This window comes from Leptinotarsa decemlineata, unplaced genomic scaffold (assembly GCF_025532065.1).
Source record: "Leptinotarsa decemlineata unplaced genomic scaffold, Ldec_3_MD MMD2_tig00026294_RagTag_RagTag, whole genome shotgun sequence".
Lineage (NCBI taxonomy): Eukaryota > Metazoa > Arthropoda > Insecta > Coleoptera > Chrysomelidae > Leptinotarsa > Leptinotarsa decemlineata.
The window spans coordinates 2,531,365-2,675,543 of NW_027412674.1; the positions used below are offsets into that span (position 1 = coordinate 2,531,365).

At 35.5% G+C, this 144,179-nt stretch overlaps 2 protein-coding genes across 11 annotated transcripts in view; both read right to left on the bottom strand.

The window, feature by feature from the left end:
- Nucleotides 1-22,875: 22,875 nt before the first annotated feature.
- Nucleotides 22,876-120,752, bottom strand: IA-2 (tyrosine phosphatase IA-2). Of its 2 annotated transcripts, XM_074180153.1 has the most exons (14): nucleotides 120,417-120,752; nucleotides 111,706-111,799; nucleotides 102,013-102,063; nucleotides 101,788-101,848; nucleotides 87,509-87,640; nucleotides 76,985-77,220; nucleotides 75,992-76,741; nucleotides 49,055-49,210; nucleotides 42,563-42,800; nucleotides 39,513-39,651; nucleotides 34,261-34,624; nucleotides 31,619-31,976; nucleotides 30,019-30,258; nucleotides 22,876-23,982 (listed from the first exon to the last, which is right to left on the bottom strand). In XM_074180153.1, the coding sequence occupies exons 2-14, from the start codon at nucleotides 111,794-111,796 to the stop codon at nucleotides 23,679-23,681; spliced, it is 3,120 nt and encodes a 1,039-aa protein (XP_074036254.1). In that variant the 5' UTR covers nucleotides 111,797-111,799; nucleotides 120,417-120,752; the 3' UTR covers nucleotides 22,876-23,678. The 2 variants fall into 2 exon arrangements, with proteins under 2 accessions (XP_074036254.1, XP_074036255.1); XM_074180154.1 differs by lacking the exons at nucleotides 111,706-111,799; nucleotides 120,417-120,752 and adding an exon at nucleotides 106,530-106,622.
- Nucleotides 120,753-141,916: 21,164 nt separating this feature from the next.
- The window catches only part of RhoGAP19D (Rho GTPase activating protein at 19D), a 521,267-nt gene continuing 519,004 nt past the window's right edge, over nucleotides 141,917-144,179 (bottom strand). For 8 of the 9 annotated variants that reach the window (XM_074180175.1, XM_074180173.1, XM_074180178.1 and 5 more), the window contains one exon: nucleotides 141,917-143,917. In XM_074180175.1, the coding sequence (XP_074036276.1) occupies nucleotides 143,028-143,917 (890 nt within the window). In that variant the 3' untranslated portion in view covers nucleotides 141,917-143,027. The remainder of the gene's footprint in view (nucleotides 143,918-144,179) is intronic. The other variant, XM_074180179.1, reaches the window with a different exon arrangement.

A 144,179-nucleotide genomic window follows, 5' to 3' on the forward strand; every position in this document is an offset into this window, starting at 1 on the left:
TCTTGACGCCACTCTTACTTACTATAAATTATATAAATGGCATGTTCTTTTACATATACCCTTATGATATGGTGTCATATGCGGATGAAATTATTGATACCACTATCGACCCAATCGAAGATAAAACTGACACTTACAATAAGCTTGAACTAGATAGAGAGAAAACTCAAACCATTATCGTATCCAGTCATAATAATGTACGAACTGGAAGTTCTGTAAATCTTTTGGGAATCCAACTAGACGGTTCGTTAAATTGGTACAGTAATGACCAGAATATATGTAAAAAGATATCATCGTCCCATATATTTCTTTTAAGGCAGAGGAAGCGGATTTGTAACGAAGACGTTCTACTTAACATTTACTATTCTTTAATATTAAAATAATCATGCAGGTAGGATATAATAATGGTTTCAACTCAGACACAATTCAGAAGTTAGTCAAAAAACAAAGCTTGTACGTGAACAGAATAATGTACCCCCAGATCAAACAACCAGAAATAAAGAAATTTGTAACATATTTTGTTTAGTTACAGATACAAAAGGTATTGTAACAAATCTCAAGCCGCCCCTGACCGATATCTCGGACAGTGAATAAATACATAGCATCACCGCAACAGGAATGCAGTCGACAACCGCCGGTTAACTTCTAGTTGAGTACCGAAAAAACTAGAGAAATCTAGAACGGTCCATACCGATATATAAGTGAATCGAGCGATCAAACAAGGAATTCAAATAGTGGAAATAAATTAGTTGCTAAGTGTTGAATATAAATTACTTTGTGATAGTGAAATATTGTTAGAAATAAATTTGTTAAAGACATTTAATTCGTAAATTTTTTACAATTGGTGATCAGAAGTGGATTTGTAAAATGAATCTGTGAGCGCGTGGTGGGCAATTTTTTTATTGCGGTGAAATTGACTCTAAGACTTATTTGTTCGCGTAGAGACTGATGACTCGTTGTGTTTCGCAAAGTGGACAGTATCGGACTACGGAAACATAAATTGATCAGGAGAATCTCTACAGGAATTTGAAGCCAACGTTGCTCGATTGGTTCGTCTGGCATATCCTGCTACACCAGAAAATGTAATGGAGCGATTATCAGTTCAGGCAATCTCATCCCAAACATCTCGTGGATGCACTGGCAAGCGCTCTGGAGTTTGAGGCTGCAAAACAATCCTGCAAGAGCCAGAGCACAGTTCGAGCTATCGAGGAAGATGAACAAGTGCCTAGTGATATTGTGACCAACATCAGAAAAGTAATGAAAGAATTGTTGCCTGAGAGAAAACAAATAAGAAACTGGAACTGTGGGAAAATTGGCATGTATGTAGCAAATGTCCAGCATTCAAAGAATCTATACCAAATCAGGAAAACTAGAGGTGGTCGATGAGAAGGGGCAATTGTCGGCCTGTACCCAGCAAGCCCCATATGTTGCCATTCTCCAACAACAAGGCAAAGGTGTTTTCGTAGACGGCCTCATCAACAACGAGCCTTGACCATGCTGCTAGATACAGGTGCGACAAGAACCTATCTTGTACCAACCTTTGGTAAAATACCGGCAAGAATTGAACCGTAAAGCTGGACGCTAAGCACCGCAACAGTTAAGCCAGCCACTGTACTTGAAGAACTACCAGCACTGAATTGAACCATCTTGCATTGGTGGCGGACATCGAGGACGATGCGATTATTGGAATGGACATAATGAATTCCAGGGGATTCTGACTGAATTTTCAAGACGTCGTCCTACCTTTTAGCGAAGAGCTAGTGCTTCATAGGAGAAGCCAAGAGATGATCAGGGTCCTGTTGGCTAAAGACGTGTGCGTACCTGAGAGGGCTGAAACAATCCTAGAGGCTCGCTTAGACGGAAGTGCGAGTAGTAGCAAAGTGGTAATGTTCGAGCCCAAGATACACGATAAGAAAATTGGATGAGGAATCGCACTGGGAAAGACCCTGTTGCGTGCTGATGGAGTTGTACTCCATGAATGTCAACTACTTTCCCGTGACCTTGAAGACCCATTTCCTCTGTGATACGGAGTGTATACAGTTAGGTTAGCCAAGCCAACAACTTGCCTAAAGAGTTGTAGAAGTTGACTGACATTTCCTCCAAGGACACACCATCAACTCACCGATTAAAATCGAGGAAGTTAGTCAAGAAGTACCAGGAAATCTTCGATATTGAAGAAGGCAAAGGCGGCAGAACAAATGTGGTTCAGCACAGAATCGACACTGGAAATGCCCGACCAATTCGGCAATCAGCTCTCTCTTGCCCAGAAAGAAGAGGCAGACAATATAGTCAGCGATATGGGACGAAGAAAGACAGCTACCCACTTCCAAGAATCGACGACACCCTAGACACGCTAGCCGGCCCAATGATTTTCTCGACTTTGGATTTGAAGAGTGGATATTGAGAAGTTGAATTGGCCCCAGAAGATTGAGAAAAGACAGCTTTCACTATCGGCTAAGGATTGTGGCAGTTCACGGTTATTGGAGGAGAAAGTTATTGGCTACTTCAGCAAAATGCTCAGTAAACCAGAGCGCAATTATTGTATCACCAGGCGAGAGCTGTTGGTCGTTGTCAAAGGTGTATGGAAGAAGATTTCTGCTGAGAACGGACCATGCAGCTCTCAAATGGCTTCTGCAGTTCAAAAATCCCACGGACCAAGTAGCGCGCTGAATCGAGACACTTCGAAAATTTGACTTCGAAATAGAACATCAAGTTGGGACTAACCATAAAAACGCAGATGCCTCATCACGGAGACCATGCTCCGATGACTGCTCATATTCTCGATGAGCAGAAGAGAAGGAAGCAGCTATTTGTAGAACTACATCCGTAGACGACAACTGGAAAGACAATAAGATCAAGGAAGACCAAGAGAAAGACCCGGATCTTGGTTTAGTCATGGGATAAAAGAAAAGTAATCAAAGACTATCGTAGCAGGAGGTACCAGGTTATTCGCCAGCGGTTAAGTCCTACTGGGCCCAATTGAACTCCCTTACCTTGGAAAACGGGGTTCTGAAGCAGGTGTTGGAGTCTGAAGATGGTGGAGAAGAAAGGCGCCAGACAGTGGTACCCAGGAACAGACAACGGAAAGTGCTCAAAGAAATCCATAATGGAATCACTGGAAGAAATCTGGGAGTAACGAAGACCCTCCAGAAAGTATGACAACGGTTTCACTAGGTGAATTGTCAAGTCGACGTCAAGATCTAGCGCAGAAGGTGTGCTGTATGTGCTGCCAGTAACGGACCTCGAATACGACCGAAAGCTCCAATGCGCCAGTATAAAGTTGGTAGTCCCTTTGAGAAAATCGCCATCGACTGCCTGTCCCCAGAGTCCGACCATGGGGACAAATACATCGTGGTAGCCATGGACTACTTCAGTAAGTGGACAGAAGCATATGCATTGCCCAACCAGGAAGCCTTCACCGTCGCTGACATCCTGATAAAGGAGTTCAACCAGTTCCAAGAAATATGTAAACTGTCGGACATTCCAAAGACCAGAACCACAGCCTTACATCCACATTCCGATGGAATGGAGGAACGAATGAATAAGACCATAAACCGCCACATGTCCAAGGTAGTCTCTGACCATCAAAAAGACTGGGACCAGTACCTCTACCTGTTCCTGTTGGGCTATCGTTCGGCAGTGCACAAGTCAACCGGCCAAACCCCTGCCAGTATTATAATGGGCCGAGAGCTGCTGCTTCCTTGCGATCTGAAATTTGGGACGCCGCCAGAACAAGACATTGCGGGGGAAAAGAAAGAAGGCCGATGACATCAAGGCGAATGCTGGAGGATTCGAAACCGGTGACCTAGTTTGGCTGTACAACCCTAAGCGACGCCGTGGTTCATCACCGAAGTTGAACTCGTGGGAAGATCCGTACAAAATCATGAAGAAGATGAATCCTCGTCTACCGAATCCATAAACCACTTCGAAGAAAGCCTAGGATCGTCCATTTCAATAGACTGGTTCCGTATCCTGGAAATCACGACCAAGTTCGCGTCCTCAGACTACCAGAGGATGAAATGAAGTTCATGTCGTTATACTCGAACGGACAGCAGGTCGTACATGGGGTAACTCACGAAGAACCACGAGACCTTTTCAAGGTTCCAGTTGATTACGCACTACCTCACTGCGTGGCAGAGGATCTCCAAATGTCCAGGGGTATCGCTGTGTTATTCAACAAAAAAATTCGGTCAGCTCCAAACATTACGAGAACAGACTTCAAAAGTCGAAGGACTGCTACAGTTGAAGAAGGGTCAGAGAAACGTTTTCTACTTAGTGACCAAAAAGCATTCTCGAGACAAAATGAAGATGTCTGGAGAAGTCTTACTAGACTGAGGGACACGATGCTCGACCAGAATCTTGTGAACTTGGCAATCCCGAAATTAGCCTCTGGGCTCGACAGGCTGGACTGGATAATTGGGAGAAGCATGTTGGAAACGACATTCAGATCCAGCGGCATCAAGATTTTGGTGTGCGGTAGCCATCTTAAACGACCGAGAAAACTGTGGAGTGTAACTTCCATCGAACTTCACAGTGCAGATATGAGGAGTCCTACAGGTATTGACACACGTCAAGGATGACATTTCGTGGCGAAACGTCTTTAAGAAGAGGGCAATGTAACGAATCTGAAGCCGCCTCTGATCGATATCTCGGCCAGCGAATAAACACATGACATCACCTCAAAAGGAATGCAGTCGACAACCGCCGGTTAAATTCTAGTTGAGTACCAAAACAACTAGAGAAATCTTAAACGGTCGTTACCGAATTATAAGGCCCACTTCTCGTCCAGAGATGACGGTTGAATTTTAGAAGGTGAATCGAGCAGTTAAACAAAGAAATACATAAGTTGCTAGGTGTTAAATATAAATTAGTTTGTGATAGTGAAATATTGTTACAAATAAATTTGTTCGAAACATTTAATTCGTTAATTTGTTACAGTATAAAATTATAGGAGGTCTAATTTTTTGATTTTCATGATGATTTCCTACCACGTAGTAACGGCTACATCCATCAATTTATATTTTGAGTCTCTTAAATTCAATATGATGATACCCTACTCCCCCCAGATTCTGAGCGTTTTCAAAGGTTGCGTGTTCAATTTCCACCATCAACCGTTCATCAATTTATCTATTCGTTCAAGTCTTGAACTATTTCAAATTGGATAAAATTGCAAAAAAATTAAATAGGTATTTGGAATGCTTTTTCAGATTGTTTTTTGAATATTACTAGATTTTTTTTCCAACACCAAATCGTTATTTTTACACCTCGACACGTGTTTCGATCACCAAGTGATCATCTTCAAGAGGAAGATAAAACTAATAACTACTCAAAACTAAAGCTACTTATACTAATCAGGTACATCATACAGGTAGGTAATCAGTAATACCACCCATACAAGTGTACCACCCTAAATTAATTTTACAATTGGCCTTTCTATCATTTACAATATGTCCTTATGTATATTTAGATAGGCAATATTGTGAAACTAATTTTATATAGCTGAAAATTGTTCTATATATAGCTGTAACATTTGAACATACATAAGGTCATATTGTAAATAATAGAAAGGCCAATTGTAAAATTAATTTAGGGTGGTACACTTGTATGGGTGGTATTACTGATTACCTACCTGTATGATGTACCTGATTAGTATAAGTAGCTTCAGTTTTGAGTAGTTATTAGTTTTATCTTCCTCTTGAAGATGATCACTTGGTGATCGAAACACGTGTCGAGGTGTAAAAATAACGATTTGGTGTTGGGAAAAAACTCCAGTAATATTCATTACTACACCAAAGGTTCCAAACAGTATATCACAAGATTGCTTTTTGTTACGAAATTTATAGACATTACTTTCATTTGAGATATCGTTCACAAAAGAATCTTATTCTAAAATATTTCTGAAATGTCATAGGAAAAGTATGGTATTCTAGTCTCGAAAAATGACCATCATTTGCTTGAATGATTTACGACACTAGACTTTGGATCGTGTCGATAAACTTCATCCTGGCGGGTAATGGCCATATTTTTCGCTGGTTGAATAGTTTACTAGCGAATTATCATTCAAAACAAAACAAATTCACCTTGTGTTTTTCTTCAGTACTTGACTCGGCACTCGTTTATTCGAGCTTCACCAACCCAACATCATTATTTATATTTATTACAGCAATGGTGTTTCCCACACCTGTATTCCACATCCATGCACGCTATATTTCATCTAAATATAGTCATTATGTAAATAAAAACTTCAGAACATCCTGTCCTAAAACCAAGTTTTCCCAAAGACGTCTTCATTTCCAGATCAGTATCTTACATTTGGCAACAGCGCCTGCCGTTACGCATTCTCAGTACATCAGGAGTAAGCAGGATAAATCTTCGGAGATCATAGTTCCTCTACGGTTGCTATGGTGCCCGTGAGAAGTGTGTTCCGGCAGTTGCTGGATGTTATCACGTTCACTGCCGATTGTTCTTTGAGAAAGATGATATGATAAAGAAGACGATAGGTATGGGGGTGGGGTTTGTAAGCAAAAGGACATATCGCAGTCCATTCACGAAAACTTCAATTGTAGCACCGTAAAACCCTATCATTAATACAACATTTGTGTTTGTTTCCTTTATTTTCCCATGTTTGTTGAGCGTCAGTTGATTTTTACTAACATTAGTGAATTGAAGAGACATTTTTATAAATAAAAAAAATATCAATAATTACAGAAGTCTAGAATTCGAAAATTTCGTAAAAACAATTTCGATATATTCCCACCTGAATTTGAAGTATAAAAATATCATTTGGGTGTAAAGAGTGAAGATGTATGATAAAAAACTCATCAGTGAACAAGGTTGTGTTACACAACTTTGTTCACTGTTTGTTAGTAAAAAGGATGCAACTACAATTTTTAGTGATTTTCAGGTTTAACGGTCGGTAAGTTGGTGTGGCTGTTTTCAACCTATATACGAAGTTCAAAAGCGGTAAAAGTAGTCAGTATAGATAAAGAAGGCGAATCAAATTGGCCGTAAGTTCGGAGCGTCATCAGTTCAGGAAGTTAAAAGGCGGCAAGTAGTAAATATTTAGTGAGAAAGCGGTAACTACAGAAAATGTTGTCAATTACCGCCTTTTTATTACAAACTCATCGATTGATATATGTTAGTAGTGACTCTGTTTTCTTGTCGGTGTCACAAATCGTGTTTATATTTTCTAAGGTAGCGTAACATGGTAGTGGTCAGTTCAGTAAATGAGTGAGTGCTGAGTGGAATTGCTAATAAATAAAAATAGTGCAAAGAATCCACTTCTATAAATAGTGCATTTTGCTGAAATAATATTTCACTATAATGTCGACAAGTAGAGTGGCCTTAGCTAGAAATGAAAGCCTAATGTCTAACATTGTAAAGTGTAAATCAGTGAAAACAAATGAAAATGATGATTCTACTTCTTCTCCCCCGGACAAATCTTGTTACCGAAGTATTTCTAGTAGTGGTTTTCACTCTTCAAATCATTTTTGCACGCGAAAGGAGCTGCAGGAATTACAAAATATCAATTGCGACAGTCCCAACACTATTGATAATATCAATATAGAAATATGTGAATTTCACTAGTTCGGACTTCCATTGTCTACTATATAAAATGATTTGAAATCCCTGAAACAAGTAAAAGAGATTAATTAAAAAAGAATAGTTGAAAATAACAATTATATTAAGCAACAATAAACCTGAAATGAAATGATAGTGAAGTAACCTACAAGTAAAAATATAATAATTGAATAAATAAAAATTAAAGGAATGCAAAAAGAAAATAATAAAAAATAATAAAAAATAAAAAAGTGTAGAGATTCCAAGTCACGTTAGTTCACGACGTTTCGATTGTTGGTATCTACAATCGTCTTCGGGTGATGACTGGACTGATTCCTCCGAGAGATGACTATTTTATAGGTCGTTGAAATACTTTTGTGAAGAATTCAAGACATTTTGTCGAACTACTAGGGTCAATTGAAGTCACACAGGAAGATCAACTAATTAGTTTCGACGTGGAAAGCCTTTACACCAACGTTCCGGTCGAAGAAGCACTCCAAATCATACAGAGAAAGCTATCCGAAGACGGGAACCTGAAAGAGAGAACGAATCTACCTATAGAAGTAATTATGGAATTACTAGGATGCTGTGTACGAAACTGTTATTTCCAACTGAAGGACGAATTCTTTACACAAGATGAGGGACTACCAATGGGATCGCCACTTTCACCAGTCATAGCCAACATATATATGGAGTGGTTTGAAACTCTGGCCATTGAAGAAGCCCACAAGAAACCTCGAGTCTGGTTGAGATATGTTGACGACACCTTCATAATATGGAACCATGGGAATACTGAACTAGACGCCTTTCTGAAACACATCAACAGCGTGAGACCTTCAATCACTTTCACAATGGAGAAGGAAATCCACAATGAATTGCCATTCTTAGACGTTTTGGTGAAGAGGACCGACACTAAGTGGGAAACATCTGTATACCGAAAACCCACTCATACGGGACAGTATCTGAACCACGAATCCAACCACCATCAATCGACAAAAAGAGGAATCATCAAGACTCTATTAGACCGTGCTTTTGGGCTCTGTAATACAAAGGAAGGTCTCGAGAAGGAACTAGACATCATCAAAAACGATCTTCAGCGGAATGGATACTCCAAAGCGATGGTAGAAAAGACTTTGGCTAAAAGACAGCAGGAGCCTCGCAAGGAAGAGAAGCCGTCACAACCAGTGCTTGCACTTCCCTACATCAGAGGATTATCGGAGAGGATAAGAAGAATTGGTTCCAAGTACAACATTAGAACCTGTTTCAGATCCGGTAACACTATCCGTAGCAGCCTCACGAAAACCAGGCCCCCAAACGCGGACTGCGATTCCAAGAATTGCATTTACCGGATACCCTGTGAGTGCGGAAAATCCTATATTGGTGAAACTAAGAGGCCATTGAATGTTCGCATTGCCGAGCACAAGAAGCACACACAGCGAGGAGAAACCAGCAAATCAGGAATAGCAGACCATGTTTGGACCCATCAACACAACATCGAGTGGTCCCAAGCTGAGATCTTGCACAGAGAGGAACATTGGTTCAGGAGAAAATTTAAGGAAGCCGCATACATGTTGTCCAACAACGTATTCAGCCAGGCCAGCGTAGATATACGAAACATATGGAAACCCATCATCAAACGAGAAATGACCAACTTCCGCCAAATCGGTCATCTCTCACGGAATCAGTGAAGCGGAAAATGGAAAGTAGAGAAAGTGAAAGTATTTCAACGACCTATAAAATAGTCATCTCTCGGAGGAATCAGTCCAGTCATCACCCGAAGACGATTGTAGATACCAACAATCGAAACGTCGTGAACTAACGTGACTTGGAATCTCTACACTTTTTTATTTTTTATTATTTTTTATTATTTTCTTTTTGCATTCCTTCAATTTTTATTTATTCAATTATTATATTTTTACTTGTAGGTTACTTCACTATCATTTCATTTCAGGTTTATTGTTGCTTAATATAATTGTTATTTTCAACTATTCTTTTTTAATTAATCTTTTTTACTTGTTTCAGGGATTTCAAATCATTTTATATAGTAGACAATGGAAGTCCGAACTAGTGAAATTCATCACGAAACATTGTCAATCACCTTCAAACAAACATAGAAATATGTGATGCAGATTTTCAACAAAATGATGACCTAAGTAAAAATCTTTTTTTATATTACGAACTGATTATCTAATTGACACTCATTATTTCAAGATGTTGAATCTGATAAGGTAACCGATTGTACTGAAATTAGAGAAGTTATATTTGCAAGAACAACTTCAACGTCCGATCAGCTAGATGTTCCCAATGATATTCAAACAACTCCAATTGATGTTAATGGTAAGTTTATAACATACTACTTGTGGTTTGGGGGTGGTTATTATTTACAATATTTGCAGACAATAGTTGGAATATTGATATCAACAGTATAAATGAATTCATTTATGTCCGAGAGAGTAAGGATGATAGCAATTCAGGCGTCTTCAAATATGGTGAAAATGAGATACCATCAGGCTCAGCTGTGATATTGAAGGATACTAATTCTTTCACACATGAGCATGCACCATTTTTACCAGTCTCTAATGCGAATAGCAAGATTAACGTTACACAGCAGATTATAATAATACCGACACCAATCGTGAAAGTAGATTCTGAAGACCAATTCAATCAAGAACATATTATGGATCCCTCGAATAGTCTTTTATTGGTTACTTAAAAAGGTAAATCCAGAAAAAGGCGTACTCTTTCGACGCCACTTGATGCGAGAAAAAAAGGCAAAAAAGATGAAAAACGAAAAGAATATTACGTTAAACCTTCATGTTCAGTCAATTGTAGAAGAAAATGTATCTCGCATATAGATGAGAATAGGAGGATCCGGATAAATGATGAGTTCTGGCAAATGAGCTGGGATGAACAACGTCAGTTTATTTTGAATAATACTCAAAGGTTGAACGTTAAAAGGCAAACCAACAGAGTTGATGTTTCTGCTAGGAAAAATAGCTACAGCTATCACATGAAGAATGAAAATGGTACCATTTTTCAAGTATGCAAACCATTCTTTCTGACTACCCTTGGTTTTAAGCCAAGCAACGACAATCAATATGTCTGTCAATCACCTTACGTTTACACGCGATATGCGAGTTTTGTATATCATTTCGGTGTTTAATACAATTTTCCGCCTACCTCTATCCGAAGTCTACATTTCCTGGCCTCAAAGTAGGAGGCAAAGTCGTACTTTGTTATTTGAGGGAGGCGGAAAAATCATATGTATAACAGGGGGGTAAAGTGCCTTTTCCTCCCTTGAATGATCAATGCCCTCCGCTACGCGACGAAAACTTCATACTCGGGAAGAAAAGTAAAACTTTTCTCCCTTGTCATACAAATAGCTATTATTCAATCAGTATTACTTTTCAGGAAAGAAGCCTTCTACCAAAAAACTGGACATAACTAAGATACGGCTCCATATTGAATCATTTCACCCCTCAATCTCTCATTATCGTAGAGAACATGCTCCCAATAGACGGTATATACCCAGTCATTCAACTTTGACATATATGTGTAAGAATCGTCTTATTCAATGAAAGTTTTGTTCCTCTAGGTGTACATCAACGTCAATTAAATCCCATTGCCATTCTATGGCACGAAGGAATTTCTGGAAAGAAGAAAGAAAACATAATCAGCAGCTTTTATGCATTTTTACTCAAAAACAGGGATGCTACCACGATAACCCTCTGGTTAGACAACTGTTTGGCACAGAATAAAAATTGGTGTTTCTTCACGTTTCTGGTCTATATTGTTCATAATTGTACTGAGATTTATGCAACCCAAATTTACATAAAGTATTTCGAACCAGGACATACATTTATGAGCACAGATAGTTTCCATCACCAGGTGGAACAAGCGATGAAGCGTTATGGAAATATTTATGACTTTAGTGATTTTGAAAAAGCAGTACATGACGCAAATTCCAAAAAGGTGTCGATTATTTCCAAGCAGCCAAAATATTTTGCAAATTGGCTGGATTGCACTTCACAGGCAAAACTTAAAAAAATTAACCCTCGGCCATATCTGAATAGCATAGTTCAGGTTTGTGCAACTAGGGGTAAGAATACCCTCAGATACTGGACGGATTTTGATGGTGAAGCAGTTGAATTGAATTTTTTAACAGCAAAATCAATTGAAACAGGTATAACAAAACCACAATTTCGAAGTGCCTTTCGTGGTATACCTCAAAATAAAAAAGATACCATCATCAAGAATTTATGTCCACTAATGCCGGAGAACACGAAACAGTTCTGGCATAAAATGCCCGTTGAGGACGTTGCCGATTTGAACGTTGTTCACGAATAAAAATTTTATATTAATTTTGTGTCTAATAAATTTATTTTCTTATATTTTGCGTTCATTTTATTCAAGTGATCTGAGAAATTCGAACAATGATTCGTATTTTTGGTACTTGCCGCTTTTATATAACGTTTTACCCTACTTTTTGTCTATTATCAAAGTAGTTGAAACGGAAGCATGTGATACAATGTAAATGTTGCCGCTTTTATGTTTCGTATCGCTCTAGGCTCCAAATTGTATCTACGTAGTTAAAACGATGCATGTTTTATAACTTCAATGTCTAAGGACACAAAGCAAAAATATATATTCCAGAATACAAACACTTACATATTTTTTACTAACGAAACGAAATATTTTGAAGTTCTTTCATTTCTGTCGTGGCGTAGCACAAAAACGTTTTTCGCCATTTTCTCAAAACTGTACTTATGTTAATTGCCGCCTTTTTGCTACAGGCGGCAGTGTACTTGTTTCGTTTCATAATTCATATTCTGGTATCGTGTGAATTCCTTCCAAGCTCTCCAAGCACTTAATAAATGTGCACAAATTTCATTTTTGTGTCTTCATTCCTATTATCCGGTCAAATTAGTAAAAAAAAAATCGCACCCAGCTCAAAATTGATAGGATTGTTCAAAACACAATTGGAATAAAAAAACTAATCAATACAGTTTATTGTATGAATTTCACTGTAAGGGTTTTACCATTGTATATAGACTATACAAAGGTTTTACCCTTATAGTGCTTATAGTTTATGCTTGAAGAAGCTATTGTATAGCGGTTTGTGTAAAACCCTTATAGTGAAAATCATACAATAAACTGTATTGATTACTTTTTTAGTATGGATTTTCATCAAGTATCGGCCGGTTCTATTCAATTATAAATGGAATTTAAGAAATCCTCATCGACCCAATACCTTGAAAAAAATTACCCTGGATCAATGGTCGCAGAAACGGGGTTTCCGCGATTTCAGCAAAACGGTCAATTTCATCATAAAATTAGTACTCTCACAAATTGTAGATCAGATAATTATGTTAATAATAATAATAAATCGTCTTTATTCATCTCAGAACACACATTTAAAGAGATAACAATAATAGGTATTCAACAAAGATAAAGTGGCGAAGTGTCACTCGAGGGTGTTTTTCAACTTAACCATGGAAATACAATATTAGTTTACAATTTTCCTAATTACCTTAGCTATAATATCTACAATGAGTATAATTCTATTACATTGTAGAATAATTTTGCTGTATGAGATCTATCAAATTAATTAGTACCTTAAATTCATAAAGTGATTGACTAGTCATTATCCGTTCTGTAGATGCAGAGTTCGACATTTGTTAATCATATTGAGCTGATAATAGGGATTTGAACTTTTTTTTTAGTTCATCGGATTATATGTACTGAACTCACAGGCATTGTTCGTGAAAGATCGCTGAAAAATGGAGGTTTTATGTTTGTACATTGCCAGTAACCCCGAGTTACGAGTGTTATAATCACTCAAATTCCCTATTTTGATTGGTTTGTCATATAGATATGTTGGTGTCCTATATTTCAGTACTTTATGGGTCATATTTAATAGCTGTAATTTTTTAATATTTAGCAATTTTCGAATTTCCCGATATTTATGACTTATGTGCTCATATTTGCGTATTCCGAAGGAAAGTCTAATACAAGAGTTCTGTATTTTTCGAAGTCGACTACTGTCAACACTCAGAAGTGCGGGTCCATAAATGTAGTCACAGTAGCCAGTTTCGATAATATGAGGGATTCACAAACACAAATTTTCAGAGCGGAACTCACGAATTGTCTACTTGGATAAAGTTGTTTGAGTGTATTATATGAACCTTGGTTGACATGTTTTGTGAACCTCAATTCATTGTCTAACCAGAGTCCGAGGTTTTTTGTTTCATTTTTTATGGGAATTTTTCCCCACCCAAAACAATGTCGATTGAGGTACTGGCTAGATTACGTTTAAGTTTCGGTCCGAAAAACAATGCACTGAACTCGCGTTCAACTTCAGATTATGTGCTGGTGATACATTTATCAAGGAATCCAGATCCGAATTTAAAGCAGCGGTAACATCAGGTTTCACTTCATTGAAAGATAAGCACAGCTGGGTATCGTCCGCTGGGTATCGTAAATTGAAAATGATAAAAGCGGTATAAATTAAAAAAATGGGAAATTCCTTCGTCTGATTCATAATTCTCTAATACTTCTGCTTCCTCATCTTATTGTTATTCTTCTTCTCCTAGTTCTTCTTCTTCTTCATCCTGGATGCAAGTTAATTGCCTCAATAGTCATACAGGGCAGGTCTCCTCGTTGGTATCAAACGAACCCCCAACTGTCGGTGATTCAATATTGGAGCACGACCGGTCTTGACCAGTTGTACATGCTAGAGAACAAAACACTCCAACTTTTTTGCAACCACATTTAGCACTACATCAATTTTACAATTACAAAAAATTTTGTTTAGCAGTTTTTCCGGCGCAGGTGGGAGTAAAGTCTGAACTGATTCTAATTTATTGTCGACCAGCTTCCAACCCCAGTCTTCTGGATCTAGCTGATAACCAAGCCACACTCGAACTGGGTAATATACCCGTAAGAAATGTGCAGCCGCTGAGGTTGTAGGAAGACAGGCCAATTGCATTTATTTTTTATTTCGAGTATTTCAAACGAAACATACTTATCGAAACTTACCTAAGCATGTAATTTTTTTGGAGCTGTTGTTCTGTTTCACCCCTCCTGAAAAATGCGGATGACGTATCACAGCCAGTTATTGCGTGTAAAAAAAAGTAGATGATTTTGACAGATTGCAAAAGTAGATACACTTTTTGATGAATATATTTCCGATTGATGTTGAGATTTTCCAGATTAAATTTTTTTTTTGATTGGAGTACGAGTAGTGAGTAATACGATTAAGACTATATCTTCACCAACAACAATAGTTGTATTTGTCAAATTGAGTTGCTCTATTACAATTATCATTACATCAGCATCATTATTAGCTTGTTTCACCAGTATATTTTGGGCAGTGAAATTATCTTTCAACATTAAAACAAACCGAGATTTGTTGTAAGTATTTGCAAGAAGTTTCTGTTGACTATTAGAAACTGTCATGACATATCAGAATATGAAGATATTGCTAAAGTTCTACGAAGTTGTTCTGCGGCTTTGATATTTCTCGTAAAATCATCATAACCATCAGATACGATAGTAACTCTGGGACCGAAATGTCGACGTACATACTGAACGTATTTGTATTATAACGTTAATGATAAGTGGAATAAATTTCTAGATCTTAATTTTCAGATATTGGGAGTATCACCTAGATGAGTTTGTTGATGGTATTTCCCTTCTCAAGATATTCGATGAATATTACACCACGAACATCCCAAAATATCGAGGCCAAAACCATTCCAGCCGATTATTGTGGTTCACGAGGTGGTTCACCATGTTCCATCCATTGTCACATATCGACGCAAAAATTCTGGTTTGTTATGTTTAAATATGGCCAAACAGTGTTCAGAATCATCAAGACGTTCTTGTTTTCGGTCAACAGTGAGATTGCGCGGAACCCACTTTGAACAGAGCTTTCTGATAGTCAAATGCTCATGCAATATGAAGCCAACACGTTCTTTTGATATCTTCACAATTTCAGCTAACGCAACTTCACTTTTCGATCATTCAGAACGACTTTGTGGATTTTTTTTGGTTTTCTGGTGTTACTACCTCATTTGAACGTCCACTGCTTTCTGCATTATCGGTGTCTCTAGGAGCATATTAGAAGTCAGCAAAGAAATGTTGTTTCTAATGGATCGGAGTCCTTTTAACACTTTTCAAACCATTGCTTCTCTTGAACGGTATTTTTTCCAATCAAGAAGCAGTGTAAATTTGAAACACGAAATTGTTATGATCCATTGTTTTGAAATTAATAAAAGTAGTGTCACTCTTCGCACAATAACTCACAAACTTATGAGTCAAATATCATGAAATTTCAACAGTTTTCTGTTGAAATTTCATGATATTTGACTCATAAGTCATAAGACTAGCGCTAGCTCTGTGTAAGGCCCGAGACTTTTCAGCCCATGTAGTATATCAAATGAAGCATTTTAAAACTTCTCAATGCAGTCATACTGAAAATACCTTATTTTTTAAAGTTTCTTGGTGTAAGTATCGATTCGCCTGGTCATATGTTTAGAGCGTTTTCTTCATTAGCATAAAAGCATTCGCTTCATTAGCAAAAAATTCAGACCTGCCCCATTTGAAAAAAATCAATGGAACATATTTGAGGAAGATGGAAAGCCCATTTAGTTATTTACAAAAATGGGTATAGATAAATATGCCTTGGCCTAACTCATGATTCAAGCAACTTAATCACGTTGTTGAAAAAATTTCTCAGGAAGAAAATATACATGTACCTCACTTCGGAGTTCTGATAATGTACACAATGTGTGAAAGTGTGTGTGTGAAAGATGTGTGAAAGAAAATACAACACAGTTGAATTTTAATATCAAAGACCAATTTCTTGGAGATTTTTATATCCTCTCAGAAAGGCAATTCTACAAATTTCTATTCGAAATATTCATATCAACTCAGTATTATTTATCATTTTTGTTTTCCTTGATTATATACACAACTACTCGTATTTGATAGTAGTTCTGATTTCTTGAGCTTTTTTGTCAATTTGCAGTTTTATTTGAAATCGTTTCAATATTTTTGATACACCATTCTTCACCAATATACGCTGTCTCTTCAAAAAATAAGGTAAATTTTCATTTTTCTCAGAACCTAGGTATAGGTAGTTGTGAAGGATAAATATTTCGAGATTCACTTTCGAAATATTTTTAATTTCCTTGTACGAATGTGTCTCTCCTTGATACAGTCTTCAGACACGGTTTGATATCTGTTAGAGTATTGGTACATGGGATGTTTATTTCCCGCTTAGGGCTTTGTTCACGAGATGGTGCTGTTACCAGTTAACAATCTTTCACTTAGACGAAGGTTTCATACATGCAGTTGAGTCACGTTGAAATATATATGATTTGACATTTCTAAAGAAACCAATACAAATGAAAAATTAAAAACAATAGCTCAAAATAACAATTATATTAAGCAACAACCGACAACAAGTGGGAAACATCTGTATACCGAAAACCCACTTACACGGGACAGTATCTGAACCACGAATACAACCATCATCAATCGACTAAAAGAGGAATCATCAAGACTCTATTAGACCGTGCTTTCGGACTCTGTAATACGATGGAAGGTCTCGAGAAGGAACTGGACAACATCAAAAATGGTCTTCGACGGGATGGCTACACCAAAGCTACAGACTTTGACTAAAAGACAGCAAAAGCCTCGCAAGGAAGAGAAGCTGACACAACCAGTGCTTGTACTTTCCTACATCGTAGGATTATCAGAAAGGATGAGAAGAATTGGGTCCAAGTACACATCAGAACCTGCTTCAGATCCGGAAACACTATCCGTAGCATCGTCACGATAACCAGGCCACCAAACGCGGACTGCGATTCTGAGAATTGCATTTATTGGATACCCTGCGAGTGTGGAGAATCCTACATCGCTGAAACTAAGAGGCCATTGAAAATTCGCATTGTCGAGCACAAGAAACACCAGCAAATCAGGAATAGCAAAGCATCAACATAACATCAAGTGGTCCCAAGCTGAGATCATATACAGGGAGAAACATTGGTTCAGGCGAAAACTAAAAAAAGCCGCATACATGTTGTCCAACAATGTATGCCAGTTAGCCAAGCTAGCGTAGAGATATGCAAACATATGGAAACCCATAATCAAGCGAAAAATTGCCAACTCACACCAAATGGCTATCTCCCGCTAAACCGGTGAAGCAGAAAGAGAAAAGAGGAGACAAGTTAAAGTACTCGAATGATTCATAAATAGTTATATCTCGGAGGAATTAGTCCAGTCGTGAAGTAACTTGGCTTGGAATCTTCTAATTTTTATTTTCTGTTTAATTCTTATATTTTTTACTTTTATTTTTTGTTTGATTGTTCCATTGTTTTATTTTATTTTTTCATTTGTATTGATTCTTTTAGGGATTTCTAATAATTTTATATAATATTAGACAATGGAAGTTCGAACTAATGAAATTCACCATGAAACGTTGTCAATCACCTTCAAACAAACGTAGAAAAAACTATACATGACGCGATAAAAAAAGATCCTTCAAGTAGTACCAGGAAGATTACACTGCAGCTGAAAGTCGGCCCAAAAACAGCATGGCAGTTCTAAAAAGAAACCTTCTATACCGATACCACATACAGCGGGTCCAAGCTCTATTGTCTCGGGATTTTCACACAAAAATAATATTTTGCCGGTGGTTAATTCATACGATGGCACACAAAAATAATGTTTTACAAAAAATGTTATCTAAGAACGAAGCAAAACTTTCGCACGGGATGCTATTATGGAGTTTCACACTGACCATTTTTAGAGAAAGTAATTTTCAGCAACAATTTCTGCTGAACGTTTGGCTAGGAATGATTGGTGATTACCTAATTGCCCCATTTTTTCTACCAGCAAGATTAACAGGTGAATCCTACATGGACTTTTTGTGAGATTATTCACCCATTTTTTGAAAGAAATGTCGGTAATTGTAAGAGGCAACATGTGGCTTATGCATGACTGGGCTCCAACTCACTCCAATGTCGAGATACTCGTCAGCATCTTTACATACCCTAATCGCTGGATAGGACGCTCAGGACCTCACAATTGGCAACGCGCAGTCCTAACATGAATCCTCTAGATTTCTATTTATGGGATCTTGTTTATACAGGGTGTCCCTGGACTTCCTCTTTTCCTCTCGGGAATGTATAGATGGGGTTAAAATATCACCAGTACTTCATATAACTTTTTTTCCTAAAAGTCTTCGTAACCAAGTTACGGGCCCTCGAAGTTACAAAATGAAAAATGTTTTTCTTTGATAACTTTTCAAGTGAATATTCAAAATCATCCAAATTTTGGTAATTGACTAAACAAATGAATTCCGTCGATGAGCTTTCATGCAGGAGTCAGTTGTTTTGCTACAAAGTCAGGAACGGACTACCCCCGATGGTCCACACCCCAAAACTTTGAAATGACAGATATTTTTCAATATTTTTCAACAAAATAAGGTTACTTGGACAATTTTATGTATAAAAGTACTCGTGTGGAAAGTCGATCGGAGCAACGAGTCTTGATAAAAATGTAGTTCTACTCGACGACATCAAACCCGCTCGTCCACCATTATTTGAAATGAATATTTATCAAAGCAGAAATAATAATGATAACGTTAATTCAACAACATTTATAACAGGAATAATACAAAGTATGCTAAAATGAAGTCGTAAACAAAAAGTACAGTACCTATATGGAAGTTTAAGTCATAATTGTGACAGCAGATATTTTTTCAAAAGAAATATCAAGTTCTGCAGATTCGTGGTGTTTTTAAACTAACAAGCTACTCTACTATGAAATATCGAATTCATTCCATATTTTGTATGTACATAATACGTGTGGAATAATCACGTTTCGTGTTGATCAGTTATCTGAATCTCATGAAACTCAACATTCGAATGTTTCAAATTCTTCTTCACAGCTAAACTGTTGAGGAGTTTCACTGATAATTATAATTTTATGTTAAACGTTAGTTAAACGTGTTTGCATTATAAAAATTCGTTATGAACATTTTACCTATCATTTCCATTTTCCTTAAAAACTAATATTTTCGAATAATGGTAGACATCTCAGGATAAATGTTGTTGAATTAACGTTATCATTATTATTTCTGCTTTGATAATTATTCATTTCAAATAATGATGGACGAGCTGGTTTGATGTCGTCGAGTGAAACTACATTTTTATCAAGACTCGTTGCTCCGATCGACTTTCCACACGAGTACTTTTATTCATAAAATTGTCCAAGTAACCTCAATTTGTTGAAAAATATTGAAAAATATCAAAGTTTTGGGGTGTGGACCATCGGAGGTAGTCCGTTCCTGACTTTGTAGCAAAACAACTGACTCCTGCATGAAAGCTCATCGAAGGAATTCATTTGTTTAGTCAATTACCAAAATTTGGATGATTTTGAATATTCACTTGAAAAGTTACTTGGTAACGAAGGATTTTAGGAAAAAAAGTTATATGAAGTACTGGTGATATTTTGACCCCATCTATACATTCCCGAGAGGAAAAGAGGAAGTCCAGGGACACCCTGTATAGCTCCTGTACTAGTTATGAATGACTTGAGGAATCGAATAATTGACAATTGCAATGACATAAGGAATACTCCAGATATTTTTGAACGTGTCAGACAATCAATGACAGATCTATTACTGTCGTGTATTTTATTAGAAAGTGGACATTTTGCTCATTCACTTCAAGGTCGAAATTGTTAATTATTTACTTTTGGTTTCTATTTTATGTTGTCCATGGATACTTTTTAGAAGTGATTTTTTTTCGCGAAAATGAAGCTTGATATAGAGAAAACATAACACAAAAGTTGTATTTTCAGTTGCCTAATATAACAAAATCAAAAACTACAAAAAATTCAGTGGCCTTCTTTTTTTCTCAACATTGTTGATTTTGGTGCCCACTGAGATGCCACAGGACTTAATAATTTCAATCTGCTTCGGGCTTAATAAGCGCCACCTCACTTCAAACAACTGCAGCAAATTTCCACCAAATCGGTGAAAGGATATTCATGATATTTCATAAATACAGTTTTTTTCTAATTCAACGCCCTTTATCTTATAAAGGAAGCAACTTCGGACATATGTCCATGTGAACTTTTTCTCCTAAAATGACATAACGAATCACCCTCTGAAGTTTCGTAACATAGTTACTACGCAACCAGCAAAGTTGTTTCATAATTTCATGGTGCTGCAACAGTTTTATTTTGTTGGTATTTTATAATTACTTCCAAAATGCTAATTGATTATATTTGAGGAGACGTGAACACAATACCATTGAAGACAATAAAAGTGGTTTATAAATTTGTCATGGAAACGTTCATAAAATAAAATTAAAAATCCGTTATAAAATAGTCACGAAATTATCACAAAAAAGTTTTTACAATTAACTTATAAAATATATTTTCCTGTAAAAGAAAATTGATTTGTAGCAGTTTTATAGCACTTTTCTGTGAGGCTTTTATGCTCTTTATAAAACTACTTCAAGATTATTTTATAACTGCTTTCTGTAGCTTCAATGAAATTATTTTATTGGAATGCTCTCAAACACAATTTTGATTTCATTATCATATTGTTACTTTAATGATAATTTCCCAACTATTTCATAGTATGGTATATTGACTACAATTCCAAAACAATAATATAACTGTTCCGCTAATATTTATTTGCTGTCGCCAAGAATAAAATGCAACATTCAAGAAGAACCAGCTGACATTGATTTTAGAGGTCGTGTAATGAAGTATAATTTGAGGGTTTTATTTGACTAGCGTCCCAATAAATATATACATAATAACGTCGTGTCATATTGGTCATTGGAAAAAAATTAAGAAAAGTATCTCGTTTCAGACTAAGACTCACGTTACCCAATGCTTCAATGTTGTTCTTGCTAAAAACAGGAAAAGGTTGTTGATAATTAAAATCCGTCGATTTAAGTGGAGCACCCTGTTTATATACACTCAAATCAGTAGCTCAACACTTCTTCGAAATTCAGCCCTTATAATGGATGGAAGAAGCTTCTTAGCCAAAACATCCCGACAGATAATATTCATCCATACAATACGTGAGAAATCCTGTCTACATTTTTATAGAAATCTATAACTTTAAAAGAAGTCCGACTCTGCCGCAATACGATCACTCCTAGAACTAAGTGTTTCTTAACAGTTTTATAGTGGTAACATAGAAGATAAAACACATTAAAACTCTTGCTAATGATACCAAATTATTTTATAGAACGACGGCATTTTAAAATTATAGCAATTCGTAATACTGCCATTAGATGAGTTGAAAATATGAATTACTGCACATATAGTGAATGATATTTACAGATGAAAAGTATATAAATATTATATGATTATATTATTTAGAACAAACAGAGTTAATTTGCGACTAGAAAATTAAAACGTCGACAGAGTGAATTTTTGTATAAATAATATTTTTTCCAAAAATAGTGACGCGCTTAAATTTTATTAATAATAGACTATATATTTGTCCATAAAATTTCATTCGCAGTTGAAATATACATTTTTGAAGCATCAACAATGTCTCTGACAGTTTTATAAGTACAAAAGTGAAATTATTAAAATGGCCCCAACGTTTCGATTTGTTAGTTTTTAGTTGGTGACATATCTATAATATTTTCCTAGTGTCCAATACAAAATTACTTCTTGCGACTTTAAGAAAACATTTTGAACCCTTTTTTATTTTATCGTTATCGTTTCAGACTGCATTATATTTTATAAAGCTTACTTGGAATTACTAAAAAACTGTTATAACAATGTATTTAAATTATTTTATAGTAACTGCCGAAATGTTTATAAAACTGTGTTGTATTGTTTGTGAAATGCCTTATAAAATATTGACTATAATGTTTTATAAAATGGACCAATTTCCTATTTATAGCTGTTTTATAAACACATTGAAAATATTTCTGGAACAAATTCAATTTTATAATTTGTTTCTCCGAAACGTTTTCACAACCACAATGAAATATAAAATTGCTAGTTGGGTAAACACTCTGTATACAACAATTTTTAGAGAGAACCATCCTATTCATCTATAACGTGTATTTTAACAATGGATAAAAAGCTTTGAGAAAATTCAATCATATATTCGGAATAGTCGAATCGTTTTTAGGGATGAAAAATTGAATGCTTTTCAATAAAGTTTCTATTGAGTTGATGCAACAAGTGTACGAACTGTGTTGTTTTCTTTATCAATACCGTGGTCAAAGAGGATTTGGTGGGGAAGGAGTAAAAAACAAAGAATAACAACTAGTGTGCTGTATACATACACTTAGTTACATTACACTAAAATCTAATTCAGAAAGAATCAGTACATTGATTTATGGTTTCACAGTTATTAACATTATCATTATAATTTGACAAAATATACTTGATAAATATAGCATAGAACATTTCGTCATCCTTCTTCTTATTAAAATACTATAATCATTATGGAATAGTAAGTAGATGGGAGGAGTAAAATTAACAACTAGTTATTTATACTCCTCAGGTAGATTGTGTCGATAAAATCTCATTCAAATATTAATTTTGCAACAGTTCAGTCTGGAACATACAAGTTATATAAATATTCAATATATATTTCTCTTTTAAGCGTCACCAGTAACACTTGTGTAAAACATTTTCATCGATATTTTTGAGAGGCTGGATATCAAAAACGTCGACCAAATGAATTATAACGAGTATGTTATACAAAAAATATTTTCTTTAACGCAGGTTTTTCATAACGAGGATAAAACAAAAATAAATATAGTTCACAGATATGATTCAATGGAGTAAACTATATAGGTATGTACACAGAGGAAAATTGGCTGACTCACGTTAAAGAATCTCTTGAATACTTCATATATGTTATAACGAAAGTATATTCAACGAACATCAATAAATGTGGATAACATTTCTTTCGATAGAAGAAACCTCTTGGATAACTTATAGATATGTAGCAAGGTAAAATAAAGGTACACAAATTTGAGTCCGTGATGTAAGAACCCGAAAAACCTCCAATGGAACTAGATTATTGGACGTTACTCTTTGGTTTTTGCATTAAACTACTTCTCTTTCTCTTGAGCCTGGGCGGGATTTGGTTGTGGGGGTAGTGCCTTGAGAATAGCGTGGACTTCTTCAGCTACGGCAGTCAAGACAAACTCGAACTGCTGTTTCGTAGCTACCATTTTAGGACGTTGGTCTCGAAGATGTTCTAAAGTTGCAGCAATATCGATTTCCTTGGCACCTTTAGCCATTCGACTGAGAACCATATCGATCAGACAATAAGTACCAGCCCTACCTGCACCATCGCTGCAGTGAACTACTATGGGGCAAGATCTTCCACGGTACGATTTGTTCACCTTCCTCCTACAAAAAATAATTACCATTGTTTTCGGAAATATAAAATGCTGCAAGTATTGAAGTGAGTGTAATTGTTGATTAGAAGCACACTTGTGTGAAAAGCAATCTACTAAATTTCCTCTGATAAATACCTACTGTTGTATTTAGATTTGCTACAATTCTTAACTTGTTTTAATTTTTATATTCCGTTTGAATCTATCAGTTATTGCCAGAAGCCATGAAAAAAATGTTATGTAGTCACTTTAGACTGAGCAAATTTTGATAAAACTCTGATACTTCAACTGGATCAAAAAAAAATTCAAGTTTGTAAAGCAACGAAAATACTTCAAATAAAAAGTTGTTCGTTCAACTCAATGGAGAAGTGTGAAATATAGAATTTTTTCTGCGATTGTTTATACATTGTGTTTGAAAAAACGTAATAATTTTTTTATATTCTTACATCATTTTTAATAATTATTCTAATCGTATCTATCTTATAATTTCTGAACCCTTAAATCGTATTTTCTTATAATTATTATTATTGTCGATTAGACCAATTCACCGGAAGAAGATGATATTGATATGAATAATAATTCTGTGCACAGTGAAATATACAGAAATGACGACGACGTGATTGTTCAACTCCTTAGCTCTGCTTGAATCACATTATCAATTCCGTTATATTTCATTATTTCGAACTTCCATTGTCTAATATGATATGAAATTATTTGAAATCCCTGAAAGAATCAATAAAATTAAAAAGATTAGCTGAAAAAGTAACAAATATACTAAGCAACAAAACTTAAATTGCAATGAAATAAAATACAAGCAACAATTGAAAATTGAACAATTACCAAGAGATGAAAATTAAAAGATTGAAATATCTTTATTCGTGAAATTATGAAACAACAATAAAAATTAATTGGCGCTCCGGGCGACTTCATTGATTCCAGTGGCGCATTTGCTTTTTCAGCTGCAGGAAAACCCGGAGGAACCTACAGCACCACATCATTTGAAGATCTTGATCTACCAATGTCCTTTCTCTCATAAAACAAAATGTAGGGTGTCTCCAGAGGCTCCAATAAATTCAGTACATCGCCAAAACACTTCGTAACACGATTATCGTCAAACTTAAAATAGTCCGCTTCGTCTTTGACCAGGCGTAATAATGACCAAATTCAACACTAGAACCACAGTGAACAATCACTGTATGAAGAAATAGTGGTCTGCTAGATTGAAGTGTTCATCTATTTCGAACCTCGGAAAGAGTTTGGTGCTTCCATCAGAGGTTGAGTCTTGTTTGAAGATCATCAGTGTTATTATTAGATTGACTGGCGCTTCAGCTATACTTGTTTCCTTATAACAGTCAGTTAGTTTGGCGCATGTTTGGCAATACAGTCGATCATCACCTTTTAAAAATTTCATTTTCAGATGATTTAACAATAAACTTTGCACGGACTGGCTATTAGTCATATTAGGAAACGCTAGATAAAGTTCCAGAAATTCACATACGATTTTGCTACCTCTTGAACATTCACTACAAAGTAAACAAGTGAGGATTTTTCCAGCAAAAGATTCACGAACACAAGACGAGTTACACTGTACGGAATCATTCAATCCAGAGCGGTCAGGAGTATTGATTTTGCTATTGTTTTGCCCACGAAGAGTATTCAACAAGAACCCAAGAATTCAGAACAATCCTCTTGTTGTCCTAAGTAATGTTACTTCACGACTTTCAATTGTTAGTATCTACAATCGTCTTTGGGTGATGACTGGACTTATGCCTCCGAAAGATGGCTATTTATAGATCATTTGAGTGCTTTCACCTATCCCCTCTTCCCCCTCCCGCTTAATCGGTTTTAGCGGGAGTTACCCGCTTTCCGCTCGATTATAGATTTCCATATGCTGCGTATTTCTACGATAGCTTGGCTAAATGCGTTATCGGACAACATATATGCGACTTCTTTGAATTTTCTTCTAAACCTGTGTTCCTCCTTGTGTATGATTTCAGCTTGAGACCACTCAATGTTATGTTGATGAGTCCAAACATGCTCTGCTATTCCTTTTTTGCTGATTTCTCGCTGTGTGTGTTCCTCGTTTGGTGGCCTGGTTTTCTTAAGGCTGCTATGGATAGTGTTCCCAGATCTGAAGCAGGTTCTGATGTTATACTTATACTTGGACCCAATTCTTTTTTTCCTTTTCGACAATCATCTGATGTAGGGAAGTACAAATACTGGTTGTGACGGCTTCTCTTCTTTGTGAGGCTCTTGTTGTCTTTTATCCAAAATCTGTTTCACCATCACTTTGGAGTAACCATTCCGTCGTAGGTAATTTTTGATGATGCCTAGTTTCTTCTCGAGATCTTCCTATGTATTACAGAGACCGAAAGTATGCTCTACTAGAGTCTTGGTGATTCCTCTCTCAGTTGATTGATGGTGGTTGCATTGCTCGTTCAGATACTGTCTCGTCTGAGTGTGTTTTTGATATACAGATGTTTCACATTTAGTGTCGGTCCTCGTAACCAATACGTCTAAGAATGGACTTCCTTCTCCATTGTGAAAGTGATGGAAGGTCTTACATTGTTGATGTGCTCCAGGAAGGTGTCTAGTTCTGCATTCCCATGGTTCCATATTATGAAGATGTCGTCAGTGTATCTCAACCAGATTTGGGGCTTCTAGTGGGCTTCTTCAATGGCCAGACTTTCAAACCACTCCATATATATGTTGGCTATTACCAGTGCCGGTGTCTCATCAGTTCCTCATCTTGCGTAAAGAATTCGTCATTTAGTTGGAAATAGCAGTTTCGTAAACAACATCCTCATGGAAGCACTAGGATGCTGTTATTTCCAAACGAAGGACGAATTCTTTAGGCAAGATGAGAGACTGCCAATGAGATCGCCAGTTTCACTGGTTATTACCAACATATATATGGAGTGGTTTGAAACTCTGGCCATTGAAGAAACCCACAAGAAGCCCCGAGTCTGGTTGAGATACGTTATTGTTTGTATTATATTTCTTTGTAATTTCACTTTTTATTGCTTAATGTGTTCAAGAAACACTTTATCGTGAGATTTTCACTAAACGATTTCACAAAAACGCAACACGTGTTTCGCCATACAACTTCTTCGGGCGTGGCTTTATTCAGTGAAATCTAGTGAGAATCTCACAATGAAATGTTCCTTGAATACATTATTTATGGATTTTCATCAAATATCGACCAATTCCATCAATTTTTTACTTAATATAGTTTTGTTACTTTTTCAACTAATCTCTTTGATTTTATTGATTCTTTCAGAGATTTTAAATCATTTTATATTATATTAGACAATGAAAGTCTGAACTATTGAAATGTACTGTGAAACATTGCCCACCACCTTCAAACACATCAGTTCCGTTGCCAAGGAAAGTGTGGATTGTATGTACATTTTCTCATCTGCTCAGTTGAAAGATTAGAGAAAAGATTAATCTGTTTTGAACTTCTTTTATTCATTTTGGTCATCGAATTAAACAAAACTCACACAAACTTCGTCAGTTTTCATTGGTTTATCTCGAGAGTGAATTGTTTGAAGAAAAAATTGATCTGTATTTTGAATCCCTTTTATTCGCTCTTTTCATCAAATTGAACAAAACCCACAGAAACTTTGAAGGACAAAATGAAAACAGTTATCAACATAATTTCAATGGTGATTTTTCAACATGAAATAGTGGCTTCTGTTGTACATTGAATTAAAAAAGTCAATAATCTATCTGGAAAAGTAATCGAGAAACAAGTAAGAATGTAGAAAGTCATGAATTCCTATTAGGGATTATGATAATGTCAATCTGGATAATCACTGAAATCTAAAAGCTTCCCAACAATTTCAACAGGAAAGAATAAGGTATACGGGTCAACAGAACGTGGTATCCAGTCCTCATAAAGGTCACAAATGAACTAGAACACAACTCCGATTTACATCCCACCAGTAGCAAACCTGTTAATAACGTGGCCCAAGCAGAACGACCTAATAACAGTGCGAGCTAATCAGAACGAAGCAACGACCAATCAGGGGTGAGCATTTGCATGGACATTCCGCTATTCATTGCTCCCACCATTATCAGTCCACCGCCTTTTCCACCATAACCCTCGCAGCCCTCGCAAAATATAAATACGATTGAAAACGTTGCTCGCCAGTCATTTGTTGCTAAGACTTCAAGGCATAACCTTGTCACTTAACGCATATACCACTGATATTATCCGCCGCAGTGGCAGACAAACCGTTTGGTACTTCAGGTTCCATTCACCACGGCCTAGTAGTTCATATTTTTTCCTCTTCAATTGAATCATTTCATTTGATATCCATATCATGGTGGTGCATAAAAAACAAAGTCCATCAACTTTGGGAGACCACCATATTGGATTGAGAGTGATGTCATTCAATTCTCCATATTGTTTTCAGCAAAACCCTTTCATTTGATACCTATATGAAGTAGTCCGTCGTCTTAAGCAGCCTTAAGCGCCGTCTTTCCAGAAAACTGCCATATTAGATGTAACATGACGTCACCTCGTCATTCATACTAAACGTGTTTTAGCTCAATCTGTTGATACATGCATACATACATACATACCAACATTGCAAGTTAAACACAAGCTCGTAATAAAAAGTACTATACGCGTTGATTTCTAAACTCTCAGTTAATTTATACAGTGTGTAAAATCCAAATGGAATAAATTCATTATTTCTGTTACAGTACATATTTTAACAAAATCCTGAAACACGTCAAATTTGAATTATAATTCAACACACTTCAACAGAAAAATGCTCCCCCTTCCTTCAACCGCCGTCGAATGACAGGTACACTCCCCAATTTTTTAAATAGGAAGTATAGGCTTGTGATATATCGTTTGGAAGGTCTCTTCATTTTCTATTCAAAAATGTTATCGCTTCCAAGTTTATTGCAACAATTAAGATAAAAAAATTAAAATGAAGACTTATTGCAATATAATCACTTATTTCTTTTTAAGGTATTGATGATAAGAAAGTAAGCAAAAATCCTAACAATGTTCTTTTCAGATGGTATCCTTTAAAAAACTGTAAATAATTTCCGTGGCAACGTTAGTTTGAAACGCCTACTCAACTTATTTTGTATGTCACAACATTAGTTATCTGTAATTTAATTTGAGTTTAAAGTTCGTTAACTCCAAGTCTGACAAATGGTTAGATTAACGGAAATGCATAAAATAGCAGTTTTACAAATGATTGGTTACGGAGGTGGAATCAGAACACAGCAGGAAGAAGATCGCCTATTTCATGAGAAATTTCTTATTTACCGCCCATATCTCAAGGAAAAATAAGCAAAATAGAGAAGCAATTCCGCGAGCTTGGTCATGTGGGGCAGATAAAAAAAGCAGTTACCAATGCAATGATTTGTTAAATAGTGTTAGAAGAGATTTTAATTTGAGATTAGGATGTTTCCAAGACGTTCGCGGTGAAAATTTTGAACATCTACTTCGTTAACATTCATAGTATATTTTTTTATTCTACATTGGCATTTCATTTTAGTTTTTGAGAGTATTTTATCAAATTTCGGTAACCACATGGTTTTAATTAATTTTATCTTAATTGTGGCATAAACTTAAAAGCAATAATAATTTTGGAAAGAAAATGAAGAGACCTTTCAAACGATATATCACAAACTTATACTTCCCATTTAAAAAATAGGCGGTTGTACCTGTCATTCGAAGGGGGTTGAAGGTAGGGGTGGCATTTTTACGTTGAAAAATGTCAAATTACAATTTTCATTTGACGTATTTCGGGATTTTTTTCAAATATGAACAATAACCGAAATAATGAATTTATTCCATTTGACTTTTACACACTGTATAGCTGAAAGCTAGGACTGAAAACTCTGGCGTAGAATACATCCCAAACACCAGATCTGCAACAATCTTCTAGATGCGCATTTCAATAACCGAGTTGTCATTTTTAGGTGAACATTTTATCTAGGTCTAATATTTTTTACTTTACTTTTCTCAAACTTGTGCAAATGTTTGAATATAAATTATATATATTGAATGTTTGCATACCTGAATTCCAACAACGATTTGGTGGATGACGGTACTCCGGTTTCTGGCCAAGACAGGAAGTGGAATTGAGTGACAGTTCTAGTTTCGCCAGTTCGTATATTCTTCAGGTAGAATGATCTCACCAAATAATCGTCGCACCAAATGTGTTCGCTCACTAGATGTACTTCATAAATATGGTATAGTTCAGATCCTTCTTCAGGCCAGTAACGGTGGCACATCGCTGTACCTCCTTCGGTTAACCTTACAAAAAAACTTCTTGTCAGTTATAATTTTTGATAATGATATTACTGCTAACCACAAGGTGGGGTATTGAGTGCCTTGAGAAAATGTGAGTAGTGCACAAACAGTTGGAATTCTGTATAAGATTCAAGAAATATATTCTTGAAGTGGAGATGGAATCACCATGTTTAATTTTTTTGAAGCTGATTATGAAAGCGTATATGAAAAAGATTTCATCATTCAAGGGTGATTCTTTCAAGTAGTCAATACATGTGCATTTTCTACTTCCATTTTGAGAATAAAAGTCACAGAAAAATTGAACAATTTGTTCTCCAAAAATAATAAATTTTAGATCTGCAGTGATAACATTGAGGTATATGTTTTTCAGGTATATTTCAGGCAAGACTCTAGTCTGAACTTTTTGTAGTGGTTTTACTCGTAAGTAGGGCGCATATGGAAATCATTGTTGATTTGATTTAGTAACTCGGTTTTTGTCAAACTTGGAAAGGGGGTGTTTTCGTGACAAAGTATGTGAAATGAAAGTTTTTCACATTTCTGTATCGCTGAGACACTGGACAACGAGAATTTCCAAATTGAGATGATAATTTGGAGTTACATACGATTAGGACATCTGTGTAAATGCAATTGCTTCCTCAAAACGGATATTGAATCAATTAGGAGAATGATTCAGGTACAAAAAAACTGATTGGTAGCCAACATTATGACAAAACAGTATTTTTATGATTACCAGAAGAAGTGATCATTGTAGTGCGTTTTCAAGACGTCCTGTTCTTCTACAGTAATATAATATCAAGTATGTACAGAAAACAAAAATTTGTGAGATCGATAAAGCATATACGTTTGTTCATAAGATGTAACATTTTGGGAACAGTGGATTTCTGCAGTTATAATGCCCAAAAAGCTATTCTCAAAATAAAAGGATTCAAAAAATTGCGCGCGTCTGAAGTAGAACTGAAAAAAGCCGTAGGAGAGTAACTTTGATGCTTCTGTGATGTTTAGAAAAAAAGTTGAAGCAATTTCGACTGTTGTTCTTTCTGCCAATCTGCTCGATTTGAAAGATTGGAGACTTATAATCCAGTATATTTTATAATCTACAAATCGAAAACCCCTTCATGATATATATTTTCTGAGATATATTGCTTTGTCCATGCATGTGTTAATATGTGAAAATTACTCCCTAAAACACTAGTTATTTCATTCATTTTTACTTTTCCGATATCTAAGGTACCATCCAACGTTAATATCTCTATACCTATATTCGGTTTTCTGATTGGTACTCTCAAAGGATTATTCTTCTTAAATCCAATTCTTTCTTTGGCTCTGCAAACCACTTACCCAAGCGTAGAATAAATTCGCTCACCTTGTCAACATCACAATTACAACAGCTCCTTGTTCCCAGATCAACTGCCAGAAATCGGGTGCGGTATGAGGTAATGGTCCTTGAGTAGCTATATAGGCCGGATTTCTCGGATCGTGATCCGTTATGCTGGAAGCGTTTATGTAGTCAGATCCGTTGAGGTTCGAGAGTTCATTGAGAACTACTCGAGCGTGATCGTAAGGAACGACTTCTTGGTACCGATTCTTTTCCTTGTTTTCTTTCTTTTTAGCGTTATTCGATTCTGACGGCTCAGCGACATAAGCACACAACGCCACCCATTCTTGTTCCAGACGATCTTTGTTTTTCAGATGGTCCTCCATGTAGCTCAAAACCATATGACCTAGATGAAGTGGAAATTCGGTTCAATTTAACGATAACATAAATTAAATCTTCTGAATAAGAGACCCAAACTTGAGAAAAAATTATAGTTTCATTCATTTTCTGGTGATGCTAACTCAGATAGCGAAAAGCGCGTCGAGAAACTAGTTATATTCTTAGTAAGAAGTATTTTTAAAGATTAATTTCATACCATAGTATCCAATTCTGCCTCGTTATCTCAAGGGGTTCAAGCGGTAGATATTTTAGTGTTCGCAACTGAAGCAATCCAATAAATTCATATACTTCCTAGCTGAATCTGAAGAAGTTCAAATTTGGAGATCTTGGGGACCACATGAAACGTTTTCTCCTTACAATGTAATGACTATCTGGATTGTCATTTATACATAATGACTTCATGAATTCATGACCGCCAATTACGGCCATATATTATTTTTGTGGATGCTAGTGTGCCCTTTTCTAAAAAGATAAGGTCGATTCTGGTTCATTCCAAAAGCCTCCGGGTGAAGTAGGTAATCCGCCGACCGCTGATCGCGTGGAATCCTTCTGGAGGGATATTTATGATCATCATCAACCACTCAATCTAGACACACCAGTCCTAGCAGAGTTCGAAGCTTTCTATGGAGGGCTTCGACATCCTGAGCCCAACGAACTACCCAGCCCGGTGATGTTCGAAGAGCCCCTGTTGTTTCTAAGAACTTTCCTGCTTTTGCCTAGATGGGCCGAATATCTATTGATGTAAAAACTATCAACCACCCACCACCATCGGGTCAGATCAGCAGATTCCGGATTGATTTGTCGAGGAGCGAACCGTTATTATTATCAAGAGCGGAGATTTGTCGTTTCCTAGGAATTACAGATCAAGAACATGCTAGAATTCGTATTATGAGTTGTTTACGAATACTATCCGCAGTTGAACACTAATAATATCCGCAGTTGAACACGAATATTATCTGCAGTTGATCAAGTAGTCGAACGGATATAAGAACGTGTTAGGAATCACACGTTAAAAGGTAAGACCTCGTTAGTCCTCAGCTCGCACAAGTTTTTCAACTTCTGAGAGTTGTCGTTCGTATGGGGGCGACAGCTGATTAACGAAAAAACAGATTTAAACAGGATATAAGAGCAGAGAGGGTCAAAGAGCGGAGTCGCTGGCTATAAGAAGAACCTGCTCATCGATTCAATACATTATACTTGTGAACGTAACCTCTATATGGCTTAGATCGATTACCGCCTGAGCTCATCCTGAATTTGCTCAAATGCCTTACGGTACCCATCAAAATAGCGAGATGTAGTAGTGTAATAGACTTGGGAGGAGTTGTAAAAACTCGACGTTAGCAACCCTGAAAACGACACATCTCGATAAGAGTTTGCATCCCAAATCGTCCGTTTCACGGTTGTTTTTCCACCGATAATGAGGAGGCCGTAGACTTTTTGAGTTATGAGTATCTACATAACATAATGGTACTGGATGGAGGCTGTAAAAACATCAGGAGTTGGATTTCTTTCTCTGCATGGTCCGGATCATGGCATTTCTCTTCAGGGAGCTGCCCAAGTTGCTGATGAACTTGGTTTCTTTTCGACACTGAACGAAATGATCACAACTCTGTCACTGAGTTGAAACCCGTTCAGCAAAAGGCCCACATAAAAACAGCAGAGACACTTTGCTCCTGCGGCAACGCGAGGATAAACCAGTGCATGGGGCCCACTCGACCTTGGTTTTCTCAGGTCGAGTGGGCTGAAGTTCGTTAACTGAGGAGTTAATCATGGCCTGCCACCATGGTGTCCATAACATTTTAGTGTCAGCAGCCACTAGTCGAAGTTTATGTGAGGATTTATTGCAAATATTTTTTCTTTGATGGAGTCATTTTCCACAGATTCTGTTATTAACAACTGTCAACAGCAATTGCCTACACATACCTCCAATTTTTGTCTCAGTTTGTACAGCAAACACTCATGAATGGATCCAAAATATTTATACTCTATAGAAAATGCTATGAAACTGATCTAAAATTGTATAAAGCTGGGCCGGTCAGTTGGTAGCCAATTAGTCAATTAATTACACTCACAAAGTTACTATAATGTTGAATGTAGGTTCGATACCTATACTAACTTCCAAAAAAAATTTATTCGAGTCTGCAGCTTGTTGGGTTACTTGTATGGTACTCTCTAAGCGAGTGTGTAGTATACTACTTTGTACTGAGAAAAGCTCAATAGAAGCATTCATTATTATTAATTTTCGATCACCAGCTTACTTACTCTATCAGTTCAAATATTCAGGTGTGTACCTGTTGATATATCCATATTGTGCAATGCTGGTTCTTCGCTCCATGAAGATGTGCTGGATCTACTGGAAGGACTCTGTTCAGATTCTCTTGACAAGGAAGTTATTCTACCATGAACGGTTTCTCCAGCGGGTTGTCCCTTGGTTGCCATTCTCGATCTACATAGGTCCTGATAATCTTTGCTGGCTTCCGTATCTGGTCTGGAGAGACCCTGAAGCTTTTCACGTGATTTAATATGGCGCCTTATGAAAATCAATACAACAGATGCTACAATCATAGCAGCGAGAACTCCGCAGACCATGAAGAAGACTATGTAGAACTGATTTTCGTCAGGAAGGGGAGTGAAAACTACTGAATGGCCTTTCTCCTGCAAGACACATAAAACAGTTAATAAATTCACTAATCAATTTCATTTCGTTTTCAACTGCTCAAGACATGTTGAGCTGAAGCAATATACAGGGTGTTCCAACGAAAACTTGATCCCCTGTAAGTCAGAAACGGACGAGTAATCGAAAATTTCAAAGAATACGTCAATGTTTATTTCTAGGGGGACTAATTCTGATATGGAAATCATATCCGAAACTTCACCCCCCTGCGGTCAGAAAGTACACCCCCCTATTTTTTCGATGGCATGGAGGGTCGAGTGGTACATCATTTGTAAGGTATTTTGTCCCTCTATTAATTCTATATTTTTTTGAGAAATAGGTTCATTCGTTATTGAGAAATTGAATGTTGAACTTTTCAGAAAATTCGCTGTCGCTCATTTTATTGAGAAAATCAACAAAAGTTATATCAATGACAACGCAATCAATGGATGAAGTGTTCAAAATGACCTCCAATAATACAGTCTACTTTCGAAAGCGTTCCTTACAGAAATCGGCATTCCCGAACAATTATCTGTCTCAGGTCTTCTAGATTTGTAGAATTTTTTTTATTAGTAGTAAATGTTTTGAAGTGGACGACACTGTTAGTTTTTTCTGTACTGGTAATTTTTGTTGAATCTAGTTGTCGCAGAAGTGACAGTTGGCTACTGTCACTTCTTCACGAATCATTATTCAGTCATCCTTGATCACTTTGTTCGAACATGGTTCATTCTACTGAAGAACGAATAGAAATTGTTGCAACCTATTATCGAAATAATGAATGTGCTAAAGTGCTGCAATACGAATCATCCCTACCACGACTACAACGTGAGCCATCAATACGTTGAATAGTTAATGGATGAGTTTCGAACTTAAAGTTCGGATCACAACACAGAAAACATGAAGTATCCCGTCCTGTCAGAAATGACGGAGTTGAAGTTGTAGTTATAGAACATGTACAAATGGATAATCGACAATCTATCAGACAACTAGGTAGAGGGTCTGGTGTATCAGCTACCAGTGGTTTTTCGGATTTTGAAAGCCTAAAAATTCCATCCTTTCAAAATAATGTTAGTTCAGGAATTAAACGAAGATGATCCTGTTCGTCGACTTTTGTGAGATGTTCATCGAGAAATTGACCAATAACCCAAACCTATTATACAATACATGTTTTTCAGACGAAAGTTCTTTCATGTTGAATGGTGAAGTAAATAGATATAATTGTCGTTACTGGAACGATGTGAATCCTTATTTGGTGATGGAAAGACATTCACAAACTCCACAAAATTGAATGTCTGGGCCGGCATTCTTGGTAGGTAGGTAATCATATTGTTGGGCCATTCTCAATTGAAGGTAATCTCAATGGAGACACATACTCAAATCTATTACAAGACTGTGTAGATCCTATGATTACACAAATTTCAGAAAATTATGACAATTTAGTAGAAAATGAAATAACATTCAAGCAGGATGGTGCATCTCCACATTTTGATGTTCGGGTGAGGCAGTTGTTGGACGAACGTTTTCCAATGCGTTGGATCAGCAGAAGGGGTCCAGTGGAGTGATCAACGAGATCACCTGATCTCACACCGATGGACTTCTTTCTGTGGAGAAACCTGAAGTCGAAAGTGTACTCTACTAAGCCTACAAATCTAGAAGACCTGCGACAGAGAATTGTTCAGGAATACCGATTGCTGACTCCGGACATCTTGAATAATGTACAAAACACTTTCGAGAGTAGGTTGTATTATTGCACGGAACAATTTATTCGTTGATTTTATTTCCACTGATATTATTTGTTTTTGATTTTCTCATTAAAATGAACGACAGCGAATTTTCTGTTTTTTCTCAAATAAAACGTTCAACATTTAATTTCTCAATAACGAAAGAACCAATTTTGAAAATATAGAGGTTATAGAGGGACAAAATATATTTCAAATGATGTACCACTCGACCCCCCATGTTATTGAGAAAAATAGGGGAGGGGGGTAGTTGCTGACCGCAGTGGGGTGAAGTTTCGGCTATGATTTTCATATCAAAATTAGTCCCACTAGAAATAAAAATTGACGTGTTCTTTGAAATTTTCGATTACATGTCCGTTTCTGACTTACAGTGGAGGTCAAGTTTTCGTTGGAACGCCTTACCGAGTCTTGCATAAGACTGATACGAAGTTACTTTTTTCTGATACCGAAAATTAGTTGTCAGTAAACAATTGATGAAAGGTGCTATTCTACAAGTTGTATGTCAACCATAACTTCAATATAACGTTTACTTTTGTGGTTGGAAATATTGTTCTTGCTGGAAAATACTCAAGAGAATCACGGATATCCTTATTTTGTTGTATTTTGAAAACATTCAACCGACAGTTTGCGCACCAGATAGTTGACGTATCAAACCAGGTAGTTGGCATATCAAAACAGGCAGTTAACATGTCAAAACTGACAGTTGAAGAACGTTATCATCTCAGAGTAATAATAAGACATAGAGTTTCCATGCCTGTACGGTGTCTATACCAATACAATACATACATGTGTTTTGAAACGGGTATCGTACTATTCTTTTCTGTACAACTTATGGGTGAGGGGGGTGGCGGGTAATGAGAGGTTATGGAGAGTTTGTTTTCATTTGAAGTAAGTGGGACCATAAAACAATGGCGGTTGGTTCAGTTGATAATCGGAGGGATATTATATATTTATAAAATAAATTATTTCAGGTGAAAACTTATTCTATTCAAATAGTTCCTACAAGAAATTTTATTTATTATTTATTAATGATTATGGAAATTGAGTCAGTTTTTCTACCACCTACTAAATTTTTATTTATGTATGGCTTTATAATAAAGCGCGTGGTTTACTGGGTTACTGGTTTACTGGTTTACTGGTTTACTGGGATTAAATTATCCTAAATGAACTAATTCATATCAATGATAAATGTTAATTTTAAAAGTAATGAACTTTGCTTCATAAAATCAGATGAAAAAATTTGTGATTTATTGTCAGATTTCATAAACAAGCGGTACGGTTTGTGAGGTCCGATATAAATAATTTTCGATTAAAAATCATGAATATCCATAATTACGATTGAGGTTTGATATGATTATGTGATTTTATTCAAAATTGGTATCTAGGGGTCTTTGTAGACCGAAATTATGTTTTTTTTTAATAATTCATGCTGACGAATTCTATAATTAAGAAAAATCATTACTGTTAACGAGAAAAACTGTATTCAAAAATGGAAAATATGTTTTTCATGTGTGTGCCATAGGTCATATCCATTCTGTGATCAACAGATTAAAAAGCTTTCTGCTCAATGTTCAGTTTGTATACTAAATGGTTATTCTTGTGCAACCGGTGTTAAATCTGTTATTGCTCATTTAACAACTAACTTACGTCACACAAAGAATATGACTTTTGTTTTGGTTTTTCTTTCTTTGCACGAGGCTCTCGCATTATAACAATAAGGCGTTATTAAATAACAAATGACGGTTGTCATTTTTTCAACCTCGTTTTGGTTGGGAAATGTCAAATAAATGAAATTATGTAAACCTAGTTTCAAAAACTTCATTTATATGAATAAAATAAAAAAAACGATCATTACAAACATCAAAAATATCCTCTTTCATAGTGGCGGTCCACAAAGAACCCTAAATTCCAATTTTGAATGAAATCACAGAAAAATATCAAACCTCAGTCGTAATTATAAATATTATAAATATATAAAAATTATAAATTTTCTAATCGAAAATTCTTTATATCGGACCTCACAAACCGTACCGGTATTGTTTTTCAAATCTGAGAAAAAATCACAAATTTCTTCATCTGATTTCATGAAGCAAAGTTCATTACTTTTGAAATTAACATTTATCATTGTTATGAATTAGTTCATTTGAAATAATTTAATTTTAACCCAGTAAACTACGCGCTTTATTACGAAGCCTCAAAATAAAAATCTAGTAGGTGGTAGAAAAACTGGCCCCATTTCCATAATCATTATAATAAATCAGATTTCCTGTAGGAACTATTTGAACACAATACATTTTCACCTCATTTTATAAATATATAATATCCCTCTGGTTATCAACTAAACCAACTGCCACTGTTTTATGGTCGAACTTACTTCCCGTAAACAAAGTTATGCTGCCTTCAATGTAAGGATAGAAAAGGCATCTATATTGCATTTTGTTTCTCTGAGGTTATCATAGAACCTTTGGGGATTAGTTCTGTGGCTATTTTGAGTCTGCTGTCAGATTTCATACGTCAACTTTCGCTTTTGACGATGAATCAGCTTGTGTTGCCAACCTTTCAGCGCAAAATCTACGCTTTGTGTGCAACTCATTCAAATATTACTTTTTTTTTCGACACAATCAATTACAATTTTTTTCGAGCAGAAACAACACACCTTAGTCGAGATCATCTGTTTGATTGAATTGTGTTGTGATTAAACAGTTGTTTCATTTTTCAAGTTGAAACATAGTTGATTCAGCCACCAGTCCTTATTATGACCTTTGCTGCCGGCTATCTATAAAATTCAGTCAGTTACTACGAAAATGGCGCTCTCGATAAAACAGATAATACTGAAATTAAACTAACAAATTCTTGTGAAAATACATTTGCCATATCAGAACAAAAATACTCCTGATGATGCTAACTTGGTTAGCGAAATGCACAACGAGAGAAAGTATTTCAGTTCTGGTGTGATAAAAGTGCTCTCAATAAATTCATTTCTAGTCACATGTTCCCATTCCACGTATCTTGCAACTAGTTCAGAGATTTTGAAGTACTAGAGATTCAAGATTACAGTAGGGTAAACGTGGGCCTACCATTTTTTCCATATTAAATTGGTTGCTCACAATTTACTGAAAATTCCACATACTAATTTATATGAACTACTTACTCTATCTCCAACTTCAATAGATGTTATTTCCATTCCTGTCTGTTCTCTCAATTTATCTTTGACTGCTTCAATTTCTTTGGCCACCTCGTTAGCATTCAATCCACGGATCACTCTGAAGACTACAGAAGACGGTTCGGCCCTTGAAAATCATTTGTTACTGATATTTACTGAGAAACAATGTGGTGTTGGCATTTAAATCATTTTCTAATAGTGTTATTAGTTTTATTTTCTAAAAACAGAAACAAATGTTATGAGAGAAACGATTTAAGGAACTAAGAAAGAATTCATACCTTCATAATAAAAAATCAGGTTCAGATAGGTACATTTAATTTCGAGTTACACGAGTGGAATTCATTCTAAACAAATTTGAGTTTCTCAATAACTTTCTTTTTGTAAAGGATCGGCCATTTCAGAACAGTATAAAAGAAGAAAATGTTGCTATAATTTTAGACTATAGTAAAATTCTCCTATAATCTGGAAAAATATAAGCAAATTCAACAAGATATCATCCACACACCTATAAGTCCGTTCATAATTTGTTGATAGCTCACTGCAAGTTTGACCCTCATTAGAGAACTGAAATACAGAGAGGACAGCTAATATGATATAATAACAAAAACCAAACTAAAACTGACAGTTTAAGATGTTTTCGACTAACCCACCTTGTATCTGAAGAAATACAATACAGCTATAAAACTTTTAATCCGATTATGTAGGTATTTTGAGTGGAAATGAGTGACCAGTGTCGTAGAGAATATGATTAAAACATTAGTTACTTTAAATAAATAAATATATTAATATTCTTAAACTGTAGGTACTGTAAACTGTATTTTTATTTTGAAAAAATGTCTTTATTTTATTCAAAAATAATAAGTTACTTGCAATTTGTAAAAGATACATTTATTTAATTAATACCTATTTTTAAATGATATAAACTACGATTACTTACAAAACTATTCAAATTCAAAATGAACAGGATCATCTTCGGAATCCGAGTCGTCTTGCAGGTTAATAATTAGCGTTTGTGTCTCTACAGTCGCATCAATTATATTGTCAAGATCCCACATTTTTTGTTCTTCTTCTATTGCATGTCTTACTGCATCTCGCCAATTTTGTTCTGTAATGTGTTGTAAAGACTCATATAATAATTCACGTACAGCTTGTATTTTATATGACGTATTTTTTCTAGCCACATAGCTTTTCATTTGTGCCCAAATGAGTTCAATTGGATTTAATTCGCAGTGGTAGGGTGGAAGTCTAAGGACTGTGATGTTTCGTCTTTCCGCCATTTTGTCAACTACGTATTTCTTGAACTTAGATTTGTGTTGCCGGGCAATTTTTAAAAGTTCTGCTTTAACCATTCCATCTTCGTAAGGCAGGGACTTATTCCGCAGCCAGTCAATGATATCCTGTTTCTTCCACGCAGTCGTTGGAAGTCTTTCAACTAGTCGTGAATGATAAGGTGCATTATCTAATACTATAATTGAGTTTGGTGGTATATGTTCAATCATCTGCTCAAAATACTCTTCGAAAACATCAGCTGTCATCTCCTCGTGATAGTCTTTTGTGCTTTTGGATTCAAATTCCAACAAACCATGCTTAGCAAATCCTTTTTCACTGCCAATGTGAGAAACTATTATTCTACTGCCTTTACCAGAGGGTGGGGAAATACCAGTAGACCAACCTTCCATAAAGGCTTGCCTGGAGCTTGATATATTTTTATCTGTCCAAATTTTTGTGAGAGTATGACCTGCGTTTACCCACGTTTCGTCCTGATAGTAAATTGGCCTTCCTTCAGCCCAAAATTTTCGTATAGATCTTAGATACTTTCTTCTCCAACATATTATCTCTTCCTGGTCAATCAAAAGTGATTTTCGGTTTGATTTCTCCCACCGGAAATTTAATTCTTTTAAAACTTGCCACAATTTGGTTCGTCCGACATGAGGCAAATCCGGGTCGTCTCTAACTTCTTGTAAAATTTTGTTTAAGTTGGGTATTTCTTTTTTGTAAAAAAATTCGTGAATTATCCTTCGAATACCATTTTTGGCAAATTCATCAATTTCAATAGGTTTTCTCCCCCTCTTTAAGTATTCGTTTGTATTTGGGTTAGCTATACCTTTTTTTTTCTTTCTGATAGGAACCTATATATTGTTGACTCCCCTACGCCCGTCATGTTGGCACAACTCTTGATTATGTTCTGAACAGTGTTTGTGGTATTCTGAGAAACCAGAGCATCGTGAACGTTCAAAACAATAGTCTTCTCTCTTGGTGAATAGACAGACTTACTGACTGTACGCAACAGTACCGGTGTAAAACTTGATGATGTTGATGATGATGACGAAGCCATCGCAAGCAATCAAACAAAACAAGCAGGAACGAAAGGTACGTATATGTTTGTAGGAATATGAAAAAAAGTTACTCACGCACTGCACAAAATTCGCAAAATTAATATAAGAGACGTTAATTACTGCCGTAGACGCCGAAACACCAACGAGCCGTAAATTAAATGCGATTAAAAAATGTACTAAACCAAAAATTATTTTCGTTCGTAACAACTTCACCCTTTCAAGGCAAGTTTTGAATATAAACTGAAGCTTTATATTTAATGAATAAACACCTCAGGAACCTCCGCCTATGATTTTACGAGTTTTACGACCGTTTTATGACTTGGGCCCTCATTTTGTGCTATTGACAAATTATGAACGGACTATAGATACATTTATTTACTTCAGTGTGATTTTTTACTACTCGATAACTTGACTATTGGGCTTAAAAATATTTGTCTGTCCCTGATTTTAACCATTTTTTAGCATTCCTGTAGAATTATTTGTTTACTAATGGTAATAGACAGAATTTTATGAGATTCTGGAAATTTTGACAAGGAAGTTTGAAATGAAATTTTAGAAGGTTCAGGTTTGTAATATTAATATACTTTCAAATTCGATGAATTTGAATGTAATAAACTCAAATTGAAATCATTTCATTTTCGATTTTCGTTTCACTTTGAGTTCACTCAATGGATGAAATAAAAAAAACTTTTATATTTATACCTTCCATCTACGAAAAATCCCCGCTCGATTCGTAAGAGTTTCGAAATATTTCCAATAATGTTCAATCCTTGACTCCATGATGTCATCTGGTTTTTAAAATATATGTGTATGAAGTTCAGCTCATTTTTCTTTTTCAATGGATCGAAGTCGGGGTAGGGATGCCCGCCACCCCGAGGTTCTTTTTTCATCATTGACGGAATCATCAAGTCCCTTTCACTTTTATGCGGATTGTCGTGGGCTGGAGAATTAAAAAAAAATGTATTAATGGCTCAATCTGGAAATCCATTTTTCTGGAACTGAAGTTTAAAATTTCACATTTGTCTATTTAAAAATTTAGGAATGACTATAAATATAGAGGTGGAGAATTATACAGGCCGTTTCTTTTATCATGTGGTAGCATTGCTATATTCTAAACCGTAACAGATACGAAGACGATTAAATGGGAAAAAATAACTGTCATCGGAAACAATACAATGGTCGAAGGAAATTTACAGGGAGTTATACGGGTTATACGGGAAAAACCAAAAATGCTGTTTTTCTTTTTTTTCGAATGGAATTGTTATTTCGGCGAATATGAAAAAAATGGAGAAGAAAAATGTTATTCGAAGTGTTTTATGACGATGTAATAATGAATATTCGATAAAACGTTTCATGTCAACATGGCCACCAACTTTTTTTTAAATATGGACCTGTCGTTTTCATTACAGATATTGATAAAGCAATACATTCACAATCCAGGGATATATTACATTTGATACTTTTATAGTGTTTCATTCGAAATAACTACCATCATCAGTGACAACAATTTTAAATTACGGTCCAGTCGTTACTTCTTTTGTAAATTATTTCCATTTCCATTCAAAATATAATTCAGAAAACCCAATAAATTTAACAGGTAGAAACATTAACACAATGAAAATTCGTACTTTCTTTTGTAAATTTTTGTATTGCCGTAATGCTTCTTTCAAGGCTTATTTCTCCCTAATCAATTATAATTCGTAATATCTTCATAATTCACAATCCTGGAAAATATCAGTTTCTGGTCAAAATTCGATTATTGTATAATTTGGTATGATCAAATAGTATCTCAATTCATTTACCATCTTGAACGCGTAGGCTTTGCTTGGTTTCTATGGCAGGAAAAATGAATGCGTTGTTGCTGTCAGAAGTTTATGAACATATCAAAGATGTAGTCAAATGACGAAAGGACTGATATGCTATTTAGTTATGCAAAATCAAATAGAAATCTTCTTTTGGCAAGGAATATGTATGGTGAGCTATATCCGAATCATCGTATTCCAAACATCTAAATGTTTAAACGATAAGAAAGGAATTTGAGGGACTATGGTGCATTAGACAGAAAGAAAACAAGAAGAGGTGTGGTTACTGGAAGTGTGAGGAATCAAATAAATGTTATGGGTAAGCAAATATTTCCACATGAGAATTTACATAGTGAAAACATCTTTTTTTTTTATTTAAGATTGGCCAGTTACAAAAATTATGCTCATCAAGATTGTTCTTTACGAGAAATTGCCCACGAAATGGGGATTTCTGTAAAATCTACCAGAATCATTTTGAAAAAGAACACATATAAATACTACAGGATACGCAAAGTTCATCACCTCAATGAAAGGAATTACGGAAGGAGAGTACGATTTGCGGAGTAGTTAAGACGTAGAAATAGGAAAGTTGGAAATAACTATTTGTAAAACAATGATATGGACGCATGAATCAAAATTCACCAACAATGATTGGTTTAGCAGAAATGTCCATTATAGGTGGAATAATACAAATGAACATTTACATAGGGCAACTGATTTTCAAGAAAGTTTCGGAATTGTTTGGTAGGGAATTGTGGGAACAAACATCCTTGGCCCTTTCTTTTACGATGATCATTTGAATAGTGAAATGTATCTTCTTTTTCTATTTAATGAATTCGATGGCTACTTAGATGAATTGCCACTGAATATCCGCCATGAAATACAATATTTTCAACAGGACAGCTGTCCTACTCATAATGCAGTAATAGTACGGGACCATTCAGATGCACTATTCCCAAAAAAATGGATTGGAAACAATGGACCAATTAACTGTCCAGCTCGATCCCCAGATAGTACTTCTTTAGATTTTTTCGTCTGGGGATACATAAAGGATACAGTTTTTTCAACACCAAGTACAGATATCGACCATCTCAAACAAAAAATAAGTGATGCATGTATTAGTATCACACCTATTATACTAGAAAATTGCCACAGAAATTGTCTCGACTGACAACTTATGTGCGTTCAACAAAGAGGTCGTTAATTCGAGCATTTAATGTAGTTTGCCATGTGGATTTGATTTTCCGTATTGGTTTCATTTTTCTCAAAAGTTCATGATGAAATAAATCATTTTTCTGTTTAAATGTTGTCACTGATAATGGTGGTTATTTCAAATGAAACGCTATAAAAATATCAAATGTGATATACCCTTGATTTGTGAATTCATCGCTTTATCAATACCTGTAATAAAAAAGACAGATCCGTATTAAAAAAAAGTTGATGGTGTCCATGTTGACACGAAACGTTTTATCGAATATTTATTATTACATCCTCATAGTACACTTCGAATACAATAACATTTCGACCATTGCATTGTTCCCGATGACAGTTAAGTTTTTCCCCATTGAATCGTCTTCGTATCTCTTACGGTTTAGAATATAGCAATGTTACCACATGATAAAAGAAACGGCCTGTATAGCAATTGTTGTAAATGTATGAATGCTTCTATGCGAATCACTACGAGCATCACCACTATAGAAAATTTTCGTCATTCATTTAATTTGTTTGTCACACATTTTATATTATTCACGGCATCAATAACTATGACTTTCATTCTTTTCAAATCTCATCAGTCCTTGAACCACATCAGAATAATAATCATAAAACATTCCACATCAATCAGAAGTGGACCAGATGAGTTTTTGGAATAAAAATATTGTCTTTATATCATATTCCACACATTTTGGAATGAATTCTAATAGTTCGGACTTCCTTTATCTAATATGATTCGAACTCTATGAAAGAACAAATAAAATTAGAATGAATAGTCAAAATATCAATTAAATATGAAAGATAAAACGTGAAGTGAAAATACTATAACACGAATAAATTGAAATGAGCATTTCACATTTTATCTTTCATCTTTTATTTCAACTATTCATTCTAATTTTATTTGTTTTTTCATAGATTTGGAATCATATTATGTCATATTAGACAATGGAAGTTCGAACTAGTAAAATCACCATGAAACATTGTTAATCACAAACATTTCAAAATGTTTTTTCTGAAATATCTCCTATGGAAACAACGCGATATGGAGATGAACTGGTACAATGTATTCGAGAAATTATCTTAGATGTCAAAAAAATAGGCAGTGTGATTGAAATTGATCATATTTTTGATAATTAATTAGACCTGGTTGTTTGGAACCAGAAGATTAATACTTGTGGTTTCTTGTCTTTCTGTTTTTTCACTGTAATTTAAAGTGTAGTCAAAAAGGCTGAGGAAGGACAGAAATAATTGGCATTGGCGACTACAGTTTTTACGTCAACCGTCAAAATGATCAATTTTCAGTCGAAAACGGCTATTTCGAAAAAATAAATGTATAATCCAAGGAGAGATTTGTTCTTTTTGTTTGTTTGTGATGGATAAACTAAAAACTACTTAACAAATATTCAAAAACTCAGCGAGTAACATGGCTTCATATTTCATTTTAAAAAAAATTAAAAATCTTTCCAAAAATTGCAATAAATCAATATGCCGTAGTGTCCTCGATGGCAACACCACCGCCTGGCTGCATGCAAAGCGGACGTCACGGAGATGCGTGGAGGGGGTCTACCTTTAAGAGTAGTGAGGAATCTAGTTGGCCCAATGTCTCGAAAACATCCCAAAAATTAATCTATTTAACCGATTTTTAACTACTAAACCGATTTTCAAAAACTGCGATTGGGATGGCTTTTTATTTAATTTTCAAAAAAATCGGAGGTCTTTTCAACATTTACAATAATGTAATATAAATGCCAGAGTCACTGAACACACACACATTCATCTCTGTTTCTCCGTACTGGTAAGTCCTAGGAAGCTGAAATTTGGTATATAGGTGTTTCTCAGTTCTTAGATACGCACTAAGAAAGTTTTTCAAATATACCAACAGGGCGCCTCCCCTGGGGCGCCCCAACGATGAAAATTACATTTTCACCGCTGAAATTTTGTATGTAGGTTTGTGTTATGTTGTAGATGTGCGATAAGGAAAATATCTTTAAATAATCCAACAAAAGAGCCATCCGCGGGGGAAAATTATCTTTTCATCACTGTTTCTCTATGCCCTTAAATTTATTTTTAGTATCAATTGCACCCGTGCGGAGCTGGGGCAGTTCGCTAGTAATGTAATAATGCTGTAGTGTTCTCGATGGCAACACCACCGCCTGGAACCTAGTTGTCTTGATATTGCGTAAATACCAACTAACATAGCGGTCGCGAACATTATCTTACAATTTTGATTCGTGAATATTTAAACTTCGTAATTTTTTAAAACTAAACCAAACAAAAAAAGGATTTTACAGTCACCCGCAGAGGGTCAATTCAAAGTTTAAATTGTTCTTAAAATACAGTTTAAGTTCACGACATATAGATTTAATGAATTCTGGTACTTTCAGTCATCACTGTTTCATCATAACTTCAGTTGTAACAGAATGTATCTGAAATAATATTAATCTGTTTTTAAAAAATTTGTTTTTTCCGTTAATCAGCTGTCGCCCCCATACGAACGACAACTCTCATAAGTAGAGGAAATATTTATTTGTAATGGATGAACTCAAAAACCGTTTTTCTAAAATTCAGAATTTCACTTTCAGAAAGCTACATTATCAACCAGTAGCATGGTCTATATCCTCTTTTCAAGAAAATCATCGATCTCTATATGAAGATTGCCATAATGTAATAATTGCAGTGTGAATGAAACGTTGGCACTGATTGTTCATTCTAATAACAGATTATCTATTTGACAGAGTTCATTTTTTTAAGTTGGCCTCAGCAAAAAAAAAATATAAATCCCCTGTCGAATGAACTGTATTTTTTGGTGAGAAGCTACACAGTGGTGATTTTTCCTAGAGAGTGAGATGATTTTGTAAATATAAAGCCATAGCGAGTAGAGAATGCACTGAACTCGGTCGAAACTGACATTTTCTCGATAGGAACGTATACCGGGGATTTGATTGATACGATAACGGTAAAATAGTTTTTGAAGTTTTCTCAGTAGTTTTAGACTTTATCTATTACAAACAAATGAACAAATACTTTTTCTCCATGATATCAGTTTAGATGAACCCTAAATTGAATTGTCCAACCGGACAATCGGAGGGATATTATATATTTATAAAATAAATCATTTCAGGTGAAAACGTATTCTGTTCAAATAGTTCCTACAAGAAATTTGATTTATTATTTATTAATGATTATGGAAATTGAGCCAGTTTTTCTACCACCTACTAAATTTTTATTTATGTATGGCTTTATAATAAAGCGCGTGGTTTACTGGGTTGAAATTAAATTATTCTAAATGAACTAATTCATATCAATGATAAATGTTAATTTTGAAAGTAATGAACTTTGCTTCATAAAATCAGATAAAAATTTGTGATTTATTGTCAGATTTCATAAACAAGCGGTACGGTTTGTGAGGTCCGATATAAATAATTTTCGATTAAAAATCATGAATATCCATAATTACGATTGAGGTTTGATATGATTATGTGATTTTATTCAAAATTGGTATCTAGGGGTCTTTGTAGACCGAAATTATGTTTTTTTTTAATAATTCATGCTGACGAATTCTATAATTAAGAAAAATCATTACTGTAAACGAGAAAAACTGTATTCAAAAATGGAAAATATGTTTTTCATGTGTGTGCCATAGGTCATATCCATTCTGTGATCAACAGATTAAAAAGCTTTCTGCTCAATGTTCAGTTTGTATACTAAATGGTTATTCTTATGCAACCGGTGTTAAATCTGTTATTGCTCAGCAAAAAAAAAATATAAATCCCCTGTCGAATGAACTGTATTTTTTGGTGAGAAGCTACACAGTGGTGATTTTTTCTAGAGAGTGAGATGATTTTGTAAATATAAAGCCATAGCGAGTAGAGAATGCACTGAACTCGGTCGAAACTGACATTTTCTCGATAGGAACGTATACCGGGGATTTGATTGATATGATAACGGTAAAATAGTTTTTGAAGTTTTCTCAGTAGTTTTAGACTTTATCTATTACAAACAAATGAACAAATACTTTTTCTCCATGATATCAGTTTAGATGAACCCTAAATTGAATTGTCCAACCCACCTCTTACTCCTCTTTTTCCGAAATCAAGCCTCTCACGACGAAGTCTTTATGATATGGGGATATTGGAATACAGTTTTCGTACATTTCATATATCAGTGATTTTTCTCTTACCGCTTTGTGATGAATCAGTAATCTGGGGGTTGAACGGTGGACCTGGTTTTTTGACGTCTAATCTTTCTGGCCTTTTGAATCCCAAATTATACCTTTCAAGTAACCTGTCCAAATTGTGCTTCATTATCAATTTATCATCTTCTTCTGATGTTATTCCTGCAGAAAAAACTTATAAGATCGTGATTGCATTTAAATCATTAACTGAATTCAACTGATGACAGGTTTTGAAATTATTGATTAAGATGTAAACCTGACAATATTTGCATATCTATCGTTAACACATATTTGAAAAAATCAATTTTCTATTATTTTTTTTCGATTGCTTCCATTAAAATTGGAATTTGGACTCTCTACATCGAATAAAACTTATAATTTGGAGAATAAAATTCAACAGTTCATGACTTCTACAGAAAAATAATTAGCATACACACTTTTTCTTTTTTCTAATCAACGGGTATATTACGAAGAAAAAAGAATGGAGGAAGACAAGACAAGAAACTGAAATCAACAGTTGACACAAATTTTGAACGGGGTTGAACGGTGGACCTGGTTTTTTGACGTCTAATCTTTCTGGCCTTTTCAATCCAAAATTATACCTTTCGAGTAACCTATCCAAATTGTGCTTCATTATCAATCTGTCATCTTCTTTTGATGTTATTCCTGCAGAAAGAAACTTATATGATCCTGATTGCAATTGAACCATTAACTGAATTCAACTGATGGCAGGTTTTGAAATGATTGATTAGGATGTAAACCTGACAATGTTTGCATTTCTATCGTTCACAGATATTCTAAAAGATTTATTTTCTATTGTTTTTTTTCCAATTGCTTCCAATAAAATTGGAATTTGGACTCTCTACATCGAATAAAACTTTAATATGGAGGATAAAATTCAACAGTTTATGACTTCTCCACAAAAATAATCAGCATACACACTTCATCTTTTTTCTAATCAACGGATATATTATGAAGAAAATAAATGGAGGAAGACAAGACAAGAAACTGAAATCGACAGTTGACACAAATGTTACCTTCTGTTAGAAACAAAATGTTGAAATAATTTGATTCATTACAGTACACTTTTCTAATGAAAAAATATGCAACTTACATTACTAGGAATTGAATGAAAAAAAAAACAATAACATATAACTACTTGTAATATGTGACGCGTTTCACTATTCCTCTAGCTTCCTTAAACAAAAATGGTATTCAGTGAATGTACAGACATGTTACAAGTAGTAGTATATTGTGGATATTCAAAAAAAAAAGTGTTTTTTCCATTTAATTCCTAGTAATCAAAGATATCAATTAAGTATCGGTAAAATCAATCAAGAACTAATATTGAAATTTCAGAATCAAAATCGACTCATAATATTGAAAGAAACAATTCGAATACAGTGGGTTATTCAAAGTAGACCATTCCAGAAAACCTTGCTTCAGAATCAAGAACCGTTATTTCGTAAAGATTCGAAGGTGAGTATTGTGTAATTCTTGTCATGTTCTGCCTTTTCAAAAAGTATGCGAACAACCCAGTTCACTTTGTAGAAAAAAATTAATGGTTATCTGAAATGGAGATTTGCATCTGATAGTTTCAAATTCCCATTGGTTTATGGTCTTAATTGAAGTATATGTCATGGTACCTGACAAAAACGCCAACGAACTCACTCAGAGTTTTTTAGATATTTTAGGCTCTCTCACAATCAAAAGGTACATGTTTTTTGTAAGAAAACCGCCCGAGACCAAGCTGTTCTTGAAAGATTGATGAGAATCTTACAAACGCTTACCAGTCACTTCACTATCGGTAGTGAAAGCGGTAGAGAAAGCGGAAAATCAATAAAGGTGCACGAATTTCATTAGTTCGGACTTCCATTGTCTGATATTATATAACATGATTTGAAATATCTGAAAGAACTAATAAAAAAGAAGAATTAAAAATGATTAGCTGAAAATAATAACAATTACATTAAACAAAAAAAAATAAAATGAAATGATAGTGAAATTAAATACAAGTAAAGATAAAACAATTGAACAAAAAATGAAAATATAAAAATAAAAAAATTAAGAGATTCCAATCCAAGTTACTTCACGACGTTTCGATGGTTAGTATACACTCTTCGAGTGATGACTGGGCTAATTTCTCTGAGAGATGACGATTTATGGGTCATTCAAGTACTTTCACTTAATCTCCGCTTTCCTTTTTCCGCTTCACCGGTTTAGTGGAAGTTGACTGTTTGGCGGCAGTTGGCCATTGATGGGTCCAAACATGCTCTACTATTTTCCTGATTTGCTGGTTCGCCCTCGCTGTGTGTGTTTCTTGTGCTCGGCAATGGGAACATTCAATGACCTCTTAGTTTCACCGAAATAGGATTTTCCGCAGTCATAGGGTATCCGGTAAATGCATTTCTTGTAATCGCAGTCCGCGGTCGGTGGCCTGCTTCTCGTGAGGCTACTACGGATAGTGTTTCCGGATCTGAAGCATGTTCTGATGTTGTACTTAGACCCAATTCTTCTTGTCCTTTCCGAAAATCCTCTGATGTAGGGAAATGCAAGCAGTGCTTGCACTTCCAATGCTAACAATGGAACTCAATTGTTCTATTTCTACTTTTATTTTATTCCACTATTATTTCATTTCAGATTTTTTATTTTCAGCTATTCATTGTAACGTTTTTTTTGTTCAGAGTATAACGCGAACTATTTCATGAAATTGCCTGTATACATGTCATATTCGATCACGATCAATTCATTTCGTACTGTCCTATTCGATCACGATCAATTCATTTCGTACTGTCCTACTGATGCTCTTTACTGATAGGTGCCACCAGCCAACAATGAATTCGAACTTAATATTTATCATTTATTATGTTGTCTATACCTAAAACATTCCAAGTTCTACCTGTCTCTATTAGATGGCACACGACTTCACTCTTCCGAATCCCAAACTCCATTTCTGTCCTATGAAAATATTTTTGAATATTGTGGATAGTTACCAAGGTGATGTGATATGATAAGCGGCTTTGCCTCTCTCTGCCTCAGCAAATTGCGTTTATGCATTATTTCTTAATTGGATTTGTTATGCTGTATGACTATTGCTCTTTCATCAATTTGTAGATCATTTAATAGTAGGTTTTATACCTATTTGGAATAGAAACCTTCCTTTAGTGGGAGTTTCTTCTGGAGAGTACCAACTCAGTCAGCTGAGAAAAGCTTCCGACTTCAGAATTTGTTATATAACAAGTTCGATCGACTCCAGTATCCGAATCACCTTCGTCAGCCGAATCCGAAGTATTGGTACTAATTGGCAGAATCATATTTCTACATTTCCTGAGAACTCCTCTACTCCATATTCATGTAACAGTAGAACATTTTTTTATAAGAGCACTGCTACAAGTTGTCGTCATCTCTTTAGGACATTACCAAGAACTCCAAGCACCATCATACATCGAGGGAAATTAAGGCCTGATTTTCGATATTTCCTGATTCATTATTTTTTTATTTGATTACCGATTATTAGATGATATTATTATTTTCTCCTCCGTAACTGATAATGAAAAATTATTGGCACTGATATATTTATCACGTGCAATTCATTTAAAATAATTACTTACAGGCGAGTTATATAATATAAATGTTGATCATATCTAACTTAGATTCTCCTAAACATTTGATTATTTGAATGTTCGAATTATTAAATGATATTTTATTTTAATGTTGTTTTCGTTTTTCAACAGAGATAGTGGAATATTTTATGTAATCACTGGATAGTTTTTTTTTACGTCATATAATATGAATTTTGTTTTTCGTGGTTGGCAAAATTCTGAAATACTACTGTTTTAAATCCGGTGGCGCCCGATTCAACATCAAATTTTTTCAGTTTCCTCCTACTCACGACCCAAAGAAGCTTCCTGACTAAGAGCTCCGTGCAAGTGTACCTTTTGATATAAAAAAAAAGGTTACAACATTTGTAATTCTCCTTTTTTATTAGTTCTTTCAGGGATTTCCAATCATTTTATATAATATCAGACAATGGAAATCCGAACTAATGAAATTCATCATGAAACATTGTCAATCACCTTCAAACAAACATCAATATACACATTTATAAATACTTGGAAAGTTCTAACGTCTCCATCAAAATAGGTTGCCCGTTATGTATGTCCACCATTTTTGGAATAATATAATGAAAGAGTATGGGGAAAGAATTTTTGGTTTTCACTTCTTCAGTACCATACAAAAAAAATTCTGGAAAACTTTCGACGAAAGAGAGCAATTAATTTCAAAATAAACTCTCCACAATAAGTTGTAGATCATGCATAGAAGTGACTTTCAGAAACAAACTGGAAGAAAAAGTACTCCCAAAACAACTACTGTCATATGAACATTGAATCATACGAAATTAAAAATACTCTCGAAACAACTAATGTCATATGAACATTGAAATATACGAAAATCATTTATAGAAACGCCACAGTGTTTTGTATGAAAATGGAGAAGTGAAAATCAGAAAGTATTTTTCCAAAATCTATTATATCCTTGAAATATACTCGTTTCAATTCAGAGTATGGAGGATTTCAAACTGTTTCTCTAAATAAGTCACTGAAATTTGACAGAGTATGGCATGAGGATTTACAAACTTAACTTTGATGTGAGATTAGAACCCAAAATGAAATATTGGCCGCGAAACAGCTGTTTCGCGGCGTCTGGTGAATGTTGGAATTAGTTGTCCACAAAAGACAAGCTTCCGAATTCGGTCGTTGCAAAGCCAATCGTTAACATCGCCCGCCGCTTTCTTTCTCTACAACTTCTATTGACAAGGAAACTAGTTGAAAGCAGACCCCAAAAAGGAAGTATTCTTGATCCATCAACACACAAGATACAGAGAACGAATATTGTTCGATGACTAATGTCGGAGCTAGGCTTTGACACGAATCCTTTTCGGAGCTCATTAATCTGATTTTCGTGAACATGGTCTTCTGACAATCTCATAGATGACGTCAGGTATGCCCTTCAAGAACAACCAAGTCCAACAATGCATTCGTGGTTCAACTAAGTACCACCGATTGCGGGTTGGCTTTCCTTGTTCATCTTTCACTGCCTGAACCGCTGTGCACGCTGTTTTTGGCGAGTGCATTGGCTTAGGATGTGGGGGTTCAGCAAAACGGCCATCGGATGCCTGCTTCCACGTATCTCCGCTGGATACGGGAATGATAGAATCACTTGTGGTTCCTTTATTCCCTAACTGAATGGCATCCCAACGATCGTTTAATCATAAGGTATGTATCCGTGCCGAGAGGATGAATGACATTGAGCCTATCAGCTGTCTCTACGGAACCTTCGAGTTATCAGGCGCCCTGTTGTCGTAGCATCGCTTTGTCACGGTAATGCAGAGTAGAAGCGGCCCCGATTGAGCCAGACAGACAGCCGGAGCGAGACAGACAGCCAGTCATCCAACTGGTACTCCACATCACCGCTCAGGCCTTCTTGGTACCCCACCTAACCCCTCGGCCCCCTTGTCACGTTCCAGTCACGTGATTTTAAATAAAAAAAGTTTATAGTTATGGGATTCGAACCTGGGTCGTCCGCGCCGTAGACATTGTCCTTAGCCTCTACACCATCGTAAGATATTGAAGTTAACTGCGAATGTTGGGTATTTATAGCGTTAGTTTTGTCGGGACCGAAATTGACTCATTCATTATACTTGACAGCATTTTTATTTTTGATTTCCGTAGAATGTAATCGTCATTATCATATTGAAGATAGGAAAATATACTTAGATTTGGGAAATAATTAATATTTCATGTAAAGATGTGTATGTGTGTGTAAGAGCGAGAGGCGCGTGTGACGTAATCGATGCAAAGAGAGATGGAGATTGAGGTTTTACCGGTTGCTAGTGCAAGCAGGTGTTGCCAGTTGTACAATAAATCAATGTTTATGGAGTAATGTAGCGTTGCCGGTTTGAAAATTAAGTTATAGAACACACAGAGTCATCTATGAGTCACTAGCTGAACTATCTATTGGTTGAAGAAGGACACTGTAAACACTAGACTCATAAGACGGCATCTGTCAAATGTGAATACATGCCAGCATGGCAGGTTCGGCGTTGCCTGTACAATAAATCAATGTTTATGGAGTAATGTAGCATTGCCGGTTTTGGAATTAATCGTGAACTACTCGACGAAAATTGGAAGCGCGAAAATGATATATTTTATAATAATGAATCAGATTTAAGAAAAAATATGACAACCTGTGATCCGTCATTGTATACGGGGTGTCTCAAAATACATCATTGAAAACAAACATGACGTCGAAGTGTACAGGGTGCGTCAAAATATACCATTTAAGAAAAAACATGTCGGTTCAACAGAAGTCTAGCATTCCAACATGCCAAAAGGGCACTACGTCTCCTATCTTTGTTAACCAAGTTAGTATCATCAGGAGAAAGAGGAGATTCAAAAGTGTCGAGAGGTTAAGCGTTGTGAACTCAACGTGAGGGTAATGGGAGAGCGAAGTATTCGACAATGACATTTCAAAATACGTGGTTTTTCGTGCGTTTTCGATCGTTTTTCGTGCGTTTACGATCGTTTTTCGTGCGTTTTCGACCGTTTTACGTGCGTTTACGGTCGTTTTTCGTGCGCTTTCGATCGTTTTTCGTGCGCTTTCGAACGTTTTGCATACGTTTTCTATTTTTTGTTGAGGGTATCATAAGGCGGTGAGGTTAGATGAAAAAGAAGAAATGATTTGGTAATATATCACAAAGCCATTTGTATAAAATATCTACGTTTCGGAGACTGCAATTGTAGTTGGTTCGCTTGCGAATGTGATGCATACAGGGTGAGGCACCTTCGTTGTTGTCGAATGTGGGAACCATCCATGTTGTATTGTCATAGCCCTCCAAATTCACAACGCGTGTCGGTATATTCAACTCGTGAAATTTTTCAGTTAGAAAGTCATATTTTTGATGTCCTCGCACATAAATGACATCGACACCTTGTAGATTCTCCATGAGGATGGCATCCAATTGATTATATTCCACAAAGCCAGAGGAATACCTCAATCCGTGAATGTTTCGCTCCAAGTAACAGGCGGTACGACGATCTTCTTTACTCAAACTGGAAAATGGTGTGTTTGGCAGCAGTAAAAAGTTACTACACTGAATTCCAATCCTAATGGCTATTTCTTTAGGATGGAATTTTTGCTCGACGGTGAAGCCTTGAATATCTACAACAGCTACTCTCATGTTGACTCTTCGATTGATACTGAAGCAAAATCACATCAAATACATCAACACTGGAACTTTTGATGCTCTCATCCCTTCTGGAACAATCGATGACAAAGAGAGCTTTGTCCGTGAAGACGGTGGAAGTGAGAAGAGGATTATGTTGATTGGTTAATTTGTAGCTGAGACCAAATTGTGAGTAGTTGAAATAAGCTTGCGAAAAATTCCCCTTTGCAAAATTCAAATGCATATTTTCCTTGGGGTAATTCTCACCGTTAAGAGTGAGCGTTATATTGGTAATATTCAAATGATTGAATATTGTTGGATCATTGTTGACTTTAGTGTAGTCACGATTTTTTTGGAAACATACAATTACATAGCAAGGGCTTTCGAGGAACGAAGAAGTCTTGACGGCCCATATTTCATTTTTTGCACCTTGTGTGAGAGCTGGCAGCATATGAAGTTCCCATTTTCTGAACGGTATGAGAATAGGAGTGTCTGCTTGGATAGCTTTCAAAAGTTGCAATTTAATTTGATCATGCGGAAAGAGTCGTTTAACTTTCAGTTCGATATTTTCAATTTCCAATTTAACTTCCGTTTTCGGTGTTAGTGCAGCAGGAGTCTCTTCTATTTTGAAACAGTTGCTATCATCTCCAGCTCGTACTAATCGAATGGTATGTTTACCGTAGGAAACACACTGATAATCGTTGAAGATATTCAAAAAATGCTTGATGGGTATGAGCATGTTGAATGTTAGATGAGTTGTGTTGATGACGCCTGTATTGTTGGGAAAAGTCCAACCGGAGGTGGCCAAGTGTTTGATATCTTCGTCGGTGTAGATGAGAAAGCCTCTAACAGTACTAACAATTCCAAGTTCACGAACTGCTTCCAATTCCTTACCACTCTGCTCATAACTAGCAGATTGAAACATGAAAGCACCAGCATTGTTTACGAATGACACCTTACCGTCCCCTTTAGTCTTCTCAACTTTTCCACTAATGAACAGCAGACTATCGTACAAAGCATCGTAGGCATCAGATTGATTGATGTTAATTTCAATAACATCGTTGTTGCGAAAAGATTTGACATATGGATAGTAGGTCCGCCATTCTATCTTTTGTATGGACTCATCGATTTGCGGTTTTCGGAAAATGTTGAACACTTGATTGGACAACATGATAACCAAGAGATTCCAGAAACAATTTATTTTCCGTTGTCAATAGTTGTCGACTAGTGAAGGTCTTGGTGAAGACTGACTTGGGGTATGGAGGTGTATTATTTTTATAGATAGTCAGCACCATACTTCCGCTTCAATTCCAAACGAATTATTATTATTTCTTCGTTTCGGAAATCAATGAGCCTAGAATGTTGGTCGAGCACTCGCAGCGTGATATTGTTTATTTCGTCTCTATGTGCAATAGGTAGGTAAATGGGGTGATTAGGTATTTCGTCAATTGCATACCCCGGATCAACACCAACAGCAAATTCGTATATCGTATGAGTCGGTGTGTCGTTGTAGAAGGCTCCAAATGTAATGTTGCTATCTATGTGTATGGTGCGTACTTTAATGATATCCACAGGTAGATCGGATTCGTGATGTAAGTTTGGTTTGAGAACAGTAGATGAAAACCCCAGTATGTGAGCCAAGCTATTTGCAGGTCGGAAATCAATCGAGTGCTTCAGACAGAATATTTCACTTTTCAGCGTACTATTATTCGGTTTCAGATAGAAAAAATCCTCAGGGTTTTCCTTGAACGTTTTAGGCGTGATGTATTTGTTTATTAATTCTTCAATGTCACCAATTTCGTAAGATCCAACAGGTATATCGATGCTTTTCTGTTTAGTTTTGTCAGCGTTTTCATAGTAGTAGAATTTCGTACTTTCTTCAATGTTGGGTATACTGTTGTACGAATGGAAACTGAGCAAAGCCAAAGTATATTCAGAATCAGAATCTAATCGAATGGGTGGACTGAAATCGATGGAGAGCGTCGAAGAACGACTCGTTAGCGTTAATATCATTAACATGACTGATATAATGTCAGTATGACATCTCCTTAAATAATGATTGAAACAATAACAACAACATTTTGCATAAAAATAATTTATTTCTACAATAATAACATTCTATTTGCGAACTCACAGGACCATAATACATTGCTTTTTGTAGCGATGACGCAGCTGATGTAGGTGGTGGTACCTCATGTCGGTAATGGATGAAACATGGTAAACGAATCTGCAAAGCGAATCGATGTTGGTAGTCCTTTGGTAATCTATGCCAAACATCCAATAATTCCCAAGGTTTAGCATTCTCAATCAAATAGTCGATCGATAAAGTTTTCAATTCAGCATCGGTTAAATCTCGCAAAGATTTATCTCCAACCATTTTTGCAGACATTATGGAGCAGAAACTGTAGGCACAGATGTCCGCAATTACTCTGGTCAACATTTTGATACTGATCATTGTTATATGTAATCGTTATACCCCCTCCAAAATATCTGACCAATTCCATTGGAGGTTTGAGATTACCGAAACTATCAAAATATTGTACAGCATTGCCGTTTTTAATGTAAGCTACCCAATGAGTGCCTTTATTCAATCGAGAATCCAAGTTCAATACAGCACATTCTCGCAGTCGAGGACCACGAGTTGGTAACGTGTCACGCATAAAGACTCCACGAAAATGTGGAATTCTCATTTGACGGGCACATTTTTGAATTTCCGAATCGTATAATGCTCTATGGGGTAGCTTCAGTAGGAGTTTTTTTGCTTTTTCAAGTAAAGACCTCGCCCTTTGCGTTGCTGTTGTTTCTTTAGGAACAGACCAAATCCTCGAGGTGTTTTGCGTAGGTACAAACCGGAACCTAAATGTTCCATAGCTTTATTGTGACGTTGATCTTCTTCAAGTTTCTTTTTGGCATTTTTAGCATCTATTACGGTTTTTGCGATAGCGCCTGTTCCACCTGCCAACGAACCCAAAGCTGAAAGGGCAGCGAATATAGGGATGAGGGGAAGGATTCCTCCAGATTTTGCTTCGAATGGTATTATCCTAGGTATCAGTATATTCTTACGTCCTCCAGCTTGACTCAATGCCATTTTAGCAGCTCGCAAAGCCGAAGCACTAGATTTCTTAATATTGGTAGGATGTGGCTTCCAATTTTTAGTAATTTTTTGAAGCATATTACGTCGAAAGGACAACCCCATGCCGAGCTTACGTTTCGCTTTCATTGTTGTAGTTACGAGCCAAGCTGCAGCTTTTTCACCAAATCTAGCGTCTTTCGATTTAACGCGTTCCCAAGCTCTATTTTCCAACACTTGATCTGCTTTATGACGGTCTTCTAATGAGTCGCTTTGAGAGTACGCGATATCGTGATCTTTACAATATTCGTCCAAAGGATTTACACCGGTGTCACCGCGTTCCAATCTCTTTTTCAATTTGGTGCCTGGTCCGCAAAACTGATAACCAGGTAGATGTAATTCGAACGGGAGCTTATTGATAATCGAATTAACGACACCTGCACCGGAGTAAGTCAACATTGAGAATGATTGGGTGATGACTGTGATGTTTTTATTTATAACCGTAGCGCACTCATTACCCAGCATCACATCATGAAAGTCGTTCAACAAGACAAGACATTACCTATTGAAAATTTAGACTTTTTGAATGAAGCCAACAATAGTAGTGTAGTTGGGAAGCATGGTATATTATTACCCAATTCGTTTCGTGCAATAATTTGTGGGCCGAGTGGTTGTGGAAAGACAAACGCTATCTTAACATTGCTATTCCACCCGAATGGCGCCAAATTTGAAAATATCTACGTATATTCAAAATCATTGTATCAACCTAAATATCAAGTGGTTCAAGAAATTTTCAGTAAAGTCAAGGGGTTGGGATATTATCCGTTCAGGGAAAATGAGGATATCATAAGCCCTCACGAAGCCAAATCAAATTCCATATTCATTTTCGATGATGTCGCATGTGATGGCCAACAGAAAATTCGCGAATATTATTCTGTATGTAGGCATAAGAACATTGACGCCGCCTATCTTTGTCAGACATATTCAAAAATCCCCAAACAATTGATACGAGACAATAGCAATATGATTGTACTTTTCAAACAGGATGAAATGAATTTGAAACATGTATTCGATGAACACGTCTCTCCCGACATGTCTTTCGATGAATTCAAGAGAATGTGTGCCGAATGTTGGCAACATCGATATGGAACCGTTGTAATAATGAAAGATTTCGATAAGAATGGTGGACGTTATCGTCAAGGATTCGACAAATATATAAGTATACACAGTGCGTGATGTAGTATCATTCACCATCATGAAACCGTTGAGCAAAGAAGTTGATGTTATTCGAAAGAATAAAATCAACGGAATTGCACGCATCATTCGAAAAAAATATTTGGCTCTGAAATTGGGCAAATCCGAAGAAGATGAGTCATTGCAAAGATTTTTCAAACCTCTGTCTATTCCATTGAGGAAAATAGCTAATAAAACAGCAACACAGTCAGCTAGTACCCCATTGAAAATTGAGGCAAAAACCGAAGTCAAACAAGAGACAGTGGAAGAGCCTGAAACGACTCCATTCCAATCCCTCGTACATGTTGCAGGTACAGATGAGGATGACGACGATGATGAAAACATCTTTAGTGGGTATGCAGAAGACGAACAAGACGACAACGTTGCGTCAGGCATAAATGAACAAGTTTTAGAAGAATATATCGATCAATATCCGATAATGTCTCAACCGTACATTAAAAAACATTGGGGAAATGACAAGGAAATCGACAAAGTATACGGTCCCATATATGATGGGGTATCTTCAAAATGGTTCCTAGGCCAAAAGGAAATCGATTTTGACAAGCGTAGCGGATACATAAAATTGGCTGGGTATCACTGGAAAGGAACACCCGGTATATATGAACTGTTATTTCTCGACATGCCTGAAAATTATAACACTGAGGATTTGAATGTATACAAAAATATTTTGAATTTATCGAGCGCTCACAAGAATTCGGCTGGGCATCTAAAAGGCACACATAGATACAAGTACACCAACATAATCAAACCGTTGTTTCCTACAGCAGGAAATCGTCGTAAAACTGGTACTGGGTTTTTTCAACCTAAAACACCTCTTACTACTACTACTGCGATGACATCATGTCTACCCAAAACGTCACCTCTTGCAATGACATTCAATACGAAACCCATTGAATACATTTATTGGGACGATCCCAACGAGCTATGCGACGTCTCAAATTATTGCTAGCCTCTCGAGATGCAGGAAATACTTCGCACAACAATGAAATCATTGCCATTTTGAATGAACTCAAAGAGGCAAAAATAATTCTATAAGATACACTACGTTCCCCAATACATTATCATTTTCAAAATGGTTATCGATAAGTTTGGACGTAGCGACAGCAACAGAAAGCGAAAATTGCCAACGCCCTCTGGAGGATGTTTGTTGCATTATACCTCAGATGGTAATATTCATTGTGGTGATGTGAAATTGTGTCATGTGAATAGCCCCACCACTGATTACGATGTTGCTAATAAAAAGTATGTGGATGGAACCGATAATGAACTTGCTTCATTTATATATCAACTAGCTAAGAAACACGAAAAACAAATGATCCAAGTAAATGAAAAACTAACCAAATTTCAAGGTGACATCTCCAAACAAATTACCGAAATAAATTCTACTATCAAGGAAATCAAAAAGATACAAAATAAAGTTCAAGCAAAACCATAATAAAAGAGCGGGGTTCACACATCTTCCCCATCAGTCGTCATGACTTCCAAAGACAAGATTCAACTTGTCAACGAACTACATAAACCAATTAGAAAAAATTATCCTCGACGCCGTACAGTTATCAAAGGAATAGATGACTTATGGCAGATGGACTTGGCTGAGATGAGATCGTTCGCTCACCAAAATCGAAATTTCAAACTGATTCTAGTCGTCATAGATTGTTTTTCGAAATTTGTGTGGACTCGACCACTGAAATCAAAAACGGGAGAGGAAATTACGAAAACGTTTGCAGATATCTTGACACATACGAAACGTTGTCCAAAAAATTTACAAACCGATCAAGGTAAAGAATTTTACAACAATAAGTTTCAAACTTTGATGAAAAAACATGGAATAAATCACTACAATACGTACAGTATCACGAAGGCTTCTATGGCTGAACGTATCATTAGAACATTAAAAGAAAGACTTTTCAAATATTTTAGTCTGAATGGCACCTACAAATGGTTGAATGTCTTGCCTGAAATCACAAAATCCTACAATGATACGCGACACTCGAAGACGGGCATACAACCTTCGAAAATTACCAAAACTAACGAAAAACAAATTCTCAAATCAACATACACCCATGTGAAAATAGCTGGACCAAGAAAATTCAAAGTCGGTGATGTACGAATCAGTAAGGCGAAACACGTTTTTGAAAAAGGCTATACGCCCGTCTTCGAGTGTCGCGTATCATTGTAGGATTTTGTGATTTCAGGCAAGACATTCAACCAATTGTAGGTGCCATTCAGACTAAAATATTTGAAAAGTCTTTCTTTTAACGTTCTAATGATACGTTCAGCCATAGAAGCCTTCGTGATACTGTACGTATTGTAGTGATTTATTCCATGTTTTTTCATCAAAGTTTGAAACTTATTGTTGTAAAATTCTTTACCTTGATCGGTTTGTAAATTTTTTGGACAACGTTTCGTATGTGTCAAGATATCTGCAAACGTTTTCGTAATTTCCTCTCCCGTTTTTGATTTCAGTGGTCGAGTCCACACAAATTTCGAAAAACAATCTATGACGACTAGAATCAGTTTGAAATTTCGATTTTGGTGAGCGAACGATCTCATCTCAGCCAAGTCCATCTGCCATAAGTCATCTATTCCTTTGATAACTGTACGGCGTCGAGGATAATTTTTTCTAATTGGTTTATGTAGTTCGTTGACAAGTTGAATCTTGTCTTTGGAAGTCATGACGACTGATGGGGAAGATGTGTGAACCCCGCTCTTTTATTATGGTTTTGCTTGAACTTTATTTTGTATCTTTTTGATTTCCTTGATAGTAGAATTTATTTCGGTAATTTGTTTGGAGATGTCACCTTGAAATTTGGTTAGTTTTTCATTTACTTGGATCATTTGTTTTTCGTGTTTCTTAGCTAGTTGATATATAAATGAAGCAAGTTCATTATCGGTTCCATCCACATACTTTTTATTAGCAACATCGTAATCAGTGGTGGGGCTCTTCACATGACACAATTTCACATCACCACAATGAATATTACCATCTGAGGTATAATGCAACAAACATCCTCCAGAGGGCGTTGGCAATTTTCGCTTTCTGTTGCTGTCGCTACGTCCAAACTTATCGATAACCATTTTGAAAATGATAATGTATTGGGGAACGTAGTGTATCTTATAGAATTATTTTTGCCTCTTTGAGTTCATTCAAAATGGCAATGATTTCATTGTTGTGCGAAGTATTTCCTGCATCTCGAGAGGCTAGCAATAATTTGAGACGTTCGCATAGCTCGTTGGGATCGTCCCAATAAATGTATTCAATGGGTTTCGTATTGAATGTCATTGCAAGAGGTGACGTTTTGGGTAGACATGATGTCATCGCAGTAGTAGTAGTAAGAGGTGTTTTAGGTTGAAAAAACCCAGTACCAGTTTTACGACGATTTCCTGCTGTAGGAAACAACGGTTTGATTATGTTGGTGTACTTGTATCTATGTGTGCCTTTTAGATGCCCAGCCGAATTCTTGTGAGCGCTCGATAAATTCAAAATCTTTTTGTATACATTCAAATCCTCAGTGTTATAATTTTCAGGCATGTCGAGAAATAACAGTTCATATATACCGGGTGTTCCTTTCCAGTGATACCCAGCCAATTTTATGTATCCGCTACGCTTGTCAAAATCGATTTCCTTTTGGCCTAGGAACCATTTTGAAGATACCCCATCATATATGGGACCGTATACTTTGTCGATTTCCTTGTCATTTCCCCAATGTTTTTTAATGTACGGTTGAGACATTATCGGATATTGATCGATATATTCTTCTAAAACTTGTTCATTTATGCCTGACGCAACGTTGTCGTCTTGTTCGTCTTCTGCATACCCACTAAAGATGTTTTCATCATCGTCGTCATCCTCATCTGTACCTGCAACATGTACGAGGGATTGGAATGGAGTCGTTTCAGGCTCTTCCACTGTCTCTTGTTTGACTTCGGTTTTTGCCTCAATTTTCAATGGGGTACTAGCTGACTGTGTTGCTGTTTTATTAGCTATTTTCCTCAATGGAATAGACAGAGGTTTGAAAAATCTTTGCAATGACTCATCTTCTTCGGATTTGCCCAATTTCAGAGCCAAATATTTTTTTCGAATGATGCGTGCAATTCCGTTGATTTTATTCTTTCGAATAACATCAACTTCTTTGCTCAACGGTTTCATGATGGTGAATGATACTACATCACGCACTGTGTATACTTATATATTTGTCGAATCCTTGACGATAACGTCCACCATTCTTATCGAAATCTTTCATTATTACAACGGTTCCATATCGATGTTGCCAACATTCGGCACACATTCTCTTGAATTCATCGAAAGACATGTCGGGAGAGACGTGTTCATCGAATACATGTTTCAAATTCATTTCATCCTGTTTGAAAAGTACAATCATATTGCTATTGTCTCGTATCAATTGTTTGGGGATTTTTGAATATGTCTGACAAAGATAGGCGGCGTCAATGTTCTTATGCCTACATACAGAATAATATTCGCGAATTTTCTGTTGGCCATCACATGCGACATCATCGAAAATGAATATGGAATTTGATTTGGCTTCGTGAGGGCTTATGATATCCTCATTTTCCCTGAACGGATAATATCCCAACCCCTTGACTTTACTGAAAATTTCTTGAACCACTTGATATTTAGGTTGATACAATGATTTTGAATATACGTAGATATTTTCAAATTTGGCGCCATTCGGGTGGAATAGCAATGTTAAGATAGCGTTTGTCTTTCCACAACCACTCGGCCCACAAATTATTGCACGAAACGAATTGGGTAATAATATACCATGCTTCCCAACTACACTACTATTGTTGGCTTCATTCAAAAAGTCTAAATTTTCAATAGGTAATGTCTTGTCTTGTTGAACGACTTTCATGATGTGATGCTGGGTAATGAGTGCGCTACGGTTATAAATAAAAACATCACAGTCATCACCCAATCATTCTCAATGTTGACTTACTCCGGTGCAGGTGTCGTTAATTCGATTATCAATAAGCTCCCGTTCGAATTACATCTACCTGGTTATCAGTTTTGCGGACCAGGCACCAAATTGAAAAAGAGATTGGAACGCGGTGACACCGGTGTAAATCCTTTGGACGAATATTGTAAAGATCACGATATCGCGTACTCTCAAAGCGACTCATTAGAAGACCGTCATAAAGCAGATCAAGTGTTGGAAAATAGAGCTTGGGAACGCGTTAAATCGAAAGACGCTAGATTTGGTGAAAAAGCTGCAGCTTGGCTCGTAACTACAACAATGAAAGCGAAACGTAAGCTCGGCATGGGGTTGTCCTTTCGACGTAATATGCTTCAAAAAATTACTAAAAATTGGAAGCCACATCCTACCAATATTAAGAAATCTAGTGCTTCGGCTTTGCGAGCTGCTAAAATGGCATTGAGTCAAGCTGGAGGACGTAAGAATATACTGATACCTAGGATAATACCATTCGAAGCAAAATCTGGAGGAATCCTTCCCCTCATCCCTATATTCGCTGCCCTTTCAGCTTTGGGTTCGTTGGCAGGTGGAACAGGCGCTATCGCAAAAACCGTAATAGATGCTAAAAATGCCAAAAAGAAACTTGAAGAAGATCAACGTCACAATAAAGCTATGGAACATTTAGGTTCCGGTTTGTACCTACGCAAAACACCTCGAGGATTTGGTCTGTTCCTAAAGAAACAACAGCAACGCAAAGGGCGAGGTCTTTACTTGAAAAAGCAAAAAAACTCCTACTGAAGCTACCCCATAGAGCATTATACGATTCGGAAATTCAAAAATGTGCCCGTCAAATGAGAATTCCACATTTTCGTGGAGTCTTTATGCGTGACACGTTACCAACTCGTGGTCCTCGACTGCGAGAATGTGCTGTATTGAACTTGGATTCTCGATTGAATAAAGGCACTCATTGGGTAGCTTACATTAAAAACGGCAATGCTGTACAATATTTTGATAGTTTCGGTAATCTCAAACCTCCAATGGAATTGGTCAGATATTTTGGAGGGGGTATAACGATTACATATAACAATGATCAGTATCAAAATGTTGACCAGAGTAATTGCGGACATCTGTGCCTACAGTTTCTGCTCCATAATGTCTGCAAAAATGGTTGGAGATAAATCTTTGCGAGATTTAACCGATGCTGAATTGAAAACTTTATCGATCGACTATTTGATTGAGAATGCTAAACCTTGGGAATTATTGGATGTTTGGCATAGATTACCAAAGGACTACCAACATCGATTCGCTTTGCAGATTCGTTTACCATGTTTCATCCATTACCGACATGAGGTACCACCACCTACATCAGCTGCGTCATCGCTACAAAAAGCAATGTATTATGGTCCTGTGAGTTCGCAAATAGAATGTTATTATTGTAGAAATAAATTATTTTTATGCAAAATGTTGTTGTTATTGTTTCAATCATTATTTAAGGAGATGTCATACTGACATTATATCAGTCATGTTAATGATATTAACGCTAACGAGTCGTTCTTCGACGCTCTCCATCGATTTCAGTCCACCCATTCGATTAGATTCTGATTCTGAATATACTTTGGCTTTGCTCAGTTTCCATTCGTACAACAGTATACCCAACATTGAAGAAAGTACGAAATTCTACTAGTATGAAAACGCTGACAAAACTAAACAGAAAAGCATCGATATACCTGTTGGATCTTACGAAATTGGTGACATTGAAGAATTAATAAACAAATACATCACGCCTAAAACGTTCAAGGAAAACCCTGAGGATTTTTTCTATCTGAAACCGAATAATAGTACGCTGAAAAGTGAAATATTCTGTCTGAAGCACTCGATTGATTTCCGACCTGCAAATAGCTTGGCTCACATACTGGGGTTTTCATCTACTGTTCTCAAACCAAACTTACATCACGAATCCGATCTACCTGTGGATATCATTAAAGTACGCACCATACACATAGATAGCAACATTACATTTGGAGCCTTCTACAACGACACACCGACTCATACGATATACGAATTTGCTGTTGGTGTTGATCCGGGGTATGCAATTGACGAAATACCTAATCACCCCATTTACCTACCTATTGCACATAGAGACGAAATAAACAATATCACGCTGCGAGTGCTCGACCAACATTCTAGGCTCATTGATTTCCGAAACGAAGAAATAATAATAATTCGTTTGGAATTGAAGCGGAAGTATGGTGCTGACTATCTATAAAAATAATACACCTCCATACCCCAAGTCAGTCTTCACCAAGACCTTCACTAGTCGACAACTATTGACAACGGAAAATAAATTGTTTCTGGAATCTCTTGGTTATCATGTTGTCCAATCAAGTGTTCAACATTTTCCGAAAACCGCAAATCGATGAGTCCATACAAAAGATAGAATGGCGGACCTACTATCCATATGTCAAATCTTTTCGCAACAACGATGTTATTGAAATTAACATCAATCAATCTGATGCCTACGATGCTTTGTACGATAGTCTGCTGTTCATTAGTGGAAAAGTTGAGAAGACTAAAGGGGACGGTAAGGTGTCATTCGTAAACAATGCTGGTGCTTTCATGTTTCAATCTGCTAGTTATGAGCAGAGTGGTAAGGAATTGGAAGCAGTTCGTGAACTTGGAATTGTTAGTACTGTTAGAGGCTTTCTCATCTACACCGACGAAGATATCAAACACTTGGCCACCTCCGGTTGGACTTTTCCCAACAATACAGGCGTCATCAACACAACTCATCTAACATTCAACATGCTCATACCCATCAAGCATTTTTTGAATATCTTCAACGATTATCAGTGTGTTTCCTACGGTAAACATACCATTCGATTAGTACGAGCTGGAGATGATAGCAACTGTTTCAAAATAGAAGAGACTCCTGCTGCACTAACACCGAAAACGGAAGTTAAATTGGAAATTGAAAATATCGAACTGAAAGTTAAACGACTCTTTCCGCATGATCAAATTAAATTGCAACTTTTGAAAGCTATCCAAGCAGACACTCCTATTCTCATACCGTTCAGAAAATGGGAACTTCATATGCTGCCAGCTCTCACACAAGGTGCAAAAAATGAAATATGGGCCGTCAAGACTTCTTCGTTCCTCGAAAGCCCTTGCTATGTAATTGTATGTTTCCAAAAAAATCGTGACTACACTAAAGTCAACAATGATCCAACAATATTCAATCATTTGAATATTACCAATATAACGCTCACTCTTAACGGTGAGAATTACCCCAAGGAAAATATGCATTTGAATTTTGCAAAGGGGAATTTTTCGCAAGCTTATTTCAACTACTCACAATTTGGTCTCAGCTACAAATTAACCAATCAACATAATCCTCTTCTCACTTCCACCGTCTTCACGGACAAAGCTCTCTTTGTCATCGATTGTTCCAGAAGGGATGAGAGCATCAAAAGTTCCAGTGTTGATGTATTTGATGTGATTTTGCTTCAGTATCAATCGAAGAGTCAACATGAGAGTAGCTGTTGTAGATATTCAAGGCTTCACCGTCGAGCAAAAATTCCATCCTAAAGAAATAGCCATTAGGATTGGAATTCAGTGTAGTAACTTTTTACTGCTGCCAAACACACCATTTTCCAGTTTGAGTAAAGAAGATCGTCGTACCGCCTGTTACTTGGAGCGAAACATTCACGGATTGAGGTATTCCTCTGGCTTTGTGGAATATAATCAATTGGATGCCATCCTCATGGAGAATCTACAAGGTGTCGATGTCATTTATGTGCGAGGACATCAAAAATATGACTTTCTAACTGAAAAATTTCACGAGTTGAATATACCGACACGCGTTGTGAATTTGGAGGGCTATGACAATACAACATGGATGGTTCCCACATTCGACAACAACGAAGGTGCCTCACCCTGTATGCATCACATTCGCAAGCGAACCAACTACAATTGCAGTCTCCGAAACGTAGATATTTTATACAAATGGCTTTGTGATATATTACCAAATCATTTCTTCTTTTTCATCTAACCTCACCGCCTTATGATACCCTCAACAAAAAATAGAAAACGTATGCAAAACGTTCGAAAGCGCACGAAAAACGATCGAAAGCGCACGAAAAACGACCGTAAACGCACGTAAAACGGTCGAAAACGCACGAAAAACGATCGTAAACGCACGAAAAACGATCGAAAACGCACGAAAAACCACGTATTTTGAAATGTCATTGTCGAATACTTCGCTCTCCCATTACCCTCACGTTGAGTTCACAACGCTTAACCTCTCGACACTTTTGAATCTCCTCTTTCTCCTGATGATACTAACTTGGTTAACAAAGATAGGAGACGTAGTGCCCTTTTGGCATGTTGGAATGCTAGACTTCTGTTGAACCGACATGTTTTTTCTTAAATGGTATATTTTGACGCACCCTGTACACTTCGACGTCATGTTTGTTTTCAATGATGTATTTTGAGACACCCCGTATACAATGACGGATCACAGGTTGTCATATTTTTTCTTAAATCTGATTCATTATTATAAAATATATCATTTTCGCGCTTCCAATTTTCGTCGAGTAGTTCACGATTAATTCCAAAACCGGCAATGCTACATTACTCCATAAACATTGATTTATTGTACAGGCAACGCCGAACCTGCCATGCTGGCATGTATTCACATTTGACAGATGCCGTCTTATGAGTCTAGTGTTTACAGTGTCCTTCTTCAACCAATAGATAGTTCAGCTAGTGACTCATAGATGACTCTGTGTGTTCTATAACTTAATTTTCAAACCGGCAACGCTACATTACTCCATAAACATTGATTTATTGTACAACTGGCAACACCTGCTTGCACTAGCAACCGGTAAAACCTCAATCTCCATCTCTCTTTGCATCGATTACGTCACACGCGCCTCTCGCTCTTACACACACATACACATCTTTACATGAAATATTAATTATTTCCCAAATCTAAGTATATTTTCCTATCTTCAATATGATAATGACGATTACATTCTACGGAAATCAAAAATAAAAATGCTGTCAAGTATAATGAATGAGTCAATTTCGGTCCCGACAAAACTAACGCTATAAATACCCAACATTCGCAGTTAACTTCAATATCTTACGATGGTGTAGAGGCTAAGGACAATGTCTACGGCGCGGACGACCCAGGTTCGAATCCCATAACTATAAACTTTTTTTATTTAAAATCACGTGACTGGAACGTGACAAGGGGGCCGAGGGGTTAGGTGGGGTACCAAGAAGGCCTGAGCGGTGATGTGGAGTACCAGTTGGATGACTGGCTGTCTGTCTCGCTCCGGCTGTCTGTCTGGCTCAATCGGGGCCGCTTCTACTATGCAGGGCTCTGCCGTTATTGACCTTTTTTCTCTAGCTACTCGTGGGACTTTTATGGACAGAATAAACTCGAATAAATTTTCTGACGCTGAGTCTACATAGAAGATGGATGTCGAGCTTACGACTCCAACTGACCTCCCTGTAAATTTAGATCTGAAGCGAGAGCTTCTCAACTCTCCAACACTTGATCCAACGACTGAACCTAAAAAAAAGGTTTGATGGTGCAGCCAGGAAATGACCGAGTTGTCTCCTCAAGAGCGGGGTACCTTATGAAACCGCCTTGCACCAAATTGTTGAGCGGCGTACGCAGAATCTCTCTCAAGTGGAGGAACAAATCCCCCATGAGCAGGTTAGCAAACGTTTGCGCTCAAGTGATGATTCACCAAAAACAGAAGCGAAAAAGCCCTTCACGGTTGAATCAAAGGCATCGTCAGGTGTAGCTGACGTGCAAAAACCTCCATATGGGAAGGTTTTGGCGGGTATCAAGGTGGGAATCTTGCACCTTGACTATCCAACTACGTCATTGATGATGAAACAGCGGAGCACATACTTTGTGCCTGCCCCGCTAGGGACCAAATCAGGTTTTCAGAGTTCGGCAGAGCCGTACTCTTACCATCTGACCTGAAAGAACACTCACTATATAAACTAATCGGCTTCGTTGAGAAGCTAGGTTTATTTGGTCGAGTGTGAATAGGTGTAGCCACAATAAACCCTTGCGGGTTGCGGTGCAGGGTCGAATAGACCCACTCACTTTGGACCTAACCTAACCTAACATAGTACCACCGATGGTGGTAAAATAGCGCTATCTGGTGTGGGATTGAAAATCATATATTTTTGTGCTCTGGTTTCATCTAGTTGCCCTGCCGTCAAAGCTGCAGAGAAAGACATAGGGCCAATCACCTATTACAGCAGTTGTCGTAGCTTGTTCTGATAGTCTTGAGGAGACTTGTTTATCTGAAATGTCTTTCCATATAAGTAACATCTTAGCGAGACGATAGCCTGGTGGGTAGGCGATGTTGGTTTGCTCCACTCACTCAATCGATCGCTGTGTGAACCGGTGGTTTGAATCGCAAAGCGGAACGATCCATTTTCACTTCTTATCGTCCAACCCGTGTTAGGAAAGGTTGAAAGATAAGACCTCGTTAGTCCTCAGCTAGCTCAAGTTTCGACTTTTGAGAGTTGTTCGTAGGGGGGCGACAGCTGGTAAACAAAAAAACAGATCTTCTGGATTTCTCCACAATTCTGTTATTCCCAATGGATTCATATATCCATGAAATATATGGCTTTATTCATACTCTAACATGAGCTACCAATGTATTGAAAGCACATTTTCGTCGACAACAAGTTCAATATTTTATCAAATTGTAGCTGGAACTGATCAAATTGAATTATTGAATTGAGTACTTCGATAACCCAGAAGTCAGCTTCTTCCAAAAAAGTTGGTTTGGCAAAATTCAATTCGATAATATCATCGAATACAATTCCGCTGAGTGAAATATACATGTTGAAGATACAGAAAAGGTATATTCCCAGAAACATCCCATTATTTCCAGAGGAAGTAATGGGATACATTCGATCCACCCTGAGTAAGTCATTTGATATGGAGACTGTGAAAAAATGTTTAAACCATTCAACTTTAGTTTCCAGGGAGACATATCTACACGCAAAAATCAACTCCTTGTCAGCCACCGCCTTCTCTTAACATTATACGTGATAAAAATTTCAAATGGGAATAGTAGTTTCATTAGTTCGGACTTCCATTGTCTGATATCATATAAAATGATTTGAAATCCCTGAAAGAACTAATAAAGAAGAAGAATTAAAAAAGAATAGCTGAAAATAACAAATGAAGAAAATAGACTTTCTATGTATGAAAATGTCCGTATAGAACTAAACTGCAGTAACGGTAATTACAAATAAAAGTGGTAAAAAACATTTCTCTTTTTTTTATTATGATTTCCTACCACGTTCTTCAATTGTATTAGACAAAAAACCCTGAAATGAAATAACAGTGAAATAAAATACAAGTAAAAATAGAACAATTGAACAAAAAATAAATAAAAATAAAAAATTAAGACATTCCAAGCGACGTTTCGATTATTAGTATGCACAATCGTCCCGCTGAACCGGTGAAGCGTAGATGACCGTTTGGCGGAAGTTGGCCATTTTTTACTTAATTATGGGTTTCCATATGTATAAGGCTTCTTTGAATTTCCTCTTAAACAAATGTTCCTTCCTATGTATGATCTCAGCTTGGGACCAGTCGATGTTATGTTGATAAGTCCAAACATGCACTGCTATTCCTGATTTGCTGGTTTCCCCTCGCTTTGCTTGTTTCATGTGCTTGACAATGCGAACTTTCAATGACCTCTTAGTTTCACCAATATAGGATTTTCCGCACTCACAGGGTATCCTGTAAATGCAATTTTTGGAATCGCAGTCAGCGTTTGGTGGCCTGCTTTTAGTGAGGCTGCTACGGATAGTGTTTCCGGATCTGAAGCAGGTTCTGATGTTGAACTTGGACCGTCACAACCAGTACAAGCACTGGTTGTGACGGCCTCTCTTCCGTGCGAGGCTCCTGCTGTCTTTTAGCCAAAGTCTGTTCCATCATAGCTTTGGAGTAGTCATTTCATTGAAGATCATTTTTGATGATGTCTGGTTCCTACTCAAGGCCTTCCTTCGTATTACAGAGCCCAAAAGCACGGTATGCCTCCTCCATTGTGGAAGTGATGGAAGGTCTTGCACTATTGGTGTGTTTCAGGAAAACATATAGCTCAGTATTTCCATGATTCCATATTATGATACGTCAACGTATCTCAACCAACTTATGGGCTTCTTCAATGGCTAGAGTTTCAAATCACTCTATATATATGTTGGCTATAACTGGTGAAAATGACGATCCCATTGGGTGTCCCTCGTCATGTGTAAAGACATCGTCCTTCAGTTGGAAATAACAGTTTCGTACACAGCATCCCAGTAATTCCATAAATATATCTATAGGCAAGTTTGTTCTATCTTCTAGGTTTCCGTCTTCGGATAGCTCCTCTGTATGATTTGGAGTGCGTCTTCGACGGGAACGTTGGTGTAAAGGCTTTCCACGTCGATCTTTCTGTATGAGTTCAATTGCCTTTAGTATTTTAACAAAATGCCTTGAATTTCTCACAAAGGATGATGTTTTTCCTTGTAATGGTTGTATTATGATGATCAACTAATCAGTTTCGACGTGGAAAATCACCAACGTGTCGATCGAAGAAGCACTCCGAATCATACAGAGGAAGCTATCCGAAGACGGTGACCTGAAGATAGAACGAACTTACCTATAGAAGTAATTATGGAATTAGATGCTGTGTACGAAACAGTTATTTCCAACTAAAGCACGAATTCTTTACACAAGATGAGGGAATGCCAATGGGATCGCCACTTTCACCAGTCATAGCCAACATATATATGGAGTGGTTTGAAACTCTGGCCATTGAAGAAGCCCACAAGAAACCACGTGTCTGATTGAGATACGTTTACGACATTTTCATAATATGGAACCATGAAATTACTGGACTAGACGCCTTCCTCAGACACATCAACAGTGTAAGACCTTCCATCACTTTCACAATGGAGAAGGAAGTCCACAACGAATTGCCATTCTTAAATGTATTGGTGAAGAGATTGACATTAAGTGGGAAACATCTGTATACCGGGAACCAACTCACACGGGACAGTCTCTGAACTACGAATTCAACCACCATCAATCGACTAAAAGAGGAATCATCAAGACTCTATTAGACCATACTTTCGTGCTCTGTAATACGAAGGAAGGTTTCGAGAAGGAACTACACATCATCAAAAATGATCTTTAACGGAATGGCTACTCCCGAGCGATGTGGAACAAACAGCAGGAGCCTCGCAAGAAAGAGAAGTCGTCATATCCAGTGCTTCCCAACATCAGAGGATTATCGGAAAGGATAAGAAGAATTGGGTCCAAGTACAACATCAGAACCTGCTTCAGATCCGAAAACACTATTCGTAGCAGCCTCACGAAAACCAGGCCACCAAACGAAGACTGTGATTCCAAGTATTGCATTTATCGGATACCCTGTGACTGAGGAAAATCCTATATCATTGAAACTAAGAGTCGGTTGAAAGTTCGCATTGCCGAGCACAAGAAACACACACAGCGAGGGGAAACCAGCAAATCAGGAATAGCAGAGCATGTTTGGACTCATCAACATAACATCGAGTGGTCCTATGCTGAGATCATACACAGGGAGGAATATTGGTTTAGGAGGAAATTCAAAGAAGCCGCATACATGTTATTCAACAATGTATTCAGCCAAGTTAGCGTAGAGACACCCAAAATATCGAAACCCATAATTAAGCGAAAAATGCCCAACTCCCACCAAACGGTCATCTCCCGCTAAACCGGTGAAGCGGATAAAGGAAAGCAGAGATGAGTGAAAGTAGTCAAATGACCCATAAATAGTCATCTCTCGGAGGAATTAGTCCAATCATCACCCGAAGACGATTGTGGGTACTAACAGTCGAAACGTCGTGAAGTAACTTGGCTTGGAGTCTCTTAATTTTTCATTTTTATAGTTTTTTTTTTGTTCAATTGTTTTACTTGTGAAAGTCTGAACTAATGAAGTTCATCATGAAACAGTGTCAATCACCTTCAAACAAACGTGGGAATTGTAGTCGTGTGACACTTTATTTGAAAAGTTTTTTTAATTCGGTATCAAACCCTGCAACATTTTCAACAAACTAAACAGAAAAATTAATTTCATCAAATGGTCCATCTGAGCACGTGCATAAAATGGTATAAACGAGCTTTTATTTCCTCTTTTACATTCTGAAAAATATCAGGTGTTAGTAGCATATACCACTTTCCTAATTAACTTGTACTCCGACTTCTGATACTGAATGAAAGGAACTTTATTAGTTGCATTATTGGACATGAGTAATAAAAGGTGACTTCGAGATAATCAAAGTCAGTAATTTCCTTTATGAAATACTATATTGTGATTATCTTGGATAAGCCTCATTATTTCGAATTGTATACCTCAATCAATGATCTTCAAAAGTAAACTAACCTTTGATATTTTGTTCTCTTGGTGAAGTCCATACAACCCCTCCCTCGGAATATACAGCCGGTCGAATGATGTTTCTTCCAGAAAGCGCGTTCGTTTTCAAACCGTTATTGAGGTCGTTAAATATTTGCCTTTCTTCTGCGGGTTCGAGGTCATCTTCTGGGATTCTTCCTCTGAAAATCTGTTGTTCATCAACAGGATGACCACTGCCATATTCTGAAGGATTCTCATCCTCCCCCTCATCATAGTAGACTCTAGATTCTGGAAAATCATTGACATCTTGTATACCTAAACTTGATTCCCAAGTAGGAGTATTGAAGTTCACAGGAAATTTTTCTCTTGGAAAATCTTCTATGTTCAGTTCTTTCCTCAGCAAGTCCTGGGCTTCTTCGTGATATCTTGCATTATCGAACCTCTCTAGTAAATTTAGTAATTGAACGCTGTTTTCGGGTCTCAAGAGTTTTTGAACATCTTTTGGACTCAAGTGCATATCATTCAAAAACTTTATAATGGGGTACATTTCATTCATGTCCTCGTGAGATAGAGGATTATCGTTGGAGGGTTCATCTCGAAAGTTCTCGTCTGGTCCTTCATTTCTGTATTCTTTCAAAAACTCTACTGCTTCTCTTTCGTCAGGATCTCTCAAGTCATTAAGTGTTGGAGCTTGGAAGTGTGTAGGTGATCGACGGCGCATTTGGGGAATCCAAGCCCGTTTAACTACTGCAAAATTTGCGTAAGGATCTGGCATGTCCACTGCAATACAAAAACAAATTCAATTCTGATCCCCCAGAAGATCCCCCAAAAACCTTAACAGTTTGTGTGAAGTTCCAGCTGATATAACCACAATATTATTATGATGTAAACTAATGCTACAATTGAAAATAGGGAAACTTCATACAAAACCCTCTCTATGGTTTTTTCCTGCAAATTTGTAGAAGAATATGAACTAGTGAACTAGTAATTTCTCCCAAGTATCATATTTAATAATTTACTTACAGTCAATAGCATCAGGTGCTAAAATCTTCCGCCTCAATTCCTCTTGGTTTTGTCTGTTGATGGGAGGATAATAAACTTCATCAGCAAATGAAGCATGAGGGTCGTCAACACTTGGAGTATATTTGATAATAGCTACTTCTTGAGGGTCGAGTTCAACTTGCCCCTCAAGAGCTTTCAAAGCACCCTCTAAGTCATTGTCGGAGAGATGTGAACACGCATCGGGTTCGAAAGTCATGCTAGAACAAAATTCTCAATCAATCTAGAATTGTCGACTTATGAATGAAACATCAGAAACAAGAAAAACTCAAGTTCAAAAAAACTATCGCATAACAATTTTTTTTTATATGCCTGCAGAAAATTATTTTTCCCACACACATTCTGAAATACTTTTTGCAGGAGGTATCTCACAGTAAAGTGTTATTTTCTACACCTGCTAACTATTTTTGCCACTATACTGTGAGTCAGAATATAGAGGCATTCGTTGATTCCACAAATATGCTCCCTTTAGTTAATTCCAACTGAAAAACTATTCCCCATATCAAAACTAGAACTTTTTCTCGAGATGCTTTTCTCTGACCAAGTTAGTAGTCTGGGCTTTAAGTTTGGATTCGTGTTAAATGGACATACTTTTAGTAAAATTAAGTCGTTAGGCTCATTTGATCCGGAATATTGTCTAAATCATTGTGAAAAAAAAAGTAAATTAGTTCATAAAATATTCTAAAAGTTATAAACAATTAAAGCAGTGTTCGGTTTTGTTGTTTATAGTTCATAAACTATAAATATTTTAGAATTTTGAAAAAAAAATCCTTGAAGAGGAGGAAATTTACGTAACTTGAAAATATTTTTTTTAAGGTACTTATAGTAGATATAAATTGATTTGATTTTGATTGATTTGATTTTTCAATAATCTAGACAATCGTTAATTAACAAATTTTTCTGAAACTTCCTTTATCGTTCAAAGTAAAATAAATATTCAAATGATTACCGTAAATTTCAAAAACTATACCTCAACGATTGGATCTCCACAAACTTTATTTGAAAAATATATCACATTTTTTCAAGTGATTTGATCACAAATCACTTGAAAAAGCTAATGTCTTAGCGAAACATGTGATATATTTTTCAAATAAAGTTTGTGAAGATTAAATCGTTGAGATGTAGTTTTTGAAATTACAATGAATCTTCATCAAGTAACGTTCGAATCAATCAGAAGATTACCGTAAAATTTTTTCGTTTCGTGGAGCCCTTCTTAGATACATACAAAAGAAGATTGCATGATAAAAGTTCTGAAAATTTCAAAACTTTGTTCATAATAATTTTTCAAAGTAAACAAAAAAGTAAGAACACAATAATGTTGTAAAAAAATGTTTTTCTTTATTTGTCATTATTTTATCGTTTTGATGTCAATATAAATTTTTTATAAATATTTCAATACTTTGAAAAAAATTTTTCTACAACTTCTTAGAGAATTGTCTATTATGATTTTGATTTTTTTTTCTCAATAATAATATTTAATTGTTTATAATTGTTTTTTTCATCTACTGTTCAAATTATTAGTTAAGACATTTTTTGTTTTCTAAAATCATAATTAACAGTTCATTACAAAATAACAAAAAAATATAATTTCATTGTTTATTAACTTAACAATTTGTTATGAACAAATTCTCAACTCAGCTTTATTTTTTTATTGAAAGTTATAATAATTACAAAAACAACCAGGAGCATGGAAATACCGAAAAAACAAATTTTTCATTATTTATTCAATTTTGAAAACACACGTGCTGCTAAAGTTGCAGCAGCTGATCCATTTGTTGACTTTAATGCTTATATGATTTTCAAACTGTTAGAGATACGACAATAAACATTCAGGTCATTTTTGTAGATAATTAAATATTATCTTTCAAATGTCATCTTGCATATATTTTTTAGGTATTGTTAATTTGTTGTTTTAGGCATTTGTTTATAAAAATTTACGATTTCCTCGGGTTTTTTCAACTTTTCAGGCTTACAGCTCAGTAAATAATGCGAATTCGGAAATTTAACTGCTGAGCAAGTTTGTTAAACTATAAATTATCTTACAGTTGCAGCAAAAAATTATTTTCAAGTTACGTACTCGCTTAGAGGCTGTGCGCGCAACCTAAAAATGACGCGCGGACGGCTATTTTCAGCGTTAAATCAAAATTATAAATAATGGAGATCCCGTTTCGGAAATCGAAACTTTTTTTAGTCAATTTCCTCCTCTTTAAGGATCTTCTTTCCAAAATTCAAAAATATTTATAGTTTACGAACTATAAACAACAAAACCGAACACTGCTTTTTGGGGACTTTAATTGTTTATAACTTTTAGATTTTTTTATGAACTAATTTTTTTTTCAGAATGATCTAGACAATATCCCGGATCGAATGATCCTAACCACTTAATTTTACTAAAAGTATGTCCATTTAACACGAATCTTAACTTAAAGCCCAGAATATAGCATCATATGGAGACGACTAAAAAAGGTGACAGTTTCAGTCTTCCTATGATAATATTAACTTGGTTAGTAAAGAGAAAATATGCTCTATTTCTGATGTATAGGAAAATTGTTTCAATGTTTATTGCAATTCTCCCATCAAATGCAGTTTGTTGGTATAATTCCGATTCTGGAAAAACCATTCTTATCTCAATCCTCGGAATTTTGGAAGTATATTACTGGGAAAAGTCAACAAATCAATGTGATGGACCCGACACATAGGTACTCGATAGAAATCTATTATAACTTATTTAAATAACACATCGTGAGATTTTCATTCGACAGTTTATATAGCTGCATCACCTGTTTCACTATCAATAGCTTCTTCAGGCGTGTTCAGTACTAGATTCATGTCTTCACCATGATCATTATATATAATAGTGATTTGAACCATATAGGTACTAATGAATTATACAGTGCTTTTCTTTAATGTCCTCCCCCCTTTTATTTTTTAAACGGGTCAACTCAAAAAATTGAAATATGGGTTGATGAAATTAATGCAGGAATAATTTATTTTGAAGTGAAATTGACAGATGAAACTTTCAAGATGACGACTGGGCGCCATCTGGGAAAAAATTAAATGGAAAGGGGGGTCTTGTGACACATCTTTTTGGAGCTCCTGACAAATGCTTGACAACCCTAGAATATAATGTCAATATCTTCAACTACTACAAATGGTGGAACTTTTAATAATTGCCTGAATACATTGACATTTAACTACAAAATATGAGGTAATAAGCTTGAGGTCAGTTCAGAAGATGCTCGAAATGGTTACCTTGAACTTCTTGACATATGAACAGCCTATCCGATATTTCACGCCGAACATTTTCGAACACAGTAACGTCAATATCTCTACAGATATTTGTTATTCTCTGCCGTATATCAAATATTTGAGCAGGTCCACTTTCGTACACCTTTTGCATAAAAAAAGCCCGATAAAAAAATCCAAAGGTGTAGAATCTGGCGAGCGGGCTGACCATTCTGTAGGACCTCGACGGCCAATCCAACGACCGGGAAAGGTAGTATCCAAATAGTTTCTTATTTGTCTGGAGTAATGTAGTGATGCACCATCTTGTTGGAATACAATATCCATATCAAATTCGTTAGAATTTGCTTCGACGATTTCAGTGATGAGAGGGTCAACAGTAGTTTCCAGCATATTCAAATACAGTTCCCACGTTGAATTTTGATCAATAAATAGAGGTCCTACAATATGGTTTCTCAGTATTCCCGCCCAAATGTTAATTTTTTCTGGATATTGGGTATGTTTCTCGGAAAACGTGAGGGTTAGTGTCACTTCAATAACGGCAATTTTGTCTGTGAACATTGCCATTAAATAAAATTACATTCGCCACTAAAACAAATATTGTGGAGATAGGTAGGATGCCTTACAATGGTTTTCGTTGTGATTTCTGTTCTTCGATCAGGGTTATCTTCAGTTAATTGGTGTACCATTTTAATGTTGTATGGATGATACCTATTCCTCTTCAAAAGTCTCCACATAGTATAAGAAGACACCTCACAAACATTCGCGACGGAATAAGTAGACTGAACAGGATTAACTACCATCTCACCAATTATTTGCACCTGCTGTTCTTCCGGAATGGACGGATGACCTGGGGGCTTTTTGTTATGTACACTACGGAAAGTTGTGAATTTGGATGCAAGTCCCCTCAAATATGTTCTACAGATAGGACGATTCGGAAAACGTTCATTGAAAATCCTTTTCGTCTTGTGAAAGTTACGCGTCGCACCGTAAATAAAAATCGCTTCAATTCTTTCCTCCAATGGACGAGAATTGACCATTTTAGAGATTATTGACGTGATACCTTTCTACTAGTGAAACCAAAAACTAAATGAGAATATTCTAACTAAACAATGATGATCTTTTTTTATCGTTTCAATAGATCAAAAAATAACGCAACAAACCTTATCGGGTTGTTGGAATTGTCATATGGGAGATTAAAGGAATATTTATAGAAATATCGATATTAATGTGTTTGTTTTCAGGAAATTATTAAATATTCCGCCAGTTTGTAGTAGGTGAAGATATTGACTTCATATTCTAGGAAGTATTTGTCAGGAGCTTCAAACTGATGTCACACATGTCCATTTGATTTTTTTCCCTAGATGGCGCCCAGTCGCCATCTTGAAAGTTTCATCTGTCAATTTCACTCCAAAATAAAGTATTCATGCATTAAATTCATTATCCCAAATTTCAGGTTTTTGAGTTGACCCGTTCAAAAAATAAAAGGGGGGACATTAAAGAAAAGCACTGTATAATTCATTAGTACCTATATGGTTCAAATCACTATTATATACAAAGAGCATGGTGTAGACATCAAGCTAGTAATGAACACGCCTAAAGAAGCTATTGATAGTGAAGTAGGTGTCGGGGGGGGACAAGAAATGCACTGTGTAATAAAAACAGAAATTACCTAATCTTCTCTAATCACCAATTCCATCAAGAAAACAGAAAGAAAACGGAAAAATGCAAAGACACGTCGATTTGTAATCCAAGGGAGACATCTTTCTATCATAACCTCTACTGTCATAACTCTCCCCCCACCCCTTGGTCATTATCACTCAAACAATTTGAATAGGGAAAGTAGTAAGTGTGACTCATCATTAAAAAGGCAATTTTATAAGGAATTGGATCATGTCGATTTTCACTACCTAACTTTCTATTTTGGCGCCCTCTTGCAGGAAAAAAACTGTTCCGTGTTCAAAATTATGATATTTCATTTACAAGCTAATTTGACATTAATTCGGTGACAATGCATTAAAGAAGTTTTTTGAAGCAAAAAACAATGACGAACAAGATTTGCAATTATGGTCCGATTTGTTCCAAAATAGAAAAGTGGTGGTTTTCAGGGTACGGTACGATTCGAATCAAAATAAGTATGTGGGGATGGATTTTCATGGTAAGAAATTATGATCATTTTGTCGATGCAAAAAAACAAGATGGCAGGCGATATTTGTAATTGTGTTTTGATTCGATTCAAAATTGGCATAAGGGGGTTTTGCAAGCTTCCAGTACGACTAAAAAGAATTAATTGAATTGATAAAAAAAATATTTAATAAAAATGCTATAAAAAGAAAATTCTATATTTATTTACTACTTTCCCTATTCAAATTGTTTGGGTGATAGTGACCGAGGGGTGGGGAGAGAGGTATGAGAGTTGAGGTTATGATAGAAAGATGTCCCCCTTGGATTACAAATAGACGTGTTTTTGCATTTTTTTCAGAAAGCATGCTTCGTTTTCGATGCCCCACCCTGTATATAAAAATGTCCGTATAATAGGATTTGTGGAACAATACGAAATCAGTTTTATTATTAATTTTGGCGATAGTCACGTTTAGAAAGTTTATTAAGCCATTCATCTCCATTTCAGAAGTATCCTTTCCAGTATATTTTTTTATGGATTTTATTCTCTAGGTTAACCGTTCAAATTTTAACGTTTTTTCGAAGATGAAACTAAAAGGCCATTGAAAGTTCTCATTGCTGAGCACGAGAAACACACACAGCGAGGAGAAACCAGCAAATCAGGAATAGCAGAGCATGTTTGGACTCATGAACATAACATCAAGTGGGCTCAAGCTGAAATTATCCACAAGGAAGAACACTGGTTTAGGAGAAAATTCAAAGAAGCCGCATATGTGCTATTATTAATTTTTTAAATTTTCATTTCATGTCAATAGTTCAATTTTATGATTTTTTGATTGTTGCTTGTATTTTATTTCATTGTAGATTTAGTTTTTTTGCTTGGTATAATTGTTATTTTTCAGCTAATGTTTTTAAGTTTTTACAGATCTTTTCAGAAATAACAAATCTATCGATATCTTATTAGACTATAGAAGTCCGAACTAATGAAATGCATTCAAATTTTAGCTAGCAGAAGACTTGAGAGGTTTGCCATTATCAGCACTTCGTACCAAGAATAAATCAGTTATCAAATGAAATAATTTTAAGATGACTACATTGTATGCAAATCTTCAATATCATGTTTTACTATTAGAATCATATTGATTATATCCAAGAGACGCTTAACCAGCTATTCCAGATATTCTCCACTGAAGTAGAGGTGAATAGGTAAATGAATTTTACTATACTTCACTATCTAGCAATCTTATACGGACATAATAAGTCGATGAAGCCATTCAACAAGAAACATTGTCAACTGAATTTAAATGAACATTTCGGACCGAAACACGTGTTTTATGCAAGAGCTTCTTTAGTTGTATCTCTAATATCAAACTCATCTATATATAGGCAGTGCTATATATATTCAGTTCATAATTAGAAAAGCTTAAATTAGGAATCACACCAGGAATTGAGTTAGAAAATTAATAATTCTTGATACCATAATTTAAAAAGAAAACAAATGTATTATTTTTATTCGCGATGATACAGTTGTAAAACATTGTTTCCGCTAACATAAAAAACGCAATTAGATCTGTACTCCACCTGAAGCAAATACTCTATTCAATTTACTAATATACGATGCCAATTACCCTTCTGATTTTTCAGGAGCAGATGTGTTTTCTCTCCAATTAAACCTAATATTAGCTTTCCAAGTTCTCGGACTCTCGACTTTTATAACCCCCATTCAACAAGAAATATAGCTCAATATACACAACGAATTGAAACGGTGTTATGTAGTAGGTGAGATTCTTACGCTCGAACGATAATAAACACAAAATAATTGAATGGCTGAGAATGGAGTTTATATTTATGGGCTGCAGTAAATGAAAATATATCAATTAAATACAAAAAAAAAATCCACAGCTTTCTGAAGAGTTTCTAGTAATTCTTATGTTTCCTAAGAGAGAGAGAAACATTGAACAAAATGATTAAGGCTTTCGCGGCTTTCTCCGATGACTGGATATTACGGCTGCGTATCGCGTATTTGTGTTGACTCATCAGGTACTTTGGTGTGCTACTACCTGTACCTGGCTTAGGTAACTGACGTAAATCATGTTTATGTTGATTCAGGTCGTCTGGTGTGATAATTCTTGTACTTGGATTTGGTGAATTGTCAATAACATTCGTTGACTCTTTTCTACCTGTCGTCATGCTGTTTGCTATTCTTGAACATCATAGAATGGGATTCCATATTCGAATGAGGTTCACAGCTTCTTTTCTTTTCTGTTGAAAACATACACTTGTGTGTGTGTATCATTTCATCATTCAGGACTTATACTCATGTGTTGTAGTTCATCAGTTAACCGTATATACAGTGTGTAAAAGCCAAATGGAATGAATTCATTATTTCGGTTACTGTACATGTTTTGAAAAAATCCCGAAACACATTCTTCAACGTAAAAATGCCACCCCTACCTTTAACCCCCTTTGAATGACAGGTACAACCCCCAATATTTTGAATAGGAAATATAGGTTTGTTATATATCGTTTGAAACGTATCTTCATTCTCTATTCAAAAATGTTATCGCTTTTGAATTTATTGCAGCAATTAAGATAGAATAAATTAAAATCATGTGGTTACGGAAATTCGATAAAATACACTCATAAACTACTATGTATTGCAAAACGTAGTGAAATGTAGAATAAGAAAAAAACCATGGATGTTAACGAAGTAGATGTCCAAAATGTTCACCGCGAAAGTCTTGGCAACATCCTTATTCCAAATGAAACTGTCATCTAACATTATTCAATATATCAGGCGTGACCGACCTAATCGCAAGCGTTATTCGTTCTTTCAAGTCATTCAAATCTAAAGGTTCAGTTTTGTACACATTGTTCTTTACATATCCCCATACAAAAAAAATCTAATGATGAAAGATCAGGTATCGCGCTGGCCATGGAATCGATCCTCGCCTTCCTATCCACCGAATGGGAAATGTTGTATCGAGGTATAGCCGGACATTAACTTGGTAATGGGTGGTGCTCCTTCCTGCTGAAACCATATCGTATTCACTGGAACTTGTGGGTTTCCTGGATCAGGATATAAATTTGCTAAACTTGGGATGACATCATTTTGAAGTAGTGCCAAATAATTATCGCCATTCAAGGTGCCCTCAATGAAAAAGGGACCAATGATATGGTTTCCTACAATCCCTGCCCAAACATTAACCTATTGAGGGTATTGCATGTGTTTTTCTTTCATCCAGTGAGGATTCTCCATTGACCAGTAGCGGCAATTTTGCCGATTAGCATTACCGTTAAGAGACAAAGTACACTCATCAGAAAACATAACGTCTTCTAATTGGATGATATTGTTATACAACATGTACATCATTTGCTTACAAAAATGAGTTTCTCTAATAAAACCGTCTTCCATGAGCTATCATATAAGGATGCATTTTATTTTCTTTTAATTTGTTTACTATCGATGTATGGCTAACATTGAATGTAGTGGATGCCAGTCTACTTGATATATGTGGGTTTTCCTCAAACTTAAGCATCACATCTTATTTGAGTTCATTACGCATTGCATTGGCAGCTGCTTTTTTTATCTGCTTATTGTTTCTTGAGATATGGGCGGTAAATTAGGACATTTCTCATGAAATAGGCGAGCTACTTCCTGTTTTTGTCGGGTTTTATCTTCGTAACCAAACATTTGTAAAATTGTTATTTTATGCATCTCCGGTAATTTAACCATTTGTCAGACTTGAAGTTAACAAACTTTGAACTTAAATTAAAACACTGACAATAAATGTTGTAACATACAAAACAAGTTGACAAGGCGTTTTGAACTAGCGTTGCCACGGAAATTATTTACAGTTTTTTAAAGGATAGCATATAAAAAGAACATTGCTATGGTTTTTGCTTACTTTCGTATTATCAATACATTAACATGATGTATGTATTGATAAGTTTTGAGTATATTACAATAAGTTTTGAGTGTATTTTATCGAATTTCGGTAACCACATGATTTTAATTTATTTTGCAATAAACTTGAAAGCGATTACATTTTTGAATATAGAAAGAAGAAGTTTTTCAAACGATATATCACAAGCCTATACTTCCTATTTAAACATTTGGGGGTTGTACCTGTCATTCGACAGGGGTTGGAGGTAGGTATAGCATTTTTCCGTTGAATTATTACTCTATCTGACAAAACTTCGGTGTCGGATGAATCAGGAGTATATAAGCTGACCTGTGGCTCTTGCCCAAAATTGTATTTTGGCTAAACAGGGAGAACGTTTCCCCAAAGAATTAAAGAGCATAGAAATAGTTTTGTAAATAAAAAGACCAATTACACATTTGCAAACCACCTTTTAGCAATAGGACATGAGTTTAATAATGAATACGACGTAATACATTTAGAAGAGAAAAGTTTGAAACTCTATCTCCTAGAATATGTAGAAATCAATAAATTCTTGAATTCAGGTAATATTCTGAACTCCTCGTTACTAAATATTTTTTCAAATGTGGAAACTGGGACAAAAGCTCAGGTAGTTTACTTCATAACAAACTCATGTACATACACATCAGGTATTTGAAATGTAGGTACTTCAAATTGTAAAATTAGGTATATTGAGCGATATATAGTGAATATAGTTAGTAAAGACACGGCCGTAGAAGTCATTGTATGGAGGAACACGTGTTGCGTTTTTGTAAAACTGTTTGATGAAAATCCAGCAATAAAGTGTTTTTTTAATACGTTATCCATAACGTATTCATGAAACACTATATTGTGAGATTTTACCAACCATATATATTGGGAAAACTTCAGTTTTTATGAAATTAAATCAATACATCTCTCGAAGATAAATATTAATATCGTATGCTTTAAAGTTCGATCGATCTGAGATGTTTGCAAGAATAGCTGTTCTAGAAGTATTATGCATAAGGAACGACTTGAGTGAATTTGAGTAGATTCGCTTTTGCTTATACCTATTCTGAATAAATGCTTCATCTAAAATAACATGGAAAGTTGATTGAGAAGATACATTCTTTCATTCTTCTCTAAACGGAATTGAAAGGATACTTTGTTGAACTTTGAATTGAAACTCATATATTATTTGAATTATTATTATACTTACTCGTGCTTGAATGCATAAAGCATGGCCTGTAGTCTGCACTGGGTGTATCCATGACTCCATCGATATCCCAGAGCGAAAAGTCTGCTAAGTTCAGAACTGAGTTCGTGTAAGTCTTCCCGTTCCAAGTTGTACCTACAGAAAGCAAAAATAGCGTCAACAAAATCCCTCTTCATGTAAAAGCAATCCTAATATAATACAATAAAATATCTCAATAAGAAATTTATTCTGCGGATACTGAAGTATTACAAGTTACTATACTGGCCAGAAAATGTAGAATATTTATAGATTTTTTTAATAAAACAAAGAGAGTTCATTTTCAATACAAATCATGAAATTATAGAACAACAACAAAAATTAATTTTCGCTCTGGGGCGACTTCATTGATTCCAGTGGCTCATTTGCTTTTTCAGCTGCAGGAAAACCCTGCAGCACAACATCCTCTGATGATCTTGATGTGCATATGGCATCTCTTCCATAAAACAAAATTTAGAGTGTCTCCAGAGGCTCTACTAGATTGAAGTGTTCGGTAGCCAGGGGTGCGACAGCTGGTTAACGGAAAAACAGATTTTAAACAGACAGATTTAAACAGATTTCGAACATCCGTTAGAGTTCTGTGCTTCCGTCAGAGGTTGAGTCATGTTTGAAGATCATTAGTGTTATTATTAGACTGATTGGTGTGTCAGCTATACTTGTTTTCTTATTACAGTCAGTTAGTTTGGCGCATGTTTGACAATACAGTCGACCATCACCTGTTAAAATTTCCATTTTCAGATGATTTAACAATAAGCTTTGCACGGACTGGTTATTAGAAAATATAACCTAACATGTGCAACATGGCGGGCAAATTCCACTTGTCCAGAAATGAAGGTGAAATACATTTATCCAACAGATTCATCATATTTGTTAGTAACATTTCATAATATAATTCAAAATTCCTAAAAATACTAATTATAAAAATAACATATTCCTTTTGTAAAATGGTTCGGGAACCACCTCACAAGTAGAATTGTCAACATAGATGGTGCCGTCTATGTTGATTGACTCGAAACTATCATCGAAACTATTGACTCGAATCTATCATATCGCCGTAGTTACCGCGTTTGGAACGAACAACAACTCGGTCACCAACTCGGGCACTACGATCATTATCACTTCGCATTTGACATTGTATACCGCAGTAGTAGACGAAACGTCAATTATAAAGACCTCCAGACCATGGCCCAAAAAACCGAAAAATAGCTTTCACATATACATATCATTCAGTTTCGAAAAGATATATTGGAAAATTCAGAAATCCAATATATGGATTTTGTAATGACAGCACAAATGTCACACCTATTTCTTCCCTACAGTTTTTCTCTGTAAAATACGGCATCCTCGTGTGCTCATTGTGATTTTTCCGTATCTTTTCCAGGACACGCCTTCTTCTCTCCTGGAAGCCGGAACATCAAATGCAACTGCACTGTTCACCAAGTAGTTACATATTTCAATGAAGATCCGAAAGCGAATGAATGTCATAACGTACTGTACTATCATAACTCAATCGTTACATGAGGTCGTAATTTAATGAATGGATTGAGTGTTTCATTTTGTTATTTTATCCAGATTGGTGCTGGTCTTATTCCGAAACATCGATGTCCGCAATTGAGGATGACAGTGTGCCATGTACCTCTTTCATATACGATATTGTGTAGCAATCCTGTAAATGATATCATAATCAATTTCATAACGAATGTTCGAAGTAAAAAGTGAACAGAAAAAAGTTTTTTTGTATAATTCAATTTATATAGAAGTAGTTGTTTCAAAAGTAGTTTTTCTCTCGTTTAATTCAATGTTTATATGAATAGTTGTTTCGAGAGGGCTTTTTCCAGTTCGCGTCTGATCTACACATCTCTGTAAAGAGTTAATTCTGTATCCAATTGCGTTCTTCCTCTCTTTGTAAGATTCCCACTTTTTTGTATAAAGATGAAGAATTATGAAGCCAAAACCTTCCTTTCCTAAAAAGTAATCCCTTTCAATTCAAATCTGAAAGAGTTATCGACTTGGAGTGAAGAAGACACAGGCATCAGTTTTCTGGCAGAATGAAATAATATTAGTTTAATAATTCATAGCGTGTTAAAATTGATACCAATTTTTCTTGGTAAAATCGCATTTCTTCATGAGAAAGATTAAACTTTAATCTTCCTCATGAAGACGATCACTTGGTGATTGAAACACGTGAATTACGATTTTTAATGTCAATTCATGAATGAATTGTGTGTATTTCCTATAATGTTATCCAATTTGGTACTGAAGAGCCTTGGGGCAAGTGTCTTAAGGCGAAACATCGATGTATACCAGTGAGGATGACAGTGTTCCATGTAAGTGCAATTTGTTACCATTCATTTAAAGTAGAACTCATGTGAATGATATCTGATTTTTATTCCATAACGAATGTTTGAAATACAAACTGAGTAGAGAAAAGTATGTTCTGTATAATTCAATGTTCATACAAAGGTGAATCCAGTGATTATAAACTAAAATGACGATAGTAGCACAAACACAAGCAGCAGTGAAGATGAAGAAAATTTGTATTCAGATAGTGACTGAATGAAGTTTATTTTTGGATTAGTGTATCATTATACAACATTTTGATGTAATACTACCTATGATACTGAATAAACAATGAAAATAATTCACAAATAAGTCATGTTCCATTTGCTACCGTAATTAATAATAGTAATTAAGTTGGGAGAGTCTATACCTGCGCGATCGCTCTCTATCAGCCATGACGTGTCCTGTATACAGTTCGACAACTATAAGTTTTCACTCGGGTGGTCTGTAAGTTTAATTTGAATCGGAATCTATAGAATTCAATGAGAAACATTCAAACCAGGTTGAAATAAAACAATTTTTATTATTTATATCAGCGAACTAGAAGTTGTGATAGTATATCATTATTAACCCCAAATAAATCTGTGAACATCTAAAACTGTTACTTCATTCACATTTTTGCATTCAGTTTTGAGAGGCATGTTCAAAAAATAAAGTGAGACAAAAAATATGTATTAATTTGTCAAGTTTTATTTTGTTCCATCCCAAAGTAGTCTCCCTCAGAAAACATCTCCGATTTTAGTAAATCTTATATTGTTGGGGATTTTAATATACAAGGGATTTCAGGCACTAGCTTTAATTTGAACATGCATAGTGGGAAATTAGACTTAATATGCGGGTTCACTGATTTTAACTCCCTCCAACAACTCAATCATATTAAAAATAATTATGGCCGTATCTTAGATTTAGTATTTACTTCAGAAAATAATTTTACCAGCTGCACTATAAATAAAATAGATCTGCCGTTTGTGAAGGAGGATGATTACCATCCTGCTCTAAATGTCACTATTTCTTCTGGAGGGAGGAAAGAATCTACAAATATTCCATTAGAAACGAGGTATAACTTTAAAAAGGCCGATTTTCTTGAATTGAGTCGCATTTTCAGAGATATCGAGTGGCATACAGTTCTTAATGAAAGCGATGTTGAAGAGGCTTTAGGTAAATTTTATACTTTGTGGAATGACGTGGTAGCAAGGTGTGTCCCTAAAATTAGTTTCGGTAAGAATATCAATTCGTATCCAGTTTGGTTTACTAAAGAGATAAAGGATATGAGGAGAGAAAAAGAGAGATACAGGAAATTGAAAATGTTATCAGTTTATTATGAAAATGAATTCAAAGAGTTAAGGTGCAAATTAAAAAAATTAATTAGAAAAGAAGAGAGGATTTATTATAAAAAAATCGAAGATAGTATACATACCGAAGTGAATGAATTTTGGAGTTTTGTAAATAAAAAAGAGTCAAATAATACAAATCTAGGAAGTTTTGTCTATAATAATGAGTTTGTGGATGAAGATAAAACTGCCGACGTATTTGCAAAATTCTTTTCGTCAGTCTTTTGCTCCGAACCTGCAACTTATAACATGCATTTCAGAGATAAACATAATGATATAGGAATTTGTAATGAATCATTTAACATAGACTCTATTTGCGAGACTGACTTTGATGCAGCAATGAAAAAACTGAAGCCCAAGAAGGCAGAAGGTACAGATGGTATTCCGCCTTATATTTTGAAAGGCTGTAGTGAATGGCTGAAAGTTCCATTGATTTATATTTACAACTTGATCATTAAAACTGGTTCATTCCCAACTGCTTGGAAAACTTCTAAAACAATACCAATACACAAGTCGGGAAACAAAATGGATGTGGAAAATTATAGGGCAATTTCCATAATGTGTGCTCCAGCGAAACTATTTGAGCAAATCATTTTTATCGAACTAATCAATTACACTCATAAATATATAGTACCACAACAACACGGATTCATGAGACAGAAAACAATCAGCACTAATCTATTGATATTAAGTAATAAGGTTTTTGACACGAATTATCTCACCACCTAGGACAATCCCGCTGATCTAGCAGTACCACCACCCTGTTCCAGATGCTGACAAGACAGTTCTCACAGGAGCGCACATCTTCGAAGCTTCGCATCCAGAGTCAGTCAGATTTCATTCCTCAAAGCAACAACACGTATAATTTCATATATTTTGTATTTCTGTAATTTTTCATTTTCAAGTTTGTAACAATAAAAGTATTTTTTAAAAAGCAAGTTTAGTGCCGTCGATAGTTAATTGGCGCAGTCGACAGTAGGATTGTCAAAATTACGCGTATCGTACGAGTGATTTTCGTTTCAACGATTAATTGGCAATCGAACCTTTGTGAACAGAACAAGTTGGTGTTGAAAGCAGAGCGGCTCCTAGAACTTCAGGAAACCCAGTCAATCGAAGACCTGCAGAAAACTCCGTACCGAAGCTGTTTTCGAGAAGAGGAACTTCATCGTCCCCTTCTGCAAGGAAGAAACACTTGGTGAAGACAAAATCGCTGAACCAGGGCAGACACCTTATAGTGGTTAAGAAAGCGATGGCCAAAATCTTGCTTTTATTGTGAGTACTCTGATTTTATGTCGCTTGAAAATATTTTTCAATCATTGTCTTTAGCTGACTCAGACAATTCTATTTCCAACCCAAATCCAAGAACCAATCGAGTTTTTGTAAACCCCTTTTCAAATCGAAGTAATTTAATTTCTCAATCAATTCCAATCAATAGTAATAATACATCTTATAACCAAAATCCAGAATTGAATATTTCAAACTCTTCAGAAATGGCAAATGTTTTCAAACCCGAATATTTGAATTGTGTTCCACAATTCGATGGGAATCCAAATGAACTCAATAGATATTTGAGTACTTGTGATAGCTTAATTACTCATTTTTATGATGCCGAAAATCCAAACTCTTTCCAAAATACATATCTATTGAATAGTTTGATTAGTAAACTAACAGGAAATGCTAAATTAGTAGTTAATATTCAAAATGTCACAACTTGGAATATTTTAAAAGACACACTGTATAGGAATTTTGCGGATCAACGCGATGAAGCCTGTTTGAATAGAGACATGGTTATGATGAAACAATACCCGGCTGAAAAACCTCTACAATTTTTTGATCGAATTTTGCAAATTCTCAATCTGATTTGTTGCTATATTGATTCTCATGAAGCAGACGAAAATTCGAAAGTTTTAAAACGCAAATTATATAATTCATTAGCTTTAAAAACGTTTTTATCTGGATTAAAAGAACCTTTAGGAACCACAATTCGTTGTATGAGACCTATTGATTTGAATGAAGCTTTGCAATTTATCATTCAAGAAGAAAATATCAATTATTATCAAAACCAATCAAACAGAGTTTCTCTAAGACAAAATAGTAGCCAAATAAGATCAAATTCTAATCAAAATTCAAATCAGTCCCATTTTCCAAGAACTTCTTTTAATGCTAATACAAGAAACGATCAATTCCAAAATCGTCAATCGTTTAATCAAAATAGATATTCAAATAATCAATTCCATCCACAAAACAATTTCCCTTCACAGCCTATAAATATTCAACCAAGAACTAATGTTCCACAACAAAAATTTTTCCGAAATTCTCAAGTTTTCAAACAACCTACTAATAACCAGAACGTTTTCAAGCCCAATCCCAATCGGAATCTTCCCAGTCAAACTCCTATGAGTGTTTCAACAAGGCAAACGTTCAACAGAAATCAACCAGGTCCCTCATTTCCTAGTAGACCTCAACAAAGAAACTTTATCTCATAGGAACTTTTCAATACAGAAACGAATGATGTCGAATATTATTCACAAGATTCTGAAGTTGAAAATCAGAGCCAGTATGAAAATTTCGAAAATACTGAATGTAATCCTGATGAAAATTTTCAATTGATAAACCAAGACATCAATCAAACGTAGAACCAGTGATAATATCTTTAAATTCAAGTAATTATAGCGAATTACCCTATATAATTCTACCTGAATATAATTTGAAATTTTTAGTCGATACAGGTTCGACTAAATCTTTTATTGATCCAAATCTAGCTTATAATCTATACCCCGATAGAATCCAAAATGATCCTTTCATAGTGTCAACCGTATTTCAAAAATCTTGTCACAAACATAGTGCTTTCATTCCCATTTCAAAAGTATTTAATGTTTCTGGAAATCTGAAATTTTATTTATTCAAATTTCACAATACATTTCATGGATTGATAGGTATTGATAACTTGAAACTACTTCAAGCAAATGTTAACTTGAGCAAAGGATTTTTGACAACACCTCATTCACAAATCAAATTGCATTATCATAAAATAAAAAATGATTTGAACCTCATTACCATTCTTCCCCGAAACGAACAAGTAATTAAGATAAAAACATCTGTACGCGACGGTGAAATTATAATTCCTTATCAAAAGATACACAACTGCGAAATTCCAGAGAGTTTGTCGATCGCGAGAAACGGAGAAGCGCTAACAACTATATTAAATAACAGTACGGATCAGATTACACTAGATTTCTCTGAACCTATTGTCGTTGAAAAATTTAATAGAACATGCATACAAGAATTTAACTTCAACAATTTTGATGAGACGTACAAACGTAAACTGGACTTATCTAATATTAGAACTGACCATTTGAATGTCGAAGAAAAATCAATGATAGAAAAATTATGTTTAGAATTTTCTGATATTTTTTACAATGAGGATGAACCGCTCACTTTTACAAATAAAACTAAACACCGTATAAAGACAACTGACGAAATACCCGTTTATACAAAGACATACAGATATCCATTCATTCACAAAAAAGAAGTCCAAACACAAATTCGAAAAATGTTAGATCAAAAAATAATAAGGCCTAGTAGTTCACCTTGGTCGTCCCCAATTTGGGTCGTCCCTAAGAAAATGGATGCCTCCGGTAAACAAAAATGGCGAGTTGTTGTAGATTACCGGAAGCTTAATGAGAAAACAATTGATGATAAGTATCCCTTGCCAAATATAACCGATTTACTAGATAAACTAGGTAGATGCCAATATTTTTCGACTTTAGATCTTGCCAGCGGTTTCCACCAAATTGAAATGTGTGAGGAAGACATCGAAAAAACAGCATTCAATACCGAAAATGGGCATTACGAGTTTCTCAGGATGCCATTTGGTCTCAAGAATGCTCCCGCGACCTTTGAACGAGTGATAGAGAATATCCTTAGAGGTATTCAAAACGAAAAATGCTTAGTTTATTTAGATGACATAATCATCTTTTCCACATCTCTCCAAGAGCATATTGAAAGGCTAAGAGCAGTTTTTCAAAGACTCAGAGAGTCAAACTTCAAAATTCAACTCGATAAGTCAGAATTTTTACGAAAAGAAGTGGCTTATCTTGGGCATATTGTTACTCCGAACGGTGTCAAACCAAATCCGGATAAAATTAAATCAATAAAGAACTTTCCTATTCCAAAAACAACTAAACAAATTAAAGGATTTTTAGGACTGTTAGGATATTATAGACGATTCATTAATAACTTCGCGAAATTAACGAAACCACTTACCAAATGCTTGAAGAAGGGTGCACAGATCATCCACGACGAAGAATTTCTATCGTGTTTCGAAACTTGTAAAAATTTACTAATTAACGAACCAATCCTTCAGTATCCAGATTTTACTAAACCGTTCAATTTAACAACGGACGCCTCAAACGTAGGTTTGGGTGCGGTCTTGAGCCAAGGACCTATTGGAAAAGACCTTCCAGTAGCGTATGCTTTAAGAACTCTAAACGACTCCGAATCAAATTACAGCACAATAGAAAAAGAACTATTGGCTATTGTCTGGGCAACCAAATATTTTCGCCCCTACCTTTTTGGCAGGAAATTCAATATAGTCACGGATCATAAACCACTCCAATGGATATTTTCAACGAAAGACCAGAGTTCTAAATTGCTAAGATGGCGAATTAAACTTGAAGAATATCAATATAATATAATTTACAAAAAAGGGTCATCCAATACGAATGCTGATGCACTTTCACGCATTGAACTACACACAAAAGAGTCAAAGACTTTTTGGGAAGAACTAGACGAGATAATCGAAGAGTCCGAACGTCTAGCCGGCCCCTCTATTACTTTTGATAACCAAAATAGTGTTAACCCCAACTTAAATACCCCAGACTACCAACCATCTTCGGATATATTAGAAATAGGTAAACCTCTTCAAGATAATATTTCTATGATAGTTAATGCCGATACAGAATCTACTCAAACTCCTGAGAAACATGAACTAAACCCAATTGAAGAAATTGATGACGTTACCGTACACACTAATACCGAGGAAAATCCAATTGTTGAAATACCCATTTCAGAATCCCCGGTAAATTTTGGTCAAAACCAAATTATTTTTCAATCTGTTCTTCATTCACCATCTAAACCAAAAATAACGATCTTATTTGAGAAGAAACAGAGAATGACTGTTCAGCTTTCTTTAAATAACTTTGAAAGAGACGTAATCGATTTTGTAAAAGAATATATCGCACCTAACACACCTTATTATCTTTACTTTGAAAATTCAGATAATTATGAACGATTTTGTGAAGTAATTAGACAAAATTTCAAATGGCCTTCATTAAAATTTAAAAGATGTAAATTCAAACTAATCGATGTCACAGATAAAAAAGAAGCTTTAGAACTGATACAAGCATATCACGAAGAAAAAAGTAATCATAGAGGCATTGACGAGACCGAACAAAAACTCAAAACCCTTTATTATTGGCCCAATATGAAAGATTCTATCCAAACCTTCATTAACGAGTGTGAAATCTGTCAAAGAAGTAAATACGAAAGACATCCTATCAAAACAAAAATGAATATAACCCCGACAGCCACCAAACCATTCGAAATTATCCACATTGACGTTTATACTTTGGAAAAAAATAAATTTCTTACTATTATAGACAGTTTTTCGAAATACGCGCAAGCATATCATTTGCCCTTTTTATCGGCTACCGATATAGCTGACAAACTTTTGATATTTTTTTCACATCATGGCGTACCTATCCAAATTATAGTTGACAACGGATCTGAATTTAAAAATACAGTTATTGAAGAACTTCTCAAACTGCACAAAGTAAATGTACATTTCTGCTCACCCAATCATCCCCAATCAAACGGACAAATTGAAAGACTTCACTCTACTCTCATTGAACACATTAGACTTCTCAATACTAGAGGATTTCTTAAAACACCGCCTCAAACGAAAATGGTTTATGCTATACTTGCATACAATCACTCAATACATTCTGCAACAAAATTAAAACCCATCGATATAGTTAATGGACATATAACCAACGAAAATCCATTCGATATCGACATAGACAATATTCTTCTCAATGATTATACAAACGACCACCGAGAAAAAACTAAATTACTTTACGCGGAAATAAACAGAAAACTAATGAATCGAAAAGAAAAGGTTATTTCAAAATCTAATGAAACGCGCGATAATCCAGAAATGTTCAAACCCAATTCTAAAACGTACGTGAAAAAACACTTGAGACAAAAACACGCTAACAAATTTGAAAAACCGACCACTATCACAAAAGTAGACGAATCTATGAAGACAGTTTCCACAGAAAATCATGAAAAAGTACACATGGACAATTTAAAAAGACCAAGAAAGAAGTGCTATGATTTTAATAAATAGTTCATTTCATTTCTTTTCAGAATACCTTTTGTATTCGGACTTCAGGACAGAATAACATTGAAAAACCTGGAAAACAATCCTGGTATGATACCTTTAAAATTGGGCACTGCCAAAATTCAACAATACTCACACACACTGATACACTACTATGACCTGAATCCATTCATAACTGAAATCCAAAAACTGAACGACCAATACGGACAAACTTTAGAAGCACTCAGTATAAACAAAAATAATATTTCCTCAGCTGAAACAGAAAATTATATCAAAATTTTGACTTTGACAAAAGACAAGACTGAATCCAAATTGCAAGAAATAATCACAAATCCCAAACGAGTCAAAAGAGGATTGATTAATGGTATTGGTTCGATATTTAAATCAATTACAGGAAACCTCGATGCAGAAGACGGGGAGCGGTACGAAAAACTTATTAGGGAACTTCAAAACAACCAAAAAGTATTGGCTTCTAGCGTTGTGAAACAAAATTCAGTTTCAATCAATTTGATCAATAAATTCAATCAAACTGTTCAACAAATAATTCACAATGAAAAATTTCTTCAAGAAAAAATAGTTCATATTGCTGCCATATTCCAAACAAAAAGTTATGAAGAAAATAGAGCATATGTTCACGATATACTCAACCAAATGATTGATATGTTTGAAATAGTCAACTCTGTCTTACAGGACATTGAAAATTCCATAGCATTCGCGAAACTCAACATTATGCATCCAAGCATAGTGAAACCCACTGACTTATTCGCCGAACTTCTTAAATTACACGGAATCATTGCAAAGAATCAATTTCCTATTGATATTACTTTAGAAAACATCTTGAAATTAGAGAGAATCATAAACATCGAATGTTTTATTCTGAATAATAGAATAACCTTTCTTTTACATGTTCCAATCACATATCCATACATTTTCGATTACTATCACTTATATTCAATCCCTACATATAGTCAAAGTCAGTTCAAGGCACTTATACTCAAAAATTCATTTTTACTGAAGAACTCAGAATATTTCACATTCAAAAGCGACGATTGTGTCAAAGTAGAACCACAATTCTATGTCTGCAAGAAAATGCCGATTAGAGAAATTTCTGGAAATCTCTGTGAGCTGCAACTCCTGAAGATGGAAGACACTTCCACATGTAGACAAATCGATGTTAGGATTACTAAGCCAATAGCTAACCAACTGGAGGACTCTACCCAATGGATAGCGATATTTCCAAATAAAACGACAATCCACCTACAATGTAATGAACAAGAGGAAGTTCAAAGAATAATTGGATCCTATTTAATTGACATCCCAGTAGGCTGTAGAATCAAAGCGAATCAAATCGAAATAATCAATGAAGAAAATGTAATCAATAGCAATCAAATAATATTGATTCCCGAATTGAACCAAGATCGCAACCCTCCAAGAAGTGTAAATATGAGCTTTCAATTGGACGATGTTGACCTGAAAGAACTCCAAAACCTGAAAAATCAGCTAATTGATAACAATCCTGAAATAACATTCAACCAAGGCGGACTTTACCAATCACCGAGTATATGGACTTTAGTGGTTTACTTAGCGATCATATCAATGATAGTTTACTTCTTGTACAGGAAAAATGTACTTCGATGTTGCACCAATAAGAAGCCAAGTCAAGAAGAGAACCAATTACAAGTAGTAAATGAAGTAACCGATCTATCCACTGTTCAACTACCCCGCTGTGCATGATAGTTGAATCTTCGGGGGGAGGAATTATCTCACCACCTAGGACAATCCCGCTGATCTAGCAGTACCACCACCCTGTTCCAGATGCTGACAAGACAGTTCTCACAGGAGCGCACATCTTCGAAGCTTCGCATCCAGAGTCAGTCAGATTTCATTCCTCAAAGCAACAACACGTATAATTTCATATATTTTGTATTTCTGTAATTTTTCATTTTCAAGTTTGTAACAATAAAAGTATTTTTTAAAAAGCAAGTTTAGTGCCGTCGATAGTTAATTCACGTTAGAAAATAAATCACAGTTGGATATTGTTTTTACGGACTTCAGAAAGGCATTTGATCAGGTGCATCATGACTTACTCCTAGAAAAGCTTAGTGGCTATGGATTCTCTAGAAATGTGCTTGAATTGATGGAGAATTATCTTCAAAAACGATATTTCAGGGTCAAAAATAATGGAAATACTTCAGGAAAATTTCTGGCTAATTCTGGAGTTCCACAAGGCTCGAACCTAGGACCTCTTCTGTTTTTACTTTTTATTAATGATTTGTCTTCAACTCTTGAATTTTCGGAGTGCTTACTTTTTGCAGATGACTTAAAACTCTTCAAACGTATTCAAACTGTTCGAGACTGTATAGGTCTGCAGAGAGATATTGATAAAACCATGGATTTAAAAAAATGTTCTGTACTCTCAATCACCCGTATTAAAGAGCCAATTCTGTTTGAATATGAAATGAAGGGAGAGATCCTAGAGAGAAAAACTGAAATAAAGGATCTTGGTGTTACCTATAATTCACAATTCAACTTTTCCACTCACATTAATAACATGATTAAGTCCGCTAATCGTATTTTAGGTTTTGTTATCAGACAAACATCGAATTTTGCCAATATTAACACCATTAAATTATTATATTATTCCCTGGTCAGGCCTAAACTAGAATATGCCTCAATTATTTGGTCCGGTGAATATCAAACATATCTAAATAATTTGGAAAGAGTACAAAACAAACTGTTGAGATATTTGTATTTTTAAAAGTACCACGTGTGGCCTAATTATAATACCGTCAGGACATATCAATTAAGATCGGAATTCAAGATACTATCCTTAGACCAGAGACGAACTTTAACATCAATGATATTCCTGTATAAATTAATAAACAATTTAACAAATTCCCCAGAAATCCTCAATATGCTTCCATTTAATGTACCTCCACGGTGTATACGTTCCACACCAATGTTAAATACCTCTGCAATATGTACATCATCGAGAGCACCTCTTTTAGCTATGATTAAATTAGCAAACAATTTCAATCTACTTATGGATTTAGATTGGACCTTACCTCTATCAGTTTTTCGTAAAACAATTTTAGAACAAATATTGAATTCAACTCTGTCAAACTAAACATATATTTGATGAATCCAGTCAATGCAGTTATGGACGACTCCCTACAAGTCTGGTATCAGTTAGTAATAGTTTAGTAATCTAGATCTATATTTAATAGCTATCATTGTAGTGAATTTGCCAACAGTTTATCCATGTAATTAGTCTTTAATGGACTGTATGGGTAATAAATACAAATAAATAAATAAATAAATAAATTTGTGTTTTTATTTGAGTCAAACCAGCCTTCACTTTCCTTATTTCACTCTCAATAACTTCATACAATGTATGTTTGTTAGAGGCATGTGTAAAATTGCGGTATCATCAGCAAATAATGTAAATCCATCTTGGATGTTAATAGACGATTTGTCGTTAATGTAAATCAAAAATGAAAGTGGGCCCAGAACCGAACCGCAAGTAATTTTACTTTCATTTGAGTATGGTGTGGTTTTGAACACCTGAGTGCGATCTGTTAAGTTTGACTCAAACCGAACTAGTTATACCGTATCTACTGAGTTTCCGTAAAAGAATCTTGTGGTTTACGCAATCAAATGCTTTGGCCATATCACAGAAGACCGCAGCCACTGTTTCTTTGTCATTTATGTTGGAATGAACATTGAATAGAAATGAAAGTATGGCATCGGAAGTGTTTTTTTTATTTTTGAAACCAAACTGGCAATCCCTTGTTATTTTGTTTTCATTCAGTCTTGTTTTAAAAAATTTTTCTATCAGTTCGTTGAATCAGACTCTACCGATTCTTTAGGAAAAATCAACTGTAACGCATGTCAATATATTTTGCCATTTTTATACTCGTATATATATATTTGTTACTCATCTGAAAACAAATATCAAGAATAAACCTGAGGTGGTGGGAAATTGAAGTATATCATTCAAACGCCAGACATATTTTCTCGAACCGAGCTACTCTGATGAGGAAAACCAACAGGAACAGAAACTGTGCTACATCATTGTTATCTTTATATAAACAATATGTACTTCGTACATAAACCAGAAGTCCAAGCCATAAATCGATAAAACACTTTGAAATTGTATTGGAAATACAAACCTGTATAAATCGTCCTCTTCGACATCGCCGATTGGTCTTAAGCATCGTCCAAATGCCAAATCTGAAAAACAAAAAATCGCATATTTTTCACAACACGAGAGTCGTAATATTGTTGTTTACTTGGTATGAGGACATTTATTTCAAGTGAATTGTCTTTGTTCGATTTCATTAAGATCTATTGCCACCATAAATTTTGAAAGGAATAAAAATTAGTGATAAACTCACCATCGTAGCACCATTCCTGTTCTAAGCAGAGTTTCTCACTGAATAAACATCCTGAAAAAAAAAATTAATCGTTACACGATTTTCTTCAGCGTCTTCAGTATGTGTTATTCGTTTCGTTATTATTTACGATTCAAAAGACATTTCTGGCTGGTTCTCATGAAAAAATAAATGAGTGAACCTCAAGCAATATTATCAACTTTTAATAAAGCTTCTTTGCCAAACATCGATATTTTCACTCTTGAAGAGAATCGATGCTTATATACAAGGGTATTCAAATTCAAATTTATACGTGATGATCTTGTGAACTGTAAGAGATAGAGAGCACTGATATCGAAGAAACAACTCTTGCTTATTTTGTTTCCGAAATATATGAAATAAACCCAAAATTTTTAAGCTGTATTTTTGTAAGTTTCCCAAATTGAAGCACCCCTATCTTTAAAATTCACAGATCTGTATATATGTAAGTGTTATGTTCAACAATGTTCACATCATATTGAGAAATTACATTTGCCTCAATATTCCTAAAAGTTTCGATGATTTAATGATCACTCACTTTGGACCTAACCTAACCTAACCTGACCTTCTTTAATCGTAAACTTTTCAAGTATTACTGTTTCAGATCTTAAGATCATCAGATTGTCAAATTACCTAAACTGTCAGGAATATCAAGATGAATTTAATGATTTGCCAATCGAGAAATTACTACAAGAAATATATACCTGCATTTAAATTTCAATGTCAAGGGATGATACCCTTTCCAAAAGTTCTATGAATATATTATTAGTAATTTGTATAAAATGCTTAAAGTCAATAACTTATTCATTCGATTAGTATTAATATAACTGTCAATTACCACATTGTATGTGACCATTATTTCAAACTTCGAAATAAATATAGTAAGATATTTTTACGTTTAAAAAAGAACGATATGAAGTGAATTGTTTTGTTATTTCTCAATAGGTAGCAACTAGGTAGCATTTATGTTAAGAATTCCCCGACTTCGCAAGATCAGCTCCACCGCTCCGACTTCTCGCAAATAACATCGTCATATAATATTTGAAACAATTCACAAAAAACATTAATGAACCAAAGAGCTTGATATTCCTCTTGATCACTACGTGTGGAAATGTGTTTGATAGTTTTGGAATTTATCGGGTTCAGTCAAACAGACAAAACACGGCGGGAAATTGTTGTACTAGATACATTTATGCTGTCCATTATTTTCCAAATTTCAATTTATTACCTCTTTTCAGCTGTATTACTGTCGAACCAAAGCGCCAAACAGCCCGAACAATGTAGCCATGATATTATTATTGAACCCACTGTTCGACGTTGTTTTGTGAAATCTCGTTCCGGAGATTTCAGCCTTGAAGATGAGCCCCGAAGTGGTCGACCTCCAGTAATCCAGGACGAGTATTTGAAGAACCTGGTGTAGACTGCACGTAATCCAATGCACAGTCAGTGCATTAGATTACGGAAGAACTGAGCGTCAGCTACCATGCGATTTTTGATAGTTTTGAAGGTATTGTAAAGGTCAAAAAGCTCGAAGAGTAGGTGTCTCACGATTTGAATGATCGACAGAAATAGTCACGTTTCCGGTCTGTTCTTCTTTTCTTTTGCATGGGATCGTCACGTGTGATAAAACGTGCATCCTCTACGACAACAGGAGACTTTCAGGATAGTAGTTGGACACCGATGAGCCATCCAAGCACTTTCCGAAGTCGAAAACCCTCCAAGGAATTCGTTTATATAGTTTCTCAAAAACGGGTTTGTTCTTAGTGGCCCAGTTGGCTATCAGTAGCTATGTTTTGTGTTGATAAAATGTATTTTACACGTTTTATATTAGCTTCACCTGTATGTATGTATGTTTTTGTATGTATGTTTGTTTGTAACTCTCAATCTCGGGATCTGTATTGACAGAATTATCGGCATTATTTCTTGATCTATTCGCAGTGTCATCATTAAAGTGCGCACCATATGGGAAACTTTTTTTTCGAAAAGTTTCAATGAAGTTTAACTTCGGCACTTGTTTGTGCTTTGAATTTAACTCAAAATGATGTGGACAACTGCGACCCACTGTCGTTCAGTGTTTGTCAAATTCAACTTTTTTTTTGAAAAAAATTGAAAAAGTGCATTTCTAGATCGAATTTTATAAAAAGTTACTTGAAAAAGTCTACGCAAATTTTATATCCATATGCCAAATTTTAGCAACTAGGATAAAGTTAACGGTTTGCTTATTTTTGACAGATATCCCCTTTATTTTAAAAAACAAGTTCGATTAATTGTCATCAATTCATGTATACATAACAAACTCATCATGGAGTTTAACTTTTCTGATACATTTTTACTTATACGGACATTTTCAGAGAGAAATTAAAAATGTGCTATAAAAATTTTAACATGACTGGTGCAAAGTTTCAATCACTTGGCTATTTTCTTAAACAACCCTTTGATTTCGAAAAAGCAGAGGCAGTTAAAAAAAATGCAAATAATTTCGATAGAACTATTATTATTATAAATTTTAAACAACAATAATATTATATAAAATACAAATGGATACAAAAAATTACTTATTGATCTAAATGAGGTTGTCAAACACTTATAGCCTAAATTTCAGTATGTCGTCCTTCACGTTCAATACAAATTATGGCCCTTCTACTGACATCTGTAACTGCATTTTTCATAAATCGGGGATTTATATTTGCACAGCACTCGCGAATGGTATTTTCCAGATGTTGTATGTCAGTAAATGGTCTACTTCGGTACACTTTTTGTTTCAGGTAACCCCACAAGAAAAAGTCTAAAGGCGTCAAGTCGGGTGATCTAGGTGGCCAATAATGTTCCCAGTTACGTCCAATAACTTTGCCTCTGAACATTTGTTGGAGGTACTGTTTTACAGCAACCGTGTGATGTATTGGTGCGCCATCAAGCTGATACCATAGGTCGTATTTAATATTTAAAGGCATATTATCTAAAACTTCACTGACCTCATTATTTAAAAGGTTGAGATAACCGACGGATGTTAAATTTTCCCTAAAGTAAAATGGCCCAATTATTTGGTCGTTAAGTATCCCACACCATACATTAGTTTTAAAGGAATACTGATCACCACATTCAACTGTGAAATTGTGATTTTCTTGGGCCCACCATCGGCAAATTTGAGAACTTACCGTTCCATTTGAAGAGAACGTTGCCTCATCTGTCCATAAAATTTTATACGGAAACTTTACATTTTCTTCTCTCTCTCTCTCCTTGAAACCAGAATGAAAACCCCAAATGGACATCAAATTCTCGTTTTTTCAATGTGTTAATAAATTTTGGCTTGTAAGGCCTAAATTTATTCTTTAATAAAAATTTTCTAACACTTTCCCTCTTGTAATCGGTATTTTTTATAATATCGGTTATGCTCGTTTGCCCTTGTTCAATAACTTTTAAACAAATGTTAAGTTGGACCTCATCATCATATTTACTTGGGGTGTGCTTTTTCTTAAATTGATTTGCTACGGATCCTGTTTCTCTGAATTTCGACATTATCCTTGACACAGTTGTACGTTGAACATTTTTTCCTGGATGCCGTTCATTAAAAATGTTAGCTACTTGCCGGTATGGTGTATTCTCACCACATATTAAAACTATTTCTATTCTTTCCTGAAGAGACAACATTATTGCAACAATAACTGTTAAAAATTTGACAAGTAAATCAACAACTTGACACTACCATAGCATGCATTTTGTTTTTCACGACCTACTTAAAAATTTTATTCAACGTGATTAAGCATCCTTACCGCCCTAGTTAGTGTTCATAAATAATCTGTAAATACTGAATATTGAAATTTTAATGTAATTTCAACTCTAGTAATTGTATTAATACTTATTGCAGTTTTTGAGTTGTGTCTGCTGTTTCAAAATTGAAGGTACTGACGTTTGTTTAAGAAAATAGCCAAGTGATTTATAGCACATTTTTAATTTCTCTCTAAAAATGTCCGTATAAGTAAAAATTTATCAGAAAAGTTAAACTCCGTGATGAGTTTGTTAAGTATACATGAATTGATGACAATTAACTGAACTTGTTTTTTAAAGTAAAGGGGATATCTGTCAAAAATAAGCAAAACGTTAGCATTATCCTAGTTGCATAAAATTTGGCATATGGATATAAAATTGCCGTAGACATAACTTTTTCAAGTAACTTTTTGTTAAATGCTATCTAGAAATGCACTGAACGTCAGTGGGTCGCAGTTGCCCACATCATTTTAATTTAAATTTAAAGCACAAACAAGTGCCGAAGTTAAACTTCATTGAAACTTTTCGAAAAAAAGTTTCCCATATGGTGCGCACTTTAATGGTGACACTGTAGATACAAAATAAGATAAGGATGATTGTAACTCGAGTATTTTTGATAAAATATAGAGCTTCAAACAGTATATTGACAGCATTGTGGTTTATATATTCGAAATGAAGATTCAAAAATATCAAACAACAATTCAATATTACTGAAAATACAAAGCATATATACCTACATGAAAATTCACTGAAACTATCTCGTATCAAAAACAAATACACACACAAATACAGGATACTAGAATGACACACCTAACTCAATTCGATTCATTATTCGATTGCTAACAATGTTATTTTCTGATGTGACCTTCAATCAATATAAAAATAAATAGTGAGTTGATGTATAACGATGTTACAAAATGAACCCTTATTTTTCCCGATTCTGTTTTGTTATTTTCTTCTTGACAAACAAGTTGTATTTTATTTTAAACATACGACGAGTAAGAATTCGAGCCGTTCGCTGATCGATTTCATAGGATTTTATCTGAACAGTAGTATATCTCTTTCATGTACTATTTTAAGCAGAAACAAAATAATATGAATAATATGAAAACATTTAGATCTGATTCCAATTGGTTGGTCAAACTTACATAAAAAAAACTTTACTCTGATAGGGGGAAAAATAATTTTGTCTTCGATCTTCGGGTACTCATAACATTCTTTACGTATTTTTTTTATTTTCACTCGGCTTCTGTCAAAGTATTTTCTACAGTTTCTTCTATTTGAATTTACAACTGCTGTCGAAATTGGTTATTGTTTTTTATTATTTCTTTGTTTACGTAGCCATTTCGGAGTTTTATGCATTTCTTTTAGATCGTACCCCACGTTTAGGTTTTATTTTACAAGTTTCTGTACATGTGATTTCTTTTCATGCATGTTTTTCAGTTCCTTCTCATTCTTACTTCGAATATTTTTTATCTCTGAGTTTATATCATAGTTTTCAAGTATTTCCATACTCTGGAAAAGGTTCTTCTTCAGAATTATTGCTTTTTCATCCATTTGCTCCGTTTCTTGGGTCACCGTATGTTTTCAATATACCTTGTCTGTTGAAATCAAACAAAAATCATTTCCCCACCCTCTTTTCTTATTGAACCACTCTGTTGCAAACCTTAATAGTCTTGACACTGCTAAAACGATTCAAAGAATAATTAATTCACTATGAAGGATAGTGAGGTGTTGAGAGGGTTTAAATTTTGTCATTTTGACCTAAAGGCCAACTTCTTCATCCATCTTGCAACTTTATCTTGAATGCTTCATATTTGACACTTCAGAAGAATCACATATTTGACATAGGTATTCGACAAATTTCCACAAAAAAAAATAATACAAGAGTTTCTTGTAGAGAACTTTATGATGAAAAAAATACCATTTTATGAGATATTATACAATTGATGGATGTAGCTACGTGGTAGAAGATCATCATGAAAAATGAAAATTAAAACATCGTTTGTTTTTCCTATGTTCGGAAAAGGACATTTTCGAACGAATACAATATTGTATTCTTTAGAAAATGTCCTTGTAGAATCTAAACTTCCTATATTTTCATACCAATTGTATTCATAACTACACGTTATTGTAGTTTCGTCCTACAAGGAAAATATTGTATTTGTTTGAAAAAAGACATTTTCAAACGAATACAGCATTGTATACGTTTGGAAATGTCCTTGTAGGACGAAACTGCAATAACGTGTAGTTATGAATACAAGTGGTATGAAAATATAGGAAGTTTTAATTCTCATTTTTCGAAAATAAAGTAATTATTGAAGATGCAGAAGCTATGGGAAAAAATAGCTTATCGCTGGGGATGTCCCTCCACAATATCATCCTTTGGAAAAATCCGTTAATAAATGTATGTACATGATCCGAATTAATAATGATCTGTGTTAAAGTTTACTGTATTCAAACAACCTTAATTTGTATCAATTTCTTCAATTAGTTTATTGAAATAAACTTTTCCCTCACCAGAACTGAAATGGTGTCTCTCAATGCGAATTTCGTACACCAAGTTGGTATCATCAGGAGCTTCTATAAGATATATTAATGTTTTATATGCATCTATACGAATCATTATCTTGCATAACGGGGAGTAATCATTTTTTAATATTTTATTGTTTTTCCTAATGTTATTTACTTCTTGACTGATACCAAATCTTTACCTTTTTTCTACCATTAATTATGTACTAGTGTGAACAATGAGCTACTACGAATGAGACCTCTAACCTATTTCACATTCCACAATCATCACAGCTGATTCCGTAAATTCCAGACTTTCTTTTTTCGTCGTCTTTTTAGCGATATATCTGAAAGTCCTGGTATTCTTAATAACATCGGTGTTTCTTATAACTGGAATAATGACAAATACATCATCCATGTAATGGGTTCAAGTTCATACAAAGTAACACAATTCTTCTCTCGCTTCCATTTCATATCTGCTCATGAACAGATTAGCCATGTTACAATGGGCAATCCGTTGTCTCTTTTCATAGCTAATCTGTTCATGAGCAGATATGAAATGAATATAAAATTTTGTTCGTTTTTATGAGTCTACTCTGAATTGTAATATCTCATTGAATACTAATTTAATTTGATTGAAAACAGCGCCATTTGAATACGTACACTATAGTCAACGTAAAACAACTCGATTAATTTCAACAGCATGAAAATTGGGTGCTCAGAATTTGATGGGGACGATGAAGGCCGTTTTTGCCTGGTCCTGATTGGTGAAGGTTCTACCAGTGACAAAATTATCGAAGTGCTCAAAAAGATGAAAGTCGGTTGGCGAGAGGTCTATGATTTGCGGACGGGCGTTGTCGTGTGGCAGGATCGGACCTCTTCTGTTGACCAGTGCCGACTGTTAGTGACGTAATTTATGGTCGATTTCTTCATAATAGGACTCTGCTTTGATGGTTTGATCCGGTTGCAGAAAGTTATAGTGAATCACACCATCCGCTGACCACCATATAGTAACCATGGTCTTTTTTGTTAGATTTTGGTAGAACCGTATAGAAGATGACGCCCTATTCTAGGTCAGTGTTGAACAGGGTCCTCACATCCTGGATTACTGTAGGTCAACCACTTTGGGGCTCATCTTCGAAGCTGAAATCTCCGGAACAAAATTTCACAAACCAACAGTGTGTTCATTAACACTATCATTGCCAATTGCCTGTTTTTTTGTTATTTCCGTAGCGCTTTGGTTTAATTTGAATTTGTAGGAAAAAATTGGCCAAAATTACTTAACAACATCATAAAGTAATGAGCTGAACAGAGAAAATTTGAAAAAAAAATAACAGCATTGATGCAATAAGTACAAAATTCTCTATCGATCAGTAAACACCATGACACAGTAGTTTGAATATTCATCGGGATATGAAGCTACAATGACACATGGAATTAAAACGGACAAAACTTTTGAAACAATTTCTGTGACAGACAGTGAGTGGACTTGTGTAATCTGTGTTCCTCGAAAGAACTCTATATACCTATAGAGGAAATACAGCAAAGTGAAAATCAAAAAAAGTATGATAACAAACATAAAAGGATTACTAATTGTACAGTGTGGTGGAAAACTGAAAAAATTGTAATAACATGTGATATCAAAAGAGAAATAGGTTCTGCAGTGAATCAAGCGATAAGTAAATGTCTAAACACTGAATCGTTCCCACAAAACATCAAAAACGTATCGGAGGCGATAACATAAACCATTGAGAAAAAGTTATCGCAAATTGAAGAAACAGTTGCCGTACTGCAGGCCGATCTTACGAATACAAAAATGGAAAATGATTAGAAAATAGAAAAACTTGAAAACTTGGCCAGAAGAAAGATTTATGATCAGCTATTCAAAAATAGATTAAATTTGAGAATTTTAAATTTCCAGGAAAACTTAAATGAGTGGACCGTGGCAGAAATCATTGAATTATTCAATAGAAAAATGGTCATCAATATATCCCAGGATGATATTTAGATATGTTACACGGTAGGCAAGAAAGAAGAAAATAAATCAAGAGGTATTTTAATATTAAAGGAAATCGACTTAAGCAGGGTAAAGTCAGTATTTTCAATTTCTTGAAAAAAGGTTCACAGGACTCCATGTAACTAATACCAGTAATACTCCTGAAGATGTTTTTTCGAGCCAACTTCATCTGCGTTGGTTGATCAACCCCAGAAACGGACACCATAGTGTAACCTTGACTCCACTTCAGCATAGTATATAATTTTTAGTTAATCTAGACAGAGAATTAATTAAAAACAAGCGAGTTACTAGAAAACCAGCAGTTCAAATATCTCATCGTTTGGTCGGAGCCTGTCATAATCGTGCGAACGTCATCAGCAAATTTCACGCACTTTCCATCAGAAACAGATTTGGCAACTTTATCTGTATATACTCGAAATAGTAGGTCCCAAGACGGAACCGTGTGCTACTCCGAGTGATAGAGGTATCCGTTGAAAGTTGATTATTTTTTGTTACCCTTAATTACATTGATGATGGTTTCATATTGGCTTAGCCAGACACAAATGAATCGATCCATTAATTTCCAATTTACCCAAAATCTAGCTGATGTAACTTTCTTGAGAGGACCTGAGGGTTGACAGTCCAATACCATGCTGAGATCGCAAAAATTCCTAACAGGGCACTTGTCAGCGTCTATGCTATCAGCTAAATTGTCATGTCAATAATTGCATCGCGGTATTAGTGGATTTTCCACTTCGAAACCCATGCTGCGTTTTCGAAGTAATGTCATTTGTGTCATCGAAAGTTTAGAAATCGAAAAATGTATGATAAATGTCCCATTTCTTACAGCTTTTGGTTCGCACGTGTGTATAATTAAAGATAGAAAAAATATAAAAGTAAAGTAATGAATAACAATCGAACAATAAGAAATGTAGATGCATATAAAAACATCAATATTGTCTTGTGAGGAGTAGTTTCAGTCACCTCAGGCATCAGTCAGGTAGTAAATAACAAAAACGCAATAACAAAATACCAGAAATCAGTTATTTGTCAGGTGATAATTCCTGTAGATGCTTATCAAAACATTAAGATAACTTATGAGAGTAGTTTCAGTCATCTTAGGTAAGGCTCAGGTAGAAAATAACAAAAGGACAATAACAAAATACTAGAAATCAGTTATTTGCCAGGTGATAATTCGTGTAGATGCCTATTAAAACATTAACATAACTTGTGAGAGTAGTTTTAGTCATCTCCTGATGATGCTAACCTGGTTAACGAAACACGCGTCGAGAGAATTTTTGTTCTGGTGACGAAGAAGTGTTTCCAAAAAAAATAATTCCACGTCGGATGTTGTGAAATCTACTTTTCATTTACTAGTTGTTAATTAATTGAAACGTGATACTTACCAACGTTTTCTTCACCTCTAATCCCTGGAGGGCCTACCGTAGCTACCAAAAGGAGAACTGCGATCCTCAGCACTTCGCTGGGCCACGGCATGGCCTGCAAATATCATCAATTCGTTGATGTCACAAACTCCAAAAATAGTTCAATATTATGTATCTGTGATGAAGTATCAGTTTCATTTATTCAAAAAGTGTCAAGCTCCGAACCTGACTGAATTTTTTCATGAAAAACTTTGAATATTACTGGAGTTTCATCTCAACACCAAACCGTTATTTTAACACCTCGACACGTGTTTCGATCACCAAGTGATCATCTTCAAGAGGAAGATCAAACTCAGTGTTGGAAAAAACTCCAATAATATTCATTACTACACCAAAGGTTCCAAAAAGTGCATTACAAGTAGGAAAAACTTTGTTTTCCCAAACTAATATCGGAAGAATCACTTTTCTTGTTTCGACGTCAGTAACTATCCGAGGCACGAGAATAAAATCATGGTTATTTGCAATTTCATAAAAGATGTAATAGGAGAATCAAACCCAACCTCTACAAGAAAAAATTCACGAGAATAATATCCTGTCGAAGTTGGGTTCGACCCCACTATCTTTAGGTCGGGCTTATAATATCATTTTTATTTCAAAAAATATTTGAGCGATGTTTTGAATATTATTAAAATGGTATAATAGTTGGTCGATTCAAACGATTTTTCATCTATAATAATAATAAGGTTACCAATGAGCAGAACGTACCTTATTTGGATCAGCATGAATCTTGCAAGTATTGAAAGATTTCAGTTTTAGAGCTATGTATAATTGTAAAAATTTGGAATATTTTCAAATATTTGAATAGAACTAGCCGATACAATAGCTTTTTCTACGCTTGAGAGAGCCATTTTATAGCGAAACACATGTCGCGGTTTTTGTAAAACCCTTTATAGTGAAAATCACAAAATAAAATGTATTATTTAGTTTTTCAAATATTACTGTGAGACCAATTTTCTTGAAAGAAAATTATTGTGAAAATGTATTTATATTATGATGTTATTTTGGATTATTTCCTTAATAAATAACTTATAATTTCCTTTTTTTTTGACAATTACTATTTTCATGAGAGTAAACGATTATTCTAGATATTCACAAGCTATCTCTGGAGTGAAATTCATTAAGATCATTATAAACGAATGATTTTGGCTTTCCACTCCTCCATCTTGATACAAAAAATGTGGGAATCTTTCAAAGAAAAGAAGGAAGCAATCAATTTCAAAAATTAACTCTATATATAAAAATGTGTAGATCATGCAAAAAAGTAACTTTCAGGCACAAACTGGAAATTGAATTACACGAAAGAAAAATAATTTCGAAACGGATACTTTTAAAAAATAGTGAAAATCATACAATAAACTGTATTGATTAGTTTTTTAAGATGGATTTTCATCAAGTATCGGCCAGTTCTATTCAACGAATACTTTTATATGAACGCTGAATTATACGAAAAATACTTTTCTCTATTCCGTTTGTATTCCAAACATTCACTATGGAATCGAATCGGATATCATTCACAGGATTCCTACAAAATATAATTATTGAAACAAGCAAAATTTCACTTACATGAAACACTGTCATTCTCACTGATAGACATCCGATGTTTTGCCGTAAGACAACTGCCTCATCAGCTCTTCAGTACCAAATAAAGATACATTATGAGAAAAAACACTCAATTCATTAATAAAATTACGACTTTGTGTCACAGAATGAGTTGAATCCACCCATGTCATGGATGGCAGTACATAAATAATATTCGTTCGCTTATTTGATTAAATTTCAGCCACAAGAATCTTGTTTGAATTAAAATGAGTATATTTTTAAGAGAGATACATTTTTGGGAAAGAAAGGTTTTGGCTTTCTACTTTCCCATCTCGATACTAAAAATGTGGGAATCTTCCAAAGGTTCAATCAACAAATATCACAGATAAACTCTCCAGTTATTTCGATAAAAAGGAACTAAAGACTCTCTTGGGTCCTCAGCTGAGCTTAGACTTTCTCTGATAGTTTCAGGTTCAGGCCCTCTCAACCAACGTTTTGATTACCTCTCTATTTTGTTGTGGGTAGTGGTTGGAGTTTTAATTCAGAGAGTGCGAAAGTAACCCCAGCTAGACCCGTTAATGGAAAAGCATTCCTCTTCTATGTTAAAAATGTTACAGATCAGATTGGGAGAATTTCAGAGAAACACGACGTGGCCAATAAATACTATCAAAGAAAGTCTAAGGTCAGGTAAGGACCCCAGAAGCAACACCCGCGGATTCATTGTAGCTGCGGGTCTGTCCACATTGGAACCACGAAAAGAAGTATAGGTACCCGTCTCTCTTAACACAAGAGAATTTGTTGCCTCGGAAAACCCGACAAATCGGCTGTAGAGAAGGCATGTGAGAAGGCAGTCACATTATATCATTCGAAGATACAGAAATACTCTATAGAACTCAAAATTACTATTCATGAAAATATAGAGAGGCAACAGAAATTCATAAACACAGGGATAATTCCAATAGAAAGGAACAAACAATGATCATTTAAAAAATCTGGCTACCTGTCCTTAATTGTACACGAACGAGGTTAGGTAATCTAATTAAGAGAAACGAAATCAATCCCACCTATAATAATATAAAACCGGAGACAAATTCCAGCATTTCTAGTGGTTTGTGGCCTGAACCACTGTTCATGCTGTTTTCGGCGAGTGCATTGGCTTGGGATGTGGGGGTTGAGCAAATCGGCCATCAGATGCCTGCTTCCACGTAGCCCCGCTGGATACGGGAATGACAGAATCACTTGTGGTTCTGTTATTCCCTAACTGAATGGCATCCCAACGATAGCTTAATCCTAAGGAGTGTATCCGTGCCGAAAGGATGAATGACACTGAGCCTATCAGCTGTCTCTACGGAACCTTCGAGATACCGGGCACCCTCTCGTCGTAGTATCGCCTTGTAACGGTAATGCGGGGCTCTGCCCTAGCTACTCGTGGGACTTTTGTGGACAGAGTAAACTTAAAAATTCTTTCTGACGCTGAGTCTATAGAGGAGATGGCTGTCGAGCTTACGACTCCAACTGACCTCCCTGTAAACTTAGATCAGGAGCGAGTCTACAGTGGAGATGGATGTCGAGTTTACGACTCCAACTCACCTCCCTGTAAATTTAGTTCAGGAGCGAGTCTACAGAGTTGATGGATGTCGAGTTTACGACTCCAGCTGACCTCCCTGTATATTTAATTCAGGAGCGAGTATCCAGAGAAGATGGATGTCGAGTTTACGACTCCAACGGACCTCCCTGTAAATTTAGTTCAGGAGCGAGTCTACAGAGGAAATGGATGTCGAGTTTACGACTCCAATTGACCTCTCTGTAAATTCAGTTCAGGAGCGAGTCTACAGAGTTGATGGATGTCGAGTTTACGACTCCAACTGACCTCCCTGTAAATTTAATTCAGGAGCGAGTCTCCAGAGAAGATAGATGTCGAGTTTACGACTCCAACGGACCTCCCTGTAAATTTAGTTCAGGAGCGAGTCTATAGTGGAAATGGATGTCGAGTTTACGACTCCAATTGACCTCTCTGTAAATTTAGTTCAGAAGCGAGTCTACAGAGGAGATGGATGTCGAGTTCACGACTCCAATTGACTTTCCTGTAAATTTAGTTCAGGAGCGAGTCAACAGATTAGATGGATGTCGTGTTTACGACTCCAGCGGACCTCTCTGTAAATTTAGTTCAGAAGCGAGTCTACAGAGGAGATGGATGTCGAGTTCACGACTCCAATTGACCTCCCTGTAAATTTAGTTCAGGAGCGAGTCTACAGAGGAGATGGATTTCGAGTTTACGACTCCAGCGAATCTCTCTGTAAATTTAGTTCAGGAGCGAGTCTACAGAGGAGATGGATGTCGAGTTAACGACTCCAACTGATCTCCCTGTAAATTCAGTTCAGGAGCGAGAGCTGCGGCGTACGCAGAATCTGTCTCAGGTGGGGGAAATAACCCCCCATGAGCAGGTTAGCAAACATTTGCGCTCAAGTGAGGTTTCACCAAAACCAGAGGCAAAAAAGCCCTGCACGGCTGAATGTACGGCATCGTCAGGTGTAGCTGACGTGCAAAAACTCTCATATGGGAAGGTTGTCGTGGGTATCAAGGTGAGAATATTGCAACTTGACCATCCGACTACCTACCTCATTAACAGAGCATATTATACTTTGTGCCTCCCCCGCTGGGGACCAAATCAGGTCTTTAGAATTTGGCAGAGCCGTACTCTTACCATCTGACCTGAAAGATCACTCACCATACAAACTAATCGGCTTCGTTAAGAAGCTGGATTTGTTTGGCCGAGTGAGAATAGGTGTGAGCCACAATAAACCCTTGTGGGTTGCGGTGGAGGGTCGAATAGACCCATTCACTTTGGACCTAACCTAACCTAACCTTTGATAAAGTCTACCGCAGAAGCAGACGAAACGCAAGGCATAACAAATTGCAGTCCAAGGACAAAAAAAAACTACATCTCCAGCCGTGAAACTTCACAATATTTATCATCATTATGAATGGTGACAATACAATGAATTTCAACACTTGTGAAATATCATATATACTGTTTACAAAATATTGGATGATAAAATCAATCTTTCTATGAAGGCATTGAAGGGCAACTGATTATTTTACCTTCTTGATCATCACAGTTCAAACTGTCAATTATTTATAAACACCGTTTAAACTGTTTGAACTGGACAATGAGACTTATTCGACTTATTCAAAATCTCTCATAGCGAATAAATAAAACTGCAAATAACTTGAGATGAAGTCTTGCAGGAGTTACTTTACCAAGCAGCTTAGAGGTTATCAAAAATGTACCGCAAGATAAACCGCATCTGTTAAAACACATCAACTTTGCTTGTAACTATTTATGTATAGGGTGTTATTTATCTTGTTGTTTCAATGGAAATGGGAATGGTACCGCATTAGAAAGGGTTTTTGAATACCTATCCATATCTGCTATGCTTCTGATAACCAGTATGAACATTTGTTATATAGCTTTGAAATACCCACAATACATTTCCCAAAAAATGCAAAAATTAACTGAATCTTACAAAACTCAAAAGTAATTATCTGGAAATGTTGTCCGCCAATCTCAATACGAAAATACAGGTTATTTTCAAACCTTTGTAGAACAATGACACCTTCTCGCATGATCCTAGTGAATCAGGTGGAGTGATACACACTTTGATTCATATGATCAGGTCAGGTCAGGTGGTCGAGGAGACTCAATTCCCCCTCTTCGTCTTATCCAACGACCTCAAACTTGTCGTTTGAATAATTATGTGAGGAATATGAAAGAGCACCGTCCCGTTCATCATTTTCTTTCCACTTCATACATGATCACTCTTGAGAGTTTCTTGTATATACCGCATATATAGTCCTGGTCTTGCTATCGGTCTTGTATTGCCAATTGTAGAGATTTTCCAAAGGAAATTTCGATAAACAGCTGAAAAATGACCTTTTTTCATAGCTGATTCATTCATAATTTCGTACAATTTCAATTGAAATCAAAGGCGTATTCATTCAGGTCTTGAACTGACCGAATCTTATATGGATGATATTTGCATTTTTTAAATATTTGTCGGCCATTTGTACGATACACGCCTGTCACAATAGTCAAATTTCTTGTACTTGTCCATTGCAATCTGTCCCAGTACTAGTATCTTCATTGAGTACTGGATTTTCACCCTACCTATTTTTATTAGTAACCAAACCTGTTTCGCGACATTTTACAGACATTTCTGAAATAATTTACTTCAGAATACTATTTTTCCAATAGCTCCGCACCCCGATATCCAGATTCATTATTCTTTAAATGAAGTTCAATCATTTCCTTCCGGAATCAAGTACCCATGTTGAACTTGTATGGTAGTAAGTGAATAGGTGGAGTATCCACCTATTCACTATGCCTATACCTGAATCTTTTGGCTAACAAAAATAGGATACTCTTTGAACGGCGAAGACTGCAAATTAATCCTTGTAGTTCTATAGGGTCTTCCAACAGGAACTTACGAACTTTGACAATTGATAATGTGTTGAAGCTACATCTGTCAAATTAATTGTCATTTCACTCTGTTTTGCCAAATCATCATGGACGGATATAACATTCAACAACACACTCAAATAATAAAATTGGTTTATCAAATTGGGTGTTCTGTTCGGGCAACGTACCGCTCGTTCAGCCCATTTTATAGTCGCCATAATCGTCCTATCGATGGGATTATTCACAATGTGGTGGATAAATTCAAGTCCGCTGGTTCAGTGAATGATCGACCAACAGAAGATCTACGAAACGCAAGATCTGCCGAAAACATCGCCGGTGTCTGTGAGAGTGTGCATAAGGATCCGAGGCAGTCGATTCCGCGTCGCTCACAGGAATTTAGCCTTTCACAGACTACGACTTGGGACATTTTGCCTAGGGACTTGGGCCTGAGCCATAACAAAATTCAACTGATCCAGGAATGATAGTAAACCACCATAAATATCGATGTCTGTCTGCTGAATGGGCTCTGGAGCAGTTGGTAACTGACCCTAATTTTCATTGAAAAATCATCTTAGCGATGAGGCCCATTTCTGGATGAATGAGTATGTAAACAAACAAAATTGTCGATTTGAAGGCATGGTCTTCTCACGTGGAGATGACGTAAACTGGCCAGCGAGATCGTGCGATTTGAACGCGTTAGACTCTTTCTTGTAGGGTCGCAGTTGTATGCGAAAAGTACATGAAAAATTATATATTTCGAATACGCTCCACCCAGAAAAGCTGTGACGAACATTTGAACAATGTTATATTCCACACATAATGGCATCAATAGATATTTCAAGCGAATAGAAAATTTCGATGATATCCCACAAACACTTTGTTTTATTTAAATTTAAAGATAGCAAGCGCTGTGTTTTTGATGATCCACTCTGTTGATATTCCTTGAATGTGTGTTTGAAGGTGATTGACAATGTTTCATGATGATTTTCACTAGTTCGGACTTCCATTGTCTAATATATAAAATGATTTGAAATCCCTGAAACAGCTAAAAAATAATAATTAAAAATGAATAGCTGAAAATAACAATTATATCAGGCAAAAATACCCTGAAATGAAATAATAGTGGAATAAAATATAAGTAAAAATAGAACGATTGAACAAAAAATAATAATGAAAATAAAAAGCCACGTTAGTTCACGACGTTTCGATTGTTAGTATCTACAATCGTCTTCGGGTCAGCGTTCTATTTTCACTTGTATTTTATTTCACTATTATTTCATTTCGGGCTATTTTTACTTGATATAATTGTTATTTTCAACTGTTCATTTTTAATTTTTCTTTTTTAAATGTTTTAGGGATTACAAATCATTTTATATAGGTATTAGAAAGTCCGAACTAGTGAAATTCTTCCTTGAATGTATTTTAAAAATACAAAAATCGCACTCCTTATATATGAAAAGTTATATCACAGAAACATTACAAAGTGTGGAAGTAAATCATCTAACATTTGAATGAATTTTTAAAAGAAGTGTTATTTTCGAAAAATTTTCTAAATGGTAATTCAAATTTATTCAAAAATGAAATTGTCAATATCTTTAGATGGGTATCGAAATTCCTAATTCCTATAATAATCAATATTTCAAGCAAATTTTTAAAAAATGATCATAGACAAAAAATTTTTACTAAGCATATAACATATTTGTGAATATTTCTGGAATATTCAACGAAAGTCATTTTTTGTGGAGGAAAAAATCGAAACTTCTTTGACATCTGTCGAAGAAGTAAAGAAATAAGCTATCAAAAAAGGAATAACTGCGTATATATTCGAATTTTTTCATCCATTTCTGAAGACGGAGGCAGATTTTGGCCTCCGAAACGTAAAAGATAAGTATTATTTCTTAATAATTTTTTTGATAGGCAAAATTGTTAAATACGACAAATAGAAGATTGTTCTTTGTGAAAAATACTTTGATTTCTACGCAGTAACTTATCGGGGAAAACTAAAAAGTTTGCCCTTCTACACTTGTATAAAGTTCTCCATTACAATTTTTATATTTTTCAGATTGTGGAAGGTAACAATTACCCAAAAAAGGTCGATAAAAAATTTCTGGAATATTTCACCTGTGAAGTTTCCCGAATATCTTGCATAAAATAATAATGAATGAAACGTAGTTGCGAGCTTCCTCAAATAATTAAATTCAGTTTACACCATTACTACCAATTGGAGTGGTAACAGATTACCCGAGTCTGATAAGGATAAGAACATGAAGGACTAAAATTTCACAAAAATCAATACTCGATGTCCTCTTGGAATGTTCATGAAGTACATTTATCTACGCCATGTCCCGAGATATTCATCTAAAATCATTCTCTCATCGGAGTTTCAATATGGTAAACGAATTACGTCTATAAATTTTGCAAAGTATTATCCTGAAATTGAAGGTCCAACATGGCTGATCAAATATGGTATTTTTTCCCTACAAAGAATTCGCAATAGATCTTTCAGTCATCGTGAATTCGATAAGGTATGAAGTAAAGGTCACAAGTTGAAGCAGGGTTGGGTGTGAGGTATTTATAGACTGTGGTGAAAATTGTGGAGGTGCTTAACAGGTGGGTGTCAGGTATAGGGGCCGAGACAAATGATAAACGAAGCTTAATTGTCGAATGAACTCACCAGCTATACCCACGAGGAAATCACTGCATGTCGTTTATAACACTCACAAGGAAATAAATAAATGATTTGTCAAAAATCGACGGATTACGTGACAGAGCACAGCCGTCCAAGATGTTTAGTGGTCGTATGAAAGCGTATCGGCGTTAGACGACGGGCGCCGGCGTCCTTTCTCTTCGCGAAGGCGTAACGTAGGCCGAAAAATCGATTATTTCAAGGGATCCAACACGGCTTTTTTTTTCTGAACCGAATACCTTTCCAATTGGAGGTAAGTGTTAGCGTACGTCTGGTAATTTCTTGTGATATATTTGTTCGACTGCAAGATTACGGTTAACTGCAAATTTTCTGGAGTGGTAAACAGGAACGAATGCGGGTTGTTATCTCTTAAATTACAGATAACACTCGCGCATTAGTAATGTTAGTTCGGAACGATATAATATTATGTATGTATTTAATCGTACGATAAAAATTTGTCATTGATTATTTGGACTTTTATTATGACGTTGAAATGTGTTGATTGATTTTCTTTCATGTCTGAGTATAAATTGAGGAATTGATTGAATTATCTAAAAAATAAATTCATGAACACATTTATAGTCTCTGTTTGAAGTACGTCTCAAATCGGCGAAAAAATCATGAAGACACATGTTACCCCTTGTCTTGGCCCCAATATCAATATTTATGCCAGTTCGTTTTTTTTTCTGGAGGAGCCCCCGTTGATTAGGTAGAATAGCTCTGGGTTTCATAATTCTCATAGATTTATTATGTTATGTTATGAAGACATTCGTTATCATTATAATACGATTAATAATATTAGCGTTTTTTGTCCAACAGTTTCCCATTTACAAAGCGAAGTATATATGATTGATGATTTTTTTTACTATTTGATAAAATACAAAATTAAAAAAAAAATAAGTAAAAGAAAAAACACAACTTAAAAGATTGTGAACGTTTCTATATTATATATATAGACTATATATAGATTTGCACGTGACTAATTTTCTATTTCACGAAAGCTGCAACAAAAAATCTCAATAATAGAGAGCTTGTTTGCATTACAACACATTTAGTTAATTGGTGACTTCAACATCAAGTTCGTTTGTGTCCTTTTGTATAAAAAAATATTATTGTGCTATTATAGATGCTAGTCTTGGAACAAAGATTGCAATTTCCAGTAATAGTGCAGAACAGTCTATTTTTCAAATTTACTATTCAATAACTTATACATTGTGTAACAATGTAACAACAAAAAGCTCGGACACGTCGATTTCTAATTATAGGGGGACACCTTCCAGACTAATCAAATTTTTTGTAGTACGCATCCCCTCGGAGGGGTGCGTCCGACGACCCTTATTTAGATAGGGAAAGTAGGTCGAGTGGCACCTTGTTTTAAAGGTCTTTCGAATACCTTTACATCTCTGTTGAACGAAAATTTTTGTAACGATTAGTTTTCGAGATAATTTGAAGATTTAAAGGTATTTTTATTGAGTTCAACTCTTTTTAAAATAAATCAAATTGTTTTTGAGGTACAATTTACGTTCAGAACTTTCATAAAAAAAGTAAATTTTTACTTTTTATGATAACCTGCGTGTCCATTTGATTTCGTAAAAAAGTAAGAATTATTTATCTATTACGAGATTTTTTCGGGGGATGGGGTTGGTTACCACCCTTACATTTTAGGTAAATTGAGTGGCATCTCCTTATGAAGGTTGCCTTTTGACGTGGATATTTTTTGCTTCTGATAAAAAAGTTAATCATACTAAAAACTTACCTACACAACGAATACAACCTGCTAATTTCCTTGAATACTGATGACACAGAAAAGTTTTAAAATGTGTTTTAGGGTTAATAAATCCCAATAATTGTTTTTAAAGCACACACAAAAAAGTAACACCTAATAAGGGTAACTCACATAGGAAATTCAGAGTAAATTTTCAAAATGTGCTCCATTTTGCTCCATGCAACAATAAAGATTTTGTTCGAATTTTGCTTTTACATCATTCAACATCTCAGTAGTTATAGCTCGGCATTCATCAATAATTCTACGACGTAATCCATCCAAATTGGCTGGCTGTGTAGCATAAACTTTAGACTTTAAATATCCCCACAAAAAGTAGTCCAGTGGTGTTAAATCTGGTGATCGTGCTGGCCATTCAATTGGACCTCTTCTGCCAATCCATTGTCCTTCAAAATGATTATTCACAAAATTTCGAACCTGCTGGGAATAATGGGGTGGTGCACCGTCTTGTTGAAAATGGATAAATTCATCTTGACATCTTGGATCCTGTTCAATTATTTCAACTATACGAGGTTGTATTGCCTGTTCGAAAAGTTGTGAATAAGAATCACCGGTTAAATTTCCATTAATGAAAAATAGACCTATAATATGATTGCCTAATATTCCGGCCCAGGCATTCAACGTTTGGGGATGTTGGGTATGTATTTCTGCGTATTGTCTTGGGTTTCCATCCGACCAATAACGGCAATTGTGACGGTTCACGCAACCATTTAAATAAAATGAGATTTCGTCCGAAAAACAGATGTTATAAAGCAGCTCGGGATTAATCTCTCACTCATGCCCTCACAAAATTCCTGTCTTCGGTCAAAACCATCCTCATTGAGTTCATGAACAAGTTCAATTTTATAAGGATGGAATTTGTGGTTTTTAAGGATTCTCCATGCGCTCATATGGCTTATTCAGACCATTGCTGATAAACCTCTGGTACTTAACCTGGGATTGGCGATGACTTGACCAATCACTCCAATCGCATTATCGTTATTCACTATCCTTCTCTGAACATTTCTTTTCTTATCTAAAACCGAACCTGTCTCCCTGAATTTTATGACCAAATCCAGAGCGTGATTTCTGCTTAGGTGTTTACCAGGGTTTTGCTCGTTAAATAAAATTGATGTTGTATTAGCATTTTGGTCGTTGCCAGAAAATAAAGCAATAACTGAAACCCTTTCAGCAGTAGTGTAAGGCATTTTTAAACAAATAGCAATACACGATCCGTTTAAACAAAACAATCGAACGATGTACTAATGAAAACTGGAAGAAGAGGAGTGGGTATTGATTTTAAAAAAGGGATTTTATTTAAAAAAAAACTGATAAGAAGAATTGCTCGAATTTTTTTTTTATTTAGACATACAAGTTACCGAGTGGTCTGTCTAATGTATTATTAACATGGCAATTTTACTTCAAATTATCTCGAGAACTAATTATTATAAAAATTTTCTTTTAACAGAGTTGTGAAGATATTCAAAAGACCTTTAAAACAAGGTGCCACTCGACCTACTTTCCCTATCTAAATAAGGGTCGTCGGACGCACCCCTCCGAGGGGATGCGTACTACAAAAAAGCTGATTAATCTGAAAGGTGTCCCCTTTCAATCAGAAATCGACGTGTCCGAGCTTTTTTAAAAAATCTTACTTTTCATATTCAAAAACGGCTCTGTTAAGTTTTCGTTGTTACACACTGTATAAAAATAAAACAAAAGCATGATTTCTTCGTTTCTCTAATGCTACAATCTGTATCTGTAGAATAGGGAGGGTGAGTGTAGACTCAGAGCACTTAGGCCACATGTGAAGCTTTGAAAAAAAATTACTTTTTTTTAGCCTACTTTACCTACAAACGATACTAATAAATGTAGTAATGTTAATTTTTTTGTAGTCTTATTGGTTACTGAGAAAGCACTATTAATATTATTCAAACTACGAAATACAAGTAATAATGCGCTAAAAAGTTTTGAAATAGGTTCTAAATTGATTGTGGTTCATGGTAGTAACAACGTAATATCAATTTATTTTATATTTTTTTGAAGTATAGCAAAAAAACTACGATAACCAGACTTCAAAACATAAAATAACAAATGTCCTCAAACTACAAACGATGTAGTTGGTTATAGCTGAAATTAGATGTTTGTAGTTACTATTAAAGACATCAAAAATGAATGAAATAAAATCGAGTTCTCTGTTTGATTCGGCCGTTACTTAATGAAGATTCATAGTAATTTCAAAAACTACACCTCACGATTTGTGGATAAGTTTGTGGACAAGTTTGTGGAGATCAAATCGTGAGGTGTAGTTTTTAAAATTAAAATCGACTGTTTTTTACCTAAACTAACCTAACATAACCTATCCTAACCAACGTATATGTAACCAGAAATCTGAAGTAAAATCTAACGTATTTTAGAATGTTTAATTTGGAAAAAAGCATCTACCCTCAACATCTAACCTGACTTCCGAATTCAAAAACGAACTCATGTTAGTATGTTGGATATAATTCTCAATCATGAACATCTAACATACGTTTTGAATTCGGAAGTCAGGTCAGATGTTGAGGGTAGATGCTTTTTTCAAAATAAAGCATTCTAAAATACGTTAGTTTTTACTTCAGATTTCAGGTTACATATGTTGGTTAGGATAGGTTATGTTAGGTTAATTTAGTTGAAAAATACTCGATTTTAATTCATTCATTTTTTATGTGTTTAATGGTAACTACAAACATCTAATTTCAGCTACAATCACCCCATCGTTTGTAGTTTGAGGACAATTGTAATTTTATGATTTGCAATCTTGAAAATTCAACCGTATCAATAGAGTGTATCTTCCATCAAAATATGAATACGTAATGAGTTATTTCATGTGAAGTTTCATGAATGAAGTATTTACTTCTGACAATGCAAAGATGAATCTTAAATTGATCTTTGAATTTTTTAACACTATAGCTTTCAATTTCTGAAAGAATTGAGTTGTAGAGGCTATATACTTGATAACTAAACGAGCGTCTGAAAATTTCAGTCCCAAAAAAAAGAACACTCAATAATCCTCTACTTCTAATATTTATGTTGTGTATATCAGTGCGATAAATAATTTTACGATGAAGATATCCTGGCTCCCGTTCTCCATATTCAGCCCTAGTTTATGCGAAATTTTTTGCCGTCTTCGTACTCCAAAAATCAGACGTAGACTACTTCACCACCTTTCACCATCAACGCTGGTGTTTCCCAAGGATCCATATCGTATCCAACCCTCGTTTTATTGTATATCAACGACGAATTGAAAAAAAAAACAAGAATCCAATATATTGCTTTGCTGATGACAGCACACTTGTCTAGTCATTACATTTGGATTCTGGAACATCGGTTGCGAATGGGCATCTTCTCCGGCAGCAGGAGGTTACATATCTTAATGAGGATCTAGGAATAATTTCGAATTGGGGTGAAAGTCTAGGTCCAATTAAATACCACAAAAACCCAGGCATCGGTTTTCTCCAAAAAGATAAATATTTCCGAACTGGATATAATAATGTCAGGTCAGATAATTCCGCTTTCTGCTTTAATAAGTTTGTGGGGGTTAAAATAGACATCAATATGTCTTGGCACAATCATGTCGCTGGAATTGCAAAGGGTGCTTCTCAAACGCTTGGAACACTGTTCCAAATCAGAAAAATGTACACACCTCAGCAACTTTTGATGCTTTATAAAGTTCAGATCAGACATTGGATTCCATCCAGAAAAGAGACATCCGCCTGATTGGAGACGATAACTTCTGTAGATACTTTCACGGGAAGTGTTCAAGTGCACATATGATTCCACCAGGAGCGGTACATATCAGAAATACGCGACGGACTGTGGCTGCTCATCATTTTGAGGTTCAACTCAGTACACCTCGAACTTCACTGTTTACGAACTCTTCCATTTGGAGACCGGCGTTTCCTGAGAATGTTTTTCCAAATGGATTTAATCTCCAGCGATTCAAATCCAATGTGAATCGCTACTTTCGCACAGGCATCGCTCTTAGAGCGCCTTAAACATTGTAGTGCTTTTATTTTGTCTTTGAAAAACAAAAAAAATTATCGAAAATATCAACTCAGGATGTGTGAACCTCTGAGGAAGCTAGCCACTCGTGCCAGCAAAACATCAGGACGAAATTCCAAAAAATTCTCGGCCTTCAAATCCGGAAAATAGAGACGGAAAATAAAAGATACTAGCAAAGACCAATAGTTAAATTTATTTCTCGAGTAGTTTCATAATTTCTATAGTTGGTTTCTGAAATACGCAACTTCTTTCAGGATCTTTATTTGAGCTTTGAATTAGGAGAGGTGGATTCATGAAACAATAATGCGTATTTTCCATCATGAGAGCCGAAATGAAGGTTGAACATAAAAGTTCAAGTCCGCCTCAAACGTATAGAAGTTGTACCATGTATCATTGGAAATATTAAAGATTTGTGGTATCAACATACTTCAGGTACTTGATGAAGTTTTTGAGAATGAGCTGTTGTACAAAAAGAGAGTAAGAATGGCTTTTCTTCGAGTGATTATCATGACCGTAATAAAAAATACGAATTCATTTAAATATCATCAATATACAGAAACTCTTGAGAATATCAGAAAAATCCCAGTTTCACGATATTACCAATCAAAAAAGTGCTACAAAAATAAAGGCCACATTCAAAATTTAAATTTGAGTTAAGGGTGCCACAAATGTAACGACACTCTGTATAAAAATGATGTATCATTGCTGGTGATAAAATGAAATTTCCAATGGAAGAGGGTAAACAGATTTTCAAAATCTCTGCAAATGAAGAAGATACAGCCGAAAATTTAAAATTTTCGGTTTTTCACTTATATGTATCTTCGAGATCAGTTGATTTTTTTCGGTATCATTTATTAGTACCCAAAAATAAGCAACTTTGCCACAATTGAACCTACTTTCTATCTCTCAACTTTTACTCAAATTTGAATAACACTATATCACATATAGATATGCAAGTTGTTCAACATTTTTCGATTTCATTCTTCACGTATTATACCTTCTATGTCAAAACTCTTTCATAAAATTTTATAGTTGACAAATTTTGAGTGTCAGTTAGCAAATTTCACATCTGGAGAATTCTCAGATACCTGATTCCTTTTACTAAGATATACAGGGTGTTGCCTAACTACAGTACGAAACTTCAGAGGGTGATTCGTTAGGTCGTTTTAAGAAAAAAGTTCCTGCGAACATATGTCCGGAGTTCCTTTGTTTCTGAGATACAGGGCGTTGAAGTTCGAAAGGAAACGGTATTTACAAAGTATCATAAATATCCTTACACCGCTGATACCTAAATAATGTTTTTGAGCTGACTTCCAGCTGCAGTAAAATCTTCCTGGTACTATTTGAAGGATCATCTTCTATCTCAGGGGTTCCCAACCTTTTTGCACCTGCGTACCACTTGACTTTTTGAGAAATATTGGCGTACCACCAGACCTAAATATTTTGGTAAACGTATAATATTTACTCTTCTAAAAGTGTTCAAAGGCTTTTTTAATTAAATTCCTGAGAAAACTTCATATTTAATGGTTAGATATTTGTTTATTTATAACATGCTTATAATAAAGGAGGAATGAAAAGATTAAAATGGTATTAATTTACAGTTTTATTTATTACCCATAGGTCTAAAACATACAAATAAAAAATTATTAAAAAGTCAGCATAAAATTAATCATACATAATATACAAAATATACTTTTATAGTCTTTAGTGCGAAACTTGTTGTTTGCCTCTGATTAAAATATCAACATTAGAAGTAATAGAACTTATCTTCACTCTTGAGTTCTCTTTAACACTTATTCTGCTTCTATAGTTATTTTTTATGTACAAGAATTCAGAAAATCTATTCTTACACAAGTAACTCGTAACAAATGGCATCAAAAATAGCAGAGCTTGCCGGAAGAGCAAAGGGTACTCGGTTTTACATCCGATCCAAAAATTAGTTGAAGATTTCTCTTTAAAATAATCTTTTACGGAACTATCTTCTGTAAGGTCGATACAACTTTAATTTAGTTCCAATTCATTTGGTGAGGTTCCCGAAAAAGGATTTCTGATCCAGTCCACTTTTGAATAATCTCCAGAGTAGTACTTCTTAAAGTTTTTTTGAAGGCCTTCCAAGGGAACATTGATATCTGCAACCACATCTGGCATTGGCGATATTTCATTTTATTCAAAAAATGATGATAGAGTGGAGAATGCAGATAATTCTCCTCCTGTATTTGTGAAAAAAGCAGGACCAACTTGCTCTTGAAGGAGTTTATTTTGTCACTGGCTGTGAATCTGTTGTATTTGGTCCCTGAAGTCCCAAGTTCAGTGTATTGAGTTTGTCAAAAATGTCGGCTAGGTAAGCCCATCTTGAGAACTATTCTTCATCAGCAAACAATTTTTTCATGTCATGATTTTTTTCACTTGAAAACATGAAAACTTCTGATCTCAGTTCAAAGAGACGGTTCAAAATTTTCCCGCGAGATAACACCTCACTTCTGAATGCAGGAGTTAAGTTTTGAACTTGCCACCCATTTCTTCACACATCAAGGAGAATAATATTGTGTTTAGAGCCCTAGCCTTTATGAAGTTAATAACTTTCACAGCATCTGATAGAACGGAGTTAAGTTGTTTAACTAATCTTAATAAACTAAATTCTATAGAATGGTTTTGTGGCAAAGAATGATAGGCGACTGCTGATTTTTCTGGTCTTCCATATTTTAGATGTGCCAAATGTTCCTTCTATCTCATTTCTATAGATCTTTTAGTCTGTCCATAATATTTTGCATGGCAGTCTTTATATTTAATTTCGTAAATTTCAGACTTCTCCGAACTCTTGACTTAATCCTTTGGATTTCCTAAAATTTTTTGTAGTGTATGACTTGTTTTTAATGCCACCTTCATAGCGAGTTTTTTGAAAATATTTCCAAAGTTCTTCGTGTATTGGTGGTATGGAACTGAGATATATTTATCTTGGTTTTCGTCGTTTCTAACTAGGTATGAAGGTGGTATTTAAGACAAAAGTCATTCACTATAAAGCCTTTTAGGAAATCCAAAGGACAAAGTCGAGAATTCTGAAAAATCTGGAATTCACAAAATTAAATGTAAGGACTGCGACGCAAACTATTATGGACAGACTGAAATATATATTAAAATAAGATATAAGGGGATCACTTAGCACACCTAATATATGAAAGACCAGAAAAATCAGCAGTCGCCCATCATATTTTGTAACAAAACCATTCCATAGACTTTAGTTCATCAATATTAGTAGACGAGTTAACAACAGTCATCTAGATGCCTACTAGAGTGTAGAAATGAGTAAACATAATAATATTTATTTATTTATTTATTTATTTATTCTCATACAGGTGTAACCTAATTACATGAGAAAATCGTTATATATGTATCGTACATTCATAGCCAGTATACAATAAAAGAAACTAAAGCTATACATATGTAATAAGAAAAAAATAAAAAAGTAACTAATCCAAAAATATGAAAAAGAAGCTATTGGTTGACACTTAATATATAATTTTTCAACCCAGTAAAAAATTCTCTAGGGGGTTGGACAAAGCTGAGTTCGGACATTAATAGTGTATTATTTGTGACTTTCAGCATCGTTACGATTGGGGTACCTTGAGTCGTGGTGACTAATGGTATTTGAAAAAAAGGGGTTGATCGTGTAATTTTAATAGGGTTTCTTCGGTTCATCAAACTACGTAACTTGGGACAGTTGAGATAATTATTATAAATTTTGTAACATATTGCAATTATTATGTATAATCTTCTATTCTCTAAACTCGAGATTTCAAATTCTTTCCTGAGATCATTAGTTCTCACAGTATTATAATCTGGGTAGACTCCATATTTCTTATAATATAAATGCCGCAGTAATCTATTTTGAATTTTCTCCAGATTATTTTTATATATAAAATATACGGGTGCCAAACGGCTGCACAATATTCGAGTTTGGGTCTCACCAGAGTGTTATATATCCTAATGACTGTTTGGTAATTTCTAAAATGTTTACTTTGCCTCAAAACAAAACCCAAACTCCGTAAACCCTGAGAGACTACTGTTTCAATGTGTTTTTTAAATGACAGGGTTGAGTCATATCGTACCCCCAAATCTTTAACATTACTTACTCGTGCCAACGTGATATTTTCCATTTCATATGCATACTCTATTTTATCTTTCTTTCTTGTGCAAGTCATTACAATACATTTTGACGTATTAAATGGTAACTTATTTTTCACACTCCATTGGTAAACATTTTCAATATCCTTTTGCAGCTTACTACAATCTTGAACACAATCTATCTTTCTATAAAATTTAAGGTCATCGGCAAAGAGTAAATAATTTGAATATTTAATTTCCGCTGATAGATCATTAATAAAAATGAGAAACAATAGAGGCCCTAGATTTGATCCTTGGGGCACTCCTGATTTTGATTGGTACTCATCTGAATAGTTGGTACCGAATTTTACTCTGAACGTTCTCTCATTTAAATATGATGCTATAAATTTGATAGTTCCTTTAGTAGCTCCACATAGAGAAAGTTTATTCAACAATACATCATGATTTACTTTGTCGAACGCTTTTTGGAAATCTGTGTATATCACGTCGACCTGAGTAGAATTTTCCAGACTTCTAAGTACGTCATGACTAAAAGATAACAGATTTGTGGAAGTTGACTTTTTTGGCACAAAGCCGTGCTGTTCTTCATTTATTAAATTATTTACTTTGTGCCACACTTTAGCATATATTATCTGTTCGAACAATTTACCAGGAGCAGGTAACACAGCAATTGGCCGGTAATTTTCTATAAGTGATATTTTACCAGATTTGTGTATAGGAGTTACAATAGCACGTTTCCATCGTGATGGAAACTTATTTTGTCTCAATGAAAGATTATATATATAAATCAACGGGTCTTGGAAAAACTCCGAACAACCTTTTATAATATAAGGTGGGATATTATCTACACCAGCACATTTTTTTTGGCTTAAGTTTTTTTAATGCTCTGAAATAGTCAGTTACTGTTACTTCGTCTAATGAAAAATCGGAGTTTTCTTCAGCAACGATATTAAAGTTGTATTGGGCCGTATGCTTGCAATATACAGATTCAAAATACTCACCAAAGCTATTTGGAACCTCAGCGTCGCTGAGTTTCATATTATTGTACTCAAAGACCGAAGACGAAGAAGAATTTTTTTTGTTACTTTTTGTATACGTCCAAAATGTGCTGGTGTCAGTTTTAATAGCATTTTCAATATCATTGATGTAGTTATCAAAACCTTGTTTTATCAAGCGTTTGAGATGTTTTCTTTCTGTGTTATATAAGGTCATATAATTGTTTGATAAATGTTTGAGTTTTCTATATTTATTTTTATTCCATAAACATTCTTTTATGTCTTTAGTGAACCATATAGGGTATTTATTTCTTTTTTTGGAAGTTTTTGGAACGACTGTGTCTAAAACCTTATATAATTCTGAATAGAAAAAATCAACAGCAATATCAACCTCATTCAATTGAAATAATGGTGTCCAGTCGATATTTTGAATAGATTGAGTCAATCTGAGAAAATCACATAATTGAAAATTATAATATTTTACTGATTCGATATCACGAGTTTTTCTAATGATCTCATCTGTAGCGAATATTTCAATATACAAGGCAGGATGGTTAATATCCTCCTCTAAAAGCGGAAAGTCTGACTTCGACACATGAATACAAGATGCATTCTCCTGTGTGACTAATACAAGGTCTAATTTACGGTTATTGATATTATTAATTTCATTACAGTTCTCAAAACCATTAATTTCCAGGAAATCGAGAAAAAATTGATGTTTCTCATCCTTATTATCATGTTCTAGATTTGGTAAGTTAAAGTCGCCAAAGACATATACATTTCTCTCGTCACATATTGTGTATTCTAAATATTCCAAGTAATTCTTGTAATCTTCAATACTCAATTTAGGTGGTAGGTAAACAGCAAATAAAGTGATTGTTTGTAATTTTTTCAATTTAATTTTAACACAGAGCGTCTCATATGTACCATCTTTCATTCCCCAATTTAAAACCTTGAAGTCTCTATTTACCCCGATCATTACTCCACCTCCCCTTTCTTTTCCTGATAATTGCGAGTTTCTGTCACATCGAAAAATTGTATACCTTTCCAAATTTATTAATTCCGAATCAAAAAATGTATCATTCAGCCAAGTTTCTGTACCAATGATTATGTCATACATTTCCCCTTCAATACTTATTTTCAAGTCTCTCAACTTTGTTCTCAAACCCCTAAAGTTTTGATAGTAACATTTAATATTATTCATTATAAAGGTGAGCGTTTTAAATTAATTAAATTTTCTAACAAAAATATCAAAGTAACAAAAGATATAATAAATTCAGTAACAATTTAGATTAGCCAAGAATAATAGGAAAATAAAAAAAGTATCTATTAAACAATGCTACAGTATAGGTGCATGTGTTCCTAAGTTGTCGATTACATCATATATCACTTACACTTCTGATCAATTTTTTAACTCCGTCAATCTTCACAAATATTTCTCCATTTGACGTCCAAACATTCTTGAATGAATATTTTGTGGTAGCAGCCTTCAGAATATTTAGTTTCCATTTACTCAAATCATCCCTGATGACTACGCCGCTGGATTTCAACAACTTCCTATTTTCAATAAATTTTTGTTTGTCCCTCATGTTCAAAAAACGGACCAAGATTGCCCGTGGTTTTTGTATACCATTTTTATCTTGTTTATTAGGAGAACGTCCAACTCGGTAGCAAAATTCTGTATTGTTATTTACATTAATTTTCACCTTCAAAGTTTTGTTAAACAGATTGCTAACTACCTCATCAATATTTTCTTCTTGTATTTCTTCTATGTCAAATATGCGAATGGAATGGTTTTTATAACTCTGATCATTCTCCATAACTTGTTGCCTGAGTATTTGATTTTCAGAATTTAGAGAATTCATCTTAGCCTCACATTTTTCTAATTTCTCTTGGTGTTCAGTGAGTATTTCGTTCAGTTTTTCATTTAGTTGTTGACTAACATTCTTAATTACTGAATCGATGAACGACTGATCAGAAAGAATGGCTTTCATAGCTTCTTTAATGAGTTTTTGAAAGTCCTGTTTATTTTGAGCCATAGTACTAGGTATATATTTATACTTTACTCCGATTACTTATAAAGTTCGCAGGTTCACAGGTTATTACAATGTATAAATACAGCAGGCACAACTACTTTTTCGTGATAATATGGTCAATTAGCGGAGCACACACCGAAACACGTCTACTCGCCACGAATGCTCATAGCATTATGAATATTATAAATTTAGTAGGGTTTTCATATGCTACCTTGCGAATAGTCAAGAAATATCAATTAAAAAAAGTTTAGTCTGTGATTTTTGAGGGGGATACTGTCGCATCTTTCGATAATGAAAAGAGGGATGCTTCAAGGATGGACCCTTGGACCTTTTTTGTATATTATTTACACCTCGCAATTTCATAAATATTCCTCAGTTCATTATTACGCTAATGACACGCAACATTACATATATTTCAACGAAACTGAAATTTACCATGATTACATGAATTAGAAGCTTCAAACTTTGAGTTATTCATTCCGTGTTAGGAATCACACGTTAAAAGGTAAGACCTCGTTAATCCTTAGCTCGCACAAGTTTCGACTTCTGAGGGTTGTCGTCCGTAGGGGTGCGACAGCTGTTTAACGGAAAAACAGATTTCAAACAGATTTTTAAACAGATTTTTAAGTAGTTTTTTGAACGAATGATTCAGCTAAGTCGATAGCCCCAATTTTCGGTCTCAAATCAGCAATAGAAAGAAATAAACACAATTTAAACCTGTTTCTCGACAATTTTCCATAGAATAGAATGAGAATCCCTTACTCTCTCACATCTCATCTACGATGATGACTGCATATATGACCCTGCTCTACTGCTACAAAATGTATCAGGATCGTGTGAGGTCTTCGCCGGCGTAGCCTTGTTTCATCTGCATTTTCGGAAATAGGTTGGTTTGTTGGATAGATTTGAAGAAAAGGCTCTAATTACATTTTTTATTTTATTTTTTTCAATTTTTTTCTTCATTAATGTAATTGTAAGCAGTGAAAGTCAGGTGACTCATGTTATTCCACCACCATAACCCGCAATGTAATGTAAATAGAGTTAGGTACCTAAATACCGAAGGGAGTAGAATTAATAACAAATTTCGAGAAAGAAAGACATTGCAATAATATTAATAATAGACGTCTTTGTTACTATAACTATAACAAATTTTCACATAGTTGGGTTTTAATTATGATACAAAATTATAGTTAAAGGTGATGTTCAATTTTCGCAGTTATACGGACAACTGCCAAATTGTTCTTCCACTCAACCTCAACAAGTGTCTGCGTGGTTGATGGTGAATTAAGGTAACACAACATTTACATAAATATATGGGTGAATGAATATAGGAATGAATGAATAATATAGTAGGGTAGGGTGGTAGTGGTACACAGTGAATCAGTCTTGTATGGGTTTAACCATTGTATTTAGGCGCTTGCATGGTAGCCAATGTTATCAATATTTGATTCACTTCACAGCTGAACAGTTTCGCTGATTGTCGAATGATTAACAATTGAATTTGTATTTTCTTATTATTATTTCTTATTATCAGATAAGTCGAACTTCATGTGTAATTTACTCAGTTCTTCTCTGATAGAGTTCTGGATATTTTCATTGTTTCAAGAAATGGTTATAGTACATGGTTAACAGTGATTCATGATACACTGTGTACATAACATATGTAAACCCAATTCACAGTGAAATGAACGAAAACAGCTCCTATTGGTACATAATTCAACCCAAATAAAACTATAGAGAGGCATTTCAGGCTATTGTGTTTTCCCCAATTGAACCTACTTCAAAACGCATCCAATTGGAACCACTTTCGTAAAATTCAATAGTTTTTTTTTTCTACCAAACAACAGTTGACAACTTTTTAAATTTGAGATATCGTGAAATGAAATAATATTAGTCGAGACTCATTCGATTCGGAAGGGTTTCTGAAAAAAATCAGAAAAACATATTAGCTCCATGAACAAATGCGAAAATTGAAGTTAAAAAAAGCGGTTATTTTTTGATATATCAAGATGAAAATGCAAAAAAAATATTTTACTCATCATCTGAGAGATGTCGCTCAATGATTAAGTTTAATGGGGTTGCGATTACATGGCTCAAATTTGAATTTTTTTATGCAAAATTTCGTTAATTTCATTACAGAAAATGCCTCGAAAAAAGTTTCAATCAATCCAGGTGATCAATTCAAGGTGGTTCGAGTATCCGCCAAGCTACGAAAGAAATTGGTGTTTATTTCACGACATCACAACGTTATAATGAGAGACGTAGAGCAGTTGAACCTAATGTGCAGCTGCGTTTGATTCCAAACGTTAAATTTCGACCAGCAAGAATGAGTATTGAAAGCCTATTACTAAAAAATGTGCACTATTATTATACGGTCTTTCATCAAAAGATGTCGTCAAGTAGCCTATTAAATGGTAATGAAAAATAATCTCAAAATACCACCCAATTGGGAAGCGTAGAATTTGGCGGGGGTTGACCGGAAGCTTACAGCCTCGCAAGGGCAACAGGTTTCAATGAAAAGACTGTCAAAACATTTTTCGATAATTTAGAAAAAGTAATCCAGTGTAGTCCAATGTTTTCCGATGGAACTCGGATATACAACTTAGATGATACAGGAATGACCACGGTTCAGAAACCCTACGCACAAGAACTTGTACAGAGTCACCAACCGTGTAATAGGACCATTATGCACAACTTACTGCATTATTAGTTTATAACAGAATGACTTTTGGGACACCTCCTAGAACTCTGATCTTGGCAACATCTTCGGGATGAATGACCAGTTAGCTGTTTGTTGAAGTTATGGAACATTTTATCAAGCACAGCCACAGCACGCCAGATCATTCCGGTATTTCAATAATGGACAACCACGAATCCCGCTTAAGTAAGATGACTTGACAAAAGAATCTGGGGTTACCGTCCTCACACTTCATCCTCATACATTAGCAAGAATGCAGCCTTTGGATGCGGGAGTTTTCAATTCGTTTAAGATTTACCACCACAATGCTTTGGATTCTTGGTTGATGTGTCATCCAGGTTGCCAAGTTACCATATATGATGTTGGAGAATTGATTGAAATAGCTTTCACAAATTTTTTGACCATTTCCAACATAACTAAAGCCTTCCAGAAAACTGGAAAGCTAGGAAAGAGCATCAAAGCCACCGACACTTCAGAAAAAAATAGAAAGCAGCCACCAGAGAAGAAACTAAAAATAGAAAAGAAGCCAAAAAAAGTAAAACGCCAAGTTTCGTAAAGTGATTCTGGAGAAGACTATGATGATACAGTATTGTGTCAAGATTCTGATAATGGCAATGATCACTGCCCCCCGTGGCGCCGCCACCGGTCCTCATTCATTTGACGGAATTCTGAATGGAGAAACCCATCACCAGTTTTTAATGTCGATTTTCGAAGACTATTTGGATGATTCACCTTTGGCTAACTATAACAACATCTAATTTCAACATTATGGTGCTCTACCGCACACTACCAGACAAGTATCTAATCACCTGACTGAAAGGTTTGGTGATAAATGGATAGAAAATAATGGGCCGGTGAGGTGGCCAGTAAAGTTTCCAGACTTAAGTGTTATGGATACATTCTTATGGAGTACACTAAAAAAATGAAGTTTATGGTCAGAAGGAATATCAAAATATTGAGGACCTTCAACACTGTTGTTAGAGAGTTCGGAAGATTGAGGAGGGGGGAAATTAATTGTGCAGTGAATAATATTCGAAGAAGGGCACAGTTGTGTTATCATGAACAAGGCCAGCATTTTGAGTATTTGATGTGATTTACTTTTGTCTTTACATTTTAGTTAATTATTGTTATTTATTCAAAGTTCTATTTTCAATGAAAAGGACACAATGTCTAATTTACCTCAAATTTTAATTGTAGATTATTTTTCCGTATTTTCAAATGAACCAGAAAGATTTTGATCCAATAACTTGCACATAGTTCGATGTGGTTGTCGTCTTTCGGGATACAAGTTTAAGTACATTTCCGATGTCCTAACACTATTTCTATCGAAATTGTAATATATTTGTATCATATCTCTTTTTTCTTCATTCGTGGAAGCCATTTTTCGCCAAAAATTCAATGACTTGTACAATAACAAAATGTCATTGAGTGTAACAAATTGAAAGTCAAATGTTAGGAATCACACGTTAAAAGGTAAGACCTCGTTAATCCTTAGCTCACACAAGTTTCTACTTCTGAGGGTTGTCGTTCGTAGGGGTGCGACAGCTGGTTAACGGAAAAACAGATTTTAAAACAGAACAGATTTTAAAACAGAAACATCAAATTATGAGACGAACCCGCCTTGGAGAGCAGTAATCATACTGTAAGAGTTCCAGCTCAAAATCTCATACTTTTTCTAATGGCGCTTCATTCAGGCGATTTCATGACCTTCGACCTTCAAAGCCCACATCAAGGTCACACGTGTCTCTTGCCCACTTCCAGGTCACACGTATCTCTTCGTTGGTAAGTGTTTCAGAGAGAGACGTTAATGAGTGAAGACGAATACGTCACACGTGTCTCTTTTCCACTCCTCCACTTTACCGTCATCCAGTAGTCCGATCAGAAGCTACCGCGCATACATTAAAATTGCCGTCGCTCTAATTGCCCCAGCCGAAAGCCTTTCAACTGAGCATATTTCCTCTATCCAGCGCTACCACTGCCAAGAGAATCCCTACTCCTCCCAACTCACACTCCTCACCCGCGCCCCCGACGCAGAACGTCGAAAACGCGGGAAGACGAATCAGCGGGGCGGAAGACCCTTTCTTTATTTTCATTTCCCAAAAATAATACAGTATCTATACATTGCTCTTTCTTTTCCCCTTGTACCATCGCCCAACTGAATCGACTTCATTGTCTGGATAGCCTGACCAGGCTCTCATGCTCTTGTATTTATCGCTCCACTGTAAGCCGCAGATATCCTCTTTCTCTCTCTCATTCGCTGCTCACCACGTTCTCCACCAATTCATTCACGAATCTTATCCAATCATCCCTTCTTCCATTCTCTTCCGTTAATGCTATCTCCCTTTTTTCTTTCCATTCGTTCCTTCCATTCGCAACACCCAGTTCTGTTCTTGTCCGACAAATCCAGCGGTTCATGCCCAACTGTTTTACAAAATTTGTAAAACAGCCGCCCAGTCGTACCGCTCTCCCATTCCCTTTGCCAGTCGCATTTGATGCATTCCTTTATTCTCTTTCGATCTTCATTCTTACTACCTATCTTCCTCACCTCCCACGTCACGCTCTCTCTATTCAACCCTTTTGTTGTTTCCTCGTGGGCCTCCAGATTACCCAGGTTGTTTGCTAAGTGCCCTTTCCGCCAGACAATACAGGTCTGTGCTCCCCTTTCCTCAATCTTTGTCTGTAACATTACTAACCTCTTATTCTTCATTCTCCCCTTTTTATACCTTCCACAGCCACCGCGGGGTCACTGACTATCATAACGCTCTCTTCCATACTCCACATATCCATCCCCCTCTCGATCGCAATCATCTCCGCCTCATTCACACTGCTCATTTCGTTGACCCTTTCATTCCCTGTGACCCATTTTCCCCTCTCTCTCTCTCTCTGTTCCATGCCCAACATATACCGAGTCTTCCTTCTTCTGACCTTATCCCAGCGTCCACATGCACCTGTCATTCTTTTCCCCCCCGCTTCCCCCAGCAATATCCCTTGCATCCATGAGGCTACCCTATCTCCTTTCACTCTATCTGCAATGTTTCTTGTACCATTCGTACTCCATTTCCAGTATCTTACCCTAGCATCCACGTGTAGCGGGGCTATACCGGATATCATGCAGAGCGCAGCCGTCGGCGTCGTTCTGTACGCCCCGCATGAGGCGATCAGGAAAGGGCCTCTGCGCTGCGCTCAGCTGCCTTTTCACTCTGCTGTCATGCACTCTGTATTCCCATACTTGCACCCCATATAACACCGTAGGTTTGGCTACCCTTTCATAAATGATTCTCAAGCATTCTCTCCTGAGCCCAACATTCTGTTCGATCCACCTCCTCAGTTTTCCCGCCAGTCCACTCATCCTCTTTCTCACCTCCTTGCGGTGGTCAATGAATAGTAATCCAGTGTCCACCACAATCCCGAGGTATTTTACATTCATTCTTATCTCTAGCTCTCTCTCATTTCTTCTGTTGACCGGAAGTCTTGAATCCCTTCTCGCTGCTATGAACATGCATTCTGTTTTTTTTTATTGTACACCAGCCACATCTCTTCCTCCTTTGCCTTACATTAATTCCATACCAGCTTCCATCTCTCTTCTATTCTCCGACGGAGTTGCCTTCGATGATGACCAGCTGATCGTCCGCGTAGGTTTGCACGTGTACTCCATGCGCTCCAATGCATTCTCTATCTTTCATGTTCCTCATTCTTTCGAACCATGCCTCCATTAAAAACCATGCCTCCATCACCGCGCGTACAGTTAGAAATTCAAATCAGCACGCACGATGATCACTAGAACCACGTACCTGGTAAGTGCCAAGGGGGCTCAGGGGTGAAACCCTAAGGAGGCCCAATGGGTGAGGCGGGGTCCCAAGGGGACCACCCTCTTTGAATCTCTCCGATAGTCATTCCATCCTTCTCTATATCGATGACGTCACACGTTTCTCTCTCACACTCACTTAAGTCGCTCACTTGAGTCTCTCTCTAAAACACATGACATCTACTTCGGTTGGGTGTTCCACATGGTTGCGATCGGAGGTCGTAAAATTGCAAAAAATGAAGCGTAATGAAAGAAGCATGGGATTTTGGGCTCGTACCGACCTTTCTCATCTACTGATTTCAGTTTCCCGCTTTACGCGCGGTAGCTTCTGATTGGTCGACTGGATAACGGTAAAAGAGGAGGAGTGGGGAAGAGACACGTGTAACGTAGTCTTCCCCACTCACCAACGTCTCTCTCTGAAACACTTACCAACGACGAGACACGTGCGACCTTGAAACGGGCAATAGACACGTGTGACCTTGAAACGGGCAAGAGACACGTGTGACCTTGAAACGGGCAAGAGACACCTGTGACCTTGAAACGGGCAAAAGACACGTGTGACCTATAATTGGGCTTTGAAGGTCGAAGGTCATAAAATCGCCACAATGAAGCGACATAAGAAAAAGCATGGGGTTTTCAGCTGGTACTCTTGCAGTACAAGTTCATGGATGAAGTCTTCTATCAATCCCATAGCAGGGTGTCTTTGTAAGAGGAAATTTCATATCATCTTACCTCAAGATGTGCAGTAGATGTTCAGAAATTTGTTATCGGTCTGTTAGATTATTCGAGCAGTAAATGTAAAATTGCAAACAGAAGTTTCTATTCCTTTTTTCCTCGTACTTTCTTTGTCAACTTTACGCAGATACGATTTTTTCCACCGGCCATGACTCAGTCCGGTAGACAGGTTTGTTCTTTAAGGACAGCACGGTGTTCAAACTGCGCGAGATCAACTTAATCATCGGGTCTGTTTTTTTCCCAGAAATCGTTATATATTCTTGTGCTAAGAGCAAATCATTTCAATTTGAAATCGTTAGTAGGGCACTTTTTCAATATCAAAAAATTTCAACGTGATTAGCTTCTCCAAATGATATATATTTTTCACAGCATGATGGACATGAATATAAAATGATTGAGTGATAATTTTCAATTAGCAAACTAATCATGTCAACTCAATCCTCGAATATCAGAGATAAGCGAGACGGGTTGAAACAGCACCGTCTGGTGTTGGATCACAAGTGCGTTGTTTGGGATGTTTTCTTTAACTAGTTGCCTTGCAGTGAAAGACAGAGGACGAATCTCGTCGACGGTCGATGCAAATGACCACCTTGGGGAGACTCATTTATCTCTGATATTTGAGGATTGAGTCTTCTGTCAATCCTATAGATGACATCTTCGTAAAAAAAAGATGTCATCGTCCGTGTTAGGAATCACACGTTAAAAGGTAAGACCTCGTTAGTCCTTAGCTCGCACAAGTTTCTCAACTTCTGAGAGTTGTCGTTCGTATGGGGGCGGCAGCTGATTAACGGAAAAACAGATTTTGAAACAGATTTTTAATATTTAGACTTGTTCTTCAAGGACAATTGAGTCCAGCAAAGCATTTGTGATTCCACCTGACACCTATGGCGGGTCGAAACACTTCTGTCTGGTGTGATTGACTTTTTTGTTGATCCACAGATCGCGTCTATTCATTTTTGATGCCTAGGCATCAAAAATGTTACTACTGTGATTGACTGTGATGCACTAAAATTGACATTTGATGACAATCTAAGAAAAAATATTCTTTGCAGTTTCATGGGTTGAAAGTAGATTTATTTTACCTGTCTGCCAATTTTTTTTATAAATTTTTCAATCACATAAATAAATGATAACATTTTATTTTCTTTCCCATTATCTTTGCTTTCAAATTATGTTACATTGATATTGTTCTCATTTTGATGGTGGTGCAGATATTGGTCCCTATTGTGATCTGTAATGATTTCTTTAAGAAATCAAGTAAGAAATGGAAAATATCTGAACAATGAAATAGTAGTAAAGTGCATAATTTGAAAATATATTTACAATTTTTCACAAATTACAACAACACATACATTTCTTGTACTTAAAACTATAAAAACAATAACGGGCAAGAAATACAACAGCCTAGCATTTAAGACTTCACCTTTTTTACACCAATTCTCAAGTAATAATAAACAATTTCTATGTACAGGATCAGCTAGCTACATTTTTTAATATGACTTTAGCAATAGTTATATATTTTTGGCACAGTATTTTATATAATACTGTATAAGAAACATCAACAACAGGGAGCACTATGTTACAAAAAGTGATACCTTTGTAACGCTTAATCATCTTTCAATAATTAAAAAATTTTCAAGTTGATAATCTGATTCAAAATAATAAAATCATAATTTCATCTAGAACAAGCGCTACAATTCTTAAAGACATTTACTTTTCCAAACATCTTACATAAATAAATGCTCAGCTCTTGCAGATAAGGAGAGATAAATTGATTTTGAGTGAAATTAATGTAAGTATTCATATGTACAGAAGCCTAAACTAGCGTTTTATCACAAAATTCAATTGCTTCGAATTGGAATTATTTTTAGAATCACAATACATTCAAAGAAGCAAACTATAAATAATATAACAAAATATGCGCAATCATTTAAAAATTAACCTGCCCTTTCAATAAGAAATTTGATTTGTCTTTTCGAAAGATATTTTAATAATTTAATGTTCAGTATGTTCAATTGAGAATGCATTTCAGAACATGAAAAATGAGCTAATACAAAATGTTCTTTTATGATAATCAAATAAATAAATGAACCTTATTGTAAGATTCACTGAAAACAATATGGACTAGGAAATATATTTATTCACAATGAATAAATGCATGCAAATATTAATTACAGGAAGAAGTCATCAATAAAAATTGAAAATATTGGTTCAATATGACCAAAAATTAAATACAAATACAGTAAATGTTTTGATGCAATATTCTGAAATGCATCGTCATTAATTTCCAAACAAAGTCCTGTTAAAACATTACAAATAAATAAAATGCACAACTATTGCACATCCAGTATAAATCAGTCTCTATTTTGATGTTTCCGTTTTATACGTAAGGCACATCTCGTCTTTCAAACGTGGGATTCAAGTGGAACTTTGAATACTGACGATTCTGGAAAACTCTGTGGACGAGCCCCAATCAAGTGCTGCCTCAATGCAACTACCATATTTTCAGGGCCTATGAAGTTGATTTCGAAGAAAAATCGATCTCTACGAGCAGAACTTAGATCTGGTGAGCTCGTTCGCAAGTGTTTCTCTTTCCTATTTTCCCTGCTAGATTCCTCCTGATTTTTATTATCCATCAACCAAGTGACTTTGTCAGGATCTTTAGTCCCTCCAACTGTATGTCTTCGTTTGATAGAGCGGTCTGGCATTCCATTCTTACGTTTATTTTTTGTGCTCTCTCTGAATCTTCGGTTGTTGAGTGACAGCTCGCGCCGTTTGTTATTATTACTTTCAGTTTTTTCAGTCTTGCTCAAACTGTCAGACCTCTTCAGTTTATCTCCGGATTTATTTAGACTTTCAGATCGTTTCAATTTGCTGTTGAGTGGTGATACGGTTCGTTCAGGTTTATTCAAGGATTCGGAACGTCTCAATTTTGAACCACTTTGATTCAACTTGTTATTAGAAACTAATGCACTTTTACCTATGAGCCTATCATTATCAGGTACGTTTTCAATAGCCATTGTATCTTCTTCCTTTTCCTTGTCCAAGAACTCTTTGACTCCTTTTTTATGCAACGCAGAGGATCCAAATTGGCTTTTATGTAAACTAGGATTTCTGTACAGATCACTAGCCTGTGGAATATTCTCCTTATCCAAATAGGATTTTTTATAGGGTTGTTTTTCTGGGGAGTCATCCACATAAGGAATATCTTCAGAAGTCATGATGGATTGTAAGGAATGATCTTTATTAGTAAGCTTCTCATCAAAGATCTTGGTCATTGTATTCAGCAAGGATTCTGAAAAAAAGTTGGATATCAAATTTTCAAGCAATTACAGTGAAATTATGTAAAATTGAAAACTGTAAAAATTTGTTCAAGACCATGCTTTGTTTTTAGTATAAAAGGTTTGGTCTCTTGTTAAAAACCTAATTTCATTCATGTATATTAATTATCCTCTAGTTTAAAAGAACACAAATAAAATTTTGGGCAATGATTGATTTGCAATTTTGAGAAAATAATATATGATTAGAAATGGATGTCAAAGAAATAAATATTAGTT

Bases quoted from the DNA above. Each gene is read 5' to 3' on its own strand.
- IA-2 (XM_074180153.1), bottom strand. From the start codon at position 111,796: ATGCCGTGGCCCAGCGAAGTGCTGAGGATCGCAGTTCTCCTTTTGGTA. The intron at 102,064-111,705 runs GTAAGTATCACG...TTTTTTTTTCAG, and splicing joins TAGAGGTGAAGAAAACGTTG to GATGTTTATTCAGTGAGAAA. The intron at 49,211-75,991 runs GTTAGTTTACTT...TTTTTTCTGCAG, and splicing joins AAGAGAACAAAATATCAAAG to GAATAACATCAGAAGAAGAT.